This window comes from Oncorhynchus mykiss, chromosome 1 (assembly GCF_057628025.1).
Source record: "Oncorhynchus mykiss isolate SJ-2025 chromosome 1, ASM5762802v1, whole genome shotgun sequence".
In the NCBI taxonomy this organism is placed as follows: domain Eukaryota; kingdom Metazoa; phylum Chordata; class Actinopteri; order Salmoniformes; family Salmonidae; genus Oncorhynchus; species Oncorhynchus mykiss.
In genome coordinates this window covers 50713678-50823244 of record NC_143022.1, presented here as the reverse complement: position 1 = coordinate 50823244, position 109567 = coordinate 50713678, and the positions used below count along the sequence as shown (strand labels likewise).

General features: G+C 42.4%; 2 protein-coding genes across 28 annotated transcripts; one reads left to right on the top strand and one right to left on the bottom strand.

The window, feature by feature from the left end:
• Positions 1-9364: 9364 nt before the first annotated feature.
• LOC110524343 (suppressor of tumorigenicity 7 protein homolog) lies at positions 9365-91142 on the top strand. Of its 26 annotated transcripts, none has more exons than XM_036979294.2 (16): positions 9365-9559; positions 48616-48651; positions 78793-78875; positions 80293-80452; positions 81191-81245; positions 81747-81862; positions 82151-82226; positions 82638-82792; positions 82959-83056; positions 83628-83742; positions 84172-84244; positions 84564-84666; positions 85679-85829; positions 86138-86230; positions 88131-88273; positions 90795-91142. In XM_036979294.2, exons 2-16 carry the CDS (start codon positions 48630-48632, stop codon positions 90888-90890), a joined length of 1539 nt encoding a protein of 512 aa, XP_036835189.1. In that variant the 5' UTR covers positions 9365-9559; positions 48616-48629; the 3' UTR covers positions 90891-91142. The 26 variants fall into 26 exon arrangements, 8 of the variants coding, with proteins under 8 accessions (XP_036835189.1, XP_036835204.1, XP_090089551.1 ...); XM_090233425.1 differs by having other exon boundaries at positions 9368-9559; positions 88134-88273; XR_016495613.1 differs by having other exon boundaries at positions 9377-9559; positions 83654-83742; positions 88134-88273.
• On the bottom strand, positions 90987-101148 carry LOC110524349 (protein Wnt-2). Of its 2 annotated transcripts, none has more exons than XM_021603926.3 (5): positions 100483-101148; positions 98833-99053; positions 96454-96731; positions 95914-96178; positions 90987-92137 (listed from the first exon to the last, which is right to left on the bottom strand). In XM_021603926.3, exons 2-5 carry the CDS (start codon positions 99047-99049, stop codon positions 91938-91940), a joined length of 960 nt encoding a protein of 319 aa, XP_021459601.2. In that variant the 5' UTR covers positions 99050-99053; positions 100483-101148; the 3' UTR covers positions 90987-91937. The 2 variants fall into 2 exon arrangements, with proteins under 2 accessions (XP_021459601.2, XP_021459592.2); XM_021603917.3 differs by having other exon boundaries at positions 100055-101046.
• Between the last annotated feature and the right edge of the window lie 8419 nt (positions 101149-109567).

Here is a 109567-nt window from a genome sequence, read left to right as displayed (position 1 = left end):
GGCCAATGCCAATTGTCGGCCAAGGGTTTGCCTTAGGACGCAAAGGTTCGTCATGAGTCAGGGAGATGCTCTTCATGACAGCAGACCTAGATATGGGGAGAGGTTTTAGTGGGTGGAATATTAGGACAATTGGAGGTTTACAGAGTTGCAGCTACAGTATACTAAACAGTGCAAATTATGGTACAACTAAACTCAGCAAAAAAAGAAATGTCCTCTCACTGTCAACTGCGATTATATTCAGCACCTGCAAGTTCCCGGACATTTCTGGGGGGAATGGCCCTAGCCCTCACCCTCCGATCCAACAGGTCCCAGACGTGCTCAATGGGCTTGAGATCCTGGCTCTTCACTGGCCATGGCAGAACACTGACATTCCTGTATTGCAGGAAATCACGCACAGAACGAGCAGTATGGCTGGTGGCATTGTCATGCTGGAGGGTCATACCAGGATGAGCCTGCAGGAAGGGTACCACATAAGGGAGGAGGATGTCTTCCCTGTAACGCACAGCATTGAGATTGCCTGCAATGACAACAAGCTCAGTCCGATGATGATGTGACACACAGCCCCAGACCATGACGGACCCTCCACCTCCAAATCGATCCCACTCCAGAGTACAGGCCTTGTGCATTCCTGGTGTAACTTGGGCAGTTGTTGTTGCCATCCTGTACCTGTCCCGCTGGTGTGATGTTCCGATGTACTGATCCTGTGCAGGTGTTACACGTGGTCTGCCACTGCGAGGACGAGAAGCTGTCCGTCATGTCTCCCTGTAGCTCTGTCTTAGGCTTCTCACAGTACGGACATTGCAATTTATTGCCCTGGCCACATCTGCAGTCCTCATGCCTCCTTGCAGTATGCCTAAGGCACGTTCATGAAGATGAGCAGAGACCCTGGGTATATTTCTTTTGGTGTTTTTCAGAGTCAGTAGAAAGGCCTCTTTAGTGTCCTAAGTTTTCATAACTGTGACCTTAATGGCCTACCATCTGTAAGCTGTTAGTGTTTTAACGACCGTTCCACAGGTGTATGTTCATTAATTGTTTATGGTTCATTGAACAAGCATGAGAAACAGTGTTTAAACTCTTTACAATGAAGATCTGTGAAGCTATTTTGATTTTTACAAATTATCTTTGAAAGACAGGATCCTCAAAAAGAGACGTTTCTTTTTTTGCTGAGTTTATATAGACACTTAACCCTGGGGCGGCAGGGTAGCCTAGTGGTTAGAGCGTTGGACTAGTAACCGGAAGGTTGTGAGTTCAAACCCCCGAGCTGACAAGGTACATCTGACAAGGTACATCTGTCGTTCTGCCCCTGAACCCACTGTTCCCAGGCCGTCATTGAAAATAAGAATTTGTTCTTAACTGACTTGCCTGGTTAAATGAAGGTAAAATAAAATAAAAAATGATGCCTTTTAATTGGTAGAATTAATTTAATAAGTAGAATTTAAACTTGAGAATCATTATGGTAAGTGGGGAAATAAGTATAGCAAATTATAATTGTAATGGCTTAGCATATCATAAAAAATGAAAAAAATGTATGTGGGTAAAAGAGAGAATATAATATCTATTGTTTACAGGAAACTCATTCTACAAATATAGATGAGGTTGGGTGGAAAAAGTACTGGGTGGGAGAAATATATTTGTGTCATGGGCAAAGAAACTCAAAGGGTTGATTATACTAATTAATACAAATGTTGATCCAATTGTGCAAACAGATCTGCAAGGAAATTATTTTAAATATGTTATTGGACCAAAAACAGTTCTGGCTAATTAATCTATATGGGCCAAATAATAATGATCCACACTTTTTTGAAAATATATATAATAATCTATTGAGATCACAAGCAATGAAATAATCTATTATTATGGTGGGAGATTATAATACGGTTTTAAGTATCTCAATGGACCGTAAAGGAAATCACTACAAACTATCACCCTCAAACACTTCAGGAGATCACAAAGATCATGGATACATTAGAACTAGTGGATATATGGAGGTTGAAAAACCCTGAACTAGTGAGATATACATGGAGGAGGCTTAATCAAGCTAGCCGTCTTGATTACTTCCTAGTCTCATTCTTGCTGGCATCAAATGCGATCGGACCACCGTCTATGTGATCAGACCTATTTGGCCTCCATATAACTCTTACAGAATTTCCAAGTGGACGGGGATATTGGACATTTTATGAAAGCCCATTGGATGACAATTTGTTCTGAACTATGACAAAATAATGAATTTACTTTTTTTTATACAACATAGGTACAGCAGATCCCCTTATTGTATGGGACACTTTCAAATGTACTTTGAGGCCATTCAATACAATACTCATCATTAAAACAAAAACAGTTTAGGTCAAAAGAGATTAGACAAATAAAGGAAATAGAAGAAGTAACAGCGCAGGTCGATGGTCATGGGAACTGTACTATAGAAGCACAAAATAGGTTAGAGGAAAAACAAAAAGAATTGGAGGTACTTATTCAAGAAGTGTAATGTATTACAAAAATAAAGCGAATTGGGTGGAAAATTGTGAAAAATGCACAACCTTTTTTTAAATCTTCAACATAGAAATTCTACCAAAAATAATTCACAGAAACTCATAACAAATAGTTATCCATGATTGACCAAATTATATTTTGAAAGAGGAAACAAAATATTAAGCACATGTTTTCTTTTCAGTCTCCTCCATTTCCACTGAAGGATGTTAACTGTAAGGATTTATTTTGACAGAAAGCCCTGTGTGAAGGCCAATTTACAGAAGAGGAACTCTGAGGAAATAAAATATTTTCAGTCTGGAAAAATACTGTATACCAGGGGAGGTATATCCAACCTTTTTTGATGCACTCAAATATCCATAATTAGCATGTTATAATTACTCTCATACAAATGGTAGACTTTCAGGTACTGAATAAGGTCTGATTTCACGACTACTAAAACAGGTGGTTGTATAAAGATCCAGTCCATTTAAAAAACTGGAGGCCTCTAAACACTTCAATGTTGCAATGTGAAAATCCTGGCGAAATGCATGGGAATAAAAAAGGTTTTACCAGATATTGTTCATCCTGATCAGACTGATTTTTTACATGGACGATATATTGGAGATAATATATGACAATTACTTGAAACAATTTAACATTATGAAATATCGAAGATACCAGGTCTTCATAGCAGATTTTGAAAAGGCGGTTGATAAAGTACGACTAGAATTTGTATTTTGCCTAATTAAATGTTGTATTTAATTAGGCAAGTCAGTTAAGAACAAATTCTTATTTACAATGACGGCCTAGGAACAGTGGGTTAACTGCCTTGTTCAGGGGCAGAACGACAGATTTTTACCTTGTCAGCTCGGGGATTCGATTTAGTAACATTTCGGTTACTGACCCAACGCTCTAACCACTAGGCTACCTGCCACCTGGATTACTTTAATTTTAGTGAATCTCTTATACAATGGGTTAAAGTCAACCCCAGATGTTAAATACTAAATAATGGTTACTTCTCAGAAAGTATTGAGCTTTTAAGAGGAGTAAAACAAGGCTGTTCGTTGTCTCCATATCTATTTATTATGGCCATTAAAATGTTAGCTTTAAAAATTAGATCCAACAAGAACATCAAGGGGTTAGAAATCCTGTGGATAAAAACAAAAAGTGTCAATGTTTGCCGATGACTCTAGTTTTTTCTTAAGTCTGCAATCTGGATCCCTGCAGTCTCATTGAAGAGCTTGATCACTTTTCTACCCTTTTTGGATTAAAAACGAATTATGACCAGTGTACCATATTACGTATTGTTAAAAAACAGTGCTTACACTACCTTATAGTTTACCAGTAACATGGGCAGATAGTGAAGTAGACATACTTGGTATTCAAATCTCAAAAAATATAAATGAACGTACCACAATTAATTTCAATAGAAAGTAAAAAATAAAATTAAAAAAAGATAATATTCTGCACCATGGAGAGGTACATACTTGTCTATTTATGGTAAAATCACATTGATTAACTCTTTGGTCCTATCACAGTTTACTTACTTACTAATGGCACTGCCTACTCCAAATTACTCATTTTTTAAATAATATGAGCAACAAAATATTTCATTTTATTTGGAATGCTAAGCCAGACAAAATTAAACATGCATATTTATATAATGAATATGAGTTTGGGGGGCTAAAATGATTAAATATTAAAGCTTTAAACATCTCACTAAAAGCTTCACTCATACATAAATGATACTTGTGAAATGGTTCTCCAGTAGATTATTAAGGCTCATCCTTTGTTCAAAAATTGCTGTTTTGCCTTGAAAAAAGATTACAACTTCTCATTTCCAACTAATTGAAAATGAAATTTTGTTTAAAGTATCGCCCTTTCTTGAACAAGAAAAAACAAAGCTGGTTAGAATTTGTTATACTCCAGAAAAGATAACAAATATTACAACAAATGTTATGTTTATATTTATACTGATAAATAAAAAACATTCTTTATGGATTTTAAAAAAATGGTTTTATATTTCATAATGGTATTATGAATAGAAATGGAAGAGTTACAGTTGAAGTTGGAGGTTTACATACACCTTAGCCAAATACATTTAAACTCAGTTTTTCACAATTCCTGACATTTAATCCTAGTAAAAATTCCCTGTTTTAGGTCAGTTAGGATCACCACTTTATTTTAAGAATGTGAAATGTCAGAATAGTGGAGAGAACGATTTATTACAGCTTTTATTTATTTCATCACATTCCTAGTGGGTCAGAAGTTTACATACACTCAATTAGTATGTTTTAGCATTACCTTTAAATTGTTTAACTTGGGTCAAACATTTTGGGTAGACTTCCACAAGCTTCCCACAATAAATTGGGTGAATTTTGGCCCATTCCTCCTGACAGAGCTGGTGTAACTGAGTCAGGTTTGTATACCTCCTTGCTTGCACATTCTTTTTCAGTTCTGCCAACACATTTTCTATGGGATTGAGGTCAAGACTTTGTGATGACTACTTCAATACCTGGACTTTGTTGTCTTTTTTTCCACAACTTTGGAAGTATGCTTGGGGTCATTGTCCATTTGGAATAACAATGTGTGACCAAGCTTTAACTTCCAGACTGATGTCTTGAGATGTTGCTTCAATATATCCACGTAATTTTCCTCCCTCATGAAGCCATCTATTTTGTGAAGTGCACCAGTCCCTCCTGCAGCAAAGCACCCCCAAAACATGATGCTGCCACCCCTGTGCTTCACAGTTGGGATGGTGTTCTTCAGCTGGCAAGCCTCCCCCTTTTTCCTCCAAACATAACGATGGTCATTATGGCCAAACGGTCCTATTTTTGTTTCATCAGACCAGAAGACATTTCTCCAAAAAGTACAATCTTTGTCCCCATGTGCAGTTGCAAACCGTAGCCTGGCTTTTTTAATGTCGGTTTTGGAGCAGTGGCTTCTTCCTTGCTGAGCGGCCTTTCAGGTTATGTCGATATAGGACTCGTTTTACTATGGATATAGATACTTTGTACCCGTTTCTTCCAGCATCTTCACAAGGTCCTTTGTTGTTGTTCTGGGATTGATTTGCAGTTTTCGCATCAAAGTACGTTCATCTCTAGGAGATACTATACTTAATCCAAATTTACAACCAACTGATTGCAGCACTACCAAACAAATGGAAGAGGAAAGTGGAAAATTGAGAAGGTAGGGAACTTGTTCTCCTGCTATATATTAAAGATACAAATTGGCTGAAAGGAACTGGCATAAATAGAAAAATATAACAGTTTCATCTGAGGACAAATATGTTGACAGCTGAGCAATGCATGTTGTAAAATAAATGGGAGGAGCTTTTCAATGTACCAATTCCAACACAATTCCAATACCAACACATGGTTTATGAACTGGTACAAAATACTACACTTGATTCAACACTTTGAGTTTTTCAATTTAAATGATTATATATATATATTGCCACCCACAGAATGCTATATACAGTGCCTTGCGAAAGTATTCGGCCCCCTTGAACTTTGCGACCTTTTGCCACATTTCAGGCTTCAAACATAAAGATATAAAACTGTATTTTTTTGTGAAGAATCAACAACAAGTGGGACACAATCATGAAGTGGAACGACATTTATTGGATATTTCAAACTTTTTTAACAAATCAAAAACTGAAAAATTGGGCGTGCAAAATTATTCAGCCCCCTTAAGTTAATACTTTGTAGCGCCACATTTTGCTGCGATTACAGCTGTAAGTCGCTTGGGGTATGTCTCTATCAGTTTTGCACATCGAGAGACTGACATTTTTTCCCATTCCTCCTTGCAAAACAGCTCGAGCTCAGTGAGGTTGGATGGAGAGCATTTGTGAACAGCAGTTTTCAGTTCTTTCCACAGATTCTCGATTGGATTCAGGTCTGGACTTTGACTTGGCCATTCTAACACCTGGATATGTTTATTTTTGAACCATTCCATTGTAGATTTTGCTTTATGTTTTGGATCATTGTCTTGTTGGAAGACAAATCTCCGTCCCAGTCTCAGGTCTTTTGCAGACTCCATCAGGTTTTCTTCCAGAATGGTCCTGTATTTGGCTCCATCCATCTTCCCATCAATTTTAACCATCTTCCCTGTCCCTGCTGAAGAGAAGCAGGCCCAAACCATGATGCTGCCACCACCATGTTTGACAGTGGGGATGGTGTGTTCAGCTGTGTTGCTTTTACGCCAAACATAACGTTTTGCATTGTTGCCAAAAAGTTCAATTTTGGTTTCATCTGACCAGAGCACCTTCTTCCACATGTTTGGTGTGTCTCCCAGGTGGCTTGTGGCAAACTTTAAACGACACTTTTTATGGATATCTTTAAGAAATGGCTTTCTTCTTGCCACTCTTCCATAAAGGCCAGATTTGTGCAATATACGACTGATTGTTGTCCTATGGACAGAGTCTCCCACCTCAGCTGTAGATCTCTGCAGTTCATCCAGAGTGATCATGGGCCTCTTGGCTGCATCTCTGATCAGTCTTCATCTTGTATGAGCTGAAAGTTTAGAGGGACGGCCAGGTCTTGGTAGATTTGCAGTGGTCTGATACTCCTTCCATTTCAATATTATCGCTTGCACAGTGCTCCTTGGGATGTTTAAAGCTTGGGAAATATTTTGTATCCAAATCCGGCTTTAAACTTCTTCACAACAGTATCTCGGACCTGCCTGGTGTGTTTCTTGTTCTTCATGATGCTCTCTGCGCTTTTAACGGACCTCTGAGACTATCACAGTGCAGGTGCATTTATACGGAGACTTGATTACACACAGGTGGATTGTATTTATCATCATTAGTCATTTAGGTCAACATTGGATCATTCAGAGATCCTCACTGAACTTCTGGAGAGAGTTTGCTGCACTGAAAGTAAAGGGGCTGAATAATTTTGCACGCCCAATTTCTCAGTTTTTGATTTGTTAAAAAAGTTTGAAATATCCAATAAATGTCGTTCCACTTCATGATTGTGTCCCACTTGTTGTTGATTCTTCACAAAAAAATACAGTTTTATATCTTTATGTTTGAAGCCTGAAATGTGGCAAAAGGTTGCAAAGTTCAAGGGGGCCGAATACTTTCGCAAGGCACTGTATATGGGGTAAACAACAACCTCAGCTCTGCAGATTTTGTTGCGATGAGACAGAATCAATAGATAATTTATTCTGGTATTTCCCCTTTGTAGCTTGTTTCTGGTCACAGGGTCAGGAATGCTTTAAAAAAATCACAACATGCAATTAAAATTAACCTTACAAATAGCAGTGTTGGGCGATTTGGAAAGCCATAGTCAGTCAATAAATAAAATAATAATACTCATAGGAAAGGTTATCATCTTTAGCTCACCATCTGTGGATACTATATGATTAGAAACTCCACTCGCTGGAAAAAGAAGGATGAGTACAACCCCAAGAGCACCACCACAACCGTGAAGCATGGAGGTGGAAACATCATTCTTTGGGGATGCTTTTCTGCAAAGGGGACAGGACGACTGCACCGTATTGAGGGGAGGATGGATGGGGCCATGTATCGCGAGATCTTGGCCTACAACCTCTTTCCCTCAGTAAGAGCATTGAAGATGGGTCGTGGCTGGGTCTTCCAGCATGACAATGACCCGAAACACACAGCCAGGGCAACTAAGGAGTGGCTCCGTAAGAAGCATCTCAAGGTCCTGGAGTGGCCTAGCCAGTCTCCAAACCTGAACCCAATAGAAAATCTTTGGAGGGAGCTGAAAGTCCGTATTGCCCAGCGACAGCCCCGAAACCTGAAGGATCTGGAGAAGGTCTGTATGGAGGAGTGGGCCAAAATCCCTGCTGCAGTGTGTGCAAACCTGGTCAAGAACTACAGAAAACATATGATCTATGTAATTGCAAACAAAGGTTTCTATACCAAATATTAAGTTATGCTCTTCTGATGTATCAAATATTTATGTCATGCAATAAAATGCTAATTAATTACTTAAAAATCATACAATATGATTTTCTGGATTTTTGTTTTAGATTCCGTCTCTCACAGTTGAAGTGTACCTATGATAAAAATGACAGACCTCTACATGCTTTGTAAGTAGGAAAACCTGCAAAATCGGCAGTATATCAAATACTTGTTCTCCTCACTGTATATGCAGCAAAAAAGCTGTAAAAAAATAAGATGTTTGTCCTATGAAGGGAGGGGGGGGGGGGGGGGGGGGGGTTAAATATATATATATTTTTAAATAACGTAAATAAAAATAAAACGCTGCTCTTCTGGCACCGAATGACCGATTAGAACGAAACTTGATTTTTTTTTGCTTTTTTTTTCTTGCTTTTTTTTTTGTATCATGGTCAATGATACACTGAGCAGTCATACGAGACAGAATTTACTAAGCTGTCACTCTTTCTCGCAAGACTGATTGGAGAGGTTGTGTGGAGGGCTCTGTCCTTTATCTTTAGCTTATTTCTTGTTTCTATTTTCACGGTGGAGGGCTAAACCATTGTTATTGTCCCCCACAATGAAATCGGAGGGGGACTATGGATCTGTCTCAGTCCATTCGTATGATAGTCACACACAATATATCTCAGCCAACACTGGCCTGATTTTGGGTGAATGATGCCATAAAGATCTGGCATTTACAAAATTACACTGATAGGCCCAAGGGGAGTCTATAGTGATCAACTGAAATTCCAAAAATTGAACAAGTACAGTATATCCCATGTCCTGTTTGAATTGTTGTCACTAATTGGCCCTCTGGGGGACAATTGTTGCCTTGTTCTCATTTTTAAAAAGGTGGAAGATAGTCATCTTTCATAAATAATTTGAATATGTTTTTGTGTATGTTTTGTTGCACTATACTAATAAACTCTCAAATGACAGGTTTCATCAAAGAAGCCATATGTTTCCATCCTTGAAAGTCATTGAAGTATCATACATCGTCCCAGAATACACTGAGAGCCCAGAGTATCATGGCTGAAAATGGGACAGGCATATTAATAGAGCAACTCAAGTCCTCCATTGCCTGGTCTTGGACATACTTCTGACAACCTGGTTCTCTGTTATGGTTATTTTTGGTTTACATTTTACGAGTGCCATTCAGATACAGCGACAACCTGACCACAGGTGAGAGTCTCTTATGTCAACATCCTTTTTTTAACGACTTCAACGTTGTAGGTGGGCAACTTGCTTGCTAAGAAAGTTCATCGGGACTAGCTCGAGCTAATGCGTGTTTGCTAACAGACACGTATACAGTCTCGCGCTCTAGCCAGACATAAGTATTGTCCTTCCCTCGCTTGTTTGCTAGCATAGCCTAGCTAGTTTTAGCTAGTACAAAAATGAAACCGATGCCTGTTATTGCTGGCTTTCACCTAACTCATTTATCGGTAAGACAATTCAACACGTTCGCATTTTGTGTATAGTGTTTGTGGACACTGTAACCACACTTTTTCAAAGTTTCCATATTTGCTAACTTTGCTAGCTGCAGTAGCTGGTCCGCAACCCCGTAGCTATCTAGCCAAATCATGTTCCAAGTGCACTTAGATTACTTTAGCTACCCGTACCGATTACAAGCATGCCGCCAGATTGTGCGCTAACGTCGCAGTACAATTCACTTTTGCTTTATCTTTCTTTACCCAGCTAGCAAATCTACTAGTTAGCTAACGTACATGACTAGACAGTAAGGAATGTCTCATCTATGAAACCGTGACTGTGTTTGTAGTAATAATCCATTTTAATATATATATTTATATTTTTAAAATTGGTCTCGGATAGGGGTATAAAATAGATACAAAAATATAAACGATTTTACTGAGTTAGTTCAATAAAGGAAATCAAGTCAATTGAAATAAATTAGGCCCATATTTATGGATTTCACGACTGGGCAGAGGCGCAGCCATGGGTGGGCCTGGAAAGGCATAGGCCCACCCACTTGAGTCCGGTCCACCCACTGGGGATCTATGCCCAGCCAATCAGAATTTGTTTTTCCCCACAACAAGGCTTTATTACAGACATAAATACTCCTCGGCACCCAACTCCTGCCATACAATCCTGCAGTTGAAGATGCTGTATGTGGAGGTCCTGTATGTGGAGGTCCTGTATGTATGTGGAGGTCCTGTGCTGGCGTGGTTACATGTGGTCTGTGGTTGTAAGTCCGGTTGAATGTACTGGCAAATTCTCTAAAATTATGTTGGAGATGGCTTATGGTAAAAAAAAAAATACATTAAATTATCTGGCAACACCTCTGTTGAACATTCCTGCAGTCATCATGCCAATTACGCGCTCCCTCAACCTGAGACGTCTGTGGTATTGTGTTGTGTGACACAACTGCACATTTTAGAGTGGCCTTTTATTGTCCCCAGTACAAGGTGCACATGTGTAATCATCATGCTGTTTTATCAGCTTCTTGATATGCCACACCTGTCAGGTGGATGGATTATTGTGGCAAAGGAGAAATTCTCACTAATAGGGATGTCAGCAAATTTGTGCACAACATTTGAGAGAAATAAGCTTTTTGTGCGAATGGAAAATTTCTGGGATCTTTAATTTCAGCTCATGAAAAATGGGACCAACACTTTACATGTTGGGTTTTAATATTTTTGTTCAGTATGTAAAATAGCTATATGATTATGAAATACTTAGTGTTTACTTCTGTAACCATTTTATCAAACACATGGCATGTGTTTTCTGGTTGCCATTTATGATTTCAGGAGAGGCTCAACAAGCACTTGGGGGGTCAGAATAAGTCATTGTTGGATTGTCAGTCAGTCATATATGATTTTCATAAAAAATGTTATGTCAAAGTTGGCATTTGATTAGGTGGTTCCTTGTGAACAGCATCTAGTCTCTCTGTCCTCTGTGACAGAGTAGTGGTGAGGAGCAGATGGAAGAATGTGCTCTTTCAGTGGGCCAGCTGGCTGGCTGAGGAGTGGAGGGCCAGGCAACATTTAGATACACAGACTAGCTGAGGGACATATTTGGTATAAAATCACCAGTTCAGTATGCACTATAGTGTGTTTTCTTGTCTCTGTTTTTTAATTTTTTACTGTCATTGGTGTTTGTGTATGTTTGCCAGCGAGCAAACATGTGTGTCGTGGGGGGTTGAGGTAGGGGCAGGGTGGTAAGAACTGGAATGGGCCTGGGGAAGCAGACCAGGCATGCATGTTGAAATGCAAAGTCACTGTACTTGACTTAGGTGCCGGGTTCACTGTGGCATGAATGCTCAGCCTCACCCACAACCCCATTTTTGCTGATGACATCACAATTACTTAAAGCTGCAATATGTAACTTTTTGGGCGACCTGACCAAATTAACATAGAAATATGAGTTATAGATATTTCATTGAAAGCAAGTCCAAGAAGCAGTAGATCTGTTTAATATTTAGCAACCAGGAAATGTGATTTCTGCATAAAGTATTGCACCTTTAAAGTAACTGCACAGTGAAAACCTTACTTTTAAAAGGTTATAAAGGAAAGGTTCACCCATTTTGAATGTTATATTGTTTTTTATGCATTTCATGTTTTCACGTGTTTCTGAGTTGTTGGCATTCAAGCAGGCAGAAATCTGTCCGGTATGATGTAGCACTGTGATAAAGTCGCTCATACTACACTGGAAGTTAATAGATCATTTTTGCAATCTACTTTGTATTCCTATTAATTCATTATTATTGTTTTATTTTTTTAACTGCATTGTTGGTTAGAGGCTCGTAAGTAAGCATTCAAGGTCTACCTGAATACCTGTTGTATTCGGCTCATGTGACTAATAAAATTAGATTTGATCATACAAGTCAGATTTCAATACTGGCCAATGTCATAACTCGGGAAGATGTCTTCTCTTGAATGAGCCATTGAGTATATTTTTGCGATATTCCTATCTCTAGAAATGTGCAATTTAATGGAGGTTCTAGCAATTTCTTTTCATATTTTTCTGCCTATTTCGACCAGGGTGCATTACATGGTGCTGTTGCCAGAGATATTATAGAAAGGAGATAGGAATCCGATGAATAAAGGAACGTAAAATGCCCCACCCAGCAGACTGTCGACCATTGCGTTCACGTTGTCACGCTGCGTCTCTCGGTTGCTAAGTTAGTCGTCACGCAATCCTTTCTCAAAGGTGATTCTACAAAGTATCGACTTAGGTGTGAATACTTCTGTAAATTATATTTCATTTTCAGTAAATTTTCTTAAATGTCAAAAAAACATGTTTGCACTTGATCATTATGGGGTATTGTGTGTTCAAAAGTTTTGGGATCACTTAGAAATGTCCTTGTTTTCCATGAAAACTATACTAATAAACTCAAATGAAATGAGTTGCAAAATTAATAGGAAATATAGTCAAGATGATGACAAGGTTATACATTTGAATGTCCTCCATTTGCAGCAATTATAGCCTTGCAGACCTTCCCATTCTAGTTGTCAATTTGTTGAGGTAATCTGAAGAGATTTCACCCCATGCTTCCTGAAGCACTCCTACAAGTTGGATTGGCTTGATTGGCACTTCTTACGTACCATGTGGTCAAGCTGCTCCCACAACAGCTCAATAGTGTTTAGATCCGGTGACTGTGCTGGCCACTCCATTATAGACAGAATACCAGCTGACTGCTTCTTCCCTAAATAGTTATTGCATAGTTTGGAGCTGTGCTTTGGGTCATTGTCCTGATGTAGGAAGAAATTGGCTCCAATTAAGCACTGTCCACAGGATATGGCATGGCGTTGCAAAATGGAGTGATAGCCTTCCTTCTTCAAGATCCCTTTTACCCTGTACAAATCTCCCACTTTACCACCACCAAAGCACCCCCAGACCATCACATTGCCTCCACCATGCTTGACAGATGGTGTCAAGCACACCTCCAGCAGCTTTTCATTTTTTTCTGCGTTTCACGATTGTTCTTCTTTGTGATCCGAACACCTCAAACTTAGATTTGTCTGTCTATAACACTTTTTCCAATCTTCCTCTGTCCAGTGTCTGTGTTCTTTTGCCCATCTTAATCTTTTTTTATTATTGGCCAGTCTGAAATATGGCTTTTTCTTTGCAACTCCTGGAGTCAGTTGCCTCTTCACTGTTGACGATGAGACTGGTCTTTTGCGTGTACTATTTAATGAAGCCAGTTGAGGACTTGTGAGGCATCTGTTTCTCAAACCTCTTTCTCATTTGTGCTCTGGGGTTTGCGCTGTTCTGTGACAGGAGTAGTACACATCGTTGTACAAGATCTTCAGTTTCTTGCCAAATTCTCACATGGATTAGCCTTCATTTCTCAGAATAGAATGACGAGTTTCAGAAGAAAGTTCTTTGTTTCTGGCCATTTTGAGCCTGTAATCAAACTCACAAATGCAGATGCCCCAGATACTCAATTAGTCTGAAGAAGGCCAGTTTTTTTTATTGCAGTTTTCAGCTGTGCTAACATAATTGCAAACGGGTTTCTAATGATCAATTAGCCTTTTAAAATGATAAACTTGGATTAGCTAACACAACGCGCCATTGAAACACAGGAATGATGGTTGCTGATAATGGGCCTCTGTACGCCTACGTAGATATTCCATTAAATATCTACCGTTTCTAGCTACCATAGTAATTTACAATATTAACAATGTCTACACTGTATTGCTGATCAATTTTATGTTATTTTAATGGACAAAACAAGGATATTTCTAAATGACACCTAAACCTTTGAACGGTCATGTATATTTAATTCATTTTTATATCAAGCTGTAACATAACAAAATGTGGAATTAATCTTTCTGAAGGCCCTGTACATGAAAACAAATCAGATGTTTCTACTGATCTGCGTGCCAGTTATGATTTTCATGTGCACATTTGAGTGAAAGTTTAATTTATAATAACGTCTTCCTATCTCAAAAACATTGTCATTTGGTACATCACAATTCTGTCCACATCTGAATGAACAGGATACAAACCTAGAAGTTACTTTTTTTATTGCCATTGCCTACTATCAAAAAATAGCCTACATAAAGCCAACAAATAAAAACATTGCAGCCTGCAAGTAGAAAATGTCCTTATTTTAAATATCCTATAAATCACATTGGCTAAACATGTCCTGTCAGCAATGAACTTGAAACGTTGTGCTACTGTACTACTATTAACTTCGGTCAAGCCCAAAGCTTGCACTAGCAAACTTATTCTGGGCTCTGAGCTTCCGTGCCAGTGAGCGCTGGACAGACACCGCTGTAGGCTATTTGCGCAAGGGATAAGAAGCAGTGCTTGACTTTGGCAGGAGCTGAGTACTGGCACCTCACATTTTCTACTGCTTGAGCTCCTGTTCCTCTTATAGAATATTAGCTCAAAAATATTGTGTAGCTCCTGCACCTACATTTGAACAGTATCAGCACACAAAATTGAGTACCAGAACTTATTTCAGTCCAAGTCAAGCACTGATCAGAAATAATCACGTAGGCCTATTTTATGACGTTTCCACTGGATCTGAGCATAACATTTTTCCCTTTCACGCAGAGTGGTTTTAGAAAGGGAGAGAGCTGGAAAACTTTTTCAAATACATTGAGGAACTATGGATGTAAAAACCCACATTTATATTCCTACATTTACGTGCAGGCCAGATATCCTATAGGCCTAACTCAACATTGACACGAGCGCTCCAAACACAAGACTGACTAAATTTGACAACAAGTAAATGGAATAAAATAAACCAAAACTTGTTTCTCACAAGTGAAGCATAGGTTATTCACTCTGCAAACAATGTGTCCACTATGACAATGATAATGGGAAGACTGGAATAATAATATTGAAAGTATTAACATAAACTACCGTAACCAAAGAAACATGTAGATTAGGAATAAATGGGGAATGTACTTCTGGTGATATACAGTGCCTTCGGAAAGTATTCAGAACCATTTAATTTTTTCACATTTTGTTAGGTTACAGCCTTATTCAAAAATGTATTAAATATACACAATACCCCATAATGACAAAGCAAAAACAGGTTTTTGGATTTTCTGCTCATTTATTAAAAATAAACGTATCATATTTACATAAGTATTCAGACCCTTTACTCAGTACTTTGTTGGAGCACCTTTGGCAGCGATTACAGCATTGAGTCTTGGGAATGACGCTACAAGCTTGGCTCACCTGTATTTGGGAGTTCCTCCCATTCTTCTCTGCAGATCCTCTCAAACTTAGTCAGGTTGGACGTGGAGCGTCGCTGCATAGCTATTTTCAGGTCTCTAGAGATGTTTGATCGGGTTTAAGTCGGGGCTCTGGCTGGGTCACTCAAGGACAACACTCCTGCGTTGTCTTGGCTGTGTGCTTAGGGTCGTTGTCCTGTTGGAAGGTGAAACTTCACCCCCAGTCTGAGTTCCGGAGCACTCTGGAGCAGGTTTTCATCAAGGATCTCTCTGTACTTTGCTCCGTTCATCTTTCCTCAATCCTGACTACTGTCTCAGTCCCTGTCACTGAAAAACACCCCCACAGCATAATGGTTCCCTTACCATGCTTCACCGTATGGCTGGTGCCTGGTTTCTTCCAGATGTGACGCTTGGCATTCAGGCCAAAGAGTTCAATCGTGGTTTCATCAGACCAGAGAATCTTGTTTCTCATGGTCTGAGATTCTTTAGGTGCCTTTTGGCAAACTCCAAGTTGGCTTTCATGTACCTTTTACTAAGGATTGGCTTCCTTCTGGCCACTCTACCATAAAGGCCTGATTGATGGAGTGCTGCAGAGATGGTTGTCCTTCTGGAAAGTTCTCCCATCTCCACAGAGGAACTTTAGAGCTCTGTCTGTAACCATCAGGTTCTTGGTCACCTCACCTCCCCCGGTTGCTCAGTTTGGCTGGGCGGCCAGCTCTAGGAAGAGTCTTGGTGGTTCCAAACTTCTTCCATTCAAGAATTATGGAGGCCACTGTGGTCTTGGGGACCTTAAATGCTGCACACATGTTTTGCTACCCTTCCCCAGATCTGTGCCTCGACACAATCCTGTCTCTGAGCTCTACGGACAATTCCTTCAAACTCATGGCTTGGTTTATGCTCTGACTTACACTGTCAAGTGTGGGACCTTTTATAAATCATGTACAATCAATTGAATATATACCACAGGTGGATGCCAATGAAGTTGTCGAAACATCTCAAGGGTGATCAATGGAAACAGGATGCACCTGAGCTCAATTTCAAGTCTCATAGCAAAGGATCTAAAGAAGGTATTTAAATATTTTTTAAAATACATTTGTTAAAATGTATAAACCTGTTTTCACTATTAAAAAAATAAAATACAATTAAAAATATGTGGCCAATTTAATCGGTATCAGCTTTTTTTGGTCCTCCAATAATCGGTATCGGCGTTGAAAAATCATAAATCGGTCAACCTCTAGTCAAGATAGTCACAATGGTGCAGAACTAGAACCTTTTGAGGATCTGAGGGCCCATGCCAAATCTTTTCAGCCTCTTGAGGGGGAAAAGGCATTGTCGTGCCGTCTTCACGACTGTTGGTGTGTGGACCATGTTAATTCCTTATTGATGTGGACACAGAGGAACTTGAAGCTCTTGACCCACTCCACTACAGCCCTGTTGATGTGGATGGAGGCATGCTCAGCCCTCCATTTCCTGAAGTCCACGATCAGCTCCTTTGTCTTGCTGACGTTGAGGGAGAGGTCTAAATGTCGTCGGTGATGGTCAGGCTTACCACGTCATCAGGAAACTTAATGATGGTGTTGGAGTCGTTCGCGGCCACGCAGTCGTGGGTGGAGAGGACATACAGGAGGGAACTCAGCACGCACCCCTGAGGGGCCTGCGTGTTGATGGTCAGCATGGCGGATGTGGTGTTGCCTACCCTCACCACCTAGGGGCGGCCCGTCAAGGTCCAGGATCCAGTTGCAGAGGGAGGTGTTCAGTCCCCGGGTCCTAAGTTTAGTGATGAGCTTTGAGGGCACTATGGGGTTGAAAGCTGAGCTTTAATCAATTAAAAGCATTCTCACATAGGTTTTCCTGTTGTCCAGGTGGGAGAGGGCATTGTGGAGTCCATTTGAGATTGCTTCATCTGTGGATTATTGGGGCAGTATTGCAATTGGAGTTGGTCCATGGTGTCTGGCATGATATTGTTGTGAGCCATGACCAGTCTTTCAAAGCATTTCATGGCTACAGATGGAGGTGCTACGGGGCGTTATTCATTTAGACAGGTTACCTTGGTGTTGTTGGGCACAGGAACTATGGGGGTCTGCTTGAACCATGTAGGTATTACAGACTGGGTCAAGGAGAGGTTGAAAATGTCAGTGAAGACACTAGTCAGCTGGTCAGTGCGTGCTCTGAGTACGCATCCTGGTAATCCTTCTGGCCCTGCGGCTTTGTGCATGTTAATCTGTTTAAAAGTCTCTTACTGAGTCTCTTACATCAGAGAGCGAGATCAGTCGTCTGGAACAGTTGGTGCTCTCATGCATGGTTCAGTGTTGCTTGTCTCGAAGCGAGCTTAGAAGGCGTTTTTGCTCATCTGGTAGGCTCGCGTCACTGCTGGGTTTCCCTTTGTAATCTGTAATCCGTGATAGTTTGCTAGCTCTGCCACATCCGATAATCGTCAGCGCTGGCGTTGTTGGATTAAATCTTTAGTTCTGTATTGACGGTTTTCCTGGTCATGCCGTTGACTGATGTAGTAAACTCCTCAATGTTATAGGATGAATCCCGAAACACATTCCAATCTGTGCTAGCGAAACAGTTCTGTAATTTAGCGTCCACTTCCGTATTGAGCGTGTCTGTGGTACTTCCTGTTTGAGGTGTTGCTTATAAGCAGGAATCAGGAAGATAGTGTTATGGTCAGATTTGCAAAAGGGAGGGCAAGGGATATGCTTGTATGCATTTCTGTGTGTGGAGTAAATGTCATCGATTTTTGTCACCTCTAGTTGTACAGTTAACATGCTGGTAAAAATGAGGTAAAATGGATTTCGGCATTAAAATCACTGGTCATGAGATGCGCCACCTCAATGTGCTTTTTCTTATTAGTTTATGACCCTATATTGCTAGTTTAGTGCTTGTGGTAGTATATAGACTGTTATGAAAAATATAGATCTTGGTAAATAGAATTATCTGTAGGTATTCTGAGGCGTTCTAATTCAGACGAGCCAAATCTTGAGACTTTCTTAACATTAGAGGTTGCATCAGCTGTTTTTACAAAGAGACACACTCCTCCTATTTTTGTCTTAACAGAGGCTGCCGTTCGATCTCGACGATGCATGGATAAACATGCTAGATGTATAATTGTCCTTGTTCAGCCACGACACTGATAAACCTAGAATATTACAGTTCTTCAGGTCCCGCTGATAGGATAGTGTAAGCTAGTCCAGTTTGTTATCTCTCTAGTGATTGTACATTCACCAATAGAACGGAGGGTAGAGGTGGTTGTTTGCCAATGTAGTCTCGTCAGCATGCCGTCTCGTTTATCTCTTGCGCCATCACTTCCTCTTTTGAGTCGCAGGGATTATGGTCTTGTCCGGAGTAAGCAAAAGTCCAGAGCTACCGACTCGTTGAAGTAGAAATTATCATGCAAATCAAGTTTGGTAATCGCTATTCTGATGTCCAGATGCTGTTTTATGGCTACGACATGTACAAAAAAAGTTAAGATCACCGTAGTTTAACACACAAAATAGCAGAATAGGTCAGGAGCCCGTAAAGTGGCTGCTATCCACTGCAACGCCATCTAAAAAACAACCATGGTTTGCCAGTTATGTGATAAGATATTATCAAACAATAAATGTGAAGAATTTATCGACACTGTGCGTTAGCTAGTCAGCCAGTTTTAGAGGAATGATTCCGTAATTTTTTTAAATTAACAAATATCATATAATAGCAACCAAAATATGAGACTGTTTACATATATTATAGAGGCTATTTATATCGAACATTTGTATAAATCCATAAACTGTATAAACTATAATTATGTGACAATATTTTAGGTTGACTAATTCAATTACACAATTTCGGATACATCACATGCCTTACTTTTATTTTCCTGCATAATTAAAAGCGGGAAATGAATCACCTATGCCTATACTTCCAATTAGATAGATTTTGGATTTCTCCCTGACCAAGATGGCTGCCATTTTCACCGCATTCTGGAACTTTAAAGGGTTTGTGACATAGCCCCTCTAGTAATTTAATAGGATTTCTATGGTATGTTCCTCGATATCATTTATGGCAGGGGTAGGCAACTAGATTCAGCCGTGGGTATGTTCCTCAAATCATGTTATCTAGGCAACTAGATAACATTATTAAAAAAAAGATTTGCCTAAAAACTTTGGGGCAGGCTGTTGCCAATCCCTGATCTATGGTATTACTATAACATTACAGTTTTCTATTTCTGAGTTCCCCTTCCCTCCCCCTCATGCAAAAACAGCTGTGGGTATTTCCTTGGAAGCTAGAAGTCAGTGGTGTGCAGCAGTGGACTATAGCAGAAGATTAGCCCAATAAAGTAGAAAGGGGGTTCAGTCAGTTCTAGCCATCAAAGTGGATGAGAAAATATACTTGACTCGAGTATGCATGATGTGCTGTGTCTGACTGGCTGTGAAGAAAGTAATAGAAGTGCCAGATTCCCTTTTTTAGCAGTTCCTCCTCCCTCCCTTACTGTGACTCATGGGCGAGAAAGAAAGAACCTCTTTGTGAAGATGACACATGAGCACCAACGTGTAAAGTTCATATGAACATGTCAAAGAGTCAATATTGTTTTGAAATTATAGTATACTGTGAATTCGGAAAGGATTCAGACCACCTGACTTTTTCCAAATGTTGAGTCGTTACAGCCTTATTGTAAAATGGATTAAATAAATAAAAACAATCCTCATCAATCTACACACAATACCCCATAATGGCAAAGCAAAAACAGATTTTTTTGAAATTTTTGCAAATGTATTAAATAAATTAAAACAGTATTCAGACCCTTTGCTATGAGACTCAATTGCATCCAAAACTCAGGTGCATCCTGTTTCCATTGATCTTGGTTGGAAAGGCATATATAAAATCCCACAGTTGACCGTGCATGTCAGAGAAAAAAAAACAAGCCATGAGGTCGAAGGAGCTCCAAGACAGGATTGTGTCGAGGCACAGATCTGGGGAAGGGTACCAAAAAATGTCTGCAGCATTGAAGGTCCCCAAGAACACAGTGGCCTCCATCATTCTTAAATGGAAGAAGTTTGGAACCACCAAGACTTTTCCTAGAGCTGGTTGCCCGGCCAAACTGAGCAATCGGGGGAGAAGGACATTGATCAGAGAGGTGACCAAGAACACGATGATCACTCTGACAGAGCTCTAGAGTTCCCAGACATTGTGGCCAGACATTAATCAATCAATCAATTAATCAATCAAATGTATGTATGAAGCCCTTTTTACATCAGTAGATGTCACTAAGTGCTATACAGAAATCCAGCCTAAAACACCAAACGGCAAGCAAAGCAGATGTAGAAGCACGGTGGCTAGGAAAAACTCCCTAGAAAGGCAGGAACCTGGGAAGAAACCTAGAGAGGTACCAGGCTCTGAGGGGTCCTTCTGGCTGTGCCAGGTGGAGATTATAAGAGTACATGGCCATTAAGGCGAGATTGTTCTTCAAGATGTTCAAACGTTCATAGATGACCAGCAGGGGCAAATAATAATCACAGTGGTTGTAGAGGGTGCAACAGGTCAGTACCTCAGGAGTAAATGTTAGTTGGCTTTTCATAGCTGATCATTCAAACGTCGAGACAGCAGGTGCGGTAGAAAGAGAGAGAGAGTGAGTCAAACAGCAGGTCCGGGACAAGGTAGCACGTCCGGTAACAAGGTCAGGGTTACCTAGCCGCAGGCAGAACAGTTGAAACTGGAGCAGCAGCACGACCAGATGGACTGGGGACAGCCAGAAGTCATCAGGCCAGGTAGTCCTGTGGCATGATCCTAGGGCTCCGGTCCTCCGGTAGGGGAGAGGGAGAATTAGTGAGCATACTTAAATTCACACAGGACACCAAATCAAATCAAATGTATTTATATAGCCCTTCGTACATCAGCTGATATCTCAAAGTGCTGTACAGAAACCCAGCCTAAAACCCCAAACAGCAAGCAATGCAGGTGTAGAAGCACGGTGGCTAGGAAAAACTCCCTAGAAAGGCCAAAACCTAGGAAGAAACCTAGAGATGAACCAGGCTATGTGGGGTGGCCAGTCCTCTTCTGGCTGTGCCGGGTGGAGATTATAACAGAACATGGTCAAGATGTTCAAATGTTCATAAATGACCGGCATGGTCAAATAATAATAAGGCAGAACAGTTGAAACTGGAGCAGCAGCACAGTCAGGTGGACTGGGGACAGCAAGGAGTCATCATGTCAGGTATTCCTGGGGCATGGTCCTAGGGCTCAGGTCCTCCGAGAGAGAGAAAGAAAGAGAGAATTAGAGAGAGCATATGTGGGATGGCCAGTCCTCTTCTGGCTGTGCCGGGTGGAGATTATAACAGAACATGGCCAAGATGTTCAAATGTTGCTGGGGACAGCAAGGAGTCATCATGTCAGGTAGTCCTGGGGCATGGTCCTAGGGCTCAGGTCCTCCGAGAGAGAGAAAGAGAGAAGGAGAGAATTAGAGAACGCACACTTAGATTCACACAGGACACCGAATAGGACAGGAGAAGCACTCCAGATATAACAAACTGACCCTAGCCCCCCGAGACACAAACTACTGCAGCATAAATACTGGAGGCTGAGACAGGAGGGGTCAGGAGACACTGTGGCCCCATCCGAGGACACCCCCGGACAGGGCCAAACAGGAAGGATATAACCCCACCCACTTTGCCAAAGCACAGCCCCCACACCACTAGAGGGATATCTTCAACCACCAACTTACCATCCTGAGACAAGGCTGAGTATAGCCCACAAAGACCTCCGCCACGGCACAACCCAAGGGGGGGGGCGCCAACCCAGACAGGATGACCACATCAGTGAATCAACCCACTCAGGTGACGCACCCCCTCCAGGGACGGCATGAGAGAGCCCCAGTAAGCCAGTGAGTTTGCGTCTCTGACATGGGTAGGCAGACCGTTCCATAAAAATGGAGCTCTATAGGAGAAAGCCCTACCTCCAGCTGTTTGCTTAGAAATTCTAGGGACAATTAGGAGGCCTGCGTCTTGTGACCGTAGCGTACGTGTAGGTATGTACGGCAGGACCAAATCAGAGAGATAGGTAGGAGCAAGCCCATGTAATGCTTTGTAGGTTAGCAGTAAAACTTTGAAATCAGCCCTTGCTTTGACAGGAGGCCAGTGTAGAGAGGCTAGCACTGGAGTAATATGATCAAATTTTTTGGTTCTAGTCAGGATTCTAGCAGCCGTATTTAGCACTAACTGAAGTTTATTTAGTGATTTATCCGGGTAGCCGGAAAGTAGAGCATTGCAGTAGTCTAACCTAGAAGTAACAAAAGCATGGATTAATTTATCTGCATCATTTTTGGACAGAAAGTTTCTGATTTTTGCAATGTTACGTAGATGGAAAAAAGCTGTCCTTGAAATGGTCTTGATATGTTCTTCAAAAGAGAGATCAGGGTCCAGAGTAACGCCGAGGTCCTTCACAGTTTTATTTGAGACGACTGTACAACCATTAAGATTAATTGTCAGATTCAACAGAAGATCTCTTTGTTTCTTGGGACCTAGAACAAGCATCTCTGTTTTGTCCGAGTTTAAAAGTAGAAAGTTTGCAGCCATCCACTTCCTTATGTCTGAAACACATTCTTCTAGCAAGGGCAATTTTGGGGCTTCACCATGTTTCATTGAAATGTACAGCTGTGTGTCATCTGCATAGCAGTGAAAGTTAACATTATGTTTTCGAATAACATCCCCAAGAGGTAAAATATATAGTGAAAACAATAGTGGTCCTAAAACCGAACCTTGAGGAACACCGAAATTTACAGTTGATTTGTCAGAGGACAAACCATTCACAGAGACAAACTGATATCAGTTTGTCTCTGTGAATGGTTTGTCCTCTGACAAATCAACTGTAAATTTTGGTGTTTTAAAGATCTAAACCAGGCCAGAACTTGTCTGTGTAGACCAATTTGGGTTTCCAATCTCTCCAAAAGAATGTGGTGATCGATGGTATCAAAAGCAGCACTAAGGTCTAGGAGCACGAGGACAGATGCAAAGCCTCGGTCCGATGCCATTAAAATGTAATTTACCACCTTCACAAGTGCCGTCTCAGTGCTATGATGGGGTCTAAAACCAGACTGAAGCATTTCGTATACATTGTTTGTCTTCAGGAAGGCAGTGAGTTGTTGCGCAACAGCCTTTTCTAAAATTTTTAGAGGAATGGAAGATTCGATATAGGCCGATAGTTTTTTATATTTTCTGGGTCAAGGTTTGGCTTTTTCAAGAGAGGCTTTATTACTGCGACTTTTAGTGAGTTTGGTACACATCCGGTGGATAGAGAGCCGTTTATTATGTTCAACATAGGAGGGCCAAGCACAGGAAGCAGCTCTTTCAGTAGTTTAGTTGGAATAGGGTCCAGTATGCAGCTTGAAGGTTTAGAGGCCATGATTATTTTTATCATTGTGTCAAGAGATATAGTACTAAAACACTTGAGCGTCTCTCTTGATCCTAGGTCCTGGCAGAGTTGTGCAGACTCAGGACAACTGAGCTTTGAAGGAATACGCAGATTTAAGGAGGAGTCCGTAATTTGCTTTCTAATAATCATAATCTTTTCCTCAAAGAAGTTCATGAATTTATCACTGCTAAAGTGAAAGTCATCCTCTCTTGGGGAATGCTGCTTTTTAGTTAGCTTTGCGACAGTATCAAAAAGGAATTTCGGATTGTTCTTATTTTCCTCAATTAAGTTAGAAAAATAGGATGATCGAGCAGCAGTAAGGGCTCTTCGGTACTGAACAGTACTGTCTTTCCAAGCTAGACTTCCAGTTTGGTGTACCAGGGAGCTAGTTTCTTATGAGAAATATTTTTAGTTTTTAGGGGTGCAACTGCATCTAGGGTATTGCGCAAGGTTAAATTGAGTTCCTCAGTTATGTGGTTAACTGATTTTTGTCCTCTGGCGTCCTTGGGTAGACAGAGGGAATCTGGAAGGACATCAAGGAATCTTTGTGTTGTCTGTGAATTTATAGCACGACTTTTGATGATCCTTGGTTGGGGTCTGAGCAGATTATTTGTTGCAATTGCAAACGTAATAAAATGGTGGTCCGATAGTCCAGGATTATGAGGAAAAACATTAAGATCCACAACATTTATTCCATGGGACAAAACTAGGTCCAGCGTATGACTGTGACAGTGAGTGGGTCCAGAGACATGTTGGACAAAACCCACTGAGTCGATGATGGCTCCGAAAGCCTTTTGGAGTGGGTCTGTGGACTTTTGAAGTAAGGGATCTAACATTAAGTAGCCCTATTTTGAGATGTGAGGTATCATGATCTCTTTCAATAATGACAGGAATGGAGGTGGTCTTTATCCTAGTGAGATTGCTAAGGCGAACACCGCCATGTTTAGTTTTGCCCAACCTAGGTCGAGGCACAGACACGGTCTCAATGGTGATAGCTGAGCTGACTACACTGACTGTGCTAGTGGCAGACTCCACTATGCTGGTAGGCTGGCTAACAGCCTGCTGCCTGGCCTGCACCCTATTTCATTGTGGAGCTAGAAGAGTTAGAGCCCTGTCTATGTTGGTTGATAAAATGAGAGCACCCCTCCAGCTAGGATGGAGTCCGTCACTCCTCAGCAGGTCAGGCTTGGTCCTGTTTGTGGGTGAGTCCCAGAAAGAGGGCCAATTATCTACAAATTCTATCTTTTGGGAGGGGCAGAAAACAGTTTTCAACCAGCGATTGAGTTGTGAGACTCTGCTGTAGAGCTCATCACTCCCCCTAACTGGGAGGGGGCCAGAGACAATTACTCGATGCCGACACATCTTTCTAGCTGATTTACACGCAGAAGCTATGTTGCGCTTGGTGATCTCTGACTGTTTCATCCTAACATCGTTGGTGCCGACGTGGATAACAATATCTCTATACTCTCTACACTCGCCAGTTTTAGCTTTAGCCAGCACCATCTTCAGATTAGCCTTAACGTCGGTAGCCCTGCCCCCCGGTAAACAGTGTATGATCGCTGGATGATTCGTTTTAAGTCTAATACTGCGGGTAATGGAGTCGCCAATGACTAGAGTTTTCAATTTGTCAGAGCTAATGGTGGGAAGCTTCGGCGTCTCAGACCCCGTAACGGGAGGAGTAGAGACCAGAGAAGACTCGGCCTCTGACTCCGACCCGCTGCTTAATGGGGAAAACCGGTTGAAAGTTTCTGTCGGCTGAATGAGCGACACCGGTTGAGCGTTCCTACAGCATTTCCTTCCAGAAACCGTGAGAAAGTTGTCCGGCTGCTGGGACTGTGCCAGGGGATTTATACTACTATCTGTACTTACTGGTGGCACAGACGCTGTTTCATCCTTTCCTACACTGAAATTACCCTTGCCTAACGATTGCGTCTGAAGCTGGGCTTGTAGCACAGCTATCCTCGCCGTAAGGCGAGTACAGCGACTGCAATTAGAAGGCATCATGTTAATGTTACTACTTAGCTTCGGCTGTTGGAGGTCCTGACGAATCGTGTCCAGATAAAAGCATCCGGAGTGAAAAAGTTGAGGAGGAAAAAACAAAAATATAAACGGTAATTAAAAAGTAAAAACCGTAAATTTGTCAGGTAGCAAAACAGGTTGGCAACAAAACGCACAGCAAATCGAAAACAAGTCTGCAAGTTGTGACCGGAAATGACGTCTCCAAATAAGATTGGAGAATCACACCAGATATAACAGACTGACCCTAGCCCACAGGCACATAGACTATTGCAGCATAGATACTGGAGGCTGAGACGGGTGGGGTCTGGGGACACTGTGGCACCGTCCGACGATACCTACGGACAGGGCCAAACAGACAGGATATGACCCCACCCACTTTGCCAAAGCACAGCCCCCACACACTAGAGGGATATCTACAGACCACCAACCTACTACCCTGAGACAAGGCTGAGTTATAGCCCATAAAGATCTCCTCCACCCAAGGGGGTGCAAAACCGGACAGGAAGATGACGTCTGTGACTCAACCCACTCAAGTGACGCACCCCTTCTAGGGACCGCATGGAAGAGCACTAGAATGCCAGTGACTCAGCCCCCGTAATAGGGTTAGAGGCAGATAATCCCAGTGGAGAGAGGGGAGCTGGCCAGGCAGATACAGCAAGGGCAGTTCGTCGCTCCAGTTCGTTGCCGTTCACCTTCGCACCCCTGGGCCAGACTACACTCAGTCATAGGACCTACTCAAGGTCGAGACCGAGTCCGCGTCCCTCACATGGCTAGGCAGATCATTCCATAAAAAAGGAGAAAGCCTTGTCTCTAGCTGTTCTAGGAACAATAAGGGGGCCTGCATCTTATGACCGTAGACCGCATGACCCTAGACTGTAGTACGTGTAGGTATGTATGGCAGGACCAAATCAGAAAGATGGTTAGGAGCAAGCCCATGTAAATCTTTGTAGGTTAGCAGTAAAACCTTGAAATCAGCCCTAGCCTTAACAGGAAGCCAATGTAGAGAGGCTAGCACTGGAGTAATATGATAAAAATATTTGGTTTTAATGAGGATTCTGGCAGCCGTGTTTAGCACTAACTGAAGTTTATTTAGTTCTTTATCCGGGCAGCCGGGGAGTAGGGTATTGCAGTTGTCTACTCTAGAAGTGTCAAAAGCATGGATTAGCTTCTCTGCATTTTTGGACAAACCTTTTCAGATTTTTGCGATGTTACAAAGATGGGAAAAAAGCTGTCCTTGAAATATTCTTTATATGTTCGTCAAAAGAGAGATCGGGGTCCAGAGTAACACCGAGGTCCTTCAGTTTTATTTGAGACGACTGTACAACCATCAAGATTAATTGTTAGATCCAACAGCAGATCTTTGTTTCTTGGGATCTAGAACTAGCATCTCTGTTTTGTCCGAGTTTAAAAGAAGAACATTTGCCGCCATCCACTTTCTTATTTCTGAAACACAGGCTTCCAGGGTAGGCAATTTTGGGGCTTCACAATGTTATATGGAAATGTGTTGTCCGCATAGCAGTGAAAGTGTACATTGTGTTTCCAAATGACATCATCAAGATGTAGAATATATTGTGAAAACAATAGTGGTCCTAAAACGGAATCTTGAGGAATACAAACTTACAATTGATTTGTCAGAGGACAAACCTTCCACAGAGACGAACTGACGTCTTTCTGACAGATAAGATCTAAACCAGGCAAGAACTTGTCAGTGTAGACCAAGTAGGGTTTCTAATCTCTCCAAAAGAATGTGGTGATTGATGGTGTCAATAGCAGCACTAAGGTCTAGGAGCACTAGGACAGATGCAGAGCCGTGGTCTGATGACATGAAAAGGTAATTTATTACCTTCACGAGTGCAGTCTCAGTGCTATGATGGGGTCTAAAACCAGACTGAAGCATTTCGTATACATTGTTTGTCTTCAGGAAGGCAGTGAGTTGCTGCGCAACAACTTTTAAAAATGTTTTTGAGAGGAATGGGAAATTCGATATAGGCCTTTATTACTCCCACTTTTAGTGAGTTTGGTACACATCCGGAGGATGGGGAGCCATTTATAATGTTTTACATAGGATGGCCAAGCAGACAGAATCCACTCCTCAGTAAAACACACATGACCGCGGCACGGACTGGGAGACTAGTCAGGATCGAGGAAAAGATGAACGGAACAAAGTACAGAGATTTTTTTTGTGATTTTTACCCCATTTTCTCCCCAATTTTGTGGTATCCAATTGTCTCATCGCTGCAACTCCCGTACAAACTCGGGAGGGGCGAAGTTCGAGAGCCGCGCGTCCTCCGAAACACAACCCAACGAAGCCACACTGCTTCTTGACACAATGCCCACTTAACCTGGAAGCCAGCCTCACCAATGTGTCGGAGGAAACACTGTGCACCTCGCGACCGTGTCAGCGTGCACTGCACCCGGTCCACTGCATGAGTCGCTAGTGCTCGATGGGGCAAGGACATCCCTGGCGTCCAACTCCTCCCCTAACCTGGATGACGCTGGGCCAATTGTGCGCTGCCCCATGGGTCTCACGGTCGCGGCTGTCTGCGTCACTCGGGAGCCTAGACTCGAACCCAGAATCTCTAGTGGCACAGCTAGCACTGCAATGCAGTGCCTCAGACCACTGCATTTGAGATTATGGGGTATTGTGTGTAGATTAATGATTAAAAAAAAATGTAATGCATTTTTAGAATAAGGCTGTAATGTACCAATGTGTAAAAGGTCAAGGGGTCTGAATACTTTCCAAAGGCACTGTAAATCCACTTCACTTACTGTATGTAGTTCATTAACCAATATATATATATATATATATATATATATATATAAAAAAACGGAGGGAGATTTTTACCAAAATTCAATTAGCAAGCTTTGCATCGGCACAGTTCTTCCAGTAAATGTGTTTTTGTGAAATGTTCAGTGTACATTTTTTTTACTGAATCCTTGTGCATAGGGTTGCAAGGTTTGTCAACCTTTTAAAATCAATGGTATTTGTTTGGTAACAGTGAAAATTCATTTATCATGGAATTGCACAGAGGTGAGCGAACAGCCCTATGGGTTGGTAATGGGGGTCATGGAATGGTCATGCATCTAGTCTGTGTCCCAAATGGCACCCTGCTTCGGCAATTTTGTTCCAACATTGCAGAACTCCGATTGCCATGGACCCTAACAACTGGTGTAGAGTCCATGCTCAAATCTGCTCATAGGGCTACACATGTTTTTTTTTCGAGCATCTTATAGCCCAGAGCATTGGCTCTATGTAGGCCTACCTTAAGATTCCATGAGCTCGCCTAGCCTGGCGACTTCAGTTGCAGTGTCAGCTTGGTGGAAATACCAATGTCCCTTGTGTTTGTGAGAGGGACCTGTGCTAAACTGACCTTCAGATGTCTCTCTCTCTATATATATATATATATATATATATACACACACACACACACACACACACACACACACACACACACACACACACACACACACACACAGAGCGTAGCTAGATCCAACTGGAATGGGGGCCTTAATTTAGAACTTGTGTGCAGTCAGTAACATGAGCACAGAAAACAATGTTTGCCATTCCATTGACAGGCCAGGCTGCCCTACCCTACCAATCGCTCTAGTTCGCTTCAACATTTCTGCTTTCAATAGCCACCAATCTGAAAATGTCAACCTTGGATTTTGTTTTGGGGACTCTTGCCCCCCCCTGTCTTGGGAGAAAGTCTGAGCCAGGGAAACACTACAGAACCTCACCAGGCAGCTGTCCCTCAATGCTCCTAACACTGAGCTGTCCTCTAGTCACCAGAGCTGTCTGGAAAGGAGGGGTCTGGCCAAGTAAGCTAAGTGTCAAGAGTGGGCTAGAAATCAGCACAAGTGCACTCTACAGGTGCTGCTAGCCAGTATATGTCAGGGTCAGTGTTTTTTCCTGATCCAAAAGGGGCTTAGGTGGTGGAGAGTTCAGCTGCACCCCATCATGGCGATGTAGAGAAACTTTTGCATTTTAAAGCAAATTTCCTGCAATTCTGCACATTTTTCCATGGAGCTAATAATGATTTTGACCATTTTAAAGCTTATTTCCTGCAATTGTACATATTTTGCCATGAAGCTGAGAAATTATTTTGTCATTTTAAACCTAATTCCCTGCAATTCTATGCATTTTGCCATGGCTAAAACTGTTCTGCTAAAACTGCTCAAACATAATAACAAAATCAATACTGCTAATTTCATTGTTTTTGGAATTTTCTATTCTCCCTGACGGTTTAGCTTTTATTTTGGTCATTGTTAGTTCTCAAAGATTATATTATTAAAAAATATATATGCCCAATAATCTTTTCTACATACTTAATCTGGTTTTAGTCGTTTAAGTTTACACTGAAAGCGTTTTTCCATCTCGAAAATGTATTTAATCTTTAAAAAAAAAATTTTTTTACACTGTTTGACCCACCCAAGGATTTCAATGGCAGAAATATCCCCGAGGGTACTAGGGGCGGGCATTGAATCCCAAGGAAGTAGGATTAAGACAATTAGGTTAGTGTAGGACTATAACATGATCAAGTGTGTTAGATTAGAAGAAGCCTTTTGGGAGGAATGACCACTCTGCTCATTCAATGAGCAATCTGATCCTAGCCTGCTAAACATCCCTGTCACTCCAGGTGCACTCAATTATAGGGTTTCCCACTTTCCATAGCAGGACAGTTTGGTTAATGGCCAGGCCGGAGATTTGAATAGTGTTTAGATTTTCAGTATTTGAAGTTGGAATTCATGCAAATGGTACAAAGGGAGTTATGAACGATGTCGGCGCATATGATACTACAACCATACTGAAGCTGGAGTGAAAAACATTGGGTTTCAGGCCTGTAGACTCAGATTCACAGCTGGTGAATAAGGCCTAGCCTAGCTACCAAGCTTCCTCTAGTGATTATGTAAGTAGGCCTATCACCATTGTTCCCTCTATATCAGCCCGCTCAGAGAACCACAAGTTTGAACTTCACTCAACGTTCTAGAGTTTTCCCCTTTTTAGTTACCACTATCATCAATGTTTCGCTCTACTGTGTGAACTGTGCTCGAATCAACTCAATATTAGCCTCTTTCAATGTAACATACCAAAACCAACTATGCAAGGACTTAGTATGCACAACTAATTGATCAATATATTTTCTTGTAGGCAGAGTGCATTGGAGTAGGTTCTATTGCATTGACAGGCAAGACTCAGGCCCGTACACTACACAGACCGGTGTGCCATAACCAATCAGAGCTACTAGGCCTATATGCAAATAGACATTGCCATTCAGTGCAGTCAGAAAGTATTCAGACCCCTTGACTTTTTCCACATTTGGTTACCTTACAGCCTTATTCTAAAATGGATTAAATATTATTTTTTTATTCTGCACAAAATACCCCATAATGACAAAGCAAACACAGGTTTTCAGACATTTTTGCAAATGTCTTGGCTGCGTGCTTAGGGTCATTGTCCTGTTGGAAGGTGAACCTTTGTCCCAGTCTGACGTCCTGATCGCTCTGGAGCAGGTTTTCATCAAGGATCTCTGTACTTTGCTCTGTTCATCTTTCCTCGATCCTGACTATTCTCCCAGTCCCTGCCGCTGAAAAACATCCCAACAGCATGATGCTGCCACCACCATGCTTCAGTGTAAGGATGGTGCCAAGTTTCCTCCAGATGTGAATCTTGGCATTCAGGCCAAATAGTTCAATCTTGGTTTCATCAGACCAGAGAATCTTATTTCTCATAGTCTGAGAGTCTTTAAGGTGCCTTTTTGCAAGCTCCAAGCGGGCTGTCGTGCGTTTTACTGAGGAGTGGCTGCCGTCTGAACTCTGGACCTCCTTAAGAGTGACCGTTGGGCTCTTGGTCACCTCCCTGACCAAGGCCCTTCTCCTTTGATTTCTCAGTTTGTCTGGGTGGCCAGCTCTAAGAAGAGTCTTGGTGGTTCCAAATGTCTTCCATTTAATAATGATGCAGGCCACTGTGTTCTTGGTGAACTTCAGTGCTGCACACCTTTTTTGGTGCCCTTCCCCAGATCTGTGCCCCGACACAATCCTGTCTCGGACCTCTACGAACAATTCCTTCAACCTCAAGTCTCATATCAAAGGATCTAAATACTTATGTAAATAAGGTATTTCAGTTTTTTATTTTTAATACATTTGCAAACATTTCTAAAAATATATTTTCACTTTGTCATAATGGGGTATTGTGTGTAGATTGATGAAAATATTTAAAGTGTTTTAATTTATTTAATCCATTTTAGAATAAGGCTGTAATGTAACAAATTATGGAAAAAGTCTAGGGGTCTGAATACTTTCTGAATGCACTGTATATGGACATGTGCCATTCACTTTGAACTAGACTGTGTTTACAGCATGAGCCGTCACAAGTAGATGCGCTTGTTTTGAGATCAAAGCGAGAGCTGCATGTAGCCACCTCGGCACATTTGTTTATATTATTTGCTAGTTAATGAGTTTATTAGCCCATTTATAGCTGATTTATAGTCTTCAATGGGGTAGTGGTTGCTTCCTACAAGAGCACAAAATGTGTGCATTTCTAGCCATCTTTGAAAAGTGAGTCGGGTGAAGAGCTTTTCTTTGTCTTAAAGGGGCGGTGTTGTATTTTGAGACTTGCTTGAATAAGCTAAGTAGCCAATAGGCAGAAGGTAGCATAATGTGTCTGGTTCTCTGTAATAATGGTATGGGGAATAATTATAAAATGTCATTTCTTGCATCAAACACATTTTCAGTCACCTCCTTGTCTGAAGTACAAATGGATCAATCTGTTAATGTCAAGCCCTGCATGTTGTTTTCAAAAGTCTCATGGAATGTAGGCCTGCATTTAACACCACACATTTGCTGCTACTGTAGGCTGAATGATATAACCGTTATTTCCATGTTAAAATGTTAAGGGATGCATTTTTCTCCCTTGTTTGTTATGGTAGGCCTTGCAGGCCTACATTATGAGGAAATATCCACAATAACCTATTTAGCCACTGTTACTTGAAGTATGCACAGCCTCAGTGTTCACAGTTAACTCTCGCTGGAATTTGCACAGAAATGTCACAATGTTTATGCTGGGCTCAGCAGACCTAATATTTGCCCAGTGCCCCCAAAAAATGTATTAGTATGTATGTAGGCAATTTTTTCCCCATCCATAGGTTTTGTTCAGGAGATATTTGAGCATTCATTCTCCTTGTATTTAGCCATTGAGTCTATTTGGCATTCCATGCAGCCATGTTTATATAATTATATCCCCCATCTGGTTGGAGTGCTTGGCATTCCTCAGGGCTATATGCAGTCTCCCTTGCACTCGCTGTCTCTGGAATGGAATCAGTGTTTGGTGCCAGGCAGAGTGTGTCTGTATCTACCTTACTAATGGTTCTGACAGACAGGTGAAATCGAGTCAATCAACATTTTGTTTGTACTAGAATTGAGTCCCACACTTCATTATAACCTTTTATTTAACTAGGCTAGTCGGTTAATTAAGAACAAATTCTTCTTTACAATGACGGCCTACCACGGCCAAACCCTGGCCAGTTGTACACGGCCCTATGGGACTCCCAATCACAGCCGGATGTGATGCAACCTGGATTCAAACCGGGGACTGCAGTGATGCCTCTTGCACTGAGATGCAGTGCTTTAGAGCACTGCGCATTGCCTCATAAAGCTAGTAAGGCACAGCTTTCAAAATTACTCACTCATTAATTAACTTACTTTATGCCCCAGTCTCCAGCTTTCATGTAGGCTTCTTATTCAGAGGATAGTTCCTCAAACATTTCAGATGTTCTAACTTGTAAGCTTTATCTCAATAGTTATGCTTCCTTTCCTCATCAACTTCTCCCTCATGACCACAGCCTCCGAGGACTTGATGAACAAAACAATGCAATGGAAACTATCAAGTCCTCTTACCTACCAAGGTTCTTGAAGGAGAGGAGACAACCAAGGTTGAGACACAGCCTCAGAGTGGAAAAGCGCCACTAAATACCTGCAACAAGTCAGATAAGACTCCCTTCAGAGGAAATTAAGCTGCCATTCTCTCTGTGGCCAGTAGGTGTCACTAGCGTCAGAGCCTAAGCAGTGCTGACCCAGTTATGTGAATGCTCTTGCTGCATTTGAATGGTGACCCAATGTAGGTAATCAAAGCGTCGCTGAACTTCCTTTGTGGGCGCCTCATTCTTCTGCTCATGCCTGAATGGAAAATTAAAGAAAGAAAGATGAATAAATGTTCAGATTTGACCACTGGGCACATTAGTTAAGAATTTAAGAAATGACCACAGGTACACTACAGGGTCAGTCTGTACGCTCTAGGTAGAAAGGACAGTTTGTTATTTATGTGTGACTGATTGGCTGTGTGTATTGTCTCCAATTTCACAGTTTATGGTGGTTTGGTTTTGTGATCAGAGCCTGGAAAAGTGGGTGGGTCCATTCCTTTAGTAGCCGAGTGAAGTCACTTCTTAGTTGTCGCCTCTTCTCAAGTCCTACCATGTCTTTGATCAGGTTTTTTGGGACAACTGCCCAAACCATAGCCAATAAAACCAGTAGATGGTGATAGTGATGACGTCATCCACAAGTATTTTGAATTTGAAGATTGCCATAATGCTGAATAGCACCAAATTTGCTATGGATCATGGGGAAAGTGGCTGTAACTAGCAAAGGATCATGGTTGATGTAGTCGTTTTCATCCTGTCTGAGAGTCAACCGGAGCTGCCTCATAGCCTGCCGGCCCGTGATTGGTCTGTCAGCATGTGATCATGTGTGACGACAAATGTAGTAGTCAGATTAAAACTGATACAATCAAATATCTTGATTTGTAGCAAACTTTTAAATAATTCACTGTGGGGATCAAACAAATTTTAGTGCCAAAACGGCCACTAGTTCTTTTGCCAATCGTACTTTACATAGACTTTCTAGTGCAGACCAGGGCTTTTGGCACCGCTAGGTTGCTACGCAGTAGCCTCCCAGCAAAGCTTGTGACTTCATGCTCCAGACCGGCCACTGGGAAACAGGTGAAGCATATTCCAGGACAGGTCTGATGAATGTCACATATACACTCAGTTTATTAGGTACACCCATCTAGTACCGGTCGGACCCCCCTTTGCCTCCAGAACAGCCTGCTCAATTGGTATCAAGGGAGCTAATGTGTGCCAGGGAAACATACACCACCAGCCTGTACCAGGCAGGATGGGTCCATGGACTCATGCTGTGAACTACAAATCCTGACTCTGCCATTAGTATGACTCAACAGAAACGGGATTAAATGGACCAGGCAATGTTTTTCCAGACCTCAATTGTCCAGTGCTGGTGAGCTCATGCCTACTGGAGCCACTTCTTGTTTTTAGCTCATAGGAGTGGAACCCGGTGTGGTCGTCTGCTGCAATAGCACATCTCTGACAAGGATTGACAAGATGTGCGTTCCAAGATGCCGGTCTGCACACCAGTGTTGTATTGCGGTGTTATTTGTCTGTTTGTTGCCCGGCTTGTGGGATTCTTGACGTTTTTTGTTTCACTCCATTCTCGGTAAACTATAGACACTGTCGTGTGTGAAAGCCCAGGAAGGTGGCAGTTTCTGAGATTCTGGATCTGCGCGCCTGGCATCGACGATCATATGACGCTCAGTCGCTTAGGTCACTTGTTTTGCCCATTCTAACAGTCAATCGAACAGTAAGTGAATGCCCCAATGCCTGACTCACTGACTGTAGGAGCAATCCGTTTTTGTGAACTGGATGATGTATCTAGTAAACTGTCCAGTAAGTGTATTTGGCTTAGAACATCTGAAGAAATACATGCGCGCTTGGCTACGCTCAGGTAATGGATTGTTGGTTGGGCTCTCTTTAGCATGTATCAGAAGTGGGCATCCCATGAGAGGTCCGAAGAGAGCTGCACCCTGATTACCTGGGAGGTAATGAAGGTGGCGTTGACATTGAATTTGGAGTGAGCGTCGACAGCGTTTTTGTCAGCTTTGTACTATGTGCAGCAAGACTGTCAGTGGATCTGCTCTTCATGAAACAATGCTGCAGACTCCGTTTCCTATAGTATTAGGTCCTTCATCATTCTTTCATAGACTGTCACTGCACACAGTCAGGGTATATGCAACAGTTCAGGCCGTCTGGCTCGTTGCGAACTAATTTGCCAGAATTTTACGTAATTATGACATAACATTGAAGGTTGTGCAATGTAACAGCAATATTTAGACTTCTGGATGCCACCCGTTAGATAAAATACGGAACGGTAGTTTCCGGATTTGACCATATTAATGAACTAAGGCTCGTATTTCTGTGTGTTATTATAATTAAGTCTATGATTTGATAGAGCAGTCTGACTGAGCGGTGGTAGGCAGCAGCAGGCTCGTAATCATTCATTCAAACAGCACTTTACTGCGTTTGCCAGCAGCTCTTTGCTATGCTTCAAGCATTGCGCTGTTTATGACTTCAAGCCTATCAACTCCCGAGATTAGGCTGGCAATACTAAAGTGCCTATTATAACATCCAATAGTCAATGGTATATGAAATACAAATGGTATAGAGAGAAATAGTCCTATAATAACTACGACCTAAAACTTCTTACCTGGGAATATTGAAGACTCATGTTAAAAGGAACCACCAGCTTTCATATGTTCTCATGTTCTGAGCAAGGAACTTGAAAGGTTAGCTTTTTTACATGGCACATATTGCACTTTTACTTTCTTCTCCAACACTTTGTTTTTGCATTATTTAAACCAAATTGAACATGTTTCATTATTTATTTGAGACTAAATTGATTTTATTGATGTGTTATATTAAGTTAAAATAAGTGTTCATTCAGTATTGTTGTAATTGTCATTATCACAAATTTATATATAAATATATATAAATCGGCCGATTTTAATCGGTATCGGCTTTTTTGGTCCTCCAATAATCGGTATCGGCGTTGAAAATCATAATTGGTCGACCTCTAGTTAAGAACAAATTCTTATTTACAACGATGGCCTACCAAAAGGCCTCCTGTAGGGACGGGGGCTGGGATTAAAAATAAATTAAATAAAAATATAGGTCGTGATGTGTTTTTTGTCAAGAGAGACAACACTACATAAAGAGAGCCCTAAGACAACAACATAACATGGCATTGCCTCTTAGATTGAAACACACAGCATTTCTCCAATGGTCAACAGTAGGGATTCTTTAATTAAGTGTTGTTGTTCAATGATAGACGACTTGTTTTCATGCACATTTTTTCACTTGACCCTGCACCAAGTATTATAACGTAAAATTGCACAACTAAGATCTCTTCAAAAAAGTAAATGTAATGACAGATTTCTTGAGTTACATTAATTCTGACTTTTGAGGAAGTGTATACTGGCTATGGGATCTCAAGATTGACAAACATTACAATTGCCGCATTTTCTCATTTTGCATGCTTAGGTCTTTTTAAGGGAGTATGTGAGCACATTTGTTCGAATAGCATAGCGGAGAAAATCTAGGCGTCAGCCGAACCAAAGCATGCGGAAGCCTTTACAGGCCTGTGATGTTAGTGATGGAGTCAAGTTGATTGGAGTCTCTAGTTGGTTTTGACACCACTTGTTTTAGTCCAAACTGAGTGCACAAATGAAATAAAATTGTATTTGTCACATGTGCCTAATACAACAGGTGTAGTAGACCTTACCGTGAAATGCTTACCTACAAGCCCTTAACCAACAATGCAGTTAATAAAATAGTTACAAAAATATTTACTAAATAATAAAAAAAAATAATAATAAAATAAATCTTTATAAAAAACAACAACACTTTGAATCAAAAAAATAAGTAACACAATAACATAACAATGATGCTATATACAGGGGGTACCGATACCGAGTCAATGTTAGAGGGTACAAGTTAGTTGAGGTAATTTGTACATGTAGGTATGGGTAAAGTGACTATGCATAGATAATAAACTGCAAGTAGCAGCAGTGTAAAACCAAAGGGTGGGAAAGGGGTTCATGCATATAGTCCGGATGGCCTATGATTTGATTAATTGTTCAGCTGTCTTATGGCTTTGGAGTAGAAGCTGTTAAGGAGCCTTTTGGACCTAGACTTGGTGCTCCGGTACCTCTTGCTGTGCGTTTTACCCGAGAGAACAGTCTATAACTTGGGTGACTGGTGTGGGCCTTCCTCTGACACCGCCTAGTATATAGGTCCTGGATGGCAAGAAGCTTGGCCCCAGTGATGTACTGGACTATATGCACTACCCTCTGTAGTGACCTTACGGTCGGACGCCAAGCAGTTGCTATGCCAGGCGGTGATGCAACCGGTCAGGGTGCTCTCGGTGCAACTGGAAAACTTTTTGAGGATCTGAGGACCCATGCCAAATCTTTTCAGTCTCCTGAAGGGGAATAGGTGTTGTCAGGCCCTCTTTACGACTTTTTTGGTGTGTTTGGACCATGATAGTTTAGTGATGTTGACACCAAAGAACTTGAATCTATCGACCCGCTCCACTACACCGCCGCCAATGTGAATGGAGGTGTGTATGGCCCTCCTTTTCCTGGAGTCCATCTCTTTTTTTTTATTTCTCACATTGAGGGAGAGGTTGTTGTCCTGGCACCACACGGCCAGGTCTCTAACTTCCTCCCTTTTAGGCTTTTCATCGTTGACTGTGTTCAGGCCTACCACCGTTGTTGTCAGCAAACTTAATGATGGTGTTGTAGTCGCGCTTGGCTATGCAGTCGTGGGTGAACGGAATACAGGAGGGGACTAAGCACGCACCCCTGAGGGGACCCCGTGTTGAGGATCAGAGTGGCAGATGTGTTGTTGCCTACCCTTACCACCTGGGGGCAGCCCGTCAGGATGTCCAGGATCCAGTTGCAGAGGGAGGTGTTTAGTCCCTGGGTCCTTAGTACCGCAAAGCTCATCACTAAGCTATGGTGTTGAACGCAAAGCTGTAATCAATGAACAGCATTCACACAGGTTTTCCTTTTGTCCAGGTGGGAAAGGGCAGAGTGGAGTGCGATTTGAGATTGTGTCATCTGTGGATCTGTTGGGGTGGTATGCAAATTGGCGTAGGGCTAGGATTTCCAGGATGATTGTGTTGATGTGAGCCATGACCAGCCTTTCAATGCACTTCATGGCTACCGATGTGAGTGCTACAGAGCGGTAGTCATTTAGGCAGTTTACCTTTGCTTTCCTGGGCACAGGGACTATGGTGGTGTGCTTGAAACATGTCGGTATTACAGACTCGGTCAGGGAGAGGTTGAAATTGTCAGTGAAGACACTTTCCAGTTGGTCCGCGCATGCTCTGAGTACTCGTCCTGGTAATCCGTCTGGCCCTGCGGCCTTGTTAAAGTTGACCTGTTTAAAGGTGTTGCTCACATCGGCTACGGAGAGCGTGATCACACAGTCATCCGGAGTTGCTGGTGCTCTCTTTCTGCTAGGCTCGCGTCACTAGGTAGCTCACAACGGAGTTTCCCTTTGTAGTCCGTAATAGTTTGCAAGCCTTGCCACATCTGACGAGTGTCAGAGCTAGTGTAGTAGGATTCAATCTTAGTCCTGTATTTATGTTTTGTATGTTTGATGGTTTGTCTGAGGGCATAGCGGGATTTCGTGTAAGTGTCCAGATTAGTGTCCCGCTCCTTGAAAGCGGCAGCTCTAGCCTTCAGCTCGGTGCGGATGTTGCCTGTAATCCATGGCTTCGGGTTAGGATATGTACGTAATGTCACTGTGGCAACGACGTTGTCGAAGCACTTATTGATGTGGCCAGTGACTGAAGTGGAATGCTCCTCAATGCCACTGGATCAATTCCAGAACATGTTCCAGTCTGTTCTAGCAAAACCCTCCTCTAGTGTAGCACCCACATCATCTGACCACTTCCGTTTTGAGCGAGTCACTGATACTTCCTGCTTTAGTTTTTGCTTGTAAGCAGGAATCAGGAGCATATAATTATGGTCTGATTTGCCAAATGGGGGGAGAGGGAGAGCTTTGTACTGTTTCCTCTCTGGTTGCACATGTGACATGCTGGTAGAAATGAGGTCAAATGGATTTAAGTTTGCCTGCATTAAAGACCTCGGCCACTAGGAGCGCCACTTCTGGATTAGTATTTTCTTGTTTGTCTTTCTTGGCCTTATACAGCTCGTTGAGTGTGGTCTTATTGCCAGCGTCGGTTTGTGGTGGTAAACAGATGGCTACGAAAAATATAGATAGTGTGGTCTACAGCTTATTGTGAGTTACTCTACCTCAGGCGAGCAATACCTCGAGAATAATATTAGACATTGCGCACCAGCTGTTATTGACAAATAGACACACACCCCTCATCTTACCGGACGTAGCTGTTCTGTCCTGCCGATGCACAGAGAACCCAGACAGCTGTATATTATACATGTAGTTATTCAGACTCGGTGAAACATAAGATATTACCGTTTTTAATGTCCCTTTGGTAGGATGGTCTCGAACGGACCTCATCCAGTTTATTCTCTAGTGATTACACGTTGGCTAATAGAACAGATGGCAGAGGCAGGTTTGCTGATGAATTCTCACAAAGCACCCTGATCTCCGCCCCCTGTATTTCCTGATTTTCTTCATGTGAATGACGGAGATTTGGGCCTTGTCTGTGAGCAACATTATATCCTTCGTGTCAGACTCATTTAAAGAAAAATTCTTCACCCAGTTCGAGGTGAGTAATCGCTCTTCTAATATCCGGAAGCTCTTTTCTGTCATAAGAGACGGTAGCATCAACATTATGTACAAAATTAGTTAAACAATTTGAAAAACACCCAAAATAGCACAATTGGTTAGGAGCCCATAAAACGTTGGCCATCCCCTCTGGCGCCGTTCTCCAATCAAATCAATGGACCATGTTTCAGTGTGCTGGCATCACAATACCTGGAAGACAATATCTGTTTTGAATACTACTGAGATATTCCAGGGCCTGAGAGTCAGATGGGGTCTTTTTTAGAAGATTTGAGGACGTGATAGAGGACAGCAGACACAATGCCGTTAAAGCCGTGTGGTAGGAGAGATGGTCTTAGACAAGTCCACAAACACGCAAAGCTGTCATCCTCAAGATCCAGTAAACGCTTGTGATGGATGCTGTGCATTATGTACATGGCTACATCCCCACCACATGTGGTTACTCTGTTCCTTCTATGCAAACTATAGCCTTGAAGCCTGACTATCGAGTCTGGAACATCTGCCTTTAACCAGGACTCGGTCACAGCTACAAATTCAGTCTCGTTAGCCTGAGTCAGGGTAAAGCTCATCTACCTTGTCTGTTAGGGATTTCGTGTTACACAAGAGAAAGTTGGGACACAGTCTTTGCATCTTTTGATGGGGCATTGTGTGCTCGACACCAGACAGTGCAGGGTAGACTAGATTCAGTCAACAGGGCAATGAGGCTTGTGCTGCTTTACACGCTCACGAGTCGGGACAGGTATTCAAAGCACTGTTTTCTTCCCATCTACAACCCCTTGGTTATCCCAAAACGTCATACCGTGCTAGAGTCCATTTAAGATTCCGAAAGGAGCTGCTGTCAGTTTTTGCATCGCTCAAACTTCAAAATAAAATTTTTATGCAAGTATTCACAGAATTAAGAACTATTATACAACTGGTAGTGCTAGAGTGGCCTCAGACTCAAACTGTTGAAACGCAAGCTGCCAAACAAGGACGCTAAGTTACAATTGTCAAGAGTCAGTGTTGGTCTTACCCAGGACCGGAGGGCAACAAGATGGCTCCCATTCCCAACGCTGTTTGGACAAACAATTACAAGCCTACACAACTAAAACTGTGGCCAAAGTGATGATAGAGATCCTGGATGAAAACTTGCTCAGGACCTCAGACTGGGGCGAAGGTTCAACTTCCGTGGCCCAGCCAAAGCCCGGACTTGAACCTGACTGAACAGCTCTGGAGAGACCTGAAAATAGCAGCATTGTTCTGATCTTGAATATGATTGGTCGCTAGAGAGATTCAGGCGGAGAGGGATGGCTATTTCCGAAGTTGGTATATGGTTTTACAAATAAAATTGGTATTTTATTAGGATCCCCATTTTAGGTGTTGCGAAAGCAGCAGCTACTCTTCCTGGGGTCCACACAAAACATGAAACATGACATAATACAGAACTTTAATAGAGAAGAACAGCTCAAGGACAGAACGACATAAATTTAAAAAACTGCACACACAGCCTATATATCAATACTTACACAAAATATCTAAGTAAAATAGGGGAGAGGCATTGTGCCGTGAGGATTTGCTTTGTCTGTTTTCTGAAACCAGGTTTTCAATCTCATATTGCTCAAATAAACCGAAGGGAGTTCCATGCAATAATGGATCTAAATAATGCTGTACGCTTTCTTGAATTTGTTCTGGACCGGGGGACTGTGAAAAGATCCCTGGTGGCATGTCTGGTTGGGTTTAGTGTGTCTGTCAAAGCTGTGTGTGAGATTACTATGCAAACAATTTAGAATTTTCAACACAATATAATATAATATAATAAGTGATGCAGTCAGACTCTCATTAACTCTCAGCCAAGAGAGACTGGCATGCATAGTATTTATATTAGCCCTCTGATTACAATGAAGAGCAAGATGTGCTACTCTGTTCTGGGCCAGCCGCAGCTTAATCCTCTAAGGTCGATGTCTGCACCCCCACAAATCCAATTAGCATAATACACAAATCCCCATCAAAATCCATCATTTTAAACTAGAGATAGGTTGTTTTGGATGCTTCTCAATTCACCACATCCGCATATGTAACACTTCTGCATCTGCGCAGAAAGGTGACCGAGCTAGAGCGGTGTTTGTCAGACCATGAGACAAACAGTTTTCTCACAAAATCATATCTAGCGTCCAAACGGTTTTTCCTACAAACTCTTATAGAAAGATAAGACTCTCACTAACACGATGGTGTTCTCCGTTTTGCACTACGACCAACACAAGCGTCTTGCGACTCGTCTGAAGTCTGGACAGCCGATCTGCCAACGTTTGTCTATAGCGTCCGAACAGTTTGGGCTACACGCTAATATGACCCCTCTGTGTAAATGTTGGTTGTTTTGTCATTTGTTTTGCTCTAGGATGCCCACAGGCCTCTCAAGACTCGTCTGAAGTCCCCCAGTACCTGTTGAAAACATTTATGGAAGTATATATGGAGACATTTTTGTCACTAAACAAAGGGGTTAAATACATGTCAAAATAAATAACTAATATTTCCAGGTATTTCTTATCTGTCAGATATAGGGCAGACACTTAAGTGAGAATGCCCTCGAAGCCGGTGTTTGGAGGATATATTGGCGCAGGTGTTGTTAATATATCCGTTTCAATATTTCCTCCAAACACTGGCTTTGAAGGCATTATCACTTATATACAACGGTTTACAAATATATTCAAATAATGATTTGACATATTTTCATTAAAAACATTGTGATGAATTTGTTCATACTATTTCATCCTTTCACAAGATATAGTCCCAATACAAATCTAGGGTTGCTACCCAAGCCGGCTGGTCATTCGTTCTATCGGTTCGGTTGCTAGAGACGCGACCCAGTCTTTCGTTCTAAATGTTCCATTGCCATACTGGCTGGCAACGTTTTTATACCTTGCTTGCTAGCCAACTATGGCTAACTTAGTCATGTCAAAAAGTGCAGCCAGGGGGGGGCACTAACTGTTGTTCCATTTAGAGAATCTGTTATTTTATGCGTTTGTATGGGCTAATAAGAGTAAGGCCAAATAAATATTTTCATCAACAACAAAATATTGTTTTTTATACTTCAATCAAATAGCAAAGTGGTTGTTGGTATGGCCTTCTTAAAACAATTCCATACAGCTTAGTAGAAACCCCTTCCCCGGCTTAGACAGGGCTTAGATTGTTTAGTAACAAAAATAAAGGTTAAATACATGTCAAAATATATATTTCCTGATCTTTCCTATATCCCGGCTTAGATTGTTATGGGTTAACTAGGTATTTCTTTGCAGCACTTGACCACATGACTACAATAATCAAGATAAGACAAAACTATAGCCTTCGGGACTTGCTTTTTGGAGTGTGGTGTCAAAAAAGCTGAGCTTTTCTTTATTATGGACAGACCTCTACCCATCTTGACAACCATTGAATCTAGATGTTTTGACCATGGCAGTTTACAATCTAAGGTAACGCCAAGTAATTGAGTTTCCTCAACTTGTTCAACAGCCACACCATTCATTACCAGATTCAGCTGAGGGCTAGAGCTTAGGGAATGATTTGTACCAAATACAATGTTCTTAGTTTTAGAGATGTTCAGGATCAGTTTATTACTGGCCACCCATTCCAAAACAGACTGCAACTCTTTGTTAAGGGTTTCAGTGACTTCATTAGCTGTGGTTGCTGACACATGTATATGGTTGAATCATCAGCATACATGGACACACAGGCTTTGTTTCATGCCAGTGGCAGGTCATTGGTAAAAATAGGAAAGAGTAGAGGGCCTAGACAGTTGCCATGCGGTACAGCACACCCTAGATGTTTAACATTAGAGGCTTCCATTAAAGGAAATTTGGAGTTCAATTAGAATGCTCTGAATCCAAGATATGGCAGAGGTTGAAAATCCACAAAACATGTTTTCTCAAAAACAGGTTATGGTCAATATCAAAGCCTGCACTGAAATCTAACACTACAGCTCCCATAATCACCTTATTATCAATTTATTTCAACCAATCATCAGTCATTTGTGTCAGTGCAGTACATGTTGAGTGCCCTTCTCTATAAGCATGCTGAAAGTCTGTGAATTTGTTTAAAGAGAAATAGTGTTGTATTTGGGCAAACAGAATAGTTTGCTAAGAGCTGGCAACAAGTTGATAGGTCTGCTGTAAGAACCAGTAAAGGTCGCTTTGCCACTCTTGGGTAGCGGAATGACTTTGGCTTCCCTCCAGGCCTGAGGACAAAGACTTTCCTCTAGGCTCATATTAAAGATATGACAGTAACTTTCCGTCTGTTGTCCATGCCAGGAGTTTTGTCATTTATTGATCGATAACACTAGTTTTCCCACCTCTCCCACACTAACTTTACAAAATTCAAACTTGCATTTCTTTCATTTTGTTTTTTAATGCATGAATGCGATGGCTCACTGTTCATTGTTGGCATTTCCTGTCTGTTTGCCCACTTTGCCAATGAAGTAATCATTAAAATAATTAACATCAACTTGTTTTGACCATCTGATTCAATGAATGATAGAGTTGAATTTGTCTTTCTGCCCAATTCATTTAAAGTACTCAAGTTTTTTTCCCATCATTCTTTATATCATTGATCTTCATAATATAGTTTCTATTTTTGTTCAGTTTAGTCACATCATTTCTCAATTTAGTAAGTAAGTATTTTAGTAAGTATTTGGTAAGAAAGCCAGCCATCAATAACAGTAAGTCAGCCAGTCAGATGTGCAGCCAGACTTATTAGCCACTTATTGATGGCTGTCTTGCTGAGATTATAACTAGTCCCTCATCCCCCATCCACCTCACCTGGCCCTTGTGGTCGCCATGACAATGGCCCTGCGTCCTGAAGGTCGTCAAGGCAACGAAAGACCAGAGAGTGTGCCAATTGGCAATGCTCAACTCAAATAACTATCCTGTTCGGAATCTGAACCGATGATGATTGAGGACTTTATGGGCTCTCTGCTTTACTGAAGGCGGCAATTATTCTCTCAGCTCTTACCGCTCGCCATAGAAAAGGACAATGCCCCTTAGCACTTGTTTCCATTCTGTTGAATGCTTTTGTGTATAAACTAATGATTTCATATTGAATCAGGTCCTGGACTCGTTCTAGGCCAGCAGTGCCCAAGGCCTTTTTTTTCTTCTTCCTCTTGGTTCACCTTGTTGAATATTGACAGCATTGTCTCTAAGCACATGTCCTAAATAGGGCTGGGACGATACCAGTATCCCGATACCCCTTAGTTTCGTGGCAAGGAAACAAAGCGAATGTAACTTTTTTTTTTTTTTTTGAAAAACAGCCCTATTGTTAGAAACAAACATCTTAGTGTTGTCATCATAGTCACATATATTTATTTTACAAGTTATAGCGCAATAGTTGACATACAGCGGGTTTTTTAAAAGACCAAAGAGTTTAATCTGCTTCGTGTTTTCATTTTTGGCATGGAACAAATATTGCTATAGTATCGTCACAGCCTTAGTCTTACATCAGTTGAGTGTTTTAGAGGATGATAGTTCATCTGACGTTATAGATAGTAATGTGGTGTTCATGCCTTGCTTACCCGAGCCCTAATTATGAACCCACTCATAAATACTGATTCTAGATCAGATTATGGGAGCTCCAGTCAGATGAAATATTAGGGAAAGCTGACATTTGAGCAGATTAGGATGCCCATGATTACAGATGGGGATTGTTTTTATTAAAGCTAATCCTTGTACAGAACATCCCTCCTCCTCCCTTCCCCCTCTTATTTTCCCCTCCTCCTCTCCCCCGGCGTGGTATTTCAGAGACCCTTGTGTAATTAACATGGAGATGTCTTTTTAGTAGAGGGGGAGGGATGGCGGGATAGAAGAGGAAGAAGGATGAGGGAGGGAGGGATGGGTGAAGGTGGGCCGGTCCTGTCTCCGCTTGAAGGACAAAGACGTTGGGTTTTGGCGAAGGAAGAGAGGGAGCCACCATGTGTGAGGGACAAAGGAGAAGAGGCCTTAGTCAAGACTCCCTCTTTTTCCCTCTCGCTCTCTTCTTCTCCCTTTCTTTCTCAGTCACAGAACTAGGCTTAATCCTAATGCTGCTATCACACTCCAGTCCTTTATTCAAATGACAGTTTGGGCTGTCTGACATGACAGCAAGTCTTACATATAGGCCCAGTGCTAACACACACACACATACACACACACAAAATATTAGCTCTTTTTAATAGTGTACAGTTTTTAACACGCAATGGCATTTAGAATTGTTGCGCAATGAAAATGCATGATGACTAACGAAAATACACACAGGCCAATTTAATTCCACTAAATTATGCACATCAACCTATAGACCGATAACCATGATGGTCAAATGAATTTACATCCACTGCTATTTCAAGCAATGAATAAAAAGCATTATTTTGCAATGGGATTTTTTATTTTTTTCTCCGGGTCATTTTGGCAACTGTTTTATTTATCGGCTTTTAGGTTGTTTTTTTTTTTAATCGCCCAAAGCCGGCAATTGCTGGCTAACGGAAACCCTGACACACGCACTTATCATGAACACCCTTGGTTATTACATAAACACTCAGCATAACCGCCCAGAATACACACATACTCGTAGTCTCCTATTCACATAATCACCTACGTATGCACTCTGATAATGACATTCCTAGCTTCTAATCTATTACTATGCAACATGCAGATTCATGCAATAGGTTAGAGATAATACTGAGTGAATAATCACGTGCTCTTACCAGACTGTGGGTATCATGCTCAATCAGTGTCATCATTCATATTTTTTAAAATGTTGCAGTTCGGCGCGTGTCTGATTTTGTTTGCTGACCGTTGCATTTTGCTGAATGTTAATGTAATTACAACCCACCCACGCATATATAGACCTAATATTTTTGGTAGCTTATGTGGTTAGATAGTTCCTTGTACTGTAGGTAGGTGAATTCACCTGGTGTACGTGTTCATTAGTGTAGCCGCTGCACAGGCAGGTATACACACAGCTGTCTCCAGAGTAGTGGTTCTTATTCATTCAGCTGCCACATTGGACCTGCCTCTATTCCCCTTAGCCTACCGCTCCTCCGGTGGGGGATGTGTGTGTGTTTGACAGCAGGTTTTTTGGGGGGGACCATACTAGACAACCCCATATGATTGGTCTTTTCCCAGTACCACTTGCGTGCCCCTCTCCCTCCCTCCCCCCCTTCGCCCTCTCTCCAGCAGCAGTCAGTCAGTGGGCGCATTTCTCTGCCCAGGCATTGCTTACCCATGCCAGGTCTTATAACGCCTGGATAGGTATTTTTAAGTATCAGCTAACAACATATGTCATAGCAATCTCACCCTTGGCAGCGTTGGAAGAAAGCAGATGTTGCCGGTTTTCAGGAATACAGTATTTTTAACTTAACTTCCGATTCCTCTGCTCAGGCGTTTTTTTTCGCCTTCTACGTTAGGTTATAGCAATCTGGTACCTGACAACGCAGTTGATGACGTGGCACGCCACTATTGGTTGATGCATGCAACGTCTGAGCAGGGGAACGCGACCAGTGTCGGTCAAGGTTCCTGACATCACTCACTGTTTGCATCGATATAGAATTACCCACCAGGCTGCCTACAGGATTGCAGTATTTGCTTTCAGCTTTTTTACTCGGGACAGCCCGCCTCTCGTTCTCGGCTGCATGGACATATACAACGAGAGATAGAGAAACGGAGGATAGTAGGAGATAGCAAGAGGAGGAAAGGAGAGCTAGCTGCAGCAGGCAGGGAGCTCCTTCTCTGTCTGGATTTAAACACGCATGTTTTCTGTGGAGAAGGAAATCTATTGTTGGATGGTATTTTCCTTCTCTTGAGGCCCCTGTTCAGCGGCTGGACCGTGTGTGTTTTGGGAGCTGTGTGTGTGGAGGAAGGCCGTTTAACGGCTACAGGAGTGGAGTGCGAAGCTTGTGAGCGAGCCGAGCATCTGAAAGCCAGGGCAGGCCGGCTGGCTGCATTGTGTGCTTTGATGACCCCCGCTGTGTAGCTGCCTGCTCATCAACCCCCCTCCCTCTCTCTCTCTCTCTCTCTCTCTCTCTCTCTCTCCCTCCCTCTTCCCTCTCCCTCTATCTCCATCGCAGCGCCCGGCCCAGCCATGTTTGGCACAGAGTCCTCATGTAAGTACCGTATCGCCATCCTCCAGCCTCATCTGTCTTTCTCTCTGTGTGTTGTGTGTTGTCTGGTGTTACGGTGTCTGCTCGCTTCATTCTGGGCTGCTCGCTTCATTCTCTTTTCATCCCTCTCTTTTTCCCCTTTCTCTGTCGTTCGTGTTGTTTTCCTTGTTTCCTGTTGACAGATTGCTCGGCAAGAAAGCTGGGATCTACCATTTTGCATAAAGGGTCTATGATAGCTGGTTGTGATGAAAAAAAATCCATCTCTCTCCCTCTTAATCCCTTCCAACACCTTCCTTCCCTCCCCTCCTTTTTTCCAGTTTATTTTAATCCACAATAGTCTTCTTGCACGCCTCCATGTTTATCCCAGATTTATCCGATTTATTCTGTGATGCATTTTATTCTCTTCTCACCTCTCTAAATGTAATGGCTTGGCTAGCTATCCTGAAATAGACACAATTACTGACTCTCTGTGTGCATGTTATGTGTGCGTGCATTCCACGTGACATGTTTTATAGATAGATAGATAGATAGATAGATAGATGAATGGATCATGTTTTTCTACAGTGAGCTTTAGGAACCCTCCTGCCATTGCAGGTAGTTCTCTCAGTCTCCGTCTCCATCTCTCTCCTGCTCGGTCAGGTGACATTGAGCGGGGTGAATGTAGCATTTCCACACGCTAAGGAACGGAGATGCTAGCATCGGGGGCTCTAAATTAACGTCTTTCATTTGTAGCTCTGGTGCTCCCAACTTTTAAAAGTTAGGAGCACCAGAAAATATTTTGAGATGTACCCTGTATTGGGCCTTTTATGTATTCGAGCTACTTCTGAAGCACATGTTGTGCCCTAGAGACTATGTAACAATGGAAATACATTAGTTTATTATAAAAAGCCAAAATGTTGACACGAATACCAAGTCATTTGTGGAATATTATTTGTCTTTCTGTGGCCTCAAAAGTTCAGATATAGCTTACTAGTAAAGTTACCAGGTGGCTAGCTAAGGAGGTAACATGACTGCACAAGGTGTAAACAAATGTCCCTCAAGCAGTTTTAGAACGGCCCGCAACATGGTTTATGTATGTCAAATGCAGCTCACCAATCCCCCTGCAATAAGAAGAAATAAACATTGGGCTGGTAATATCTTTTTATTTGTTAGGGCTAAAAACAAGCCATTTTCCCTGTAGTAATGGTACAGCCGTGAAGCCAATGAACATGTGTTCACTTTATATTTCAATAATTACAAGATGCTCCCAAATAAAACAAATCCAGGTCACAGTAAGTATGGGGTAACTGCAGCCCAATATGGCGACTGAGTATGGGCGAGTAGGTATGTCAAAAGGAGTGGGTGTGTGGAAAGCAAATCGGCTAATTGTGGGAGATTTGTTGTCACTCAAGACCATTTTGCGTGGCTGATTTGGGGTGCATGTTTTGCGTGGCTGATGACCAGTGCACCAGTATCAAGGTGCCTGCCGACCTGAGGTCGGGGCAGCTGTATCATGGTGTCGCCGGCGGTAGCTAACGTGGCAAAATGTTTTCCTTCCCATGATTTTAATTAAAGTAGGATAGCCACACAAGAAATAACTCATATTAATAACCATCTAAATGTCACCTTGATACATACATACAGTTTAAGTATGTATCAAGGAGATGAACGGCGTCAACACCGGGACATGGTGTCCTTAGTTCCCGCTTCCCGCAGTGGCGTGGAAAGTAGCTACCTAGTAGCTAATATCAGAGTGATAGTCACAGGGCCTAAAATTAACTTTTTGGTCCATCAGCTACTGTGGGAGGTAGATTTAAAAATCTACCAGCCACTCAGATTACCGGACAAAATATATTTTTTCTGCAAAAATGACACCAACAAAACACAAACGGACGAATCAAATTGTATTTTTCATATACACATGGTTAGCAAATGTTAATGCGAGTGTAGCGAAATGCTTGTGCTTCTAGTTCCGAGTAATATCTAACAAGTAATCTAACAGATTCATAGACTACCTTATACACACAAATGTGAAGGGATGAATATCTACATGTAAATATAGGGATGAGCGATGGCCATGCGGCATAGGCAAGATGCAGTAGATGGTATAGAATCCAGTATATCCATCTGAGATGAGTACGGTAGGATATGTAGACATTATTAAAGTGGCGTTATTTAAAGTGACTAGTGATACCTTTTATTAAATCCATTTATTACATTTATTAAAGTGGCAAGAGATTTGAGTCTGTGTGTTGGCAGCAGCCACTCTGTTAGTGATGGCTGTTTGATGGCCTTGAGATAGAAGCTGTTTTTCAGTCTCTCTGTCCCAGTTTTGATGCACCTGTACTGACCTCGCCTTCTGGATGATAGTGGGGTGAACAGGCAGTGGCTCGGGTGGTTGTTGTCTTTGATGATCTTTTTATCCTTTCTGTGACATTGGGTGCTGTAGGTGTCCTGGAGGGCAGGTAGTTTGCCCCTGGTGATGCGTTGTGCAGACCGCACTATCCTCTGGAGAGCCTTACGGTTTTGGGCGGAGCAGTTGCCGTACCAGGCGGTGATACAGCCCGACAAGATGCTCTCGATTGTGCATCTGTAAAAGTTTCCGAGTTTTGGGTGACAAGCCAAATTTCTTCAGCCTCCTGAGGTTGAAGAGGCACTGTTGCGCCTTCTTCATCACGCTCTCTGTGTGGGTGGATCATTTTCAGTTTGTCCGTAATGTGTACGCCAAGGAACTTAACTTTCCACCTTCTCCACTACTGTCCCGTCGACGTGGATGGGGGGATGCTCCCTCTGCTGTTTCCTGAAGTCCACGATCATCTCCTTTGTTTTGTTGATGTTGAGTGAGAGGTTATTTTCCTGACACCACACTCCAAAGGCCCTCACCTCCTCGCTGTAGGCCATCTCGTCGTTGTTGGTAATCAAGGTTACCACTGTAGTGTCGTCTGCAAACTTGATGATTTGAGTTGGAGGTGTGCATGTCATGGGTGAACAGGGAGTACAGGAGAGGGCTGAGAACGCACCTTTGTGGGGCCCCGGTGTTGAAGATCAGCGGGGTGGAGATGTTGTTTCCTACCCTTACCACCTGGGGGTGGCCCGTCAGAAAATCCAGGACCCAGTTGCACAGGGCGAGGTCGAGACCCAGGGTCTCAAGCTTAATGATGAGTTTGGAGGGTACTATGGTGTTAAATGCTGAGCTGTAGTCAATGAACAGCATTTTTACATAGGTATTCCACTTGTCCAGGTGGGATAGGGCAGTGTGCAGTGCAATGGCGATTGCGTCATCTGTGGACCTATTGGGGCGGTAAGCAAATTGGAGTGGGTCTAGGGTACCCAGTAGGGTGGAGGTGATATGATCCCTAACTAGTCTCTCAAAGCACTTCATGACAGAAGTAAGTGCTACGGGGTGATAGTCATTTAGTTCAGTTACCTTCGCTTTCTTGGGAATAGGAACAATTGTGGCCATCTTGAAGCATGTGGGCACAGCAGACTGGGATAGGGATTGATTAAAATATGTCCGTTAACACACCAGCCAGCTGGTCTACGCATGCTCTAAGGACGCGGCAAGGGATACCGTCTGGATCGGCAGCCTTGCAAGGGTTAACACGTTTAAATGTTTTGCTCACGTTGGCCATGGTGAAGGAGAGCCCACATGCTTTGGTAGTGGGCTGTGGCACTGTATTGTCCTCAAAGCGAGCAAATAAGTTGTTTAATTTGTCTGGGAGCATGTCAATGTCCGCAACGAGGCTTGTTTTCTTTTTGTAATCCGTGATTGACTGTAGACCCTGCCACCTACGTCTCGTGTTTGAGCTTTTGAATTGTGACTCTACTTTGTCTCTCTACTGATACTTTGCTTGTTTGATTGCCATGCGGAGGGAATAGCTACACTGTTTGTATTCGGTCATGCCTTGCCATGATTAAAAGCGGTGGTTTGCGCTTTCAATTTTGCTTGAATGCTGCCATCAATCCACGGTTTCTGGTTAGGGAAGTTTTACTAGTCACCATGGGTACAACATCACCGATGCACTTGCTAATAAACTCTCTCACCGAGTCAGCGCATACATCAATGTTGTCCCCAATAATGGCCCCGACAGAGACGGTCGCCTCTCTTCAGGTCCTTAGGAAACTATGCAGTCATTTAGTTTTTTTATGTATTATTACTTACATTGTTAGCCCAGAAAATCTCAAGTGTTATTACATACAGACGGGAAGAACAATTGGATATAAAAGCTACGTCAACTTACCAACATCACGACCGGGAATATGACTTTCCCGAAGCGGTTCCTTTGTTCGGACTTCCACCCTGGACGTGGGATCTTATCCCAGAGGCCGATCCAAAACAACATGGTCGCCGTAGGAGAGGCAGACGGAGCGGCCTACTGGTCAGACTGAGAAGGCGAGCACACCATGCACCGCTTCTGAGCATATTACTCGCCAATAGCCTGTCTCTCGACAACAAGGTCTTCCAGAGAGACATTAGAGATTGTGACATTCTCTGTTTCACGGAAACATGGCTCACTCGGGGTATGTTGTCGGAGTCGGTACAGCCACCCGGTTTCTTCACGCATCGCGCCGTCGGTAACAAACAACTCTCTGGTAAGAAGGAGGGCGCGGGTGTATTGCCTTATGATTAACGACTCATGGTGTGATCTTAACAACATACAGGAACTTAAGTCCTTTTGTTCACCTGACATCAAATGCTGACCGTATTATCTACCAAAATAATTATCTTTGATTATAGTCACAGCCGTGTATATCCCCGCCAAGCAGATACCTCGACGGTCCTGAAATAACTTCACTGGACTCTATGTAAACTGGAAACCATACATCCTGAAACTGCATTTATTGTAGCTGAGGATTTTAACAAAGCTAATCTGAGAACAAGGCTTCCTAAATTCTATCAGCATATCAAATGCGCAACACAGGCTGGTAGCGTACTCGACCATTGCTACTCTAACTTCTGCGATGCCTACAAGGCCCTCCCTTCGGCAAATCTGACCAAGACTCCATTTTGTTGCGTCCAGGCTATAGACCGGAAGTAAAACAGGAAACGCCCGTGCTCATGTCTATCCAACAATGGTCTGACCAATCGGATTCCACGTTTCAAGATTGCCTCGATCACGTGGACTGGGACATGTTCCGGGTAGCCTCAGACAATAAGCATGCTTTGTAATGTTTCTAAAACAATAAATGTATTTCTAGTAAGAAGTAATGTGGTATATTGATTAATTAAACATTTTGTGACCTGAGTCTTTTAACCAAAATATCACAGATGAGACAAAAAATTTCAACTGCCTCTTTAAGGGCGGAGGTTACCGTGGTAATGCGGCTCGAGTCCTGTTTGTGGCTGTGAGATATAGTCTGACTAGTAGAAGCGTTGTCTTCTCTTGTCATCGTAGGGTATTGTGTGTAGATTGATTGAGGGGGAAAAAAATATTTAATACATTTTAGAATAAAGCAGTAAGGTACAAAATTTGGAAATACTTTCCGAATGCACTGTATATGCGACCAATATGGACGCATTTAGAGCCTTTGTTAGCATACATACATGTCTTAGGTTTGATATATCACCAGTGTTTGGATGCGTGTTTACAGATTAAAAAATGTAATTTAGCAAATCCGTTAAAGTATTCCCACAAATAAAATATATATATATATATATATATGTGTGATCATGTCTTTAATGTAATAAAGGAATGATTTTTATTTTCAAATATATTCTCTGTCTGGGCATAGTTGTGGTGAATTTTCAGTGTATAAATTCTTGTAATTATGTTCTGGCCCCCTGACCACCCACTCGTACAAATATCAGCCCTCACCTGAATCTAGTCCTTTTGAGGAGCTGTCACACTGACCTGCAGGTGGTTTACTGTTCCAGCTAATCTATTTGTGACCCCCCCCCCCCTCCCCCCCCCTTGATCAGTCCTATGATGCCCCTGAATCTACCAGCACAATGCCACAAGTCATATCCACAGCTGCGATCTAATATAAACTGTTGTGGTCACAGTACCAAAGTTAGACTACTTCTTTCTCTCTCCAGAAAGTCAGATTAGAGATTGCGTGCAACAGTCTAGCAGCAAGCAACCCTTTCTGTTACCAGTTTCCCTGGCTTCTAAACATGCATCAAAATGCTGCTTCCTCCTATCATATCATCTGAATTGAATCTTTTCATTTGAGAAATTGTATGGTGGTTAAGTGGATAAGGATGATCTGTTATCTATCTGAAGATTTGATTTGATCAAACAGTTGAATCCTGTTCCGCAGGAGTCTCGCTAAAGGTCATCCGGACCTGTTGTTGTCCTGAAGAGCTTAGTGTAAGTCTGTAGCCAAAAGGTGCATCAGTGGAGGGTCATTACCTGCCCTTCATTAATGAATTACTACAATGCTTTGTCTACCTGGTGTGATACAAAGCAGAGTCAGTGAGTTGGTCAGCTAACCAACATACTCTAAAATAGCCAGCACTATGTCCAGATTAAATGTGTGTTATGGGTGAATGTTACTGCTGGTAAGATATTATTCCAGTAGAGGCCCACTGTCTGCTGATTTGTTTCGGGGCTCAGATTTATCCACCTGTTGCTGGTATACTCGGTCATGTTCTCTTATTTAGGTTCCCATGGCGATTGCTTTGTGGTGGCGAGCATGGTTTCTTCCATTGTCGGATGGCTAGGTTTTTGCTTGGACTTTTCAGGGTCTGTGGTGGCTGACAAACTGGTTGGTCATTTTAGTTTCAATCTTACTAAACCTGAATCAGAAGCAACACACATCAGACACTTATGTTTTTTACTACAAACTCAGACTCACATGAACTACAGACTACCTAAATTGCATACAGTCTTCAAATACTAGCTCTAACAGTCACAAATAACTACATAGCGGACACAATTTACCACACACTGTCACAACAAACTACAGTGCTTGGCCTATAAACAGGCAGGGTTGGGGAGTAACGGATTACAAAAAAACTAACTGTAATCCATTACGTTAATGGCAAATACAGTTGAAGTTGGAAGACAGGGAACTTTTACTAGGATTAAATGTCAATAATTGAGTTTTAATGTACAGTTGATGTCGGAAGTTTGCATACACCTTAGCCAAATACATTTAAACTCAGTTTTTCACAATTCCTGACATTTAATCCTAGTAAAAATTCCCTGTCTTAGGTCGGTTGGGATCACCACTTTATTTTAAGAATGTGAAATGTCAGAATAATAGTAGAGAGAGTGATTTAGTTCAACTTGTATTTCTTTCATCACATTCCAAGTGGGTCAGAAGTTTACATACACTCAATTAGTATTTGGTAGCATTGCCTTTAAATTGTTTAACTTGGGTCAAACGTTTTGGGTAGCCTTCCACAAGCTTCCAACAATTAGTTAGGTGAATTTTGGCCCATTCCTCCAGATAGAGCTGGTGTAACTGAGTCAGGTTTGTAGGCCTCCTTGCTCGCACACACTTTTTCAGTTCTGCCCACAAATGTTCTATAGGATTGAGGTCAGGGCTTTGCTATCAGAAGCTTCTAAAACCATGACATCATTTTCTGGATTTTTCAAGCTGTTTAAAGGCACAGTCTATTTAGTGTATGTAAACCTCTGACCCACTGGAATTGTGATACAATGAATTCTAAGTGAAACAATCTGTCTGTAAACAATTGTTCTAAAAAATTACTTGTCATGCACAAAGTAGATGTGCTAACCGACTTGCCAAAACTTTAGTTTGTTAACAAGAAATTTGTGAAGTGGTTGAAAAACAAGTTTTAATGACTCCAACCTAAGTGTATGTAAACTTCCGACTTCAACTGTATATTGTAATCAGATACAGATACTTTCGAAAAAATATACTGAGCAAAAATTTAAACGCAACATGTAAAGTGTTGGTCCAATGTTTCATGAGCTGAAATAAGTTCCCTGAAATGTTCCAGAAACATAAAAAGCTTATTTCTCTCAAATTTTGAGCACAAATTTGTTTACATCCCTGTTAGTGAGCATTTCTCCTATGCCAAGATAATCCATCCACCTGACAGGTGTGGCATATCAAGAAGCTGATTAACAGCATGATCATTACACAAGTGCACCTTGTGCTGGCGACAATAAAAGGCCACTCTAAAATGTGCAGTTTTGTCACACAACACAATGCCACAGATGTTGCAAGTTTTGAGGGAGCGTGCAATTGGCATGCTGACTGCAGGAATGTCAACCAGAGCTGTTGCCAGAGAATTTAATGTACATGTTTCTACCAAATGCCGCCTCCAACATCGTTTTAGAGAATTTGGCAGTACGTCCAACTGGCCTCAACCACATACCACGTGTAACCACACCAGCCCAGGGCCTCCACGTCTGGCTTCTTCACCTGCAGGATCGTGTTAGGGGGAGCTGAGGCGTATTTCTGTCTGTAATAAGGCCCTTTGTTGCACACGTACAGTATACACAGGTTCGTTGTTAGGTTTGGGTATGCTGCTCCTCTTTCCTGGTTTCATTTCAATGGCCTTTTGCACTACACTGTAGAGTGTAGCGGTTTCTATGGGAAATGCACCTAGAAAGGGTGGATGTACAGAGTGGATACAGAACAGCACCAAAAGGAGGCTGAATATGCTGTTTGTGTTGATTTTTCGAAGGTACACTGTTTTGGTAAAAAATGAGCTGACTACAGCCACACAAGTCTGACCAAATGGTCCAAGCCACCTTACTTTTGCTGTGATAAGTCTATTTTACCCTTTGGCCATCATATTAGACTGAATCACTTGCCCAGCTGAGATATAGACCAAGAAAACTCATCTTATAATGGCGTCCTTGTGTATGTATTGTGCGAGGCACTGCATTTTTTTGTGGTGAAGGTGACCTGTAGTTAAAGACCGAGTGGTATTGATTGATCGATCTCTGCCTCAGTATGCAGCTTTGGCATGAAAGACTGCTGATATCATATGGTTAGCAGTTAAGATGGACACCACTACAATATACTCACATAGTGTGATGATGCTCATATGAAGGCCATTACAATATACAGTACAGTTCAAATGTTTTGGGTCACTTAGAAATGTCCTTGTTTTTGAAAAAAAAAAAGAATGTCCGTTTAAAATATCATATTGATCAGAAATGCAGTGTAGACATTGTAAATGACTATTGTAGCTGGAAACTGCAGATTTTTTTATGGAATATCTACATGGGCATACAGAGGCCCATTATCAGCAACCCATCATTCCTATGTTCCAATGGCACGTTGTGTTAGCCAATCCAAGTGTATCATTTTAAAAGGCTAATTAATCATTAGAAAACCCTTTTGCAATTATGTTATCACAGCTGAAAACTGTTGTTCTGATTTAAAGAAGCAATACAACTGGCCTTCAGACTAGTTGAGTATATCGGGCATCAGCATTTGTGGGTTTGAGTACAGGCTCAAAATGGCCAGATACAAAGAACTTTCTTCTGAAACTCGTCAGTCTCTTCTTGTTCTAAGAAATGAAGGCTATTCCATGCGAGAGATTGGCAAGAAACTGAAGATCTCATACAATGCTAGTACTACTCCCTTCACAGAACAGCGCAAACTGGCGCTAACCAGAATAGATAGAGGAGTGGGAGGCCCCCGTGCACAACTAAGCAAGAGTACAAGTATATTAGTGTCTAGTTTGAGAAACAGACACCTCACAAGTCCTCAACTGGCAGCTTCATTAAATAGTACTTACAAAAACACCAGTCTGAATGTCAACAGTGAAGAGGCGACTCAGGGATGCTGGCCTTCTGGGCAGAGTTGCAAAGAAAAAGCCATATCTCAAATTGGCCAATAAAAATAGAAGATTAAGATGGGCAAAAGAACACACACTGGACATAAGAAGATTGGATAGAAGTGTCATGGACAGATGAATCTAAGTTTGAGGTGTTTGGATCACAAAGAAGAACATTCGTGAGACGCAGAGAAAATGAAGAGATGCTGCAGGAGTGATGCCATCTGTCAAGCATGGTGGAGGCAATGTGATGGTCTGGGGGTGCTTTGGTGGTGGTAAAGTGGGAGATTTGTGCAGGGTAAAAGGGATCTTGAAGAAGGAAGGCTATCACTCTATTTTGCAACACCATGCCATACCCTGTGGATGAAGCTTAATTGAAGCCAATTTCCTCCTACAACAGGACAATAACCCAAAGCACAGCTCCAAACTGTGCAAGAACTATTTAGGGAAGAAGCAGTCAGCTGGTATTCTGTCTATAATGGAGTGGCCAGCACAGTCACCGGATCTCAACCCTATTGAGCTGTTGTGGGAGCAGCTTGACCGCATGGTACGTAAAGAAATGCCCATCAAGCCAATCCAATTTGTGGGAGGTGCTTCAGGAAGCATGGGGTGAAATCTCTTCAGATTACCTCAACAAACTGACAACTAGAATGCCAAAGGTCTGCAAGGCTGTAATTGCTGCAAATGGAGGATTCTTTGACAAAAAGCAACGTTTGAAGGACACGGTTATTATTTCAATTAAAAATCATTATTTATAACCTTGTCAACGTCCTGACTATATTTCCTATTCATTTTGCAACTCATTTCATGTATGTTTTCATGCATGGAAAACAAGGACATTTCTAAGTCTCCCCAAACTTTTGAACGGTAGTGTAGATGCACTTACTGAAAATCGACGGGGGCGCCCTTCTGGGGAAGGACACAGGTGGAAATCCATAGGCTCCAAGGTGCGACAATGAGAAAATGCAGTTAACCCGTCATTGAAAATAAGAATTTGTTCTTAACTGACTTGCCTAGTTAAATAAAGGTTAAATAAAAAAAATATATAAAAAAAACAATAGACGACATGTCCTAGAACGATCTAAAGGCTTAGAGACTAAGCAACGTGCCTTCACTGCTCTCGGGGCCATCAGACCTGAAGGCGGGAGAACGCGTTTGTCTGCCCCCATCTCCTAAACTATCTCGAGGATATCCGATCATCATCCTTGTCATCCCATAACTCGCCTTCGCCTGACACTACGTCATCAGACCATGAGGGGAGGGAATGGAGGCTATCCATGACCTCTCCCCAACTGGGTTCCTTCGCTGTTGGCTCGTAGGCGTGTGCTAGGCTAGGCTAGTTAGAAGCCTAGCAATTATAAGCACAGTAGAATGCTATAGCCTTTAGAACTTTCAGACAGTTTCCATAATGGTTATAAGATATCTAGCTGGCAAACATTTAGTTGTGAATTCCATTCTGTAACTAGATTAGCTAGCGCGTGCTGCACAACAGTTAGTAACTCGCTTGTGAAGAAACACCATGTGACTGGAGACTGCCATTAAGATTCATAATGAAAAATGTGACTGGTGAAATTAAGAATGTGATCTGCTGTGTCTCCTATTGTATTGCACAAGTTGACTGCATGTATTTACTTAAAAAGTAGTTACAAATATTAAAACATTTCAAAGAAATAGTTTCAACACTATTGACAATATTGAAAAACCATCCTGTGGTTATTAAAAATAAGAATTTGTTCTTAACTGACTTGCCTAGTTAAATAAAGGTGGGCTAACCCAGCCTGGTCTCATAGACTAGACATAACATGGTAAAGGTACATTTGTCCACTCAAATTAGTATTGTTACATTTGGTATGGTTACATAAGAAAGAAAGATAGTTAATTAAGGCAAAAATGAAAGCAGGGTGATTTGTAGTGGTGGATGGGTGGGCGTATACACGAATGTCGAATCTCATCATGGACAATTTACTATCAACTATCAACTTTTCAACTATTTACTACTTTTTAGCTACTTTGCAACAATATTGATAACAACGATGCTGTTTTAAATCCACTAGCGTTCTATAATTACACTAAGTTTGTGTTGCTTACATCTGCAAACAGCTAGTTTGTTTTAGTAAGTTGGGCCTAAATCTTGTTAGCTCGGTAATGCTAATCGCTAGCTAACTAATACATGTACTGAGTCAGAGCAAACATAACTAGCCATATAGCCTGATAATACCAGTGATGGTGTAGACCTAAATTTGCATGTGTAACAGTATCTTCTAAATCAAAGGAATACACAAAGCAAGAATATGTTAGCTACATGAAGTAGCTAAGAGAGGACATTCAATGTATATGAAGATTATAGGGTCCCCTAGGAACACTTGTCAACACTGGTTTCTACTCGGTCACAATAACTCCTCCCTGGCATTTTCTTTTGTAATGTCAAAACACTGCATTTAAAGTACCCTATATTATATTCTAACTATAGAATTAGAATAATCATTCTATTTCCATGATTCCAACAGTTCACCCAAGTGTTATGCTCTAAATCACAAGTCAAACCGCAATTTTAACATATTGTGTAGCCCTACGTGGCAGTGTGGAAATGGATGAAAATTCCGAAAATATATTTTGGTTTGAAGTTGCATTGAACAGTATAAAACAATCAGAAAGGAGAGAAACGAATTGAAATCACTTAGAATGTATGTGTTGCCACCCTAGGGTCACGCACTACTCATAGAGCAAATGTACAACTTTTATCATTCAAAAACATAAAATACTGTCAAAAATGTTTACACCATAATATAATCATTTGGCCATATCGCACAGCTCTACTTAGCATCTTAGCTAACCCTAACCTTAATCCTTTTAGCTTACCCTTGGCATTGCGCATGGTGATCTTTGGCTTGTGTGCGGCTGCTCGACCATGGAAACACATTTCACGAAGCTCCCGACAAACAGTTATTGTGTTGACATTGTTTCCACAGGCAGTTTGGAATTCAGTAGTTAGTGTTGCAATAGAACAGGCAATTTTTATGTGCTACGCTCTTCAGCACTCAACGGTCCCATTCTATGAGCTTGTGTGGCCTACCACTTCGTGGTTGAGACATTTTTGCTCCTAGACGTTTCCACTTTCTTCTAGACGGGGCAGCTCTAGCATGGCAGAAATTTCATGATCTGACATGTTGGAAAGGTGGCATTCTGTGATGGTGCCATGTTGAAAGCCAGTGTTTGTCTATGGAGATTGCATGGCGGTGTGCCATTTTATACACACGTCAGCAACGTGTGTAGCTGGAATAGCCGAATCCGTTAATTTGAAGGGGTGTCCACACACTTTTGTATATATAGTGTAATGTGACAAAAACTATTGACTTAAATTGTTGTGCATCATCATGGGTAAGCTCTGGGAATCTTTCAGCTGAAAAATGTGGATCTTTGTGTTTGTGGATGTTTGGGTTTCCATCGCATTTTCAACTCTACCAATGATTTTGCCATCAAAATCATTGTTGCGATTTAAATAGCAAACATGCCCAATCTGGTTTTGGCGCATGCTCCCTAGACGAGTTCGCTGATAAAGTGGACAGGGGGTTATGAGATCTGGAGAAGAGCAAGATTATCATTTTATTTGATAATTGACAGCCAAGCACCAATCATGACATCAGCTTTCAAATAATAGCCTACCCTCGATATTTAGCCAACAGCTTTCAAATAATAGCCTACCCTCGATATTTAGCCTTTTGGCTTAACACCCTAAATAAACCCTCTTCATGTTGACTGCTAGGTTGGTGATGATGAGGGAGTTTGGGTTAAGGACACAGATGGATTAGATGTCCTGTTATGGTTTGAAATGCAAATGCATAGAATTCATCGACGTTGTTCAAGCATCTCCCATAGAGGCATCTTCAAAGGAAGTCCAGGCGAGCTCACAGCAGAGGGCCCTTAGGTAATTGGTTCAGGGGGATCTTGTTTAGAAAATTATCATCCATCATATTTCTGTTCATTCCCAGCAGCTACTGTACCACTGTATGATTTAGTGTAACCGCATCATACATTTAATTTCATTGGGCTCTCTGTCTGGCAGTTGTCCGGTTCTTATTGGGCTCTCTGTCTGGCAGTTGTCCGGTTCTCATTGGGCTCTCTGTCTGGTAATTGTCCGGGTTCTCATTGGGCTCTCTGTCTGGCAATTGTCCGGTTCTCATTGGGCCCTCTGTCTGGCAATTGTCCGGTTCTCATTGGGCTCTCTGTCTGGCAATTGTCCGGGTTCTCATTGGGCTCTCTATCTGGCAGTTGTCCGGTTCTTATTGGGCTCTCTGTCTGGCAGTTGTCCGGTTCTCATTGGGCTCTTTTTGGGGAAAGGCAAACAATTGTATTGTTTAAAAATATTTAAAAAATAATCAATTAGAATGCATATGGTTTTACTCTTTTCTATCTCCAAGACGGTTGGGACACATGGCATTAATGGACTAGATTGACTGTCTTTCTAGCGTCTTCTAGTCATGCACTCTCGTGTAGGTTCGTTGAGAGGGGTTGTCATGGTTACCTGTTTCATGCAGAGGTGAAAGAAAAGCCCACCCCCACATTTAAATGAGAGCTACTGATTGGCTGAGTGGCTGGTTACAGACCCCCCTCCTGATTCTACAATGTTACTAAAGGGAAAGGGGGATACCTAGTGAGTTGTACAACTGAATGCATTCAACTGAAATGTGTCTTCCGCATTTAACCCAACCTCTCTGAATCAGAGCTGCCTTAATCAACATCCACGTCTTCGGCGCCTGGAGAGAGGGCAGTCCTGCATTATGATTGGCCTGAGCAGCTGTCACTCAAATACAGATGCCTATCACGTACAAAGAAACTGGACTAAGGAGGGCTAGGGGGCCCTCAAGCAAATTGTGTGCTGTGTGCTCTTAGGCAAGGTTTTATTGCCTTGACTCTCACTGTGTGTGGTTTGCCTGTGGTGTGTTTCTCTGACTGTCATCAAGACAGATGTCACTGAGAAATGGAAGGTGAATTGTAGCCTACATAATGTGCGTCAGCTTCTCTTTACACAGCTTGAGTAGGGTGAAATGGTGATCTTTTCTGTGATGTCTCTTTTGGGCTAGACTTCTAGGTCAATGGCCTTTTTGATAGTGTACTGTACAGTTAGTACATACACCGAGTCGTACTGTTAGTTTTTTATTCATGAACTCAACAATTTGCTCAGTATATTGGCAAGCCTAGGTGCCTGTTCATATGAACTTGTACTGTGAGTGTATTTGTACTTGTGTGATTGTTTGCTCTTGGGCATGCGTGTGTTTGTTTTGTATATATGTGTCCTTCTTCAAACATTGGAGTTAACTGATAGCTGTGTATACATAAGGGCCATAGAGCTAGATGAGGATATCAGTGTTCCTGACAGATAGACATGGTCTGTGTCCCAAATGCCACCATATTCTCCATATAGTGCACTGTTTTGAAGCAAGGCCCATGGGGTTCTGAAGGGAGTAGGGTGACATTGGTGACGCAGACCTGATTCTGTTCTTGGTCATTGTTGTTGGGAAGCACAAGGCTAATCCATTCTGCACATGTGTATATTCTCCACACGTAGAGAACAGGCGAATGAATGGTGCTTGTTTAATAAAGTTATGTCAAAGCTGAATCTCAATATCTGCAAGATCACATAATGACAATATTCTACATAACAGAACCGAATATAATAGCATAGTATAACGTTACTGTAAGACGAAAAACACCAGCGCCACTGTATTTTTCTCTCATGTGGCCAAAACTCAACAGAGTGTGCCACTAGGCACAATACACATGTAGGCTACGCTGGTTTGTTTAAGCTCAGACACACCGGTAGGATTGTCAAATGTTTGCCTGCCGACAGGACCTCTGACTGCCGGCACTCTGTTCAATATCTTGTGTTCACACAGCAAAAATCTTGGAAGTCATCAGCCTTGTTAAAATACTCCAAACCAGAAGGTGGCAGTAGCATTGTTTGGCCAAGCATATCTGTGCATTTTTGCTTATGATCTAGATTTTAATCTATCTGCGCTAGTGTTGCTATTGTGTAGAAAGCCCTTGTTGATACTAGCCAGATAGCAACCACTAGATAACTACCTAGCAAGATGACAAAGAAACAATTTAATTCACTCTCCAATCCCATACTGCCAGTTCATAGCCAAATGTTTAGCTAGCTAACTAAAGTTAGCATATTCGCTAGCTAGCACATAAATGTGATTTAATTATACTGAACAAAGATATAAACGCAACATCCAACAATTCCATCGATTTTATTAAGTTCATATAAGGAAATTAGTCACTTTAAATATTCATTAGGCCGTAATCTATGGATATCACATGACTGGGCAGGGGCGCAGTCAGTGGCTGGGCCTGGGAGAGCATAGTCCCACCCAGATTTGTTTTTCCCCACAAAAAGGCTTTATTACAGGCAGAAGTACTCCTCAGTTTCATCAGCTGTCTGAGTGGCCGGATGTGGCGGTCCTGGGCTGGCGTGATTACACGTAGTCTGCGATTGTGAGGCCGGTTGAACATAGTGACAAATTCTCTAAAACGACTTTGGAGGTGGCATTGTGTTGTGTGACAAGACGGCACATTTTAGTGGTGCCTTTTATTGTCCCCAGCACAAGTTGCACCTGTGTAATGATGATGCTGTTTAACCTCTCTAGGGGGTGTGGGACTGTAACGTCCCACCTGGCCAACATCCAGTGAAATTGCAGAGTGCCAAATTCAAAAACAGGAATACTCATTATAAAAATGCAGAAAACATACAAGTGTTATACATCGGTTTAAAGATACATTTATTGTTAATCCAACCACGGTGTCAGGAGTTACACAAGTCGGAAATAGAGATAAAATGAATCACTCCCATTTACTCAATAAATGTTTGTTTTGTTCGATAAAGTCCCTCTTTATATCCAAAAACCTCTTTTTGTTTGCGCATTTTGTTCAGTAATCCACGGGCTCAAAGGCAGTCACAACAGGCAGATGAAAAATCCGAAAAGTATCAGTAAAGTTCGTAGAAACATGTCAAACGATGTTTATAATCAATCCTCAGGTTGTTTTTAGTTATAATAATCAATAATATTTCAACCGGACAAAAGCTTCATTAATATAAAAGGAAAACAAGAAAGGCGCGCTCTCGGTCGTGCGCATGAAAAACCTCTGGTCCACTCATTCAGAGTGGTCTTACTCCCTCATTTTTCAGAATACAATCCTGAAACAATTTCTAAAGACTGTTGACATCTAGTGGAAGCCATAGGAAGTGCAATTTGAGTCCTAAATCAATGGAATCTGAAAAGGCAGTCAATGGAAAACTACAAACACAGAAAAATCCCAACTCCTGGATGGATTTTTCTCAGGTTTTCACCTGCCATTTCAGTTCTGTTATACTCACAGACATTAGTTTAACAGTTTTAGAAACTTTGAAGTGTTTTCAAGGATAATTTTGCTCCTGTAGGTATCAACATTTTCTAAAACATTTTTGGGGATGAAACATTTCATTTGTCCCATAGAAATAACAGATTTATACATGGAAAAACGGTCAAACATTTAATCAAAAGGAAGAATGTTTTGAAGTGACTGTCCTATATCTGAGAGAGATAATGAAGCTAATAATTTTTACCATGGAATTAGTACCAGTCAAAAGTTTGGACACACCTACTCAGTCCAGGGTTTTTCTTTATTTGACTTTTTTCTACATTGTAGAATAATAGCGAAGACATCAAACTATGAAATAACACATATGTCATCATGTAGTAACCCAAAAAGTGTTAAACAAATCAATGTATTTTTGTATTTGAGATTATTTGAAGTAGCCACCCTTTGCCTTGATGACAGCTTTGCACACAGCTGTGCATTCTCTCATCCAGCTTCATGAGGTAGTCACCTGGAATGCATTTCAATTAACAGGTGTGCCTTGATAAAAGTTAACTTGTGAAATTTCTTTACTTCTTAATGCGTTTGAGCCAATCAGTTGTGTTGTGACAAGGTAGGAGTGGTACACAGAAGATAGCCGTATTTGGTAAAAGCCAAGTCCGTATAATGGCAAGAACAGCTCAAATAAGCAAATAAGCAAAAAGAAACGACAGTCCATCATTACTTTAAGACATGAAGGTCAGTCAATGCGGAAAATCTCAAGAACTTTCTTCAAGTTTCTTCAAGTGCAGTCTCAAAAACCATCAATCACTATGATGAAACTGGCTCTCCTGAGGACCGCCACAGGAAAGGAAGAGTTACCTCTGCTGCAGAGGCTAAGTTCATTAGAGTTACCAGCCTCAGAAATTGCAGCCCAAATAAATGCTTCACAAAGTTCAAGTAACAGACACATCTCAACATCAACTGCTCAGGGGAGACTGCGTGAATCCAAAATAAAATCTTCTCAAATCAAACTTTACTTGTCACATTCGCTTAATACACGTGTAGACCTTACCGTAAAATGCTTACTTACAAGCTCTTAACCAACAAACAGTTCAGTTCAAGGAAGAGTTAAGAAAATATTTACCAAATAAAAAAGTAACACAATAATAATAATAATAATAATAATAACAATAATGAGGCTATATACAGGGGGTATCGAGTCAGTGTGCGAGGGTACAGGTTAGAGGTAATTTGTACATGTAGGTATGGGTGAAGTGACTATGCATAGATAATAAACAGCGAGTAGCAGCAGTGTAAAAGCAAAGTCAATGTAATAGTCCGGTGGCCATTTGATTAATTGTTCAGCAGTCTTATGGCTTGGGGGTAGAAGCTGTTAAGGAGCCTTTTGGTCCTAGACTTGGCGCTCTGGTACTGTTTGTCGTGCGGTAGCAGAGAAAACAGTCAATGACTAGGGTGACTGGAGTCTCTGACAATTTTATGGGCTTTTCTCTGACACCGCCTATTATATAGGTCCTGGATTGCAGGAAGCTTGGCCCCAGTGATGTGCTGGGCCATACGCGTGACCCTCTAGCACCTTACGGTCAGATGCCGAGTAGTTGCTATACCAGGCGGTGATGCAACCGGTCAGGATGCTCTCGATGGTGCAGCTGTAGAACTTTCTGAAGATCTGGGGACCCATGCCAAATCTTTTCAGTATCCTGAGGGGGAAAAGGTTTTGTTGTGCCCGCTTCATGACTGTCTTGGTGTTTTTGGACCATGAAAGATCGTTGGTGATGTGGATACCAAGGAACTCTCGACCCGCTCCACTACAGCCCCGTTGATGTTAATGGGGGCCTGTTCGGCCCGCCTTTTCCTGTAATCCACGATCAGCTCCTTTGTCTCGCTCGCATTGTGGGAGAGGTTGTTGTCCTCGCACCACACTGCCAGTTCTCTGACCTCCTCCCTATAGGTAGGATAATTGTAATCATAGGTCATCAGTATTTTCCAATGCTTGCATGTTAGCAAGTACAATTGTTGGCAGTGGGAGTTTTCTCGCTCGGCTACGGATTCTCAAAAGGCAGTCCGATCCGCGTCCTCTTTTCCTCTGTCTTTTCTTAACGCAAATTACGGTGATCTGGGCCTGTTCCCCGGAGAGCAGTATATCTTCTTCCATTCCGTGGTGAGTAATCCCAGTTTTGATGTCCAGAAGTTATTTTTGGTCATATCAGACGGTAGCAGCAACATTATGTACCAAATAAGTTAAAAAAACAAGTTACAAACAATGCAAGAAAATTAACTAAATAGCACAATTGGTTACGGGCATGTACAGTGCCTTGCGAAAGTATTCGGCCCCCTTGAACTTTGCGACCTTTTGCCACATTTCAGGCTTCAAACATAAATATATAAAACTGTATTTTTTTGTGAAGAATCAACAACAAGTGGGACACAATCATGAAGTAGAACAACATTTATTGGATATTTCAAACTTTTTTAACAAATCAAAAACTGAAAAATTGGGCGTGCAAAATTATTCAGCCCCCTTAAGTTAATACTTTGTAGCGCCACCTTTTGCTGCGATTACAGCTGTAAGTTGCTTGGGGTATGTCTCTATCAGTTTTGCACATTGAGAGACTGACATTTTTTCCCATTCCTCCTTGCAAAACAGCTCGAGCTCAGTGAGGTTGGATGGAGAGCATTTGTGAACAGCAGTTTTCAGTTCTTTCCACAGATTCTCGATTGGATTCAGGTCTGGACTTTGACTTGGCCATTCTAACACCTGGATATGTTTATTTTTGAACCATTCCATTGTAGATTTTGCTTTATGTTTTGGATCATTGTCTTGTTGGAAGACAAATCTCCGTCCCAGTCTCAGGTCTTTTGCAGACTCCATCAGGTTTTCTTCCAGAATGGTCCTGTATTTGGCTCCATCCATCTTCCCATCAATTTTAACCATCTTCCCTGTCCCTGCTGAAGAAAAGCAGGCCCAAACCATGATGCTGCCACCACCATGTTTGACAGTGGGGATGGTGTGTTCAGCTGTGTTGCTTTTACGCCAAACATAACGTTTTGCATTGTTGCCAAAAAGTTCAATTTTGGTTTCATCTGACCAGAGCACCTTCTTCCACATGTTTGGTGTGTCTCCCAGGTGGCTTATGGCAAACTTTAAACAACACTTTTTATGGATATCTTTAAGAAATGGCTTTCTTCTTGCCCCTCTTCCATAAAGGCCAGATTTGTGCAATATACGACTGATTGTTGTCCTATGGACAGAGTCTCCCACCTCAGCTGTAGATCTCTGCAGTTCATCCAGAGTGATCATGGGCCTCTTGGCTGCATCTCTGATCAGTCTTCTCCTTGTATGAGCTGAAAGTTTAGAGGGACGGCCAGGTCTTGGTAGATTTGCAGTGGTCTGATACTCATTCCATTTCAATATTATCGCTTGCACAGTGCTCCTTGGGATGTTTAAAGCTTGGGAATCCAAATCCGGCTTTAAACTTCTTCACAGCAGTATCTCGGACCTGCCTGGTGTGTTCCTTGTTCTTCATGATGCTCTCTGCGCTTTTAACGGACATCTGAGACTATCACAGTGCAGGTGCATTTATACGGAGACTTGATTACACACAGGTGGATTGTATTTATCATCATTAGTCATTTAGGTCAACATTGGATCATTCAGAGATCCTCACTGAACTTCTGGAGAGAGTTTGCTGCACTGAAAGTAAAGGGGCTGAATAATTTTGCACGCCCAATTTTTCAGTTTTTGATTTGTTAAAAAAGTTTGAAATATCCAATAAATGTCATTCCACTTCATGATTGTGTCCCACTTGTTGTTGATTCTTCACAAAAAAATACAGTTTTATATCTTTATGTTTGAAGCCTGAAATGTGGCAAAAGGTTGCAAAGTTCAAGGGGGCCGAATACTTTCGCAAGGCACTGTAAATTGTCAACCATCCTCTTCGGCGCCAGCTTAAAAACAACTTTTATAGTCGATTTGCTGCAAAGAAACCATTACTAAACAGCAGCAATAAGAAGAAGAAGACTTGCTTGGGCCAAGAAACATTAGCAATGGACATTAGACCGGTTGAAATCTGTCCTTTTGGTCTGATGAGCACAAATTTGAGATTTTTGGTTCCAACTGCTGTGTCTTTGTGAGACGGAGTTGGTGAACGGATCATCTCCACATGTGTGGTTCCCACCGTGAAGCATGGAGGAGGTGGTGTGATGGTGTGAGGGTGCTTTAATGGTGATACTGTCTGTGATTTATTTAGAATTCAAGGCACACTTTTAACCAGCATGGTTACCACAGCATTCTGCAGCTATACACCCTCCCATCTGGTTTGCACTTAGTCCCACTATCATTTATTTTTCAACGGGACTATGACCCAACACACCTACAGGCTGTGTAAGGGCTATTTGACCAAGAAGGAGAGTGATGGAGTAGTGCTGCATCAGATAACCTGGGCTCCACAATCACCCAAACTCAACCCAATTGATTTGGTTTGGGATGGGTTGGACCACAGAGGGAAGGAAAAGCAGCCAACAAGTGGTCAGCATATGTGGGAAATCCTTCAACCATTCCAGGTGAAGCTGGTTGAGAGAATGCCAAGAGTGTGCAAAGCTGTCATCAAGGAAAAGGGGGGCTACTTTGAAGAATCTCAAATATAAAATATATTTTGATTTGTTTCATACTTTTTTGGTTACTACATGATTCCATATGTGGTATTTCATAGTTTTGATGTCTTCAGTATTATTCTACAATGTAGTTAAAGGTCTAAAAAAAATGAATTGAATGAGTAGGTACTGTATATATACTGTATATCCTTGAATGAGTTGGTACTGTATATCATTTTTGTAATTTAATGAAATAAAGTAAATATTAATGGCCAGCTCGTGAGGCACCTTGATGATGTGAGGCCTGAGGAAATGGCCTCTTCTGTCTAATGGTAAGTCCACCAGTGCATGGTAGTTTGTGCACTCTAATTGTTTCAAAGTCAAGTTGTTGGCCACTGATGAGCATTGCAATTATACAAGGTGAATTGCTAAGTTTGTTCTTACCAGTTCGGCTCGCAGCAGGTACTGCTTTTGTTCTAACGAGAGGGAATGATCTCCCACTGTGAGTACCTCAGATTATCAGCAGTGAGATTCTCGTTGTTTCATGCTGTAACACCGTCTACTTCAGAATTTGCTCTCAGTACATAATTCAAAACGACACACTGTAGGCTACTTCAAAACAACAATGTATAACTCAAGATCTAAATGCTGTGATGAAATGGTTGGTATGCTGCATGGAAGTTTTCACTGGTAAAACTTCAAATTATATTATTCACTATTGAATGCGGTGGTGTTTTTGTCTTACGGTAACAATATACTATGCTATTATATTTTGGTTCTGTAATGTATGTGATCTTGCAGACATTGATTCAGCTTTGACCTGAATGTATTACGCGATCACCATTCGCCTGAGTAGCCTTTTCTCTACGCGTAAGGTAGAGAATATACAGTGCCTTGCGAAAGTATTCGGCCCCCTTGAACTTTGCGACCTTTTGCCACATTTCAGGCTTCAAACATAAAGATATAAAACTGTATTTTTTTGTGAAGAATCAACAACAAGTGGGACACAATCATGAAGTGGAACGACATTTATTGGATATTTCAAACTTTTTTAACAAATCAAAAACTGAAAAATTGGGCGTGCAAAATTATTCAGCCCCCTTAAGTTAATACTTTGTAGCGCCACCTTTTGCTGCGATTACAGCTGTAAGTCGCTTGGGGTATGTCTCTATCAGTTTTGCACATCGAGAGACTGAATGTTTTTCCCATTCCTCCTTGCAAAACAGCTCGAGCTCAGTGAGGTTGGATGGAGAGCATTTGTGAACAGCAGTTTTCAGTTCTTTCCACAGATTCTCGATTGGATTCAGGTCTGGACTTTGACTTGGCCATTCTAACACCTGGATATGTTTATTTTTGAACCATTCCATTGTAGATTTTGCTTTATGTTTTGGATCATTGTCTTGTTGGAAGACAAATCTCCGTCCCAGTCTTAGGTCTTTTGCAGACTCCATCAGGTTATCTTCCAGAATGGTCCTGTATTTGGCTCCATCCATCTTCCCATCAATTTTAACCATCTTCCCTGTCCCTGCTGAAGAAAAGCAGGCCCAAACCATGATGCTGCCACCACCATGTTTGACAGTGGGGATGGTGTGTTCAGGGTGATGAGCTGTGTTGCTTTTACGCCAAACATAACGTTTTGCATTGTTGCCAAAAAGTTCAATTTTGGTTTCATCTGACCAGAGCACCTTCTTCCACATGTTTGGTGTGTCTCCCAGGTGGCTTGTGGCAAACTTTAACCGACACTTTTTATGGATATCTTTAAGAAATGGCTTTCTTCTTGCCACTCTTCCATAAAGGCCAGATTTGTGCAATATACAACTAATTGTTGTCCGATGGACAGAGTCTCCCACCTCAGCTGTAGATCTCTGCAGTTCATCCAGAGTGATCATGGGCCTCTTGGCTGCATCTCTGATCAGTCTTCTCCTTGTATGAGCGGAAAGTTTAGAGGGACGGCCAGGTCTTGGTAGATTTGCAGTGGTCTGATACTCCTTCCATTTCAATATTATCGCTTGCACAGTGCTCCTTGGGATGTTTAAAGCTTGGGAAATCTTTTTGTATCCAAATCCGGCTTTAAACTTCTTCACAACAGTATCTCGGACCTGCCTGGTGTGTTCCTTGTTCTTCATGATGCTCTCTGCGCTTTTAACGGACCTCTGAGACTATCACAGTGCAGGTGCATTTATACGGAGACTTGATTACACACAGGTGGATTGTATTTATCATCATTAGTCATTTAGGTCAACATTGGATCATTCAGAGATCCTCACTGAACTTCTGGAGAGAGTTTGCAGCACTGAAAGTAAAGGGGCTGAATAATTTTGCACGCCCAATTTTTCAGTTTTTGATTTGTTACAAAAGTTTGAAATATCCAATAAATGTCGTTCCACTTCATGATTGTGTCCCACTTGTTGTTGATTCTTCACAAAAAAATACAGTTTTATATCTTTATGTTTGAAGCCTGAAATGTGGCAAAAGGTCGCAAAGTTCAAGGGGGCCGAATACTTTCGCAAGGCACTGTAAACCTGCGCAGAACGTCATCCGCAGATGCGTTTAGGGATCCTGTAGGTTCTTTAGTCAGGCCGATTAAAGATTCAGAAAAAGTCGGATCTGCAGCTGCTGCCTTTTTCCTAAAGGCCAACTGTTGCGCGTGAACTGGCGCATGCATGTTCTGTGGTATATTTGGTATTTACACAACGTTTCTGCGAGCGTGTCCTGCTTCCATGATCATTCTGATCAGAACAGCGGTCACCCGGGTGTCCCATCCTTACTAGAGGTCGCATCTACTGGTCTGCAATGACATTTTGTTGTCTTGATTATTAAGCCAGTTGACATTTTCTGTAGACATGGTGCAACCGGTGGTGGGCCAGCTAGATCTTAATTGCCCTTTTACTGATGAAATAATGAAACTTTGAGTGAAGAGCTGGTAATATGTTGCAGTGTCAATTATAATGCAACTCAACTGAGCCAAGACCCAAAACGAATCATTGCATCTAGTCCTATTCATCACACGTGGACGTTTCATTTCCTCTGTGTTATGAGGTCAGACAGACTTGAACCTGCATCCGCTTCTGCAACAACATCATCCTACAGATTCAATCTTTCACGGGGCTGTACACACTGGAGGACAGCTGTATCTTCACCGGTACACAAGGTGTAACGCAACCCCCCCCCCACACATGTACATAGGCCTACAGTTCACCACTCTATCTCCATCCGGTAACTTCCTCTCCCATAGATTGTAGCCTGTTTTAGGTCGGTGAGGCTTTGACTGCTCCATAATGCTACCCTCTCAGGAGGAGAAGGAAGCCACTCCAGAGGGTGGAATAGCTACAGCTGGTGCTGCAGTGTAGTAGTAGGATGGACTGGCCGTGTGTGTGTGTGTGGTTAATAGAAGGGTGCGAGGCATGTCTGAGTGGTGTCTTTGTCCCAGCCTCTCTCTCTCCTCAACTGGCTCCTTGAGAAGGGACACCCAGCTACCCTCTGGTCTAGACGGGCATCCAACCACCCTGTTATCTACCGCCACTGACAACTACACCAGTGTTTCCCCTACCATAAATGACGTGGATACAGACGCCTGGCCTAGTTCTGTTGCCCATCTGCCTAAAACCAATTTGAAACCAGTTTTTACATCATTCACCTTACCAGCATTGTGTTTCCACATCTTTTTTTCTTGCCAGTACATGATGTACGGTACATTCTGGCGTACTACTACAGTATCCACATTCCACCATCCAGGCCAAAAACTCCCACAGATTGCATCACTGGCCACCTAATTATGGGATGATCTGGTTTTAAGGATTTGCCTCTTCAGTCTGCGTAGGGGGCTTTAGCCTAGGCTGATCCCATGTGTGGTGTATCCCATGTTAGTCATGTGTATGATGGCTAGCCCACCTAGCAGTGAACATTGTGACATTGCCTTAACACTGACACCACTGTGCTGATCTCCCCTGTCGTGTTGCATGAAAGAGTGTGTGTTAAAACCCTTTATCATGAGATCCTCAATACGGGGTCATTCCATATGATTTCAATCACTTTCTGACTGCACCCCTTTTGATTTGAACGAAACCTTCTATACGTGTTTGCCCATGGTAGAAGCAATGTTCCCTCTAAGCTCCGGGCAGCTCCCCAGGGACTGCCGGCAGAGACGCATGAGATTGAACTTCACTCAACTTTCTAGAGTTTTCCCCTGTTAGTTAACGCGATCAACGTTTCCCTTTACTGTGGGAATTGTGATCGAATCAATGCAATATTAGCCACTTTAAATGCAACATACCGAAACACAACGAACTAGGCAAGAGATTTTGTTGTAGGCAGAGCGCATCGTAGTAGGATTCTATTGCATTGACGGGCACAACTCAGGCCCGTACTCTACACAGACCAGTTCGCAATAACCGATCAGAGCTGCAGTAGGCTTATATGCAAATAGGCTATTGCTATATATGGATTTGTACCATTCGCAATTCGCAATTATTCTGCTTTTGTTTTGAGATCAAAGCGAGAGCTGCACGTGTGCACATTTGTTCATATTCTTTGCTAGTTAATGAGTTATTAGCCCAGTTATAGATAATTTGTATTCAGCAATGTAGGAGTGATTGCTCCCTACAAGAGCACAAAATGTGTGCATTTCTAGCCATCTTTAAAAAGCGAGTCAGGTGAAGCGCTTTTTTTTTTGTCTTAAAGGGGCGGTGTTTAATTTTGAGACCGGCTTGAATAAGCTAAGTAGCCAATCGGCAAAGGGTAGCATCATTTGTCTGATTCTCTGTAATAATAGTGTGGGAATAATAATGAGTTTTATTTTGTCAAGTGGTTTCTTGCATCAAACAACACAGCAAAATGACAAATGGATAAATTGGTTGATGTCAAGCCGTGCATGTTTTTTTCAGTCTCATGGAATGTAGGCCTGCATTGGCTGCTACTGTGAGCTGAATGATAGAACATCTATTTCCATGTTAAAATGTTATCTGATGCATTTTCTCCGTTGTTTTTAGCCACAGAAGCCTACTTGGCCACTGTTAACCTTTCTGATCTCCCCATCCCGGATCCGGGTTCGTGAATACAGACTCAAGCTCATTACCATAACGCAACGTTAACTATTCATGAAAATCGCAAATGAAATGAAATAAATATGCTAGCTCTCAAGCTTAGCCTTTTGTTAACAACACTGTCATCTCAGATTTTCAAAATATGCTTCTCAACCATTGCAAAACAAGCATTTGTGTAACAGTATTGATGGCTAACGTAGCATTTAGCATTAGCATTCAGCTGGCAACATTTACACAAAAAAACAGAAAAGCATTCAAAAAAATAATTTACCTTTGAAGAACTTCAGATGTTTTCAATGAGGAGACTCTCAGATAGCAAATGTTCAGTTTTTCCTGAAAGATTATTTGTTTAGGACAAATCGCTCCGTTTTCTGCGTCACGTTTAGCTATGAAAAAACCCCTGTATCCAGGATTGTGTAAATCTATCAGCAAGCTCATTAGCATAACACAACGTTAACTATTTATGAAAATCGCAAATGAAATGAAATAAATATGCCATCTCTCAAGCTTAGCCTTTTGTAAACAACACTGTCATCTCAGATTTTCAAAATATGCTTCTCAACCATAGGAAAACAATCATTTGTGTAAAAGTAGCTAGCTAGAGTTAGCATTTCGCGTTAGCATTTAGCGTTAGCATTAGCGTTAGCATCCAGCACGCAACATTAACAAAAACATAAAAGCCTTCAAATAAAATCATTTACCTTTGAAGAACTTCTGATGTTTTCAATGAGGATACTCTCAGTTAGATAGCAGATGCTCAGTTTTTCCAAAAAGATTCCTTGTGTATTAGAAATAGCTCCGTTTTATACATCACATTTGGCTACCAAAAAAAATCCATAAATTCAGTCCTCAAAACGCAAACTTTTTTCCAAATTAACTCCATAATATCGACTGAAAACATGGCAAACGTTGTTTAGAATCAATCCTCAAGGTGTTTTTCACATATCTCTTCATTGATACATCGTTCTTGGACACATGCTTTCTCTCCTGAATCCCAGGAGAAAATGACCGCACCTGAAGATTACGCACAAATTTAGACAAAGGACACCGGGCGGACCTCTGGAAAATGTAGTCTCTTATGGCCAATCTTCCAATGATATGCCTACAAATACGTCACAATGCTGCTAAGACCTTGGGCGAACGACAGAAAGTGTAGGCTCATTCCTTGCGCAATCACAGCCATATAAGGAGAGAATGGAAAACAGAGCTTCAGAAATTCTGCTAATTCCTGGGTGATGCATCATCTTGGTTTCGCCTGTAGAATGAGTTCTGGGGCACTTACAGACAAAATCTTTGCAGATTCTGAAACTTCAGAGTGTTTTCTTTCCAAAACTGTCAAGAATATGCATAGTAGAGCATCTTTTCGTGACAAAATATCGCGCTTAAAACGGGAACGTTTTTTATCCAAAAATGAAATAGCGCCCCTAGAGCTCTAAGAGGTTAAAACAGTAAATTAAAGTGGGTGCAGCCTCAGTGTTCACAGTAAACGCAAACCAGAAATTTCCCAAGTTTCAAGTTTGCGCTCAACAGACCTGAAATTTGCTCAGTGACGAAAAATATTAGAGGGAACATTGGGTACAAGTGGTCAGAAAGTTACTTTTTAGATTCCCAAAACATTCAGGAGACATTCAGGAGAGAGTGCATTTTGAATGCGCCCCCCTACCACGAGCCTTGTGTCTTCATCACTGAAAAAGATGAATGGTTGAGTTTGATATCATTTGAAAGCTTAAAAACACGGTTGTCAAACTGTTTTATGATTCATAAATAAAAAATGATTTTAAGATTAAATGTACATTTTCTACAAATGCATAAATGCTCCCCCCAAAACAATCTTAATGTTCATTTACATTACCAGTCAAAAGGTTTGACACATCTACTTATTCAAGGGTTTTTCTTTATTTTACTATTTTCTACATTGTAGAATAATAGTGAAAACATCAAAACTATGAAATAACACATATGGAATCATGTAGTAACCAAAAAAGTGTGAAACAAACTAAATATATTTTCTTCAAAGTAGCCACCCTTTGCCTTGATGACTGCTTTGCACACTCTTGGTATTCTCTCAGCCAGCTTCATGGGGTAGTCACTTGGAATGCTTTTCCAACCGTCTTGAAGGAGTTCCCACATATGCTGAGCACTTGTTGGCTGCTTTTCCTTCACTCTGCGGTCCAACTCATCCCATACAATCTCAATTGGGTTTAGGTCGGGTGATTGTGGAGGCCAGGTCATCTGATGCAGCACTCCATCACTCTCCTTCTTGGTCAAATAGCCCTTACACAGCCTGGAGGTGTGTTTTGGGTCATTGTCCTGTTGAAAAACAAATGATAGTGGAACTAAATGCATTCCAGGTGACTACCTCATGAAACTGGTTGAGAGAATGCCAAGAGTGAGCAAAGCTGTCATCAAGGCAAAGGGTGGCTACTTTGAAGAATCTCAAATATTTTGGTTACTACATGATTCCATGATTACTACATTATATCATAGTTTTGATGTCTTCACTATTATTCTACAATGTGGAAAATATTCAAAATAAAGAAAACACTTGAATGAGTAGGTGTGTCTAAACTTTTGACTGGTACTGTATGGAGGCTTAAACCCTATTTTACCTCCTCTGAGGTGTTGTTATGCTCGTCATCGGTTGAGACACAGCAAACTCTTGAATACAAGGTGGGTGTCATGTTTTGACTGATAAATGTACTAAAATGTGAATAAAGCTACAATATCAACTTTAAAATGTTGCCACAAAGATGGTTGGAGGTCCACACATGAGTGAGAATAGTGACTTGAGTGAGAATATCCATTGTTATAAGTTAAACTGTCAATCTTCCATAGGAAATCTAATGAAATCATAGAAATATAGATAATAGAATAGACGGCGGGGGGATTGATGGACATCTTACTGGTAGTAATTGGAGGTTAAAGTTTCATTAAATGTTAATGGTATACCAGCTAAATTGCAGGGGTCTGAAGGGATAGGTCCATTCTATGAATTATCTTTCTTTGATTGAAATGAAACACACCCTGTATTCAAGAGTTATGCGGTATCTCAACTGATGATGGGAATAACACAAATATATCAGATGTCAAATAGGGTCTAAGCTACAACATTTGTGAAAATGAGAAAAATCGGAGTTCATACGTTTAGATAATTGACGGTTAAACAACAAATAAATATATATATATTTTTTTTTTTCAATAAATCCTTGAATAGCAACCCTGTTTGTAAGCTTGAAAGGTTTCTTTAAATCAAAAGGTGTGCAGTCCGAAAATGATTGAAATCAGATGGAACGACCCTACCGTATCATAGCTAGCTGGAATATAGCCTAATATAATGGTAATCGAAGGGATTTATGCTACAATGCAGCTTTGTTAAATTCGTATCGGAAATGTGTTTTTGCCTCTTTTTTTTTTTTATACAGAAATGCTAACAGTGTTTGTTTTTCTGTGTCTTCTCTATAGTAAGCATGTTTCTGAACACCCTAACCCCCAAGTTCTACGTGGCTTTGACGGGGACCTCCTCCTTGATATCTGGACTCATACTGGTAAGTTGATAATATTATGCCATTTAGCACGTTTATCCAAAGCGACGTACGTACATTTTATTATATGATAATCTATGCTATTTAGCAGACCATTTTATCCAAAGCAACTGACTTACAGCACAGGGAGTGCGGAGCCTACACTACACTTAAATATTATGTGAAGCCAGTGGGAATTGATCCCACAACACTGGTGTTGCTATCGCCGTGCTCTTGCCACCTGAGCCACACAGGATCACCAAGTTGAGCCCTCATTTGTCTAGTACAGTGATTGAACTGTGCTGCAGTGGTCTTCGTTACAAGGAGAAGAAAAAGAGAAGAGCTACAAGCTAGCGAACCCCCTACCTCTCTCCGTAGACTGGCCAGTTTGTTTAGCCGCCTGGCAGCGACGACGTGTCTCACAGGCCTCTTAATGTGTCCTATGAATAATTACAGCGGAGAAGAAATTCTGTGTACTGGGCTCGGCTGTGATGTGTTGCAATACAGATGCATATCAGTTATATGAATTACAGTCAGTGGAGACTGGAGAGGTTTAGATAATTGAGTGGTCACTTTAGGACAGTACGTTACTCCATCGCCAGCTCTAGACGTAGCCTAGATATGAAAGCGATACCGTTGGTGTGTATGGATTAAGACCATTAAAACTATTAAGGTCGAGGAGTGTGTGCGTGTTTGCGGACACGGAGTCTGAGTTGCATGTCGGGGGCATCTTGTCTTGATTAGGCCATGCTAAAACAGAAGTATCTGATGTGTTGATTGCCTGTGTGCAACTTCTGTATAAATGTGTATCGGACATGCAATTTGTCTCATAACTTCAGTATTTAGACCGCTAACTTCCAAACATTATGCTATGTTAGTTTGGGTTATGTTGTACTTAAAGCAGCATACCAAAATAAGACACTATTACAACGTCTCAGTCGTATGAAGTAGCCCAAATGGTATTGGACTGAAAGCCCTAAAGACGGATTAAAATATTTTTTTTGACCTTTTTTTATTTATTTAACTAGGCAAGTCAATTAAGAACACATTCTCGTTTACAATGGCGGCCTACCAAGAGTCAAAAAGCAATCCTGTTGGGACGGGGGATTAAAAATGTAGGACAAGAGACACAACGTCGAGAGAGACCTAACACAACACGACGACAACAACATTGTAGCAGCACAACATGGTAGCAGCACAAGCATGGTACAAACAATGTTAGGCACAGACAACAGCACGAAGGGCAAAAAGGAAGAGACAACAAAAGATCAGGCGACGCAGACACAAGTGTCAGAAAGTGTGTCCATGATTGAGTCTTTGAATGTAGAGATGGAGATAAAAACTGAATAGAACACATACATATAAGTATCATATTGTTTCTCTATGGCTCGAACCCTGCTGAATCATCCCCGAACGAACTGCCTCCTGTCTGTCCCATCAGATATTTGAGTGGTGGTACTTCAGGAAGTACGGTACTTCCTTCATCGAGCAGGTGTCAGTGAGCCACCTGCGCCCTCTGCTGGGCGGCGTGGACAACAGCTCCCCAACCAACTCCAACAGCAGTAACGGCGACGCAGACTCCAACCGACAGAGTGTGTCCGGTAAGACTCTGAGTTTTACTAGATAGGTAGAGCACCTGGCCTATCCACAGGGGGTACTTGGAAGGCTCATGAGATCATAGCCCTATTGGTAAAATGCACACGAGGGGGTACTTCAGGGGTACTCTGGGCAGAGCAGAATTCAGTTGGTGGTACAGTAACTGACAAAAGGGTTGGGAACCACTGTGCTCGAGCGTTTACTACAGCCAGAAGTATAGAGACGCAACCCAGCTCACTTAGTAGAGGTACCAGATAGAGCATTTACCATAGAAGTCTTCTTTGTTTTGCCCACACACTTGATTAGAGGCATGTAGGCCTACGACAGCCAAATAGAGCGTTCAGTACCATAGAGAGCCTTATTGTTCGTTCCCACACCAATAGGAAATCCAATGCGTGTGTGTTTTTTGTTGGGTTAAATGGATTATCTGGGCCGTGTTGAATCAACACGGCATGATTGGAGAAATGGCTTTACAATTATTTGCTGTTGTAATCCCTCTGTCTGGTAAAGGAGAGTGATTTTAAGATGACAACTGGCTAGTGGTGTTTTATTTGTGGATTTGGGACGCAGTCTGGTAGTACGGACCTAAAGTTTATAGACTCTATGAGATGGTCTTACTGTAAGGTACTTTAGGGTAGGAGTATCATGATGTACACTTGATCCCTAGCTTGCTCAGAGGTACACTTAGGACTCTACTTTGTCTGACACACCCAAACAATGTCTTTCTCCTTTTGTTCCCCCAGAATGTAAAGTATGGCGAAATCCACTGAATTTATTTCGAGGGGCGGAGTATAACCGGTGAGTCACATGATCCCTCACCCTTTCTAGCTCTCTCCTCCCTCACTCTCCATTTTGTTTTCTTCTCATCCCCCTCACTCCCTCAATAACTCCTGATTCTCTCTGTCTCTCTCTTTCTCTCAACCTCTGATCCGTTGTTTTCTTCACTATTTTCCAACCTGTTTTCTGTTCTTCCCTCATTCCCTCTCTCTGTTTCTCTGCCCTGCTATGTGTTCCCGCTCTCTCTCCCTGGAGAATTGGTAGCAATGGCTGGGGCTGATATGCTGTCCCATGGTGTCAGCTTTAATGCCAACAGGTTGAGAGAATCCCTGCCTCACCAGGAGCCCACACTCGTAAATTAGATCAGTGCTGCCTCGTGACTCCTCATCAGCTTTTTCCACCTCTCTTTTCTCTTTCGCTCTTCTCATCTGTCTTCTCTTCAACCTACCTCTCTCTTTCTCTCTCACACCCCCTAGACTTAAAAAAAAAAAACTTTTAACTGTGTGTGCACGCGCCCTCCAGGTATACGTGGGTGACGGGCCGAGAGCCACTCACGTACTACGACATGAATCTCTCGGCACAAGACCACCAGACCTTCTTCACATGTGACTCGGACCACCTCCGGCCAGCTGACGCCAGTAAGGAACACAGAGACACACGCACACACACACACACACATTCACACACACACACACACACACACATTCACACACGCGCGCACACACACACATTCACACACATTCACACACACGTGCATTCACACATGTGCAGACACACACACACACACACACACACACACACACACACACACACACACACACACAGTCAATCTCACCCCATCTCCAGGAAGGTTTGATTCATGTTCACAAGTGCTGTCATGACCTCTCTGACCTCAATAACACAAACTAATGTGTTTGTGTCTTCAGTAATGCAGAAAGCGTGGAGAGAGAGGAACCCACAGGCACGCATCTCTGCCGCACACGAAGCCCTTGAACTAGAGGAGTGAGTAGTGCTTATTTCACCTACAGCGCTATCATGCCGTGTAACGTGGTTGGCCTCAGTTCACCCATGAGTGTAAATAATCCCATTATTTCTCCACGAGGACTCTTCATTAATAAATCATTTGTAAATATAATTTCACCTCAATTGACTGAAGTGGATTCAACCACATCTCTGCTGTATACAACCCGAACGAAAAGTGTAAGATGCACACATAAAATACTGTTTGTAGCTAATATAGTAGGTTATTGGCCTACCTCTGACTTGTGCAAACAGCAGATTTGCACATTACTCTCTTCTTTTATTATATTTTTGCTTAGTGCAGGTACTTGGTCTCCCCCTGTTGTATCCTCCAGCTATGCCATCTTCTGCTGTGTCATTTCCCCCCCAAAATGATCTCTCTGTTCCTCTCAGCTGTGCGACAGCGTACATCCTGCTGGCAGAGGAGGAGGCTACCACCATCGTGGAGGCAGAGAAGCTCTTCAAACAGGCCGTGAAGGCAGGAGAAGGTTGCTACAGACGCAGCCAACAGCTTCAACACCACGGAGCGCAGTATGAGGCACAGCACAGTGAGTAGAGTACACACACACGCAGTCGGACATACGCACCCGCACTCAAACGCTTACATATACGCAAATAAATGCATTCGTGGGTGCCCACTGACAGATTCGTCTGAATGTGCATGTGTCCGTGTGTCTGTTACACCAGCTAAAATAACTGTGCTGTGTCTCTCAGGAAGGGACACCAATGTTCTGGTATACATTAAGAGGAGACTGGCCATGTGCTCTAGAAAGCTGGGACGAACCAGAGAAGCTGTCAAAATGATGAGAGACGTAAGTACAGTATACGCCAAGCTGCCAGGGTGTTACAGGTGAATCCTAGTTTCCACTTTAGTTTGAATGTTCAGTTAGTCCAAGGGGGGGCGGGGGACTAAGTGAAAATTGTACTTGAGTGACAGTTAGGATTTGCCCCGTTTTTATATGCCCACGTTTTCAGTCACGATACATTTTCAATGGTGATATTCTCTGACATTCATTCAATTTGGGGTATTTGAAAAGGACATGTATCAGTAAATGTAAAAAAAGAAAAATTCTAATAAATTCTACCATCTCAGATAGACCATGTAGGCCTGATGGGGCCTGTGGATGGGGGGGGTGTTTGAGGTAGCCTGATCCCAGATCTGTTTGTGCTGTCACATGCCATCCCCTATGGTCATTGTCATGCCAATTCTGCCATGACAGTAAAAAGGGGATGACGACAAGGCAGCACAAACAGATCTGGGACCAGGCTAGGTGTGAGGCTGTGTGGGACTGGGCGGGGGTTAACTGAAACTCATGTTGCTGACTGTGTTGTGTTTCACTGCCTGTCCGGTATTACATGTAACAACAGTTGTATGTTTTCCAGTTAATGAAGGAGTTCCCTCTCCTCAGTATGTTCAATATCCATGAGAACCTGCTGGAGTCGCTGCTAGAGCTACAGAACTACGCAGACGTACAGGCCGTACTAGCCAAGTACGACGGTAGGACACACACACACTGGCGCGCGCGCGCACACACACACACACAGTGAGTGAAAAGAGTCCACGTTAATCGTTGCTTATTGGTGACGCTCGAATGCTTCTATAACAGACATCTATGCAGCGCTAACAATGTCACTTGTGATTGTATTTCTGTGGATTAGACGACCAGCCGCAAGGGGAAGTTTGTATGACAGACATTAGATAACGAAAGTCATCAAATGCAAATAATTTGATAATAGATGAATACTTCTAACCGTTATGACTTGAAGTAAAGTGAGACTGTATTGTAGTAAAATCCTGACACCTTGTAAACCCTTCTGTGTCTTATCCCAACTGTCCTATTCTCCCCTGTCTACTGTCATTTTGTTGTGTGTAATTGTTATTTTTCCTCCACTTAACACTGTTTATGTCTGCTTTGTCTCCTCGCAGATATTAGTTTACCCAAATCTGCAACAATATGCTACACAGCAGCTTTGCTCAAAGCCAGGGCGGTATCGGACAAGTGAGTATCCTTTTACTACTGTTAAATTGGCACCAAGCGGAGTACCTGGATTAGTATTTAAAAGTTAGCCTGGGGCTATTTGTGCGACGCAGAGAGAATGGTATTGAGTGACTTGCATTTTGAAATGGGTTAGGGGTCATTTTATTTTAAAATAGTTGTGTATTGTGAAAACACATTTTTTTCTTAGCCCTTATGCCTGCCGGCACGCACACGTTGACACTTTCATACACTCAATAATCCACATTCTCACACACACACTGATCCCCCACCCACACACACACACACCCATCTTTGAGAGTGTCCTTTCTTCCCCATGCAGGTTTTCTCCAGAGGCAGCGTCAAGGCGAGGGTTGAGTACAGCAGAGATGAATGCTGTAGAAGCCATACACAGAGCTGTGGAGTTCAACCCACATGTCCCCAAAGTAAGGCACAACAATTGACTACGCACTTAACACTGCTAGTAGCATTATTGCTACTGTACCTCCACACACTGAACACAAAAATATAAACGCAACGTGTAAAGTGTTGGTCCCATGTGTCATGAGCTGAAATAAAAAGATCCCAGAAATTTGCCCTTCTCTCACACACAGCTTATTTCTCTCAAATTCTGTGCATAAATGTGTTTACATCCCTGTTAGTGAGCGTTTCTCCTTTGCCAAGATAATCCATCCACCTGACAGGTGTGGCATATCAAGAAGCTGATTAAACAGCGTGATCATTACACAGGTGCACGTCGGACTGGGGACAATAAAAGGCCACTCTAAAATGTGCAGTTTTGTCACAAGATACAATGCCACAGATGTCGTAAGTTTTGAGGGAGTGTGCAATTGGCATGCTGACTGCAAGAATGTCCACCAGAGCTGTTGCCAGAGAATGTAATGTTAATTTCTCTACCATAAGCCACCTCCAAAGTCGTTTTAGAGAATTTGGTAGTACGTCCAGCCGGCCTCACAACCGCAGACCACGTGTAACCACACCAGCCCAGGACCTCCACATCCAGCTTCTTCACCTGCAGGATCATCTGAGACCAGCCACCGGGACAGCTGATGAAAATTAGGAGTATTTCTGTCAGTAAGAAAAGGGGAAAAAAGGCTTTTTGTTGGGAGAAACTGATTCTGATTGGCTGGACCTAGCTCCCAAGTGAGTGGGCCTATGCCCTCCCAGGCCCACCCAGCCATTTGAAATCCATAGATTAGGGCCTAATTAATTCATTTCAATTTTTCCTTGCATTTATATTTTTGTTTGGTGTACTACTAACATTACAACTACTGTGCTTCTTATGATGCTACTTAAATGAAATGCTGATTGATGTTCTCCAGGTTGTAAGATAACTGGTATAACTTTGCATTAAAAAGTATGTATGTTTATGTTGTTGTTCATTTTCTATTGTCCCTGCTGACTCTCGCTCTGCCCCCCCTCGCCTTCTCTCCACAGTACCTGTTAGAAATGAAAAGTTTAATACTGCCCCCAGAGCACATTCTGAAGCGAGGGGACAGTGAGGCCATAGCCTACGCCTTCTTTCACCTGCAGCACTGGAAGAGGGTGGAGGGGGCCCTTAACCTGCTCCACTGTACCTGGGAGGGCAGTGAGTAACACACACACACACCATCAGCTTTACATTATATGCCATAACAGCTTGTTGTGTTTCACATTTTGCCTTTACTCTGTAATATGCACATATACACACACACACACACACACACACACACACACACAAACGTACACATTTCAAGGGCAGGGATTAAAATAAAACATTTTTAAAGTTTTTTTTCTCACGGAACTCCATTTTGATGCATAACCAGACCCCCCCACCCCCACCCACTTCTTGGCTCAACACAAACATTTGTACATGACTGTACCTATTCTGAATGCTTTGTCTTCTGTCCTCCCCAGCTTTTAGAATGATCCCCTACCCTCTGGAGAAAGGCCACCTCTTCTACCCATACCCCATCTGCACCGAGACCGCAGACAGAGAGCTGCTACCAAGTAAGAGACGCTCTGGATTCAAGTTTGTGTGTGTATGTAGGTATGTATGAAAGTATGTATGCATGTATGTATGTATGTATGTATGTATGTATGTATGTATGTATGGACTGAGTGTACAAAACATGAATATTAAGTTGCACCCCTCCCCTTTTGCCCTCAGCACAGCCTCAATTCTTTGGGGCATGGACTCTACAAGGTGTAAAAAGCGTTCCACAGGGATGCTGGCCCATGTTGGCTTCCCGCAGTTTTGTCAGGTTGGCTGGATGTCCTTTAGGTGGTGGACCATTATTGATTCACATAGGAACCTGCTGGGTTTTTCACGCTCAACATCGTTGCAGTTCTTGACACACACAAACCGGTGCGCCTGGCACTTACTACCATACCCGGTTCAAATGCACTTAAATATTTTCTTTCTAATTCCCCTTCTGAATGGCACATATATGCAATCCATGTCGCAATTGTCTCAAGACTTAAAAATTCTTATTTTCCCTGTCTCCTCATCGACACTGATTTGAAGTGGATTTAACAAGTGACATCAATAAGGGATCATAGCTTTCACCTGGATTCACCTGGTCATTCTATGTCATGGAAAGAGCAGGTGTTCCTAATGTTTTATACACTCAGTGTATGTGTGTGTACAGTGTGTTGACTGAGTTGTTGTGTGTGAGGTGTACTCTTGGGTTAAAATGATCTGTCACTGCAACTGATTTCAGTCAATTCCTATATATTGTGTGCAGTCAATTCCTATATATTTTCAAATAACTGCCCTTTTTCTGGCCCGCAAATAAATGTAGACAAACCAATCGGTCATAAAAAGGTCTGTGTGGCCCTCGAGTCAGAGTTTTCCCACCGATCTGAGGTTGGCTTAAGTTTAAGTAATGGGATTTATTTTAGCTTCAACCCCTCTGAACTGTGTGTGTTTGTGTGTATACAGTGTTGACCCTGACAATGTATCTCTCTGTGGAAGCAGTGTGTCATAAGGTGTTGGTGTACATTGTGTGTGTATACAGTATCAGTCAAAAGTTTGGACACACCTACTCATTCCAGGGTTTATCTTTATTTTTCCGATTTTGTAAATTGTATAATAATATTGAAGACATTAAAACTATGAAATAAGACATATGGAATCATGTAGTAACCAGAAAAGTGTTAAACCAAATTAAAATGGATTATTGATTCTTCAAAGTTTCCACCCTTTGCCTTGATGACAGCTTTGCACACTCTTGGCATTCTCTCAACCAGCTTCAGGAGGTAGTCACCTGGAATGCTTTTCCAACAGTCTTGAAGGAGTTCCCACATAAGCTGAGCACTTGTTGCTGCTTTTCCTTCACTCCGCGGTCCAACTCATCCCATACCATCTCAATTGGGTTGAGGTCGGGTGATTGTGGAGGCCAGGTCATCTGATGCAGAACTCCATCACTCTCCTTCTTGGTCAAATAGCCCTTACACAGCCTGGAGGTGTGTTTTGGGTCATTGTCCTGTTGAAAAACAAATGATAGTGGAACTAAATGCCAACCAGGTGGGATGGCGTATCGCTGCAGAATGCTGTGGTAGCCATGCTGGTTAAGTGTGAAGGAAAAGCAGCCAACACGTGCTCAGCATATGTGGGAACTCCTTCAAGGCTGTTGGAAAAGCATTCCATGTGAAGCCGGTTGAGAGAATGCCAAGACTGTGCAAAGCTGTCATGAAGGCAAATGGTGGCTACTTTGAAGAATTTAAATGTTTTGTTTTACACTTTTTTGGTTACTTCATAGTTAATGTCTTCACCAGTATTCTACAATGTAAAAAATAAAGAAACCCATGAATGAGTAGGTGTCTAAACTTTTGACTGGTACTGTACGTTGTGTATAAAGTATGTACAGTGTGTTGATGCTCTCTTTGTATCTCTCTCATGTGGAAGCAGTGTTTCATGAGGTGTCGGTGTACCCTAAGAAGGAACTGCCATTCTTCATCTTGTTCACGGCTGGTCTCTGCTCCTTCACTGCCATGCTGGCCCTCCTCACACACCAGTTCCCCGAGCTCATGGGAGTCTTCGCTAAAGCCGTGAGTCTCCTGCACCGCTCTCACACACTATCCAGTTGCCTTTGTAAGTCAAATCCCCAATGAGGTTCTTTGCATTCAGATTCTTCGTAAGGTGGCCATTCATTTGGTTGCGTTCGTGTCCTGGACAGACTCTAACAATCATAGACCTGCCTTCGTCAAGTCTGGATGACAGGAGACTAGCCAAGCTCTATACAAGTTGCAACATCCTCTATCAATGTAAGTTCTTGTAGATCAGTGGTGAAGCGGGGAAGGAAATGAGTAAAGGACGCAGCCTCAGACTATTGAATCCACCCATGTAGAACCGACACAACTCCCTCTCCCATCTGCCAGTGGAGGGCTCTGTCCTCTCCTCTACCTAATGTTCTTCCTCAGTAGGCTTGTACTGTCTGATGCCACTCCCCTGGAATGTGTGTGAGCTCATGTCTCTGCTCCTGGTGTGACACAATCAGCAGCTACTATCTCCTCTGCAGGGGCTTGCTCTGACCCCACACTGGTTGGGTGCTGCCTGCGAAGAGCTGATGACACACACACACACATTTGAAATACTTTATTTGAATTCACAAATCACATTACAGTCGAAGGATTCAAATATTTCAAAGGTCATGGATATCTGGACAGTTATGGATATAGAAAGTACCTTCTCCATACAGCTATGCTGCCCATGATCGCTGACAACAGAGCAGTACCTTGCTAGCTGCTTTTCCTTTGCCCTACGCAGGCCTGAAACCTGAAGGCCACGTACTGTCAGCCTATGTACTTGGCCGAAACTCCAAAATAGAACTCCCAAATATCAGCACCACAAGTGATAACCAAGGCTGTTCAGTCGTGACACAAAGGGCTGGTATTTCAGCAACTTGGCAGCAAAGTTCTGCTCCATGTAGGAGTACAAAAGAGCAACCCTCTTCCAAAATGAGCACCTCCCTCCGGCCTCCCCCCACAACAACAATATCGGCCATATTTGGTATACAAGAAAGCACATCATCGTCAACATCCAACCAGCCTCCTCTGACAAGAGAATGTTTGTGCATATGCACTGATGGTGGTACTACCTGTCTCACCTCACTAGCTAGATCAACAAGGTGGTCATGTCTAGCTATGTACAGATAGGTCCTTGTATGAACGACAACCATTCACTTGTGCGACAGACTCCATTACATTGGACTCATGTGAGATATAAGGTGATCATGGTTTGCAGGGTACCAGAGTGCTAGGTTGTGTTTTGTTGGTAGAACCTGCAGTCTCGCCTTAGCGATAAAGGTGAGAATGTCCTCACCAATAGCAGCATTCTGGTACATGGAATGAGAGAAAGAATGGTCAGACACGTGTATACACATACACACAAGCTCACTGATCCACTTCCAATACTTTGAAAGTGCACTCTTCTAAGACAAACTAATCAGCACCTGGTTTACACACTAGGGTTCAAACAGATGTCCCTTCTTCCTTACTCGCTTCCTTAAAGTAATTATCCAGTGTTTCCAGATTTCTATGAAATATGACATTTAATTATTTACAATATGAGTGAAATAGTTTTCCTTCCAAAAATGTCTTAAGTATGTTAAAACGCTGCTTTTCTGTGTTGGAATGGCGTCGGTGTACCCCAACAACAGACTTGTGTGGGCGGATACAGGTCATAAAAAAAACTATGTGATTAGACTGGTGATTGGCCAGCTCATCTATCTGAGGAAATAGCTGTTTTGAGATACAAGTTTAAGGTGGTTTTTCCTCCAATATATGCTTTGGCCACAAATACAAGTATGTGATGACTCAACAACAATATTTGGGTATGAGTTAACAGAATATGAACTTTGAAGTGAGATTTTCACCGGACAGTTACTTTAAAGTAATCACTGATCTAATATGATTGAATTGATGAAAACACGACTTGGCTTTCACCTATCAGATCAGTGGCTTCTCCCAAGGAAGGGTGCATCTTCAAAGGGTTGGAACAGGGCCTCTTTCCCTCTTAGCGTGTAAACGAGGTGCTTGTTTCACCTCGCTCCCTGATGGCCTTTTTATCTGCCATCTGACTAAGCCGAGCCTCCATGACCCGCAATCCCTCTGAGGGAGCCCCTATCCCCCACACTGCATGTTGCCAAAACAGAGGAACAAGGGATGAGCAGAGAGAAGGGGGAGTTGAACGGGGGGCTGACCGAGAGAGTCAGCCAGTAGTCAACATACCCGGGAGAAAAGTTATGGTTCTGCCCCATAGGAGCACCGTAGCATGCCAGTTGAGGTACTGTGCTCTATCATGTTCCTCTAGCATTTGAGGTCATCGACAACACACACTACCTACCTTGAAATGTGCAGAGATTCAGTTGCTGGCTACATTCTAAACTGGCATGTTATGGTGCTCCTACCATGGGCCTCTAACTAGCATTTGGGAGGCCGTCTACATACAGTACCTTGAAATGTTCCGAAAAAGATCTGGTTCACGTTGGTTCCAGTAGGAATTGGCGTAGTGTGTGTGTGTGAGAGGTCATGTGTTCTAACATCTTCTCTCTCGCTGTCTGTCTCCTAGTTTCTTAGCACCCTGTTTGCTCCTCTGAACTTCATCATGGAGAAAGTGGAGAGCATCCTGCCATCCAGTCTGTGGCATCAGCTCACACGCATCTGACAGTGACCAGCCCCGCCCGGACTTGACTGACACACTCTTTGTGCCAATATCATGGATTAGACGGACAGTGAGGATGGATTGGAAGAAAAGGGAAACATGGAGTTCTGAATTGCTTTTGACTTTATTTGATATGTTTTCATTTTGTCTTCAAATCTCATGTAAAACCGTTTTTTTGTTGTACAAAAAAAGGTGATCAATTGTCATCATTAAAAAAGTGGAAAAAGACATAAAATAAAATACTTTTTGTGTATAGCAATGTCTAACCTGCCATTTTGATTGTGAAGCATATCAACATTTTAATAAATATTGGATCATAGCTGCAGGTTAGGTGACTAAACCGTGTTTTGTAACTGGCTGGTTGAGGAAAGGGGGGTGTGGTCAGGTCTGCTATCAATTTCAAACAGATTCCATAAACTATATAGACATTGGGTTGTTTAGCGGCAAGACAGACGGGGATTGGCTTAGATAGTTGACAACGTCCCCAATGTTTATTGTAAAGAAATACATTTACACAATGAGCACTTGTCTCTCAAATACATCATTCCAGTTGTTGGTTAGCTAGCTAATTTTAGCCATATTAGCATTGACATCAGCCAAAACACCTCAAAACAAGACCTGGTATCAAGAATAACTAACATGAAACGAGCCACTTACAATTCCCCACATGGCAGTTTCTTGTCATTCTTGCTAGCAATCTGGCCATGCAGAATCACACCACGCTGACTTCTGCCACATGGAAGTGCGTGCACACACAGTTTGTGACGTGGTCTGCTAACCCATCTATACTGAACTTTCTTTTAAATTACATAAAGTTTGTATTTACATAAAGGTTATTTTGTACTGGGGGGGAATAGTAAATAAATATAATGGAATGTAAAGGGAAGAAGGAAATTAGATTGGGTATCTTTGGACTGTAAAAAGGCATTTGTGGCGGAGTAGCCGACATGTGGCATAGGGGCCCATGGTCAAAAGTAGTGCACTAAATAGGGAATAGGCTGCCATTTCAGACAGACGTTGTGCAAGCGGTTGGTTGGTGGTTCGCAATGGTCACGTCTGGGCCTTGCAGGTGTGCACATCTAGCTTGCAGTCCCGGCAGTGTACAGCGCAGCACCAGTGGAACTTGCACTCACACTTGGTGTTGTGGCTGATGTGCGATGTGTCGTAGCCCCGGCCACAGCACATCACCTCGCAGCTGTCCACGCCGCGAGATGTCCGGTTGCATACCCGCCCGCCCGTCCCCACCGAACCTGAAGAGGGTGAGAGAAATGAAGAGACAATGTACAGACGGAATATACGCGAGTCAGTCATTCCTAAAGCTTGTTTAACCTTGTGACCCACATACAAGCCTTTTCAAATGTGCTTATATCTCGCCAAATATACTTAATCAAAAATCCTAGCAACCTAGCTGCAATCCAGAGATTTGCTGCAATAGAGTGATAGTTGGCAAACAGCGGTCTATGCCCCGCTACCCTACAGGTATTGACATCATTCCAATAGAACACAGCATACTCAATCTAAACTGGGTAGACACGGACTGAGGGAGAAAGCAAGGGATGGGAAGGATAAGAGGATGAAAAGAGGCAGGATGGCGGAGGAGAGATGAGAGATTGATGATAGAAGCCATCAACTGGGGCTCAGGGTCTTCATCAGGTAATTTTCCAGGCGCCTTCGTTCTGCGTATACCCTGGCTGGCACACAGTCTCACTGGCGCAAACACACACCCTGTTGGCTGTCACACACTCTTGCACCTCCTATCATCTCAGAATGAGGACGCTGCAAGGGCGTCTGACAGGCTTAATGGACTCACTCCCAGAAATCAGCCCATAATACAATTACACGATGAACTGATCAATAAATTGTGAATTTTCACCTCGAGGCCTCTACTCAAACCTCAATAGTCTAAAGTAGCTTCCTTAGCTCCTTCCTTTGCATTATGGTGAAACCCCTGGACAGGTGAAGGTAAATGTCCTGTTTTAAAAGGGGCTAGCTAGGGGTCGATTTGGGATTGGGAACAGACCATGTCTGTTCTAGGCAGCCAATTTCTCCCTCTGTCCATTTGACTCCACCTGTTCCTCTGCTGAGAAGGAGGAGCGAGGTAGGTATAGAAAGAGGGAGAGCAGCCAGGTCATGTCTGGGCACGGCGAGACTCCACCCACTCCCGACAACGTTCAGTTCCCGGTATGCTGTACTGCTAGGGGTGACGTCAAACACTCTTCCCCTCTCCTTTCTCTCTCGCTCTTGCTCCCTCTCTTCTCTCCTGGCGTCTGCTTATTGAATTATGATGAGGGGGCGCCGAGAGATGAGTTTAGCACCTGAGCCTCCATGCGGCTGAGGGAAATTGATTTCACACTTCGGAGAGGCACAAGGGGGTGCAGTCTCCACTGTGTGTGTGTGTAGTCCCAGATGACTGGAGCTAATGTCTGTGGAGAGAGGTTCTCACAAGATGGGCGCTGATCAGTGAACTCCCCATGATCACATGTACACAGTCCATAAAAGGGCCTTCGTGCACTGGAACTGTACTGTACAAATCAGTGTTCAAAACAGGACCCTCTTCCAAAACACACACTTCCAAACGCACACACACTTCAAAACAGAACTGTACAGTCGTGGCCAAAAGTTTTGAGAATGACACAAATATTAATTTTCAAAGTTTGCTGCTTTAGTGTCTTTAGATATTTTTGTCAGATGTTACTATGGAATACTAAAGGTATAATTACAAGCATTTCATAAGTGTCAAAGGCTTTTATTGACAATTACATGAAATTGATGCAAAGAGTCAATATTTGCAGTGTTGACCCTTCTTTTTCAAGACCTCTGCAATCTGCCCTGGCATGCTGTCCATTTACTTCTGGGCCACATCCTGACTGATTGCAGCCCATTCTTGCATAATCAATGCTTGGAGTTTGTGGGTTTTTGTTTGTCCACCTGCCTCTTGAGGGTTGACCACAAGTTCTCAATGGGATTAAGTTCTGGGGAGTTTCCTGGCCATGGATCCAAAATATCAATGTTTTTTTTTTGTTCCCCGAGCCTTATGGCAAGGTGCTCCATCATGCTGGAAAAGGAATTGTTCATCACCAAACTGTTCCTGGATGGTTGGGAGAAGTTGCTCTCAGAGGATGAGTTGGTACCATTCTTTATTCATGGCTGTGTTCTTAGGCAAAATTGTGAGTGAGCCCACTCCCTTGGCTGAGAAGGAACCCCACACATGAATGGTCTCAGGATGCTTTACTGTTGACATGACACAGGACTGATGGTAGCGCTCACCTTGACTTCTCCAGACAAGCTTTTTTTCCGGATGCCCCAAACAATCGGACAGGGGATTCATCAGAGAAAATGACTTTACCCCAGTCCTCAGCAGTCCAATCCCTGTACCTTTTGCAGAATATCAGTCTGTCCCTGATGTTTTTCCTGGAGAGAAGTGGCTTCTTTGCTGCCCTTCTTGACACCAAGCCATCCTCCAAAAGTCTTCGCCTCACTGTGCATGCAGTTGCACTCACACTTGCCTGCTGCCATTCCTGAGCAAGCTCTGTACTGGTGGTTCCCCAATCCCGCAGCTGAATCAACTTTAGGAGACGGTCCTGGCGCTTGCTGGACCTTCTTGGGCACCCTGAAGCCTTCACAACAATTGAACCGCTCTCCTTGAAGGTCTTGATGATCCGATAAATGGTGCAATCTTACTGCCAGCAATATCCTTGCCTGTGAAGCCCTTTTTGTGCAAAGCAATGATGACGGCATGTGTTTCCATGCAGGTAACCATGGTTGACAGAGGAAGAACAATGATTCCAAGCACCACCCTACTTTTGAAGCTTACAGTCTGTTATTCGAACTCAATCAGCATGACAGAGTGATCTCCAGCCTTGTTCTCGTCAACACTCACACCTGTGTTAACGAGAGAATCACTGACATGATGTCAGCTGGTCCTTTTGTGGCAGGGCTGAAATGCAGTGGAAAGGTTTTTTTGTGGATTCAGTTCGTTTGCTTTGCAAAGAGGGACTTGGCAATTAATTGCAATTCATCTGATCACTCTTCATAACGTTCTGGAGTATATGCAAATTTCCATCATACAAACTGAGGCAGCAGACTTTGTGAAAATTAATATTTGTGTCATTCTCAAAACTTTTGGCCACGACTGTACATCAGTCATCAAAACAGCGAAGGTGTAAGATTGAGTGTATCTCAATAGTCTAAACCAGCTTTGTTTCCTTGTATCCTTTCCTTCACTTGCACTGACATGAAAGACCTGTTCTCCAGATTACCTTCACAAATCCTGTGACTTTAGGTCAGTGTAATGAAGGAGAGGAGACAAAGAGAGGAAGCAACTTCAGAAAGGCCCCCCAGGTCTACATTAGGGGTGGTTGGCTTTGATGGGAAAGCGTGCAGAGGTGTGTGTGTGTGTGTGTGCCTTGCTCCAGAGGGGGTAATTTATAGCAGTGTGCAGCAGGTCGGGTTTCATCCCAAAGAACTGTGTAATGGCCCTTAAACTGGCCGACACCCGATCGCCTCGGATCACCTGCTGCCTGACAGGCACCCAGGTTCTCTGGATCACACACACTTTTCTCCCCTTCTCTCTCTGTCACACCCACTTTCTTTTCTTACCATCTCACACACACACACACACACTTCTCTCCTCTCTCTGTCACACCCACTTTCTTTTCTTACCATCTCACACACACACACACACACTTTTCTTCTCTCGCGCACGTACACAAACGCATTCCCTCTTTTTTAACTTACTCACACACTCTACATCTGGTGTTATCCAGTGCAGCATGAAGAATAACCCTAGGGTACAAGAGACTGAGCTCTTACCCTCTGAAGATATTACCACATACTGAAGATATTATGGACAAGAAGTATGGTGGTCTACTCTACAGACAGACAGTCATGTCAGATGTCAAATAGACAGACAGCACTCACAGTCTAGTCAGTCTCTTTGCTTGCTTGTCTGTCTGTCCAATGTCCGTGTATATAACTGCTTTGAACATCGAGAGCTGTGGAGTAAATCTGAAAACGCCAGCCTCACCGGACTCTTGGTCTCGTATGCAGTAGTCTGGCGAGTCCTCGAAGTAGACCAGGTCGTTTTTGCTGGGCCGTTTGAGATGCCGCTGTGCGGTGGTGAAGCCCGTGCCATACTGGTTCATAACCACCTGCACTGCCCCGTTGTAGCGCCGCCGCAGATGGTCGCCCGTGCGGCGGAAGTCGGCCAGGGCCAGCCAGCAGGTCCGGACACTGCAGGAGCCGCTCACGCCGTGACACTTACACTCCAGAGACATTAATCGCTTCACTGCCTGGGAGATGAGGAGGGAGAAGATGCAAGTCAGGGAGCTAGGTGCGTGTCAAGTTGGTGGTAGGACGTTAGGGTGTGTGTATGTGTGTGTTAAGGACTGGGTAACAGTCGATATACTTCCTCTATATCAGTGTTTGACTACTTGATTCAGGTGTGAATAGTTCAGGAACAATAAAAAAAAAATATGTAAAATGTCTGGTGATTCCTCTCCACGCTGATCTAGATCCAGTTGGTTCTGGTCCATCCCCTCTAGTGTGTATGAACTTTGAACCCCACCTTCCTCCCGGCGCGGTTGTTGTGAAGGTTCATCAGAGCCCTGGCATCTCGCTCCTTCCGCTCTTTGGCATCTACAAAGGCCTGGCTGAACCTCATAGCGTGCTCCACGTGGTCGCTGCAGCCGCCCCAGTCGAACGCCCCCTTGGCGTCCCGGGACGAGCCCTTCTTGGTGGGGTCGCAGGAGCACGACTGCAGCTCTCCCTGGCTGCAGGCTCGGGTCAGGGTGTGGACCACCCCGGCCGAGGAGATGGCGTACACAAAGGCTGCTTCACGACTGCCTGGAAGAAAGGGAGAGAAGGATAATGGATGAGCATTCGTGGTGTGACAGGAAGGACATACAAACACACGTAACATCGTACACACAAGAGTTGTGTTTTTTTACTGCCTGGGGGGCGGCTAAGCACACTGGTTGAACACACACACACACACTACACTCACGCTTGGGACAGCATGCACACCAGATGGGATAAATTACGTGGACACGCGTATTAGGCATACCGGCCGGGCCAAGGCTCAAATGCACAAAAGCATACATTTGCTCATTGTACACACTTAGAAGTTACACAAATACGCAGATCTAAATTGTATAACATCTAGTAATCCCATAAAGATGCATAGAAAGTGTACAGAAATCGTGCATTACGTAAATGTTATTTCCATAATCTCACTTGGGAGTGTCACAGTTCAAATAGGATCTTCATTGGAGCTGCAACACAAAACAGAAAGAGGTAGCTGGTGCTGTTGGTGTACCTGCATGAATACGGTCTGTTGCTGCTTTCTTTCAAGTCTTTTATTTCATGCATGGCAGTGTTTTGCTTCATCTAACTCTGAGATGGATAAATGGGTAACATTTACCAGCAGTGGTCTGATAAAGGACCCGTATGACCTGACTGCTCTTGTAACTGATGAGAGATCTGTGGGATCAAAGGCTATGGATGACAAGAGGTGTGTGTGTGTGTGTGTGTGTGTGTGTGAGAGAGAGAGAGAGTTGGTGTCCAGTCAGGAAACATCCAACTTCTTTGGGTGAGTGTCTTTAACACGGTTAATAGGGAGAATAAAACAACCAAACGGTGAGAACATAAAATTCAAAAGAAATCCCAGTAATTGTTTTAAATTAGCGTCCTGACATTGACAAAAAAAAAGTAGCTTTCACGGTACCACAGCGATAATGCTGCCAATCAGAGCAGCTTCCTAATGTTGTGTGACACAACCAGAGCCGTGCCTGGGAAGTATGAACACCACAGGCCCAATTAAATAACCAGATTACACTGAACTCTCAGGGCCAGTTTCCCGGACACATATTAAACCTAGTCCTGGACTAAAAAATACTTTCAATGATGAATCTCCATTGAACATGCTTCTTAGTCCAGGAGGAGTCTTAATCTTTGTCCGGGAAACTGGCCCGGGAAACTGGCCCTTAAAGTTACGCCTCAAATGAATTTAGAGCGAATATAAGAGCAGGACTGGAACATGATGCCCAAAACAATTACCAATTCAAGTTCTATGACCCCCCCTCCCCAAGGTCTCGAGTGGATCCTGAGATTTATACCAATTAAAAAGAGATTCCAAAATTGAGCAGACTGATTAGTCCATAGTTGGTCAGGTGACGAGATGGGAGGTGACACTTTCTTATTCTAGACTCCCCACATTCGTCAGGCGTGGCAGTTTTATAAACACGCCGCGCATTGGATCAGAAACCGATCAGAGCAGCAGCAGCAGCAAGCACGCGCGTCAACTTGATAAATGTATGACAGTAAAGTGAGACAATGCATGGAATGCAATGCAAGCACGGGGGAAAACATCTGTTAGGGAAGAACATGTATTTCACACGAATTCTTTCACTTTGATAAACGCTAGAAGAACTTTATAGGTTCACCACTGTGAAGAATTGGTGGGAGAAAAAGCGCATACCATTTTGCCATTGATCTAGGAGCCTATAGTCTATAGCAGATGTGAATGATAAGATCACCATTTACAAGCCTATTGTGCAGACGTGCGTGTCTTGTAAATGAGGACAAAGATGAGTAGCCTATATCACTTTCCCAGGACATAATAGAAACAACCCAGCATATCAGCTATTTCAGGGGTTTTCACATTTTTCTTGCAAAGGGACCCACGCCTAGGCAAACCGGCGACCCAGGGACACCCGTCATATGCCATGTCAAAAAGTAATGCCTTATCAGGTGAATGATAACGGCAAGTAGAAGTAATTTATTGTAAAAATTAATCGATTTTGTGGGCAGTTCATACCTGTATTTCAGTCAGAAAATATAAACCTACGTCTGCGCTCGATACATGTAATAGCTTACATACATATTTTTAAAGTAGGGCTTACACGTGAGGTTTTTTCTCCCTCTCTCGCGCGCGCTCAATACTTACTACGCAGCAGTAGGCGTCCGAACACATTGTGGTCTCGCTCTATGGTATTGCAGTTCCAGCGGTGGTTCTGAAACTGATGTTGGCACTCCCCGATCCAGTCTTTAATCCCGGCTCCGATCGCCTGCATAATGTTGGGATGCTGGCGGCACAGCTGCCGCTGTTTGTTGACTAACCCTGGGATGTTGTCGCACATCACTTGCGACCCAAGGGTTCCCATGTACCTGCATACAGTGGTGGAAAAAGTACCCAACTGTCATACTTGAGTAAAAGTAGAGATACTGGAGTCATTTTCTAATAAGATAAAAGTAAAAGTCACCCAGTACAATTCTACTTGAGTAAAAGTCAATGTATTTGGTTTCATATATACTTAAGTACCAAAAGTAAAAGTGTAAATTATTTCAAAATCCTTATATTAAGCAAACCAGGCACCAGTTTTTATATGTTTTGAATTTACGGAAAGCCATGGGCACACTCCAACACTCAGACATAATTTAGAAACAAAGCATTTGTGTTTAGCGAGTCCGCCAGATCAGAGGCAGTAGAGATGACCAGGGATGTTCGATTGATAAGTACGTGCATTTCACTATTTTCCTGTCCTGCTAAGCATTCAAAATGTAACAAGTACTTTTGGGTGTCAAGGAAAATGGAGTAAAAATGACACTATGTTCTTAAGGAATGTAGTGAAGTAAAAGTAAAAAATATAAATAGTAAAGTACAGGTACCCCCAAAAAACTACTTAAGTAGTACTTTAAAGTATTTTTACTTAAGTACTTTACACCACTGACTGCATAGAAAGTTGAGGTTTTGGCTTGGACCATGCAAATTTAATCTGTTTTAATGTCCTTGTGGCAATGATGGGAAACTAGGCTTCTATAACACTCAAATAAAGGAATAAAAAATGATCTGCCCTATAAAATGTGTCCAAATTAAAGAAATGCATGCATGTCTAACGTTATTGGGGGATACATTATATTATTTTACACACAAATGTATTATCAATTTTTGACAATGATTCAACTAGTTTAATTAAAACAATAATTTAAAGACAGATCATATCCTACAGTATATCCTTGCCTATTATAAAGTACAGACTTCATTGTGTAGGCTATACTTATTTTTGATATAGCCTATAAATCACTGCATAATATTTAATATATGTTCAATTCACTTTACACTTGCATTAAATGGTTGGTGCTATGTTCCATTTTTTTTGTCTACTCACCATAAAGATCCGCCGACCCTTGACCCTAGCCAGCAGATTACTACAGATAAATAAAAGCATTTTCCACTTGGCAATAAATTCATATTACTAAAGTTTTGTCGGTGTGCACATTCAGGCACTTGTACTGAGCATTTCCATGAGTAGAAAACAACACAGGCGCGCGTCAGACAGGAGTCCTGACAGCTTCTCGATTGCACAAATCAAAGTTCTACTTTGTCTTGCATTAAAAAAATAAATCGATCAGAAGAGGTTTACCGCCCGGATGGATCTTTGTACATATAAACCATAACGCTTATATGACAAAGAGAATGGTAAAATAAGCTCATTAGATATTGGAAGCGCATGAGATATTGAGTCGATCTAAAGTTAACAGATATTTGCAGTGTAAAGATAGGATGATCGTTTGCTATCAGGTTTAAATTGCTTACACAAGGGGTGGGCGCAGTCCTGTCTCAGGAATGAGGTGAAGAAATTAGATGTCTGAAAGTATCTGTTCAGGCTAGCTTGATACCAGACACAAGTTTGGCCGATTTCCAAGCGGTAAGGTGTAGAATGTGGTACGAGGTAATGTGTTAAACCCTGAGCGTTTTAACAAAAACAATCAAATTGACGTGTTTAGAAGGAACTGGTGCGCTGCAAACGTGCTTAGTTATGCTTATGCCTATAACGCACACTCGCCAAAAATTCCAGAAACGCACAGCCATGACGCCATATTATGCACACAGGTTAAGAATTAGACGAGATGCGGCCATGATGACTAATATTATTTGCAGAAGCTAAATGCAGATTAATCAAAGGCCGCCCAAAAGTTTGGGTGCATTTACAATTAGATTATCAAATTCTTTTGAACTCGTTTCTCGATCTGCACGATTGTCACATTGTATTTCCTTTATCTTTGATCTCCACTTCATGCAAGCGATTTAATGTTCCCAATCCCGTCTCTTCTTTGTAATTGGGAGGTCTGGTGCTCGGTCTCCTGTTGGGATGAGGTTAAGGCTGAACTTGGATTCTCTCATGATCTTCGTGGAAGAAACGAACAAGACGCAGGACAATTCATAAAAATCAACATGCCTCCAGTAGAGAAACGTTATAATGCTTAGTATAAACTCCATTTGGAGAGACAAAAGATTAACATAGTATTTTTTCAATTACATGTATCAACCCTTTAAAAAACAAAACCTGTTAGAAATTGTAAACAAAATGTAAATTGAAAATGTATATTAAATGTATCTCCAAGAAGAAATACGATATTTCCATAAAACAAACTATATTTACTTTATATCAGAACATATTCAAATAGTTTTAGTCATATAGTCAACTAAAATATTTTAATCTTGAACAATATGTGGGAAGTGTATTTCACCGACAGTGTTCTAACATGTGCAGCAATTTAATGCAGTAAAATGCTGGATAAAGAACGTTTTTTTTCTTTTCAAAAGCCCACAAAGGATTATGAACAAAATAAATAAAAAACTATTAAGATCCAAGTATACAAATAATAAGGAACGTCAATCAAAAATACTCCAACTTTTCTTGAAAGGTCTGCATTTGAGATATTCTCAGTTGGCATAATTCCTCAAACAGAAATGTCAATTAGATAAAACAATTAAGCAAATTGATTGATAACCTTTGACCTATGACATCATTTATCCAAATGAATAGTGATTGGATATTACGGGCAGAGTCGATGTCTATTAGTAAAAGAGCAGGCCTGCTCCGAGCATGCTCAGTGCGAGCATCTTCAGAACCCGTTTCCTCCAGTCGCAGTGGGAACCAGGTCGAGGAAGCGGGCAGGAACCTCCGGCCGGGTCCATTTTAGGAGGAGGAGGAGGAGGAGGATCACCACAAGGGAATAGGTGAGAAAGAGTAGGGTGGACACAAACTCGAGACACACACGTCTCTCTCTCTCACACACACACACACACCAGAGGATGTGAGCCGACTGCATTGAGCTAGTTGAGTTTGAGTAATTTGGCTGGAGCGTGGGCTTTCTCTACCGCTCCAATTTCGCTCCGGTATCACTAAGGCACAAGTTATAGCCATGCTCAGCCCAGCAGTATTCTTTTAATTAGGCCTATACTTTTGTATACCCCACCACTAATGCGCAGGGATGTTGCTATGAGTCGACCAAGAAATAGGTCATACAGCCTGTGTAATTGATGGCAAGACAACCAAAGAGCCCATGCAGCAACACCGGAGACGTTTTGGTTTCTATAAAGGCTACTGTTGAACGAGAGGAGTACGTTTGTAACATTGCTAAAGTTGTCTATCAACTGTAAAATGTGAGTGCAACAGAGCCCGTTACTTCAGTTGTATCTGATCATCAATAGAGTAGAGAAAAAGCTATTTGTTTTTTAACACAGTGCCCACGTAGCCTGTCGCCTATGTAGGTCCTTGTTCATAACCTACAACATGTTGTTGAAATGTTGAAGCTTCTTATGATAGTCTACTTCAAAACCAAATGGTACATAGTCACAAAAGTAGATGGTGTGTTTGTTAAAAAAAAAAAAATTAAACAATGAATGGAGCTAATTTGGAGCAACCGTTTATTTTCCTGTGAGTGCTAAGCAATTTGTAGCGGAGCAGGGGAAGGGCCATTGAGCGCCAGAGCGGTGCACAAAGACCACTCCGTGACCGATGAGTGGGATTTCCAACAGCTCAACTCCGCTCACATACTCTGACACACACACCACTTCAAGTGGACATAATTACCTAATGAGACTCTGACCTAATCCTGACCAGACCCTTTTTTGGTGTGCATCCCAAATTGCACCCTTTTCCCTACATGGCCTTTGCTTTGAGTGCACTACATCTGTGAGTCTTTTTTTAAATCAAATGTATTTATTTAGCCCTTCTTAGATCAGCTGATATCTCAAAGTGCTGTACAGAAACCCAGCCTAAAACCCCAAACAGCAATCAATGCAGGTGAAGAAGCACGGTGGCTAGGAAAAACTCCCTAGAAAGGCCAAAACCCAGGAAGAAACCTAGAGGAACCAGGCTATAAGGGGTTGCCAGTCCTCTTCTGACTGTGCCAGGTGGAGATTATAACAGAACATGGCCAAGATGTTCAAATGTTCATAAATGACCAGCATGGTCAAATAATAATAATCACAGTAGTTGTCGAGGGTGCAACAGGTTAGCACCTCAGGAGTAAATGTCAGTTGGCTTTTCATAGCCGATCATTGAGTGTCTCTACCGCTCCTGCTGTCTCTAGGGAGTTGAAAACAGCAGGTCTGGGACAGGTAGCAAGTCCGGTCAGGGTTCCATAGCCGCAGGTCGAACAGTTGAAACTGGAGCAGCAGCACGGCTAGGTGGACTGGGGACAGCAAGGAGTCATCATGCCAGGTAGTCCTGAGGCATGGTCCTCCGAGAAAGAAAGAGCATACTTAAATTCACAAGACCAAGAGCTTTCCACACGAATTCATCGCCCAGTCTCTGGTGGAAAGCAGACTGAGACAAGTTTTCCTCTAGGATTTTGTCTATGCTTAGCTCAAATCTGTTGCTTTTTTTATCCTGAAAAACTCCCCAGTCCTTAACAATTACAAGCATACCCATAACATGATGCAGCAACCACTACAGTATTCTTGAATATGTGAAGAGTCGTACTTAGTAATGGGTTGTATTAGATTTGCCCCAAACAAACATTTGTATTCAGGACAAAAAATTAATTGTTTTGCCACATTTTTTTGCAGTATTACTTTAGTGCTTTGTTGCAAACAGGATGCATGTTTTGAAATATTTTATTCTGTATAGGCTTGCTTCCTTTTCACTGTAAATTAGGTTAGTATTGTGTAGTAAATAGAATGTTGTTGAGCCGTCCTCAGTTTTCTCCTATCACAGTCATTAAACTCTTAACTATTTTAGAAATCCCTGAGTGGTTTCCCTCCTCTCCGGCAACTCAGTTAGGAAGGACGCCTGTACCTTTGTGGTGACTGAGTGATACACCATCCAGTGTAATTAATAACTTCACCATGCTCAAGGGGATATTCAATGTATGCTTTTTTTTTTACCCATCTACCAATAGGTGCCCTTCTTTGCGAGGTATTGGAAAACCTCCTTGGTCTTTGTGGTTGAATCTGTGTTTGAAATTCACTGCTTGACTGAGGAACCTTACAGATAATTGTATGTGTGGGGTGCAGAGATGAGGTAGTCATTCAAAAATTATGCTACACACTATTATTGCACGCAGAGTCAATGCATCTTATGTGACAATAAAGGGGTTGAATACCTATTGACACAAGACATTTCAGCATTTAAATTTGAATTAATTAACAAATCTTAATTGAATCCATTTTAAATTCAGGCTGTAACACAGCAAAATGTGAAAAAGTCAAGGGGTGTGAATACTTTCTGAAGGCACTGTATAGGGAATCGGGTGCCATTTAGGACTCAAGCCCTTAGTTTTCCGCCAGTTCACAGGCCTAAGACATTTCAGCCTGAGTGGGTGGGCATTGGATCAATGACTGCTGGGTGATTGGCTGAATAAAGTGGAAAGAAAGCTAGTTACTACCTGTGGAGATGGCATGTCTGATTGTATCATGTATCAGGGATCACCGCTCAAGAGCTAACAGGCCTGCCCGCTCACTGCTCAGCCACCCGAGCCACCCAGGCCCAAAGAATGCCACATCTCGCTCACTCTCTCATGGCCAACCACGACCTACATATTGTAATGAAGCAGCAGGGAGCAGGTCTCGAACCCTCGACCTTCGAGCCTGAGGTCCGGCGCGCTATCGACTGTGCTGTGCCGCAAAAGCATGCTCGAGCGGCAGAGTCGATTTACGCGCTTATAAACCCAGGGTCGTTACAATATATTGTAAAACACTGTAGTAGCCGTACTTGTTGAATGTCTAATATTCCTAGAAGCTACTGCTTTGAAGGAAAATGTACTTACTACGACTGATTATGTGGTTGTCTCGCCTAGCTATCTTAAAATGAATGCACAAATTGTAAGTCGCTCTGGATAAGAGTGCCGGCTAAATTATTCAAATGTAAAAAAAAAATAAAAAAACATTTTTGAATACATATGTGGCATGTATAGTAGTTGGAGGGTGTAGCCTATGTTATTGTGCTTTCTATAAATGCCTTCGAAATGGACTCTAAGAGCATTCATAATGCTGTATTGTGTTATAGTACAGATATAGCACTGTTCCCATAGGCGCCTGAGCAATGGAGCAAACGGCGCAGCTGCACTCCCACTTACAAAATAGTGGTGCAAATGTATGTTTTTGCACCCCCACTTTTCCCCAGAAAAGTATTATGATCCATTGGTTCATTTTTCATTTTCAATGATTAGTAATGTTTTAAGATGCGTCCATTTGTATACAGTGCATTCGGAAACTATTCAGACCCCTTGACTTTTACGGCCTTATTCTAAAATTGATAATTGTTTTTTCCCCTCATCAATCTACACACAATGACAAAGTGAAAACCATTTTTAGAAATGTTTGCAAATTTATAAAAAATAAATAACTGAAATCACATTTACATAAGTATTCAGACCCAAGTTCTGTCAATTGGATGGAGAGCTTCGCTGCACAGCTATTTTCAGGTCTCTTCCAGAGATGTTTGATCGGGTTTAAGTCTGGGCTCTGGCTGGGCCACTCAACGACATTCAGAGACTTGTCCCGAAGCCACTCCTGTATTGTCTTGGCTGTGTGCTTAGGGTCGTTGTCCTGTTGGAAGGTGAACCTTCGTAGTCTGAGGTCCTGAGCGCTCTGGAGCAGGTTTTCATTAAGGATCTCTCTGTACTTTGCTCCATTCATCTTTCCCGCGATCCTGACTAGTCTCCCAGTCCCCGCCGCTAAAAAAACATCCCCACAGCATGATGCTGCCACTACCATGCTTCCCCATAGGGATGGTGCCAGGCTTCCTCCAGATGTGACTCTTGGCATTCAAGCCAAAGAGTTCATCGATCTTGGTTTCATCATACCAGAGAATCTTGTTTCTCATGGTTTTGAGAGCCCTTTAGGTGACTTTTTGGCAAACTCCAAGTGGGCTGCCATGTGCCTTTTACTGAGTAGTGGATTCCGTCTGGCCACTCTACCATTAAGGCCTGATTGGTGGAATCCTGCAGAGGTGGTTGTCCTCCTGGAAGATTCTCCCATCTCCACAGAGGAACTCAGGAGCTCTGTCACTCTGAACCAACGGGTTCTTGGTCACCTCCCTGACCAAGGCCCTTCTCCCCCGATTGCTCAGTTTGGCCGAGAGGCTAGCTCTAGGAATAGTCTTGGTGGTTCCAAACTTCTTCCATTTAAGAATGATGGAGGCCACTGTGTTCTGAGACCTTCAATTACAGACATTTTTCGGTACCCTTCCCCAGACCTGTGCCTAGACACAATGCAGTTTCGGAGCTCTACGGCCAAGTCCTTCGACTTCATGGCTTGGTTTTTGCTCTGACATGCACTGTCAACTGTGGGACCTTTATATAGACAGGTGTGTTTCTTTCCACATCATGTCCAATCAATTTAATTTATCACAGGTGGACTCCGTTAAGAGTTGTAGAAAAATCTCAAGAATGATCAATGGAAACAGGATGCACTGAGTTCAAATTCGAGTCTCATAGCAAAGGGTCTGAATACTTATATGTATAAGGTATCTTTTTTTTTTTTTTTAATCTAATACATTTGCAAAACATTCTAAACCTGTTTTTGCTTTATCGTTATGGGGTATTGTTTGTAGATTTTTTTTTTTTCTTCCATTGAGCCTTTAGGCAAGTCAGTTAAGAACAAATTCTTATTTACAATGACAACCCACTGTTCCCCAGTAGGCCAACTGCCTTGTTCAGGGGCAGAACGACATATATTTTTTAAAACTTTTAGAATAAGGCTGTAACATAATAAAATAGGGAAGCGGTCTGAATACTTTTTCCACATCTGAATGCCCTGTAGATTTATGGAACAGATCTATGATTTTACCAACCCCATAGATTGGAGATGGGCAGAAGCACAATCCTTCCATCTGGCCAGGCACTCTGTGTATGTGTGTTTAGGGGGGTGGGTGTCAAGACGAGCCCCAACAGATAAGATAAACTGGTGCGAGGGCCTGCCCCCCTGGGCCTTGAGCCAGTCTCTCCAAATGGCCTCCGTTGGTTGTCAGATTCCTGTCTGACACCGCCAGCGTCCGGGGCTCCCAACCCCCCCCCCCCCCCCCCCCCCTTCTTCCCCACCTTAACCTCCCCATCTCCACATTGACAGGACACTGTCACACTGTGTCTGAGTTATGGGCTGTGAGGACTCACCCTGTCAGGACCCTTACACACAGGACCCTCCCTACACATAGAGAGGGTGCGAAATGGGAATTGACCCGAGGTTGTGAGAAGTTTGGAATTGGACCTGATGGGAAGAGAGAGCAGTGAAAAGGTGTGCAGGGACGGATAGAGGCAGGACTCTCATTTTATTCAGTCAGAGTGGCCCAGTAAGGAGAGTGGAAATATTGTGTGTCAGGGCTGAGGTGACACACAGACACACAGCAGTCAGAGGAAAAAAAATACCTACCTTGTGAAGCAGGTTCCTTAGACAGGTGACTTCTTTCTGCAGGTCTCCAGTCCGGGCCACCAGCTCATTACAGATGGCCTGGGCTTCCTCCTTAGGATCCAGGGACAACACCAGCTGGGGAGTGGAGAGAGGGAGAGAGTTAGTGGATCTGGAGAGAGTCCGGGGGGGGGGGGGAATCAGCTGATGACGTCCTGCACGGTCTCGGTCAGGCAGCAGCGCTGCTGCCGCAGGCTAATCAGGACGTTCTACAGCGCCTCACTCCTACAGCGAAGGATGCAGACACCACTATTAGACAGCTTCTCACTTACGGTAGACAACAATGAGCCAAAACCTCAAACAGGACATGGTTGTGGTACACTTCCAGCCAACTCGGTGTTGATGAGTCTCTTCACACTTCGACCCCAAGTGTGTTTTAAGTGTGACGGTCTGAGCTTAATTGTGTGGGTGAGCAGCACAACCTGTGTCCCTCCCAAACTCGGTCCTGGGGCCCCCCCGTGTCCCTCCCAAACTCGGTCCTGGGGCCCCCCCGTGTCCCTCCCAAACTCAGTCCTGGGGCAGCTCCGCAGTGCACATTTTTGTTTTTGTCCAAGAACTACTCAGCTGCTTCAAATGATCAAAGCTTGATGATGAGTTGGTTATTTGAATCAGCTGTGTAGTGCTCGGGCAAAAACCAAAATATGCACACGGGGGGGCCCCAGGACTGAGTTTGGGAAACCCTGCCCTATACAATACAGTACACCTAAACCAGGAGGGAGGGAAAGAGAGGCTGCCTGCAGCAGACAGACATCTCCCCCTATCTTCCCCTCTGCTCTCCTATCCCTGTACTAAGTGTTGCAACGAGAGCCTATCAGTCTTTGGTGTGATAGATAAACTAACAGCGCTATAGTCCCAGGTCCCGGGGAGGAGATAGTAACTCCAATCTGACTGACATTGTTTACACGGCAAGCTGACAGTGTGGGCATCACAAAACGGCTGCTACACATGCAGGGAAAGGTACCATTTCAAATCAAATAACCCGTCAACGAACACAGGACAGCAGAGCGATAGCAGCAACAACAACAACAACAACAAATGGAGCCTTGATGAACATGATGTACAAATCATTTGGATGGGACGTTTCTTTTTTTCTCGTTTAAATTTTTGTTGTACAGTGCCTTGCGAAAGTATTCGGCCCCCTTGAACTTTGCGACCTTTTGCCACATTTCAGGCTTCAAACATAAACATAAAAAACTATTTTTTTGTGAAGAATCAACAACAAGTGGAACACAATCATGAAGTGGAACGACATTTATTGGATATTTCAAACTTTTTTAACAAATCAAAAACTGAAAAATTGGGCGTGCAAAATTATTCAGCCCCTTTACTTTCAGTGCAGCAAACTCTCTCCAAAAGTTCAGTGAGGATCTCTGAATGATCCAATGTTGACCTAAATTACTAATGATGATAAATACAATCCACCTGTGTGTAATCAAGTCTCCGTATAAATGCACCTGCACTGTGATAGTCTCAGAGGTCCGTTAAAAGCGCAGAGAGCATCATGAAGAACAAGGAACACACCAGGCAGGTCCGAGATACTGTTGTGAAGAAGTTTAAAGCCGGATTTGGATACAAAAAGATTTCCCAAGCTTTAAATATGCCAAGGAGCACTGTGCAAGCGATAATATTGAAATGGAAGGAGTATCAGACCACTGCAAATCTACCAAGACCTGGCCGTCCCTCTAAACTTTCAGCTCATACAAGGAGAAGACTGATCAGAGATGCAGCCAAGAGGCCCATGATCACTCTGGATGAACTGCAGAGATCTACAGCTGAGGTGGGAGACTCTGTCCATAGGACAACATTCAGTCGTATATTGCACAAATCTGGCCTTTATGGAAGAGTGGCAAGAAGAAAGCCATTTCTTAAAGATATCCATAAAAAGTGTTGTTTAAAGTTTGCCACAAGCCGCCTGGGAGACACACCAAACATGTGGAAGAAGGTGCTCTGGTCAGATGAAATCAAAATGTAACTTTTTGGCAAC

What these genes read in the sequence shown, in the direction of transcription:
- LOC110524349 (XM_021603917.3), bottom strand. Translation starts at nt 100,137, where the DNA reads ATGAATTTATTGCCAAGTGGAAAATGCTTTTATTTATCTGTAGTAATC. An exon ending in CGGACGCCTACTGCTGCGTA is followed by an intron (nt 96,732 to 98,832) that starts GTAAGTATTGAG and finishes CCTTTCTTCCAG; the next exon opens with GCAGTCGTGAAGCAGCCTTT. An exon ending in ACAACCGCGCCGGGAGGAAG is followed by an intron (nt 96,179 to 96,453) that starts GTGGGGTTCAAA and finishes CTCATCTCCCAG; the next exon opens with GCAGTGAAGCGATTAATGTC.
- LOC110524343 (XM_036979294.2), top strand. Translation starts at nt 48,630, where the DNA reads ATGTTTGGCACAGAGTCCTCAT. An exon ending in CCTCCGGCCAGCTGACGCCA is followed by an intron (nt 81,863 to 82,150) that starts GTAAGGAACACA and finishes TTGTGTCTTCAG; the next exon opens with TAATGCAGAAAGCGTGGAGA. An exon ending in TGGGAGTCTTCGCTAAAGCC is followed by an intron (nt 88,274 to 90,794) that starts GTGAGTCTCCTG and finishes TCTGTCTCCTAG; the next exon opens with TTTCTTAGCACCCTGTTTGC.